This window comes from Opisthocomus hoazin, chromosome 7 (genome assembly GCF_030867145.1).
Source record: "Opisthocomus hoazin isolate bOpiHoa1 chromosome 7, bOpiHoa1.hap1, whole genome shotgun sequence".
Taxonomy (NCBI): domain Eukaryota; kingdom Metazoa; phylum Chordata; class Aves; order Opisthocomiformes; family Opisthocomidae; genus Opisthocomus; species Opisthocomus hoazin.
The window spans coordinates 70,433,102-70,547,063 of record NC_134420.1 but is presented as its reverse complement, the minus strand read 5'-3'; the positions used below and the strand labels follow the sequence as shown (position 1 = coordinate 70,547,063).

The 113,962-nt window shown below is 49.9% G+C and overlaps 1 protein-coding gene across 12 annotated transcripts; it reads left to right on the top strand.

The window, feature by feature from the left end:
* The first annotated feature begins 12,122 nt into the window (after positions 1–12,122).
* On the top strand, positions 12,123–105,827 carry KTN1 (kinectin 1). 12 transcript variants are annotated; one of them, XM_075427059.1, is made up of 44 exons: positions 12,123–12,241; positions 50,208–50,656; positions 52,391–52,528; positions 54,991–55,158; positions 57,554–57,684; positions 59,804–59,905; positions 62,521–62,661; positions 64,774–64,880; positions 66,393–66,525; positions 67,561–67,648; positions 67,962–68,128; positions 68,790–68,858; positions 71,185–71,222; positions 71,830–71,920; positions 72,249–72,317; positions 73,024–73,061; positions 73,179–73,269; positions 75,602–75,670; positions 77,400–77,434; positions 77,569–77,659; positions 78,604–78,672; positions 79,568–79,605; positions 80,289–80,379; positions 80,544–80,612; positions 82,208–82,245; positions 82,918–83,008; positions 83,115–83,192; positions 84,092–84,129; positions 85,138–85,228; positions 85,324–85,392; positions 85,821–85,858; positions 86,792–86,882; positions 88,912–89,001; positions 90,849–90,938; positions 92,108–92,188; positions 92,656–92,745; positions 92,835–92,927; positions 94,261–94,332; positions 94,784–94,867; positions 95,062–95,145; positions 97,503–97,586; positions 98,912–99,004; positions 104,443–104,566; positions 105,325–105,827. In XM_075427059.1, the coding sequence occupies exons 2-44, from the start codon at positions 50,239–50,241 to the stop codon at positions 105,327–105,329; spliced, it is 3,975 nt and encodes a 1,324-aa protein (XP_075283174.1). In that variant the 5' UTR covers positions 12,123–12,241; positions 50,208–50,238; the 3' UTR covers positions 105,330–105,827. The 12 variants fall into 12 exon arrangements, with proteins under 12 accessions (XP_075283174.1, XP_075283169.1, XP_075283167.1 ...); XM_075427054.1 differs by having other exon boundaries at positions 50,208–50,761; positions 88,912–88,998; XM_075427052.1 differs by having other exon boundaries at positions 50,208–50,761.
* Positions 105,828–113,962: the final 8,135 nt, after the last annotated feature.

The window sequence follows — 113,962 nt, the reverse complement described above, 5'->3', positions numbered from 1 at the left end:
TGCGCCTTACAGGTGCCACATCCCCGCTGCCCCAGAAAAATTCAGCCTCAGGCAGGTTGATTTACACCAGACAGCCCAGCAAAGAAAGGAGACTACTCTCAGGGAGGCTGCACCTGGAATTATGGATGCTAGTGGAGCTAGCTTGGATCATTTCAGGGCGGTTAAAAGTAAAACATCCAATTTAGGGCTGGCGGGTGATTGGGGTGGTTGCAGACAGCTCTGTGGCCTTGGCTGCCTGTGCCAGCTCCGTGGGACAGGGTGATGAGGGGCACCGTTCCCACCAGCAGCAGCAAGCCCAGCCCTCACAGGCTCCTTCATGACAGCATGGGTCTGGGTTGTCCAGGGGAGTCACTGAATTCAACACAGGGATTATGCTGAGTTGTGTTTTGTCCTCGCAGTGGCATCCCATGAGGACAGGAGATTGGTGGTCACCCCATGCATGAACACTGTTGCTGTGCTTAGGTTGGGAAGCTGGAGTGTTGTGGTAGTCACAGTGTTTCCCTGGTCTGGCCCTGCCTGTAGCGTTGCAGCCGTAGTACCCTGAGTTTCCTCATCTAATTAATCCTTTGTTGCGTTGCAGAACCCCTGGAGATGGGATATGCTCATACCGAAGCTCCCGGGGACTGATTTGTCTGCATTTTGTGATGAAGAGCTCAAACCATGGCATTTAAGTGAGAAAGGCTACATCTGAGGTGAACATAAAATACAAATCTCTCAGTATTGGTGTTGCTTCTTGCCTTTGATAGGGGTATCCTCCAAATGGCGTGGGCACCGGTGGGAAGTGATGTGATTTTGGCTAAGTCATGGAGTTTGGTACCTCCTGTGTTAAATTGGCATGAGACTCTTTGCCCATCTTGAGGCAGAGAAGAAGGGGAGATGTTTAGAAAGCTGAGACATCATCAGAGGAATCAAGAGTTGCATTGTGTGGGCTATTCAAGATCTCAGGGTTGCTCTGACTTAGGGGAAGGGTCTTCTGGATGCTTCCCAAGGGAGGGAAAGCATGGCTGTTCTTTGGGAGGGAGCCCATTGATGGGGAGCCCCAGTGAGTGGAGGTGCAGGTAGTGAGAGGTCCAGAGAGCGGCGATCCAGTGAGCAGGAGGCACCAAGTCTCTGGTCTTCCCCCTCCCTGACTCTCCCAGTCTCTGGGTCTCCCCTTCGCAGTCATCAGAGGCATCGTCCTCTCTGCTGTGATGCAGTGTTCTTCCTTCCAGGAGACTCTCACCCCTGTCATCAGTTGGACAGACGTTAATTTAAAATGTATCTTTTGGGACTCATGAGACTGCTCAGTTTCTGATCATCCAGGTCAAATAACATTAGAAAGGGCAACTATTTTTCCCATCCCAACTTAAAAAAGATTATTTCTGTCTCAGGCTGACTTCTTTTTTTTTTTTTCCCCCCTCTTTTTTCCTCTTTTTTCTTTTTTTTTTTTCCCATTGGAAAGCAGCAGCTGCCCAGAGCCAGACCGTGGTGACTCACAAGCAGGGCTGCTCGGAGCAGGGAAGGAGCCGCTCTCCCTCTCGCACGCCGGAGGCAGCCGTTGCGCACATCCCCCAGTTACTTACGGGGTGATGAATCATCTCAAGTGCATCGTTATAGCAATGATGAACTGTCATGGGTCTTAATTAGCAAATTGGTTAATTTTACTTAGAAAGTTGACGATTAGTACAACAATAAGTGCTTTGTGCATTCTTTGTAAGAGCCATTCAGTGTCGTTCTTCCTTGGATAACTAATTGGAGAAGACTATTCCACAGAGCTTCTACTAACATTCCTGCATCAGTCTCTTAAACCTTTGTGTAGCAGTCATTCCTGCGTTACTTGGACGCTGTAATCTGGTTACAGGACGGGACTAATCACAGGAGACTGCCAAAAACCTGGAAGGGACAAGGAGCAAGGCAGTAAGGAAGCTCCACCTGTTTTATCTGTTAGTGCTCTCAACAGCTGCCTTCTGTCCTAGCACACCATCAATGCTTTCCTGCTTGCTTTCAGGTTGGCCAGTCTGGTGTGGGTTTATCTTATCTTTTTCAGGAGCCAGGCTGAGGATTAATAGCTCATAACCAACAATGTTCTGCTTCCTACTCTCCTGAGCTTTATGCAAAACTTTTACAGCTGTAATTGCCTCAGAAGAGCGTAGCTGGTCTCAGGTGTAGCTTCCATCTCCTGGTGGCCTCGCTGCCTGCAGTGTTCAAGCCATGCCTTTGGCGGAGGTAGAAGAGCAACTGAGAGCAGGATTGTGTTCCAAGAAAAGAGCAGTATATTATGCACAAGATGTGTCCGAATGCAGCACCTTGCAGTTACCCCAGGACTCTATGCTTCTCTGTCGACAGCAGAATCCAAGTCTTGTTGTGAAGGTGATTCCTTCTGCTTGGTTTAGCCCTGTTTTGGTCCCTGTGCCTTGATTCCCTTTTTGCCAGGGATGTGAACAGAGTGATGTGCTGAGGAGGAGCCCAAAGGGGGGTCAGAGAGAGGAGCAGGTGGCTGCAGCGAGGTCAGCGGGCCCTGCAGGAGTGAAGGACCTCCAAGGAGTTGGCAAGGCTCACGAGAGGCGGCTCAGAGGTAGATGCTGGAGTGCCTTCTGTCTGACAAGTGTGACCATTGCTCTCTCATACTTATTTATCTCGTAATGCTCCATTCTAGACCTCACCAATGCTTGTCAGTGTCAGTAGATACTGGATTTATTGTCAGGGAAGGAAAGAAACCACCATGACTATTCACTTGAGCAACAGTGAGTAATTTCACTTTTAACTGTGAATTATGAAGTGTATCATCATTAAGTTTTGCTGGTGTAATACAGATAGAATCAGGTCCATTAGATTTGACATTTGGTTCTAACTTGCCCCCGTGTAAATCAGGAGTAATCCTCTTAGAGAGGTGAGGTTACAGTGATTTGAATTTAGGTCAGAATCTAGTTTAATTTCGGGATTTACTGGTGGTGGGAAGAAGGGCTATAACTTTCCATTTACCCCCTAGTGCCATGTGTCCTTCCCTGTATCGGGCGATGCAGCCCAGGTCACACAGCAGTAAGGCTGCTTATTCTTTGTCGCTGTTAAACCGGGGCTCTCTTCTTCCCTGAAAAGGACAGCAGTGGGGAATTTGGCACTTTTTGCAGACATCAGTGGGCTCCCAGCATTTCTCCGCCAACGCGTGCGCCTTCCGTGCTTGCTGGCAGAGACCAGCGTTAGGGCAGTGCTCAGCGTGCCTCGACTTTGGGGCTGGGAAAGAAAATCACTTCTGTCAGATGGAAAAGGGGTAAACTAGCTAGAAAAAAAAGCCATTTTTTCTGGCTGCTACAGCACTATTATGTGCAATGAAGACAATAACTGCCCCCATGTCAGAGAATCGCTGAGAACCAGACCCAGAGACGATTGCCAAATCCGCCACTGAATGCCAGAGGAAGCACTGTAAGTAAAAGCCATCTGTCTCAACTGAAAGGCTGAATGGTGACTTTAAAACTATACAGCGAACTTTGTTTAGTTTTCCTATCTGTGCAAAGCAACAAACAGATTAAAGGAAGGCATTCTGTATGGTGTTTGCGTAGAAATCTGCTCGTCCCGGCCCAGCCGCCTTCTTAAGCCTTGTACTGCAGCACAGGGGAGAGCACACCAGTCTATTTTTATTTTTCACTCTGTGTTGCATTTAAAATAAGGCCAGAAAAGGGGAGAATGGGGGGGGGGGGAGGTGGGCTTTAAGCATTGGCTGCCACCTTAATTGCAACCTAGCTATCAATGGCCAGAAGCTTTCTTGGACAGCCCCGCCATGAATGTCACACAGAAGAGTATCCGACACCAGGGTTCAGAAGTGTTCTTCCGTGCTTTTTGTTAAGTCATCTCACTAGTTTTTGTGCCAAATGGTCTGTCTAAATTGAATTGCATCTGAATGAGGTGAGTGCGTGATGGATCAGCTGCTTCCTTCCAACTCTTGTGACAAATCGCTCTAATGCAAGCACCGCGGCTCGCACCTTGAACTTGCTGCTGCAATTAAATACTGATCCTTTAAGCCTTATCTGGAAAAAACAATCTAGTGATAGCACTCGTGCGTGTTTGCACAGAAAAGCAGAGGGCTGTGCGTGAACCAGCTGCTAACAGACCCCTGTGAATTTAGTTTGCAGGGGTCGCAGTAACGTTGAAGACGTGAGCAATGACATTTGCACGCCTAGGACCTTCAGTGCAAGCTCTCCAGGAATTAGAGCATATCCTGTGATGCCTTCTCTGCTGTGTCAGCTGAGCTACACCAGCACTAGGGTTTTACTGGCTTATTGTATAGCGGAGGACAGCTGGATATTACGCAAACACAATGAGCCAAGGAAGGGTGCTGACCAGTCACTGAAATCCCCGTGAATCTTCGTTTTGTCTGGGTGATCAGCAAGATACAGTGACTGACACCGGAATGAGTCTGCAGGGTGCACAGCTCGGCGATTAGTCAGTTCTCATTACCTCTTCCTCCAATTAAAGACAAGCAAATCAGCACTCCTGAGTCAACGAGGACCTCAGGAGAAACTTGACTTCCCCAAAACGCTGCCAGATGTCAGCAGAAGCTCCGATCCCCCCCGCCTTGACCTTTTTGTGCTTTTAACGCACATAATTAACAGTTCACACAGTCATGGTTCTGTCACTCCAGCCCTTCGCCCGTGGTCTGCCAGTAAACGCTGTTAGCTCAGCCGTGACGGAGGAGTCCATGCCCAGCTCTGCCGTCGCGCGCTCCTACAGTTCGTCTCATTTCCACGCTCGTCCCAGCCACGCAGGAATCCAGCCCGAGATCCCTTTTGGTACAGTCTCATCCCTCCATTTGGATCCTCCTCGCTCCTCCTTGCGGTGTCTGTTGTTAATGACTTTTCCCTTGAATGGGTTATGGCATTAGACGATGGACATCATGCTTTCTTCTACCTCAGCTTTTATGGTCAGTGTATAGAAGTGGAATATGAGTTAATTTTCCCAATACAATCCAAGATATTATGATGGAATATTTTTATGTATTTTTGGTGCCTGCAGGCTGTAGAAGAAGCTAACTTGTCGCGGTGCCCTTCCTCGTGAAAGTGTCATTTTTCTTCCTCTTTTTTTTTTCTTCAGTTCATTTATCTGCGACTTGTCAGAAATAATTAAATGCTGTGATTGCTTTGGCCTCCCTTCAATAGGCATTTACCCAACTCATTAATACAAGAGTAGCTCCCTTGAGCTCTGTTTCTGCTCAGGCCATTTGACAGGGCTCAGGTAGAGTTGCTAAGGTACGCTCAGCGAGGCTGCGAGGAGAATGAGGAACCCTGATGGGCGTGTGTTTGGGAAGGTCCTAAGTTGGCTGTTTTCTAAAACCCAAATCCTGTTGCTCAGAACCATAAAGTTTTGTCTATTAACATTAAAAATACTCACATTTGTCCCCAGGTATTTTTACAGACCCCTTTACTCCCAAAGTGGCATGGGCAGAGCTGCTGTCCAAACTAAATGGAGTGAGTGCAGACAGGCACTTTAAAGGCCTTGAGGAACGCAGCTGTTTCAGGCCTGTTACGTCTCATTCGACTCTCACCTAATTTGTTAATGGCTATGTTTTTCCCTGGGGGACAATAATGCTTTTCTCTGTGACGTTTTAGAAAGGGCCTTCTAAACCTCGTTTTGTCCCTTTGGGTTAAATTAGTTGAATTGGCTTCTTTTCTGGTGCCCTGCTATTTTCCCTAGAGAATCCCAGTTGGTTCTTAACCCTTTCTGTCCTCCAAGACTTACGAATGGTATGATAGAAAAACTTAGATGTCTTACGAGTCTAGACATAGCATGGGCAGAGGGTGGGTTCACTAGGGAGAGGCTTGTCACTATCTAAAAAGGTTGGATATAGAAGTGAAGAGAAGAATATTTGCTCGTTTTGAGTATGAAGAGCTAAAATAGCAACTCGCAGAGGGACGTACGGTGAGTTTGTGACACCGCTGGGAATTGTCGCTGGATGTCCTGGGGCACCGGCGGTCCTGATGCTGTTTGCAGGACATCTCCTCGGACCCAAGGATCTGCAAACGTTTCCAAGTCTCCAGCCACCTTTGGGACGCAGGTGCATGTCACCACCAGCAGTGGAAAACTGGGGACCGGAGAACAACGATCCCCTCTGGCGTGACACTCATTACCCCAGGCAGGTGGCTGCATCCCTTGTGTAGCCGCAGACAAAATAATTTAATATTAACTTACTCTGCGGTGGCAGGAACAGCTGGGGTGGTTCCTGCGCTCTTTGATTTACCCAGACAGGCTACGAGCGTGTTTGCTGCACATTTCCTTGGAAGTTAGTCAGAGCCTGAGACACGCCGTTCCCATGACGCCTCGCAGAGCTCAACCGATGTCCTTCCCCGGCTGCGGGAGGAAAACATGCTGAGCCAGCCCCACAGGCTGCTTCGGCGGAGGGATACCTTATCCTCATGCTGAAAGAGTCCCCGGAGCAGAAGGTCTCTCTGACTTCCCATTTCTTCCCCCCCCCCCCCCCCGTCTCTCACTGCATATTGTTTCTCTCTGCTACCCATCCTGCTAGGTTTCAGGTCCGTGCTCAGGGGGGGCATTGCATTTGCTCAAGAGCAGCTCTGAGGAGAAGGACCTGGGGGTGCTGCTGGATGAGAAGCTCAACATGGGCCGGCAATGTGTGCTCGCAGCCCGGAAAGCCAACCGTGTCCTGGGCTGCATCAAGAGCAGCGTGGGCAGCAGGGCGAGGGAGGGGATTCTGCCCCTTTACTCCGCTCTCGTCAGACGCCACCTGGAGTCCTGTGTCCAGCTCTGGAGCCCCCAGCATAGGAAGGACATGGATGTGTTGGAGAGGGGCCAGAGGAGGCCACGAAGATGATCAGAGGGCTGGAGCACCTCTGCTACGAGGACAGGCTGAGGGAGTTGAGGCTGTTCAGCCTGGAGAAGAGAAGGCTCTGGGGTGACCTTAGAGCAGCTGCCACTGCCTGAGGAGGCTGACAGGAAGGATGGAGAGGGGCTTTTCACAAGGGTGTGCAGTGATAGGACAAGGGGGAACGGCTGTAAACTAAAAGAGGGCAGATTTAGATGAGATATTGGGAAGAAATTCTTCCCCCTGAGGGTGGTGAGGCCCTGGCCCAGGTTGCCCAGAGAAGCTGTGGCTGCCCCCTCCCTGGCAGGGTTCAAGGCCAGGTTGGATGGAGCTCTGAGCACCCTGGGCTGGTGGAATATGTCCCTGCTCATGGCAGGGGGCTTGGAACCAGATGATCTTTAAGGTCGGAGCACTGAAACAGGCTGCCCAGGGAGACTGTGGAGTCTCCTTCTCTGGAGATATTCCAGACCCACCTGGACGCGGTGCTGTGCAGCCTGCTCTGGGTGACCCTGCTTCGGCAGGGGGGTTGGACTGGATGACCCACAGAGGTCCCTTCCAACCCCCACCATTCTGTGATTCTGTGATTCTGTCCCTTCCAACCCTGACCATTCTATGATTCTATGATTTGCGTGACAAGCGTGGTTTTTCGCAAAGGAAAATTTCTTCATTCCATAAGTATTGATGAAGAAGAGTATTTGAAACCTGTTATGGATTAGTGTAGAACAGTGCAAATAACAACGGGGTGCTATGAATGATGAGCAGGAGACAAGATTTGAACTGTCACTGTGATACCACACAGGGAGTGTTTCACAGGAGACAAGGTATTTTCTGTGTCATTTCTTCATTTGCTTTGCTTAACAATACCCATCCAGCCTGAAAAATCATCTGCTGCTAGGATGCTACCAAGAAAGAGGAAGAATATTTGAAACTTGCTTTGAAACAGTACTCTAATGTGAATTCAAAGCACGGTTCTTATTGTGCTGCTTGGAAAGCTGCTGTTCCGTCCAGCTTCCCTGTGATCCCTTTACCTATATCTGATATGGAAGGCTTGAAATCTCCAGATTGGAAATTAAATTCCACCTCTGTGGCCCGGACCTGATGACCCACTGGAGTCGCAGCAAATGTTTACAGTGAGCTCTTCCAGCTAAAGCTGTTGCTTTTCAGTCGAGATCGAGCTCTTTTGAAGGAAAAGGTAATTAAAGCCATGCAATACAGGCGTAAGAATAATTAGTGACTTGAAAATGAGTAGGGATTATTCAGACTAATGGCAAGCCCTGATCTTGCAAGGATTTTGGTGCTGGTTTTATTCTGCTTGTGTGCGTTAGCAGCGTCGGAAGGGCTCTGTCTCGGGCTGGCGGGGGATTTAGGGTGGCCATGACTGGGGGCAGTGAGCTGTGCGGTCGGGGCAGCCGGGTGAGACGCAGCACTTACGGCGTCAGACGGCAATTCCTGCTGCCAGGCTGGGTACCAGCCGCAGCGTTTCGGGAGCAGACTTGTGTGCTGCTCGGGTGTCTGGTACGGGAACAGCAGCCTGGTGGGGGAAAGAAAAGGGTTTCCCATTGGGATTTCCTGTGGGATTTCCAGTTTTCATTGCAAATGTGAAAGCTGAGGGTGACTAGTCCCAGGCCTGGGCTAGGAGGCGAGCAGCCTGAAGGGGAACCGTCAGAAATCGTGATTGAAGTCTGATCAGGCCGAAAATGTCAGTCACTGAGGTGGGCACTGAGTAGTCTGGGGGTCTTTAGTTGTGCTGCTCATTGCTGATCCTCTTTTGAGTGTGAGAGAATGGAACAGCGGAGTCTTAAACCCCGTCCTGGGTCTTTCGGTGCTCCAATCTAACGGTGAAATCCAGAAATGGAAGGTGAATGTAGTTTATAAATAAACTCATTTTTTTCAGTGAGCTCTGAAACGGCTTCTAACAATTCACTTCATTAGCTGGATTTTCAGCAGTACAAAGTGTGACCGTGATCGTCTCAGCCTAATTAAAATCATCTATATGTTGTGATAGCGCCTGGATTATGTGGAGGCTTGTATTAGCCTGGCGGGTTTTTATACTGGTCACGTACAACGTCACGGTTTAGACCGTTGGTTTTCATTACGAGCTTTGATTCTTCTTGCAAGAGTTTCCAGCATAATTTCTGCTGACAGATGCTGCTTGGGACAGATGTATTTTTATTCCCTTACAGTTGGATTGAATTAAACGTCTTTTTCCACGTAGCTCAAGTTTCTGCAGTGGAGTTACTCCTAGTTTACTACTCCGAGAAGAAAATTGTAGTCATTTTTTGCGACCTTTCGAAATCTTTTTGCATGTGTGCGTGCGATCTATTAATTTCCACTTCCTACTAGTTGTAAGAACTCGTGCTTGTAAACAGTATCAAAAATTTAAGGCAAGCAAAAAGAGACAGAGAGAAAATCCAGCGTTTGGTCATCTTTTTTTTTCCTGGCTGGCGTCAGTGAGGTGTTGACACTTGCAGGGCGTTCGTTTCTGGCATCGGTAAGGATCTCTGCTGTTCTAACATAAAATGCTAAATTAACAATAATCAGCTTCCGCGACCTGCAGCCCCACCAAGCGCGTAGCTTGTCCTTCTCTCGGGCCTTCCCTGAGTCCACAGCCCTGAAGGGTTTTTCCCTGTGATCCGAGAAAGCAAAACTCCTGGCAAAACAAATGACTTGGGGCTCCTGCAGCGTTGTAAAACCTCTCCTTTTCCCCCATGAGCGGCTGCCGAATGTGACTGGGATTTCGGTGCCTGTTTGCATTATTTCCTCCCCGCGGTCGGGGAGACTCAGCGTCAGTAGCCCGGCTGGCCGACCCGCACAGCGGTGGCTCTCCAGCGAGTTTTTCCTCCAGACCTCATAATCGAGATGGTTTATTGCCCTACGCATTGGGCAATGGTACACAACATCTAATTTAAAAGCAATTTCAGGTCCTTATATCCCTCGTTATGCTGTGATGTGGTGGCAAATGAATGTGACGTTTGAAGGACCAGAAATTTCTGAGCTGGCAGTAAGCGGTATGTTATCGCAGAATCGTTCAGGTTGGAAAAGACCTCTGAGATCATCAAGTCCAACCATCGACCCAACACCACCATGCCTACTAAACCATGTCCCCAAGTGCCACATCTACATGGTTTTTGAACCCCTCCAGGGATGGGGACTCCACCACTGCCCTGGGCAGCCTGGTCCAACGCCTGACTGCTCTTTCAGTAAAGAAATTGTTCCTAATATCCAATCTGAACCTCCCTGGACACAACTGGAGCCGTGTTCTTGGCTGTGACCCCACTGGAGCAAGCAGTGACCAGAGAGCAGGATGTTGCCTCTGAGTCCTGGAAGGTGGAGGAGAAGAAACATCTTCTGTAGCTGGAGAGAGCACTCTCTGCTCCTCCATTCCTGCTCAGCTCCTGGCAGGAGGTGCAGCCCTGTCCCTCCGACGTCCTCTCGGCCCCAGGTTTTCCCTCCCTGTTGACCCCCCCATCCACTGTCCCTGGGGCGGCAAATCTGTCCCCGCTCCTGGGGAACGGTGATTTGGTTCTGACGCCAGCTGGAAGCCTCTGCTTTGGACAAAAGCAACAAAACATCAGCAAAATCTGCTGCCGCAACCACTGCAGCTACCCAAGTGATTAATACAAGTGAGATTTGGCCTTAAATTTGCACTTCACCAGCGCAGGGTGCGGATGCTGCCCTTGCCTGGCTCGCGTGCCGCTCTCGGCCGGGACACGCTGCGCCCGGGAAGCCCCGGGATGGAGCAGCAAAGCGCTGCCTCGCCAGCCGACGGCGGGTCCCACGTTCTGACCCTGCCTTCTGCCACGTCCCCGGGCCCGCAGCCGCCTTCCGCCGCTGCCTTGGTTTGCTCCGGAGAGTTTGGCAACGCGGCGGCAGCCCGCGGCGGGGTGACGCACGTGGCTGGCGTGACGAGCGGCCCGATGCAAATCCCTTCTTCGATACCGACCGCCGCGGAGAGGTTGGTTCCTCAGAGATGCTTTGGGACAAATAAACAAATCGTTCGCTGGCAGCGACGGGGCCCGGAATTTAAGCCAGGCTTCTTCATCGCCAGAGGTCTGAAGAAATGACGGGAGGGTGCGTGCCAAGCCCCGGGGCGACGCCAGCCTCCCCGCTCTGCTGGGATAACTGGGATGACTCCCTTCCGTCGCGGGGTGACGAGCCCCTGTGGCTGCCGCGGCTGCGGTCGGGACGCCGATCCTTCCCAGCGCCGCCGGCTCAGCTGTCCTTGTCACCGCTCCCGCTGCCAAAAAAGGTGAATTTTCTAATTTCCTCGTGCGCAGGCGTTCGCTTTTCCCCACTGATGTCCGGGGCTCTGGGAAGCTGAGCGTTAATGCCAGTCCCCGGTGATGGAGCCAGACTGGGCACTGGCCCGGAGCTCTCGGTGGCTTCTTGCGCTGTTTCGTTGTCCCCGAGTGTGACAGAGCATCAGTGTTTGTCCCTGCGGGTACCCGCAGATCCGTGGTCCTCCCGTCCACGCTGCTGCCATGTTTGAGGCGAGGGAAATCCACCCCGCGAGTGCTTCCGGAAGGATCCGCGCTAGAGGGAGGGAAAAGCGAAGGCTTGGAGAAGTCGGAGTGGAAAAAAATCCAATTAATCTCCCCGGGGCCGCAGCCCGGCGAGCGGGGCTGCTCCACGCCGCAGATCCGGGCGGTTTTAGGGCAATTAACGGAAATTTCGGGGCGCCCCGTGTTTCTGGCCGTGGGGAGGTGTCCTTCGTGTCCCCAGGAAGGTGTCGGGGTACGCTGCGCCTGAGCGCGGGGTCCCCATGCCTGCCTGCCAGTGGGGAGGGTGCTGGAGGGGGGGTTCATTAGGGAGGGTGGTTCCCCTGTGTGGGTGGGGGGTCCCTGGGCGTGGAAGATCTGGGTGGGGGTCCCTGGGCGTGGAAGGTCCGGGCAGTGGCATCCCTGCGTGGGGGGGGGCTTGAGGGGGATCGTGGTACCCACGTGTGGGTGGGGAGATCCCTGAGGATCCCTGCCTGGGGGGGTCCGGGTGGGCGCTCCCTGTCCCTGAGTGAGGTCCGGGTGGGGAGATCCCTGGGGATCACTGCTTGGGGGGGTCCAGGTGGACGCTCCCTGTCCCTGGGTGGGGTCCAGGTGGGGAGATCCCTGGGGATCCCCGCCGCGGGGGATCCCCGGGTGGGCGCTGCCCCCTCCCGGGGGTACCCGTGCGGGACACCTGGGGGGGTCCCCGCGCCTGGGCCAAGCGGGTGGGTGCGGGACCCCCCCGGCGGAGGGGGAGGCGCCGGGCGGGGCGGGGAGGCGGTGCCGCGCCTTTAACGGCGGGGGGGGGGGGGGGGGGGGGGGGGGTGGTGCGGGGGCCGGCAGACGCGGCGGACGTGCGGTGCCGCCTCCTCCTCCCGCCCTCCCTTCCTGCCCAGCGCCGCGCAGCCGCCGGCTCCCCGCACCGTTCCGGCCCCGCTCCGCACCGCCCGGCCCGGCGCGGCCCGGCCTCACGGTGAGTCCCGCCCGGCGCGGAGGGGCAGGGCCGGGCCCGGCAGCCGCAGCCGGGGCCTGGCCGGGGGGGGACCGGGCCTAGGCCTCGGCGTGGCCGGGCCGCGGCGGCAGGTGGGCGGCGGGGCGGGCTCCGGGGCTGCGGCCCCCGCCGTCCTTCCCGGGCTTGGGGGGGGGAAGCCCAGGGCGGGGGTTCCGCCGCGGGCCCCGCTCCGGGGGCAGAAGCCGCTCCCGCCCGGGGGCCTCGGCGGGGCGGGGGGGGGGTGGCGCCGGGCCTGAGGCGGAGGCTGCAGCGCCCGGGTGGCTGGGCCGGCTCGGGTCAGCCATTGCGCCGGGTGTTCCCCTCCCGTGTGAAACGGCTTTTTATCCCCCCCCCTCCGCGTTCCTGGGCTGTGTCCATCGGGGTGTCTGATTTAAAATCGTCCCGCGGTGCAGCGCGGGTACGGGGTGTGCAGCCCTGGAGCTGTTCGTGCACCCTCCGCTTCTCCTCCTCCTCCTCCTCTGCTCGCAGCTTACTCCCTGCTGGAAGCCTTCCTCCGGCGCGCAGGCTGTCCAGGGGGAAGGAAAAGGTGGCAAAGCTACACCCCTTGTACTCAGCTAATTTCAATTGATGAAGCGTTTTAATTAAGTCGGTGGCTATGAGGAAGGAGGTAGCGTCTTTGCTGCATGGGCGATGCCGAGCGCTGCTTGCTGCCTGCAGGTACACCTGTCTGCTCTAGGCTTGTCGCTTTATACCCTTTTTTCCCCCCCAAAGGCTCTGCTGCGTGTTTTAAGATCGCTATTAGAAAAACTTGGAGAAGATCATCTCTTGCTTTGTGGAAGTGGAAGCCTGCTCTGGGTGACCCTGCTTCGGCAGGGAGGTTGGACTGGGTGACCCGCAGAGGTCCCTGCCAACCCCGAACATTCTGTGATTCTGTGGAGAGGCGCTGAGCTGATACTCTGCTGTAGTCCTTTTCTATTTAAAATTCTCTTTTTAAGTGTTTCCATTGCCGCCTCTGTCCAACAAGACACGTACGGTATTTAGTAGACATAACTGACAAGTTCTGTTTAACATCTTTCTGCATGACAAGGCAGAAATCCCTCGCTGGGAAGTCTGAATTGATTGCTGCGAAAGTGAAAAGGGGATTCAGCTCCCACGTTCCACCTTCTTTCACGTATTTCTCTTGCCTGTTCTCGGTGGGTTGCGAGCGTCCTCCTGTTCGGTTTGGGCTGGAAGCGTTTCGCTGCCTCGTGGACCTCTTCCCTATAACTGCGCTGTAATTTCTGCCCGCGAACAGGCTATGCAACTCGCTTTACCACATATTTTTTCTCTTGCCTCATATGCTGATGCTGCTTTCTGCGTACTGTGATTAAAATAACTTTTGTGTGTAACTGCAGCAGGGGAAGGTTGGGGTTTGGATAGAAACACTAATTCTCTGTTAGAGTTATTACCAAATACCTTCTTTTGTTAGTGGTGGGTTTTTTTTTCCACCTCCCCCTTACCTAGCCAGTCTCAAGAAGATGCTTTTTGCTCTCTGGAGTAGCAGCAGTAGGATATGAAGAACACCATTAGTTTTTAATGTGATCCTTTATCCCCCACTGTCGTAAAACCCCTAGGACAGAGAAGTTAGCCTGCTAACTACTTTGTTTTTGGAACCCCTGGAAGAGAAGGGGAAGACTTGCTCAAGCTGGTGTTAAGCAGTGGTGTTACTCGGTTAGCCGGGTCGCAGCTTTCCTTTGCGTCATCCGCTCTTACTGTTGCGGGTCGGATGGTTGTGGCTCAGAAGTGTCTAATCATTGCTTGACCATCTGTACTGGAAGCCCAGGGTTAACAAAACCCTTCAGAAACTGAAATTCCCCGTGAATTCCGGAGGTGGTGGTATAGATTAAAGACGTTTTTAGCCAAGACCCTTAAGCGTAAGGACATGGGGGGAGAGGACGTGTGTTTTATTTTAAGCATCGAACTGGGTTGCTCCTAATCCCTCGCCCCGCTGCTGCCAAGACTCCCACCTCTCGACACTGACTTCTCGAGAGCTTCAGCTCCCAAGTTTAGTTCCCTGATCATACCCCAGTTACACGCCTGAGGAAATAGCGTGAATGCCCCCCGTGCTGCCCTGGCAGGGTGGGGAAGGAGCAGAAGGCAGGAGGGTAATTCTTCGTTCCCACCGTCTGCTCCGAAAGCCGTGGCAGGAAGGGAGACCCCGGGAGCGGAGGAGAGCCCCCGATCGAGTTGAGTTTCCCGATTAATAGCACCTGTCTGCCGTGCCTTTCAGAACGTAACTACTTTTAAGGTGAAACTTGATCGGTTTATTCTTCACCCCATCTCCGTGGGAGAACCCCCTCTGAGTCTTGGAGCAATTGCTGAATTTCCATCCTCACAGTGTTTACGGCCCCTTCATATAATTTGGTTTTGTTCTAGCGTTGCCATTTGGTTTAAATGGTTGTTTTCCCTCCCTGATGTAATTAGAGGGAGCAATCAGATCCCTTCTTGACCACTTGTTTTGATAGGTTAACTCAAAGTCTTTAAGTTTCCTCTTGTTACTCCCTTATCGATATTCTCAGGATTTCCTTGTCAGTGAAAACCTTTTGCCTTTACCCATTGAAACTTTTTTAATAAAAGGGAATTTTTGTGCATCCGTGTTCAGCTCTTAAGCTTCCTGCTCTGTGTTGGCAACGCAGCAGGATTGGACTATTATGAAAAAAAGGAATATTTTTGAGGGGGCCTACTCGCTGTGCTAAGCTCTCGAGCTTTTTGACATTCCTCGGGTGATTGTTTTAGGCTAACGAGACAGGGAGTTGCTGGGCTAAATCTGCCCCAGACAAATCACTTCTTGTTAATGACTGTGCATAAACTAGGGAGATGATAGATTGGAGAATTACCAGCTCATGACTCTAAGGAATCTGTTTCTCCTCTCAGCGTTATACAAGATGTCCAAGCGAATAAAACACACGATACCTTTTTTAAAAAAAAAGAGTATTTATTTATGTTTTTAGAAATGTAAAAGCTCCTTCCTGTTCGCATGCCTGAGCTACAGCTGGTTGCGGGGGGGGGGGGATGGTGGGTGTATTTCTGAGCTTCGAGAACTTCCTATTTCTTGCCGGAATGGAGCCTTTAAAGTAATTTTTTTTTACAATGTGGGCTTGTTGGCGCTTTTTCCAGGCTGATGCCTGGGTTTCTAGGGAACACATCTGTGCCTGCTGGCGTGGGCGCTGCCCGAGGGACTAGGATTCCTCCTTTATTTGCCCCCGTGGTGCTTAATGCTGGCTGTTACTTCCAGTGAGTTCGGAGGGGGAGCAGCAGCCCTCGCGTCGATAACGCAGCGTACGGCGAGCTGGGCTCTGCTGCTTCTTCCAGTTGAGGAACTGGTCTTTAGCTGACGCGGGGAGGAGGAAGCAGAGGGGATCCAGGTGCTGCTCCGAGCAGGGAGACAGTACGCAGGCATCTGCAGTTCCTGCCGTTCCTCCTCGGGGCTTTATTTCCCCCCACGTGAGAACTAAAGTAGTGTCAGGGCCGGGTTCCTGGCGTTCGGGCTCGTCCTCTCTTGGTCGCTGCCGTGCCTGTGTGCGGGAGCGCTGGGGTCTGATTAGATTATATCAGAATGAATAAGCGAATCTTAATAAATGAGCTTATGGGGGCACTGTCAGGTCAGCTCAGTCCCTAAATATAGGTACTGGGCAGAGTTCAGGCTCGGTGCAGCGTCTGTCCGTGCAGCAAAACGAAACGGAGATCTCCTGGGGGTGCAGAAATTCTGCTGCCTTGCCAGCTCGTCGGCCTGGATGCTCCTGCGTCTTGGTACCAGAAATGCCACAATCCACTCGGATGCGAGCATCCTTTAATTGAAGCTTGGTGGGGAGCTGGAAGGCGAAGTCACGGCTGTGGAAACTGTAGTAATCTGAGGTGCTAAAGGATGCAAATCTGGTGATCCTTTTTTAATGCTTCCCATTAAACTGAAGGTGATTTTTGTTTTTAAATCTCTTAGATATGGTGGAAAACAGGGAAAAAGAGAAATGGTTTCTGTTGCACGTATGCGTGTGGGAACTCTGGAAAGCTCCTGCTCTGACTTTATAACATAAATAAAGAATATTGTCTCCTCTTCTTGCAACTATATGATGCAAAGTATTTGTTGAGGAGCTGGAAGCCTTGCATTTTGCTGTGTAGTGGGCGGGGGGGATGGGAGGGAGAGGAGAGGGACAGGAACTGTAGGGTTTGAGGGTTAACCAGGTGTAAAATAGTTACTTTTATGCTGCTCTCCTTGTTTTCTGCAGTGTTCTTTTGTTTTTGTTAGCCCTGTGTGGCTACCCTGGTTATCAACATTCACAGCTCTAAATTCCGGTTACTGATGAGAAGTAGATGATGTTCCTTCCTCTTTTCTTCCCAAGAAGACTTGTTAAGAAGAATAGCATTTTTTTCTTTTTCAAATGAAACCTCACCTTTGCTGGTAGATCGCTGAGGCTGCTTTAGAACTCAAGAGAAAGCACCTGCAAATTAGCAATGTGGGCAAACCACTCATTTTCTTGCACTAATAATCCCTGTTGTAAATAGCCGTGTCCTCCGCTAGCATTAACGGCTCCCTGCTGCGGTCACTGTCGGGTGTGCAGGGTTTTCCGTGGTGGTAGAGTACGGAAAGCAGCGCTGCTCGCAGGTTTTTGCTCTTTCCTGTTGGGCACCCTCCTTCACAGAATCACAGAATGGTGGGGGCTGGAAGGGACCTCTGCGGGTCACCCAGTCCAACCCCCTGCCGAAGCAGGGTCACCCAGAGCAGGCTGCAGAGGACCTTGTCCAGGTGGGCCTGGAATATCTCTAGAGAGATCCTGGCTGATCCTGCTGCCCTGGCTGGATCTGCAAATCGCTGCTCCCCTCGAGAGCAGCCGGGACGTCGCTAACCGCTCCCCTGCTGCAGGAAACAGCTTTAAGCCCTTTTTCTGCTGGAAAGCGGAGGAAATAGAGCAAACCTCCTGGTTTCCTTCGAGTCGTAGCTGAGTGACTAATTGAGCATCAGGGAGGGCTTTTTCCATCTCAGCAGAGGTGGGCTGATGTTGTCCAGCAAAACCCAAGTTCTTGTTTTTGGATTGCAGGTGTTAGTGGAGTAGCCAACCTTCTCAGCCTGCCTGTCTGCCATCCAGCTCATTGAGCACGTGTTGAATGACCCGGGGAAAACAAAGCTTGAGTTCAGAGTAATGTGGGTGTCGAGGGCTTTGAACGCCTGGTATATTTATGCCCGTGATTCATGGTGCTTCCAAAAACAATCCGGCTCTCATCCTGCGGAGGAGAAATGCCTCGGCCCAGTGTTGCCGTCGTCCGTTTAGCTGTCACCTGCCAGAGCAGTGTAAACTGAACTGGAGTTATTTTGGAGCTCCTTTATTCTTTTGCTTCCAAATCCCCCTCCCCGCAAGGGTTTCTCGCAGAAGAAACGTTGGCTGAATTTTCCTTTACGCTCTCCTGTATGGACTGAAAATGGTAAGCAGGGTGTCTTATTTCAGCGATGTGACAAATTTTAGTACATCTCGTCCCTGTCTGTGCTGTGAAAAGGTGTTTTTTGTCTGCTTGCGACCGTGCAGGAAGGAAGCTGTGGAGCGCGGGAGATGAAAGCGCTACCTCCACCCCTGCGCGGGGGCAAGCCGCCCGCTCCTCGGCTCGGCAGCACCCTGCTCCCGTCCCGCTCGTAGCAGGGCGGAGGGGGAAAATCTTCATGGGAAAATGTGAGCGGGCTCGTCGGTGCGAGTGCGTAGCTGTCAAGGAAGGTGATGACTAAGCTGTTGCGCAAGGTGCGGCTCTTCGGGGAGCGCACCAGGATTGGACTGGATCGTGACTGACTGAGAATCACAGAATCACAGAATAGTAGGGGTTGGAAGGGACCTCTGTGGGTCATCTAGTCCAACCCCCTGCCCAAGCAGGGTCACCCAGAGCAGGCTGCACAGCACCGCGTCCAGGCGGGGCTGGAATATCTCCAGAGAAGGAGACTCCACAGCCTCCCTGGGCAGCCTGGGCCAGGGCTCCGTCACCCTCAGAGGGAAGAAGTTCTTCCTCATGTTCAGACGGAACTTCCTGTGCCTCAGTTTGTGCCCATTGCCCCTTGTCCTGTCACTGGGCACCACTGAAAAGAGCTTGGCCCCATCCTCCTGACACCCACCCTGCAGAGAGCCTATAATGTCAGTCAGATGATAATTTTATTATTACTGCTTTAATCTGACCACTGGGCTACGACTGCTGTTTTCCTCAGCTTATTTGCTGTGGGGTTTTAAGTGGAAAAGTCCCTACTGGGTGAGTGCAAGGATAAAAGCCCAAATTTATTGGCGAAGTGAACGGTTCCCGAGCCTCTGGTAGGGAGTGGTGGGTGGCAGGAGTGCTCGAAGCCGATGGCTGGCATTCGGCACGCGTGGAGCTCTCCCTGCCCTCTGCCCCACGCCGCTGCCGGGCTCTCGCATGGCGTTGACGCCTGCGCTCCCATTTAACAGAGGGGAAGGCCGAGGCCAAGCACCTGCGGGTGAGGATGCCAAGAGGTCACCAGCAGACCAGCTGCTGACGGCGTCCCCTTGGTCCTGTTTGTGACCTGGCCGTGGGTCCAAAGGGCTGCCATGATGATTCGCACTGCTTTCCCTGCTCAGTCGTGGCTTGTGTTGTTTGGGGACATCCCAGCTTGGCTTGTGTGTAGGCACTGCCTTGTTCTGGATGCTGTGCATGGACCTAGAAGCAGGGACTGGAGACCAGTTGTGGCGTCTCCTCTTCCCTTCTCCGTTTCAGCTCCAGGTACAGCCGAGAGCAGCCCCATGGGTACAGCAGATCACACCCAAGGGGTCTTTGCCAGGGCATTTTCAGGTCTGGGACGTGATCTGAGTTTAGCGGTGCTGTGCCGGGAGCGGCCTTTTCCCCTGGGGCTCGTCGGGAACTTGTCTGCCTCCCTTAACTCGCTGTCCTCGGGTCAGACTCGGCACCTCCTGCTCTCGGGCCAGGCGGCGGCTGCCGTTCTCCATGGGGTGTGGTGCTGGGAAGCTGGCAGAAGATGGAGCTTATGGGTGAAGGCTGTATCCCGTGTCACACCTACTGACCTCTGCTTGTGTAAACACCGCTGGGCAGCGTGTGTGGCTTTAGCTGTGATGGCCTGATAAAGGACTGTGCTGCTTTTTCTCTTTACGCTGCCTTGTTTTGTATTTACAGCAGTGGTGGTGGAGGTCCATCAAAGCTTTTCTTCTCCAGGTTCGTGCTCTGTCCAAGGAGGAGCTGTTTGCCCTAATGTTTGCGGAGAAGGTGTCCGCACCAAGCCTGTCCTAGCATGGACAATGAGCAACATTCTCCAGAAGAGAGGCAGAGGTAGCATCTCAGAAGCTTGGAAACCACCGAGCTGCAGGGAGGATTTATGGAGGACGTGTTAGGATTTTACTCAGTTCCCTGGGCTTTCCCATGGCTGCTCAACGGGGAGTACCAGCAATCCTCCCTCGTTACCTTTGCGTGAGGTCACTTCCATATCTACAGCCTGTGCTGCCCTACCACTGGGATTGGGTTGCGTGCTAAATTTAGTAAACCTCTTTACAGCTTAGTGTGTGTGTGTAAGAACAGGGTATTTTTTTTTTTTTTAAAAAGTAGCTTTTAGTGGGTTAGGGCCTTGTTCAAGATGTACAACAAAGCTTGGCTTACCTGCAGAGGTGGCCGTCCGCCGGGCCGGTTGTGGGAGGAACGGGTGCGCTGCGTCCCCGCCTCTGCCCTTCCACGCGTGGGTTCGGCGAGGTGCGGAGCGCCGTGGGTGGCAGGGAGGGTTGCTGAGGCATGATTACCGCTTGCGTAACGTGGTCTGCTGTCTGAGGAGGCATGGGAAAAGCGCTAGTGAAAGGGTTAGGCTTCAGAAGTTTTAAAAGCTTGTGAAAATTCTCGGTCAGATGTTTCCATTGCAAGCCTGCCTTTGCAGCCCCCCACCCTCCGTGTCCCAGTTTCTGTTTTCCATGCTGTTTGTGTGCCAAAAGAAGGATTTTCGGGTTTCAGGTCCAGCGTACCTATTTCTAAGTAGATTTCTTAATTCTCATTCCCCATTACAGGCTACTGGAGCAATAGTTTGAGGTGTAACCAGAGTTGGAGGCAAGTAAGTTTAGATCCGTGTGGTTGCAGTGAAGTGTTCTGTCCTCGCGTGCCAAAGGAGGAGCAGATTGTGGGACAGCAGAGCAAGGAGAGCGAGAACCCAGAGAAGCACAAGAGAAATGACCTCAGTTACTCTGTGTTTCTGTTGTTCAGCATTTTTAACAACCTGGCCTGTCCCCGAGCTCAGATCGGTACTGCGCTGAGCAGTAAAGCTGACTGTTGGGGGGGTGTACGTGCATGTGTTAGGAGGCTGTTTTTGGGGGACAACTCTGGGATGTTGGGTTATTGACTTCCACTGTGTTCAGATTTTTGAGTTCAGTGTGTATTTGAAGTCACTTCAGGAAACTCTTCCAAGCTTGGTCCTTGTGGTTGTAAGCAGAGAAGACCAGGAAACCCTTAGAGATGCGCTTTGCACACATCATTTGGGGGGTTCTTGTGTGTTGTCATCCAACTCCCGACTTCACAGAATCACAGCATGGTGGGGGTTGGAAGGGACCTCTGTGGTCACCCAGTCCAACCATCCTGCTGAAGCAGGGTCACCCAGAGCAGGCTGCACAGGACCGCGTCCAGGCGGGTCTGGAATATCTCCAGAGAAGGAGACTCCACAGCCTCCCTGGGCAGCCTGTTCCAGGGCTCCATCCCCCTCAGAGGGAAGAAGGTCTTCCTCATCTTCAGCTGGAGCTTCCTCTGATTGAGTTTGTGCCCATTGCCCCTTGTCTTGTCGCTGGGCACCACTGGAAAGAGTCTGGCCCCATCCCATCGCACTGTATGTGGGGTTATGCTGTGAACTGGGTTGTGGGACTGGGACCAGTGTGGGTAAGAAGTGTTGCAGGGTCTGCTGGGCTCCTGCTGCAGAGAGAAACAGCAGCAAGCCTCAGCATCGCTCACCTGGGCAGTCAACAGCCATGCAGGGAAGGTGGTAAAAGAAAGCTCCTTCACAGCTTGGCCTGGGTGTAATTCAAGGATGTTAAAGCAACTCTGTGGAGGAGCTGGAGCCTTTTCATTGGTGCTGGAGGGGAGCTTAGGTTCCTGCTCTAAGTGTTTCAAGACAAGATGCAAATAGTGCCTTGGAGTCTGCCGAAACACTGCTCTGGTTCCTGAGTGCGTGTGACCTTCTTAAGCTGCCTGCTGAAGAAGGACTGAGACAACACTGTGTGTGTGTCTTGTCTTTATGTGTGAGTACCTTCAGCAGGCTGTTAAGCGAAGCCCAGAGAGGTTAAGGGGAAAAGAAACCTTATGGAGAGGAACGTGTGGTTTAGGAGCACGCATTCTCAGTGTGGAAGCTGAAAGGGTGGTGTCTCTGATATGGAGCTACAGCCGGTGAGGTCCCTGTCACCGAATCACAGAATGTTCGGGGTTGGAAGGGACCTCTGTGGGTCACCCAGTCCAACCCTCCTGCCGAAGCAGGGTCACCCAGAGCAGGCTGCAGAGGACCTTGTCCAGGTGGGTCTGGAATATCTCCAGAGAAGGAGACTCCACAGCCTCCCTGGGCAGCCTGGGCCAGGGCTCTGTGACCCTCAGAGGGAAGAAGTTCTTCCTCATGTTCAGCTGGAACTTCCTCTGCTTCAGTTTGTGGCCGTTGCCCCTTGTCCTGTCGCTGGGCACCACTGGAAAGAGTCTGGCCCCATCCTCCTGACACCCACCCTTCGTAGTGCGGGAGGTGTTTGGGACGGACGATGAGGTGAGCTCTTGGTGCTGCCCTCAGTAAATGGGCTACGTGCAGTGTCTTGGAGGAGAGTGGAGAGGGACCTTGATGCTTCACCTGCCTTAGCAGGGAAACAATTGCAGCAATTTCTTAAAATTCATGTTGTGCTTTTAAATTGAGTTAAAAGTTCCAGCTCGTGATGCAATTTATTCTTTGAAGTATGCTGGGGTAACTTGTACGGTGCCAGTGCTGTAGGGATTGCTTCTAAAGCCTCTTCTGTTGCTTAAGCATTTTGAAACTTTATTTCTGTGAGTATCAACAGCACCCTGTTCTACAGCATAAGGGATCTGGCTTGGGTGCAGAAGTGCTATCTTTATGCCTGTATGATAACATACTTTAGGATAAGTGTTGAAGGACAGCTTTGCTGTGGAGCAGTCTGACCAACTCTTATCTGCTGTGGAGGGCTTGGCGATGGGAGTCGGTTCGGCCTTCGGCTGGTGCAGATTTGTGCTGGAGCAGAAAGTCAAAATCTCGGTGTCGTGGGAAGCCCAGCATCATCATCGTAAGCTGCTGTGGGCCGAATTCAGTCCTGAGTGTACCTCTGCACATTCCCTGTGCTTGAAGGGTTTTAGAAAGGCAGCATGAAGAGTGCTTCAATCTGGTGAATGCTTTTGAAACTGAATGCACAGTTGTAATAAAATCCACATTAAATACACATTTAAAAATAAGTCTGGATAAAGTTACTTTTATTGTGTTCAGACTAAGAATATCTTTGCCTGATTTATTTTTGTAGGGGAAAGAAATTATAGTACGAACAAGGTTAATACTCTTACCGTGAATTTAATATATTCTTGCAGGGAAACTTCGGTGGTACATTGCTATAGGAAAATTTCCACATTCTTTCACTTATTTTGAGGTTTCTTCTCTTCCCTCTGTGCCATCACCTCTGTGCACGCGTGCTCCCCCCCTCCCTCAGTTCCTCTGAGACCTCGGTCGATGTGGGCAGAAACTTGGTGAACTTGGTTTTTGAAACTGAATGCACAGCTGTAAGAAAATCCAGCCCTCCTGTGCAGGTGTGGTTCCTGATGTGGCTGTGGATTAAAACGCGTTGGTCGCTACTACCATCGGTGCAAACGTGCTCCCTGCAGTCCTAGGGCTCTGCTTCACCTCCGTGGCAGGAGTGGGGGGCAGGAGTGGGGGGCAGGAGTCTGCTGCTGCCCCACGGCCGGGTGAAGCAAAACGCAGCCCCCACGCTCTAGCCGGAGGCTGCGGATGTGGCGTTACCGCATCGAGCGCCTCGGTGTTTGAGAGCATTTTTTTCCAACTTGCAGTCAAAAAGGCATTTGTGGGCCGTTACTACCCATTTGTTCCTACGCCAGCATTGTCCTCTGGCTTGATCCCCACCCTGCAAGGTGGGAGCTGGAGGAAGCCGAGCTGCTGGGTACGGCCCCTGTTGGCGTGGGCGTAGTTCGGAGCGGCGTAGCTGTACGTGCGCGGGGAGGAGGAAGGGGAGCGAGCAGTGCCTGCTCAAGCCTGGCTGTTCGGATTTACCGACGCGTTTGTGTCTTTCTGAACTGGGGGTGTGTGGTATTAAAAGCGAAAATAGCGTGCTGAGGCAGCGCTCAGCCAGCTGTGCAGGCCGAAGAGGAGATGGTTCCAGCCTGGGTAGGCTCGTGGTACTCCTGCTTTCAGAGTCCTAGTTTGGTAGTTGTGCTGTGCGTGTTGGTGAGAATTCTATTTATGATGCCTCTGTCAACTTAGAGGAACTCTGACTGCTATATGGTGAGTCTGCATTCCTCCTGTTGTCTAGCCTGAACTTTCACTCTGAGGGTGACGGAGCCCTGGCCCAGGCTGCCCAGGGAGGCTGTGGATTCTCCTTCTCTGGAGATATTCAAGGCCCATCTGAACAAGGTCCTGTGCAGCCTGCTCTGGGTGACCCTGCCTTGGCAGGGGGTTGGGCTGGGTGACCCACAGAGGTCCCTTCCAACCCCGAGCATTCTGTGTGATTCTGTGTGAACTGAAGATGCCCTTTTAAAATCTCGGGGTGGAGAACTAACTGCATACTCCTGTGTTTTAAACTCTTGGCATGTTTGAAAACTTATTACCACTTGGTGAACTTTTGATTGTTTAAATGATGGATACTTTTTTCCACTTTTTTCACTATGCTGTGTGGTGAGGAGGGAGAAAAATCTTGCTTGTTGATTTAATCTCCCTTTCCAGCTGAAGAATTATTAAGATTTAGCCTGATAATGGGGCACATCAGTCGTGTTTCAAATGGTGCTTTCTGATGCTCTCATTTAGCGCAGTCTGTGCCACACTTACAGTGATTTTGATTCAGCAATCCCACTCTTTCCCTTTAGAGAAAACTGAAATCACTTAGCTGCTTAGACATAAGGTGCAGGGTAAATAATATCTTAAAACTTCAGGTAGTTAAAAGAAGCCACATGAAAGCATCTAGATCTGATACGATTCACAGTGATTTAAAGGTTTTGATTTCCCTCTGTGAGTTAACAACTCTAACTTGCAGCCTGTTTCCAATCTCATTTTCCTCTAGGAATTCAAAAAGATGAGAGCATCCGTCTGCTGCCGGCTTCTCCTTTTGCCTGTTGCTGTGTAACAATGGGATCGTTGAGTCACCGAGAGGTTAACGAAGCACTCGCTCGTTGTCAGCGGTCCCATCTCTTTGTATGGTTGTGTCAAACAGCACGCTGAACAGAAATAATGGGAAAATCTGGTTGGCAGAATGACTGGGGTTGTCATTTTTGCAATACTAGGGTAAAAACCTGCTTAAGCTTTGGTTTTCTAGCTGCGCTCGGGGTGGCTGAGCACAAATCCCTCTGCAACGACGTTGAAGGTTTTGTTTCTCGGTAGCTTTTCCGTTCAGCAGTGTTGGAGCCTGGGGGATCCGAACGATTACGGTTGGTTCAGCAGCAGCTTCCCATTTAGTATTTAAAATGCTTCTGTTGCAACGAGTCTTTTGGGGTTTGGCATTGGAAGGAGGGTAAAATGTAGCCCTTAATTACGAAGTGGAGGAACAATTGCAGCCGGCCGGCCAGGCAGCGGTCCAGCTCCTCCCTTACTGAGCCAGCAACGCTTTTGTGCCGTGCCATCCCGCCGCACAAATGACTGTATGGGGCTGGTGCTAGATGGATTGGTCTCGAGCTCTGTTAGGAAGGAGTTTGAAAGCTTCAGGTCCTTCAGGCTTCTGCCCTGTCGCTCTGAGCAGATCTGCTACTGTGGCTGCCCCACAGAATCCCAGAATGTTAGGGGTTGGAAGGGACCTCTGTGGGTCACCCAGTCCAACCCCCTGCCGAAGCAGGGTCACCTACAACAGGCTGCACAGCACCGCGTCCAGCTGGGGCTTGAAAATCTCCAGAGAAGGAGACTCCACAGCCTCCCTGGGCAGCCTGGGCCAGGGCTCCATCACCCTCAGAGGGAAGAAGTTCTTCCTCATCTTCAGCTGGAGCTCCCTGTGCTTCAGTTTGTGCCCGTTGCCCCTTGTCCTGTCGCTGGGCACCACTGGAAAGAGTCTGGCCCCATTCTCCTGACCCCCACCCTTCAGATATTTATGAGCATTTCTAAGGTCCCCTCTCAGCGTTCTCTTCTCCAGGCTGAACAAGCCCAGCTCCCTCAGCCTTTCCTCGTAGGAGAGATGCTCCAGTCCCCTCATCATCCTCGCAGCCCTCTGTTGGGCTCTCTCCAGTAGCTCCTCATCTTTCTTGAACTGGGGAGCCCAGCACTGGACGCAGCACTGCAGATGAGTACAGAGTACTCCCAAAGAGCTTCCTATGGAGGCAGCTGGCGGGGAGAGCGCGGGATGAAAAACCGGCTGTGAAATCCAGTTGTGCTGGGATGTCGGTGGCTTGGCAAGGTGATGGCGAGGAGGGACTTGGAGGTGCAGTGTTTTGCTGGCAGCCCGGCCCCTTTGCACGTGGGGTGATGGAGAGCTGTGAGGTGTTTGGGGGGGATTTAAGTTTGGGAAAGGGCGGAATAGGATTGCGCTCCACGGTGTAGGTGAGCTGGGACTGGGGCGAGATTTCTCAGCCCGTGGGTGAGGGCATCCCTTGCTCGGCAGAGCTGGGTGGTGGTGGGACTCGCAGGAGTGCCTGCCGGCAGCAGCGCCCTGAGGAGCTCTCGCCTTTTCCCTCCGGAGCACCTCTCCAGGCTGGGTTTCTCCTGCAGTTCCAGTCAAAGTGCACCCGTTATCGCCAAGGCGTTGCCGTTTGCCCCAGCCGTACCTCTTTTCCAGGCGTGTCGTTAGGCAAAGACATCGTTGGCCAGCTCACAAACCGCACTGCGCTGCGGTGTGCTGCGCTTCCAGCCGAGCTCATGCTGGGAAACGGAAAATACAGAACTCGTCTCCGGGACAGAATTCCACTTTTTTTTTTCTCCCCTCTCAGGAGCCTCCGTGGCAGCTGGCGTACGTATGGCAGTGCCTTCTCCTGTTGGGAATGTTAAAAATACACTCTACAATTTTCCCTTTCCACATACCAAAATGTATTAATGTGCTGCTGCTTTGATTAGTCATTTCCTTTTCCTTTGTTCCTTTCGCAACAGGGTAAAGGAGCGCGGGCGCAGACCGCAGTATAAAATCTTGTACTGTTAAGAGATCTGAACCTAAATAGATTCTCCTAGCTTAATACCTGTCTTTGTTGGTAGAAGAAGACATAATACATATTTAAAAATAAGTCTGGGTAAAGTCACTTTTATTGTGTTCAGACTAAGAATATCTTTGCCTGATTTATTTTTGTAGGGGAGAGAAATTATAATACGAGCAAGGTTAATACTCTTATCATGAATTTAATATATTCTTGCAGGGAAGCTTTGGTGGTACATTGCTGCAGGAAAATGTCCAAGTTCTTTTACTCATTTTGAGGTTTGAGAAGGCCAATGGGATTCTGGGGTGCTTTAGGAGGAGTGTGGCCAGCAGGGCGAGGGAGGTTCTCCTCCTCCTCTACTCGGCCCCATGTGCAGTGCTGTGTCCAGTTCTGGGCTCCCCAGTTCAAGAAAGATGAGGAGCTACTGGAGAGAGTCCAGCGCAGGGCTACGAGGATGGTGAGGGGACTGGAGCATCTCTGCTCCGAGGAAAGGCTGAGGGAGCTGGGCTTGTTCAGCCTGGAGAAGAGAAGGCTGAGAGGGGACCTTAGAAATGCCTACAAATATCTGCAGGGTGGGTGTCAGGAGGACGGGGCCAGACTCTTTCCAGTGGTGCCCAGCGACAGGACAAGGGGCAATGGGCACAAACTGAAGCAGAGGAAGCTCCAGCTGAAGATGAGGAAGAACTTTTTCCCTCTGAGGGTGACGGAGCCCTGGAACAGGCTGCCCAGAGGGGTTGTGGAGTCTCCTTCTCTGGAGATTTTCAAGCCCCAGCTGGACGCGGTGCTGTGCAGCCTGCTGTGGGTGACCCTGCTTGGGCGGGGGTTGGGCGGGGTGAGCACAGAGGTCCCTTCCAACCCGGAACATTCTGTGATTCTGTTTCTTCTCTTCCCATTGTGCCATCATCTCCGTGCACGCACGCTCCCCCCGTCCCTGACTTCCTGTGAGACCTCGTTCGATGCGGGCAGAGACTTGGTGAAGGCACCGGCGTGGCCCCGTGTTCGGCTGTGCGTGGCTGTACCTGGCTCAGTTGTAGGATAGCTTTGGCAGCCTCCGCGCTGTTGGGCTGTGGAAGTACAAAGGTTAGTAAATTCAGCTACACGGACCTGCTGAAACGTGTCTCCGAGTGACTTGCTCGCCCTTCAAGGCTGGAGATTTTTTTTTTTGCTTCTCCATTGTTGCCACTGCTTTGGTGAGAAATTTGGGGCAAAGCTTGAGCACCGGGTGGTCTGGACACCCACGGAACAAGTGGTAGGTTTAAAACTTTCTTGTGAGCCTGGAGAAATTCAAGTGAGTAGGCTAAAATGTCATCTGACTGATATGGTTAAGGGCAAATTTGAATAGAAATTCAGAGAATCGAGCTATAAATTAAGACCTCTTTGTAGGTATGCGCAAACTTTAGAAATACGTCCCCTGAACAAAATGCCGTCCTCGGTAGCAATCTGTCGTGGTTTTCCTGTTGTTCTGGTGCTGAGGACATCTGCTTTGCCCTGGATTCGGGGCGGAGGACAGCTTGTGCCTGCCCGGGGAGGCGAGGTGTGGGCAGCTCCTGCCCGGCAGCCGGAGGGGTGAAGCGGTGTCGGTGGGGCTGAGCGGGGCTGGCAGGGAGGTGATCGCCGCTGCTGGGACGCGCGGGCAGGTAATACGCCTGGGTCTGTTCCTGTGCTGTTTGCAGCTCTTGCATATAAAAACCTGGGTTGGTTTTTTTAATGAGTGTTAGCCTGCCAGCACTCGAATGCCATTCATACTTTCACAGCGATCTGCTAAGGCAAAAAAAAAAATAAGCTGGACCAAAGGCCTCTTCCTCTTTTGTTTCTGTCTCCTGTTATTTTACATTTATTTTTTAAAATACAAACAGGAATACTTAATACAGGAATGTGTATTTAGGTAGTTCAACTTACTGTATACACCGGGAAAGGGAAAAGGTTTCATTCCAGCTGATTTTTCTTTGCGGATTGCTGTGAAGGTATGAGAGGAATCTGAGTAGTGAGAAGCTACTCCTTGTACCTGCTTTCCTCCGTCCATCCGTGCCTGTAGAGACCAAACTAGATGCGAAGAGATGGAAGGGCTGTTGCAGCCTCTAAATTTCTCAAGAGATTATATTTGATTTTTTTTTTACTTGGAATTTGAGGCTCTGCCTTGTTTGTGACCTGAGGGGGGTCAACTGTGTGGTTGCTGTGGATGCTGTAGGGCTTGTTTTAATCAAGTTAAAGTGATAGAGCCTGGTAAGGGTGGTTGCAGAAATCTCAGGATAAATGTACTTCTGCTAGTGCAGCTTATTCCCCTGTCAGAGAATGATTAGGCTGTGTCAGGGTAAGATAGCCTGATACCCTCCTGGTTGAAATCCTTCACCCACCTTGTTGTGGCAGAGCCAAGTCTGGGAGCAATGCTGCGTGGGGTGATGTCAGCAGATGGAGCAGGAGATAAGATGGGTGCTGGGCGGCTTCGTGACCCCACGCCGTGAACAGTTGTGCCGGTAATGCCAAACCTAGGGGTGCCCTAGCGAAGGGCGTCCTGCGAGCTGGAAGAGCCCCGGCAAAACCCTGAGCAAACCCAGCTCCGTGCCGGAGCTGTCGCATCGTATCTGCCCCCGCTTTTGGGGGACGATAGCTGTGCTCTGAGGCTTTCTGTGGATCCAAGGTGAAGGTTATACTGTGAGTACATACTTGAAGTAGACCACAACAGATGCCAGAAGGCGTTTGCTGAGGTGTGTAGTGGCTTTAAACTTGTGTAAACGGGTTTTGCGTGCAGTAAACCCGAGCTGCTATGGACTGTCACATCGGCTTGGCTTGTACAAACCTCGGTTAGCTGTCTGGAAAGGTAACTGGAATACCAAAACAGGCCTGGCGTGATGCCTCCCTCCTGTCCAGGTGCTGGGTGCAGGCAGATTTCGGGTGCAGTTGTGCGTGTTTGATGCTTCTGCCTGGCCGACCCAAGAGTCCTGGCTTGAATCTGTACCCGGCTCCTGCTGCTGGGTGGGTTCGTGGTGGCGGAGAGCCCTTGATGCTCGACAGCTACACAGCGTGCGGAACTGCTGCTCGGACCGGTAATCTAGACTCAGCTTTGGCCATTAATCTGCTAGCTTTGTCTCTTATTTTTAGTACGTAATCCTGCATTAATTTGGCCTTGGCAAAACCCCAAGTTCTAGCCTTGCCTGCGAAGCCAGAACTAACGAGTTAATCGATGCTGGGCTTATTGCAATGCGTTGTTACACCTTGAGCAAACCTGCGAAAGCCGGGCATTGCAGCGCTGCGGTGAGAGCAGTGACGGCTGTTTTGGACTCAGTCTGGGTTTGTTGGCTTTATCGGGCAGCTTTGGAGAAGTGAGACTTGAGCGCTGCCTGGCTCGCAGAGACGGTGCCTCTCTGAGCAGCTCTACCAACATCTTTCCTGGCCTTGTCAGAGAATTGTTCGTGGCTGGTGCGTTTGTGTTGGATTTGCGTGGCAAAGTTTTGGTGGTGGGTGGCTTCTGTGATGTCACCTTCGTTGGCGTGGCGACCTGGTTCAGGGACGGCTCGGCGACCCAGCAGCAGAGAGAGGAGTGAGATGTGAAGGAAACCACTCTGCAGATCCCAAGGTCAGTGGAGCAAGAGGAGGAGGAGGAGGAGCTGCTCCAGGTGCTGGGACAGAGATTCCCACCTGTAGCCCGTGGTGAGGCAGGCTGTCCCCTGCAGACCTGGAGGTCCATGGTGGAGCAGATTCCCACCTGCAGCCCATAGAGCAGCCCATGGTGAGGCAGGCTGTCCCCTGCAGCCCTGGAGGTCCATGGTGGAGCAGGTCACCACCTGCAGCCCATGGAGCAGCCCACGCTGGAGCAGGTGGATGCCTGAAGGAGGCTGTGACCTGGTGTGGCACCCACGCTGGAGCAGGCTCCTGGCAGGACCTGTGGAGAGAGGAGCCCACACTGGAGCAGGTTTGCTGGCAGGGCTTGTGACCCCATGGGGGACCCAAGCTGGAGCAGCCTGTTCCTGAGGGACTGCACCCTGTGGGAAGGACCCACACTGGAGCATTTGGTGGAGGACTGTCTCCCGTGCGAGGGACCCCACGCTGGAGCAGAAGAGTGTGAGGAGGAAGGAGCAGCAGAGAGAACATGCAATGAACTGTCTGTGGCCCCATTCCCCGTCCCCCTGTGCTGCTTGGGGGGAGGAGGGAGAGAATTCAGGAGTGAAGTTGAGCCTGGGAAGAAGGGAGGGTTGGGGGGAAGGTGTTTTTAAGATTTAGTTTTATTTCTCGTTATCCTACTCTGATTTGATTGGTGGTAAATTAATTTCCCCAAGCTGAGTCTGTTTTGGCCACGATGGCAGTTGCTGAGTGATTTCTCCTTGTCCTTCCCTTGACCCAGGAGCCTTGCGTGGTCTTTCCTCTCCGACGCCCCGCTGAGAAGGGGAGCGACGGAGAGGTCTGCGGGGCAGCTGCTGTGCAGCCGGGGTCAGGCCGCCGCGGGCTCCTGGCGCAGCCCTGTTTGCTGTCGGGCTGTGCCTGCCGGTGGGACGCGCACGAGGGAAGGCAGCCGACGGGACGGGGGATCTGGGAGCTGCTGTGCTGCCCGCTTGGGGTGCGAGCAAAACCGCGAGCTGAGAAAATCAGTGCCTGCGTTGAACCTTTAGCTCAGATTGTGCTGCTCTTTGGTCCTTCGGGAGAGTCTGTGAGTAAATGCAGCGAGCATTTGTTCCTTTACAGAATCCCAGCATGGTGGGGGTTGGCAGGGACCTCTGTGGGTCACCCAGTCCAACCCCCTGCCGAAGCAGGGTCACCCAGAGGAGGCTGCACAGGACCTTGTCCAGGTGGGTCTTGAATATCTCCAGAGAAGGAGACTCCACAGCCTCCGTGGGCAGCCTGTTCCAGGGCTCCGTCACCCTCAGAGGGAAGAAGTTCTTCCTCATCTTCAGCTGGAGCTTCCTCTGCTTCAGTTTGTGCCCGTTGCCCCTTGTCCTGTCGCTGGGCACCACTGAAAAGAGTCTGGCCCCATCCCATCGCACTGTATGTGGGGTTATGCTGCGAATTGGGTTGTGGGACTGGGACCAGTGTGGGTAAGGAGTGTTGCCGGGTCTGCTGGGCTCCTGCTGCAGAGAGAAACAGCAGCAAGCCTCAGCATCGCTCACCTGGGCAGTCAACAGCCATGCAGGGAAGGTGGTAAAAGAAAGCTCCTTCACAGCTTGGCCTGGGTGTAGTTCAAGGATGTTAAAGCAACTCTGTGGAGGAGCTGGAGCCTTTTCATTGGTGCTGGAGGGGAGCTTAGGTTCCTGCTCTGAGTGTTTCAAGACAAGATGCAAATAGTGCCTTGGAGTCTGCCGAAACGCTGCTCCGGTTCCTGAGTGCGTGTGACCTTCTTAAGCTGCCTGCCGAAGAAGGACTGAGACAACACTGTGTGTGTGTCTTGTCTTTATGTGTGAGTACCTTCAGCAGGCTGTTAAGCGAAGCCCAGAGAGGTTAACAAGGGGAAAAGAAACCTTATGGAGAGGAATGTGTGGTTTAGGAGCACGCATTCTCAGTGTGGAAGCTGAAAGGGTGGTGTCTCTGATATGGAGCTACAGCCGGTGAGGTCCCTGTGACCGAATCACAGAATGTTCGGGGTTGGAAGGGACCTCTGTGGGTCACCCAGTCCAACCCTCCTGCCGAAGCAGGGTCACCCAGAGCAGGCTGCAGAGGACCTTGTCCAGGTGGGTCTGGAATATCTCCAGAGAAGGAGACTCCACAGCCTCCCTGGGCAGCCTGGGCCAGGGCTCTGTGACCCTCAGAGGGAAGAAGTTCTTCCTCATGTTCAGCTGGAACTTCCTGTGCTTCAGTTTGTGCCCGTTGCCCCTTGTCCTGTCGCTGGGCACCACTGGAAAGAGTCTGGCCCCATCCTCCTGACACCCACCCTTCGTAGTGCGGGAGGTGTTTGGGACGGACGATGAGGTGAGCTCTTGGTGCTGCCCTCAGTAAATGGGCTACGTGCAGTGTCTTGGAGGAGAGTGGAGAGGGACCTTGATGCTTCACCTGCCTTAGCAGGGAAACAATTGCAGCAATTTCTTAAAATTCATGTTGTGCTTTTAAATTGAGTTAAAAGTTCCAGCTCGTGATGCAATTTATTCTTTGAAGTATGCTGGGGTAACTTGTACGGTGCCAGTGCTGTAGGGATTGCTTCTAAAGCCTCTTCTGTTGCTTAAGCATTTTGAAACTTTATTTCTGTGAGTATCAACAGCACCCTGTTCTACAGCATAAGGGATCTGGCTTGGGTGCAGAAGTGCTATCTTTATGCCTGTATGATAACATACTTTAGGATAAGTGTTACAGAATCACAGAATAGTAGGAGTTGGAAGGGACCTCTGTGGATCATCTAGTCCAACCCCCCTGCCGAAGCAGGGTCACCTACAGCAGGCTGCACAGGACCTTGTCCAGGCGGGTCTTGAATATCTCCAGAGAAGGAGACTCCACAACCTCCCTGGGCAGCCTGTTCCAGGGCTCCGTCACCCTCAGAGGGAAGAAGTTCTTCCTCATGTTCAGATGGAACTTCCTGTGCTTCAGTTTGTGCCCATTGCCCCTTGTCCTGTCACTGGGCACCACTGAAAAGAGCTTGGCCCCATCCTCCTGACACCCACCCTAAAGATATTTGTAGGCATTTCTAAGGTCCCCTCGCAGCCTTCTCTTCTTCAGGCTGAACAAGCCCAGTTCCCTCAACCTCTCCTCGTAGGGGAGATGCTCCAGTCCCCTCACCATCCTCGTAGCCCTCCTCTGGACTCTCTCCAGTAGCTCTTCATCTTTCTTGAACTGGGGAGCGTAGAACTGGACACAATACTGCAGATGGGGCCTCACCAGGGCAGTGTAGAGGGGAAGGAGAACCTCCCTCGTCCTGCTGGCCACACTCTTCTTGATGCACCCCAGGATCCCGTTGGCTTTCTTGGCAGCCAGGGCACACTGCTGGCTCATGGTCACCCTGTCATCCACCAGGACACCCAGGTCCCTCTCCGCAGAGCTGCTCTCCAGCAGGCCACCCCAAGCCTGTACTGGTGCATGAGGTTGTTCCTCCCCAGGTGCAGGACCCTGCACTTGCCCTTGTTGAACCTCATCAGGTTCCTCTCTGTCCAACTTTCCAGCCTGTCCAGGTCACGCTGAATGGCAGCACAGCCTTCTGGTGTATCTACCACACCTCCCAGTTTGGTGTCATCAGCAAACTTGCTGAGGGTACATTCTAACTCTTCATCCAGGTCGTTGATGAAGAAGTTAAACAAGATTGGGCCCAGTACTGACCCCTGGGGGACACCACTTGTCACCAGCCTCCAACTAGACTCAGCGCCGCTGATGACAACCCTCTGAGTTCTGCCATTCAGCCAGTTCTCTGTCCACTTCACCGACCACTCATCCAGCCCACACTTCCTCAGCTTCCCCAGGAGGATATCATGGGAGACTGTGTCGAAAGCCTTGCTGAAGTCAAGGTAGACAACATCCACGGCTCTCCCTTCGTCTACCCAGCCAGTCATGTCATCGTAGAAAGCTATCAGATTGGTCAGGCATGATTTCCCTTTGGTGAATCCATGCTGACTACTCCTGATAACCTTCTTTTCTTCCACTTGCTTCATGATGGCCTCCAGGATAAGCTGCTCCATCACCTTTCCTGGGATGGAGGTGAGGCTGACCGGCCTGTAGTTCCCTGGGTCCTCCTTCTTGCCCTTTTTGAAGATTGGAGTGACATTGGCCTTTCTCCAGTCCTCGGGCACCTCTCCTGTCCTCCAGGACCTCTCAAAGATGATGGAGAGTGGCTCAGCAATGACATCCGCCAGCTCCCTCAGCACTCGTGGGTGCATTCCATCGGGGCCCATGGATTTGTGGACATCCAGATCACTTAAGCGATCCCTCACACAGTCCTCCTCGACCAAGGGAAAGTCGTCCTCTTTGTAGGCTTCTTCTCTTACCTCCGGGGCCTGGGATTCCTGAGGGCCAGTCTTAGCACTGAAGACTGAAGCAAAGAAGGCACTCAGTAGCTCTGCCTTCTCCGCATCCTCCATCATCAGGACACCCGCCTCATTCAGCAGCGGCCCCACGTTGTCCCTAGCCTTCCTTTTGCTGCTGATGTAGTTGAAGAAGCCCTTCTTGTTGTTTTTGACATCCCTTGCCAGCTTCAATTCCAGGTGAGCCTTGGCCTTCCTCGTCGCATCCCTGCATGCTCTCACCACGTTTCTGTACTCTTCCCAAGTGGCCTGCCCCTCTTTCCACATTCCATGGACCTTTCTCTTCTGCCTGATCTCCGCTAGAAGCTCCTTATTTAACCATGCAGGTCTCCTGCCTCCTTTGCTCGATTTCTTTCTCAGGGGGATGCATTGCTCCTGTGCATGGAAGAAGTGTTGTTTAAAGAGCGACCAGCACTCATGGACCCCCCTTCCTTCGAGAGCCCTGGCCCACGGGATTCCTCCCAGTAGCTCCTTGAAGAGGGCAAAGTCAGCCCTCCTGAGGTCCAGGGTTTTGATCCTGCTTATCGCCCTGCTTCCTCTACGCAGGATCCTGAACTCGACCATTTTATGGTCACTGCAGCCGAGTCCACCTCCAACCTTCACATCCTCCACCAGTCCCTCCTTGTTTGTTAACACGAGGTCCAGCAGTGCGCCTTTCCTTGTTGGTTCCTCCACCACTTGCATCAGAAAGTTATCATCGATGCTCTGTAGGAACCTCCTGGATTGCGCCTGCCTAGCTGTATGGTCTTCCCAGCTGATGTCAGGGTGGTTGAAGTCCCCCATGAGAACCAGGGCCTGTGACTGTGAGGCTGCTTGCAGCTGCCTGTAGAAGGCCTCATCAACCTCCTCCTCCTGGTCAGGTGGCCTGTAGTATACACCCACCGTAATGTCACCCGTGTGAGCCTGTCCCTTAATTCTAACCCACAAGCTTTCAACTCGTTCCTCATTTGCCCCCGGGCCAAGCTCAATGCATTCCAGTTGCTCCCTCACATACAGAGCAACTCCCCCTCCTCTCCTTGTTGATCTGTCTTTCCTAAAGAGTCTGTAGCCATCTATGACAGCATGCCAGTCATGCGAGTTGTCCCACCACGTTTCTGTGATGGCGACCAAGTCGTAGCCGTCCTGCTGTATAATGGCTTCCAGCTCCTCCTGTTTATTGCCCATGCTACGTGCATTGGTGTAGACACGCTTGAGCTGGGCTGTCAATCTCACCCCTGGCCTTGGCACTCCAAGCCTAGGCTCATCCCTAGTGAGCTGGGCAATATCCCCTTCCCCCTTCGAACCTAGTTTAAAGCCCTCTCAATGAGCCCCGCCAGCTCGTGGCCAAGAATTCTTTTCCCCCTTTGTGATAGCTGAGTTCCACTTGTTGCCAGCAGGCCCGGTGCTGTGTACACCTCCCCATGATCAAAGAAGCCAAAATTTGACCGATGGCACCAGTCCCTGAGCCACCTGTTAACCAGGTGAGTTTTCCTGCCCCTTTCAGTGCTGTCCCCTGCCACTGATGGGATGGAGGAAAACACCACCTGCGCCCCTGATCCCTCAACCAGTTGCCCCAGTGCCCTGAAGTCCCTTTTGATGGCCTTGGGACTTCTTTCTGCTACCTCGTCCCCGCCAACCTGCATTACCAAGAGGGGGTAGTAATCAGAAGGCCGCACCAGACCAGGGAGTTTCTTCGCAACATCCCTAACCCGGGCCCCAGGGAGGCAGCAGACTTCCCTGTGGGATGGGTCCGGTCGGCAGATCGGGCCCTCTGTTCCCCTCAGAAGGGAATCACCTATGACAATGACCCTCCTTATTTTCTTAGTTGAGGCAGTTGTAATTCTTGGGGCTGTCTGACTCGTTCTAGGCAACCCCCTGGATGGAGCCTCACCTTCACCCACATCCTCTGTGGCCAGTCCCTCACATTCCAGAGCCCCATACCTGTTGCTTAAGGGCAACTGGGCAGGTGAGGGAGGCCGGGGGGAGATTCGCCTGGCCCCCCCGAGCAGGGACCCGCTTCCATTCCCCCCCATCTCTCAGGCCCCCTCTTTCTGCTCGGTGGCAAGAGGGCAGGGGGTTCTCTGCTTTCTGTGGAGCCGCCTCCTGCTGCCTCTGCCTCAGGGAGGGCAGGGTGCGGCTCCACCAGTCGATCTCCCTCTCACACTCCCGGATGCTCCTCAGCCTCTCCACTTCCTCCTTCAGCTCTGCCACCAGGCTGAGCAGGTCATTCACCTGCTCGCACCGAACACAGCCGTTGTCTCTGCTGTCCGCCGGTACGAGCGCCAGGCTCAGGCACTCCCTGCAGCCAGAGACCTGGACACCCGCGTTCTTGCGTGGGGCCTCCGTCTGGGTCCCCACACTCCTTCGAGCAACAGCTTTACCACGGGTGGTAACCATGGCTAGAATATCTCCTGCAAGAGCGATGCCCACTACTTGAGTTGCCAGAAGGGGCGGCTGCACCCTGCCAGTCGCCTTCCCCGCTCGCCCTGCCCGCGCAAACTCCCGCGCAAACTGCTGCGCCGCTCCCGGGCTGCTGCGCCGCCTCTGTTTGCCGGCTCTGTTCGCTCGCGCTCCCTGGGAGCTGCTCTTATCCCTGAGGGGGTTTGGCCGCTGTCACACTCGACTCCGCCCCCGCTGAGTCAGAGCTGCCGCTCGTTGGCACCTCCCGCTTTCCCGCTGAGGGGGGGGGCTGGGGTCTCCTCTCTCTCTCGGCGCTTTTTGCCGCCTCGCCGCTGCGGTTTTGCCACCGGAGAAAGGGTCCCTCGGCGCGAGCCTCTGCTCCAGAACCCTTCACCTTCAGTAGCTTCGCCGAAACCTCTCCTCGTAGGAGAGATGCTCCAGTCCCCTCACCATCCTCGCAGCCCTCTGTTGGGCTCTCTCCAGTAGCTCCTCATCTTTCTTGAACTGGGGAGCCCAGAACTGGACGCAGCACTGCAGATGAGTACAGAGTACTCCCAAAGAGCTTCCTATGGAGGCAGCTGGCGGGGAGAGCGCGGGATGAAAAACCGGCTGTGAAATCCAGTTGTGCTGGGATGTCGATGGCTTGGCAAGGTGATGGCGAGGAGGGACTTGGAGGTGCAGTGTTTTGCTGGCAGCCCGGCCCCTTTGCACATGGGGTGATGGAGAGCTGTGAGGCGTTTGGGGGGATTTAAGTTTGGGAAAGGGCGGAATAGGATTGCGCTCCACGGTGTAGGTGAGCTGGGACTGGGGCGAGATTTCTCAGCCCGTGGGTGAGGGCATCCCTTGCTCAGCAGAGCTGGGTGGTGGTGGGACTCGCAGGAGTGCCTGCCGGCAGCAGCGCCCTGAGGAGCTCTCGCCTTTTCCCTCCGGAGCACCTCTCCAGGCTGGGTTTCTCCTGCAGTTCCAGTCAAAGTGCACCCGTTATCGCCAAGGCGTTGCCGTTTGCCCCAGCCGTACCTCTTTTCCAGGCGTGTCGTTAGGCAAAGACATCGTTGGCCAGCTCACAAACCGCACTGCGCTGCGGTGTGCTGCGCTTCCAGCCGAGCTCATGCTGGGAAACGGAAAATACAGAACTCGTCTCCGGGACAGAATTCCACTTTTTTTTTTCTCCCCTCTCAGGAGCCTCCGTGGCAGCTGGCGTACGTATGGCAGTGCCTTCTCCTGTTGGGAATGTTAAAAATACACTCTACAATTTTCCCTTTCCACATACCAAAATGTATTAATGTGCTGCTGCTTTGATTAGTCATTTCCTTTTCCTTTGTTCCTTTCGCAACAGGGTAAAGGAGCGCGGGCGCAGACCGCAGTATAAAATCTTGTACTGTTAAGAGATCTGAACCTAAATAGATTCTCCTAGCTTAATACCTGTCTTTGTTGGTAGAAGAAGACATAATACATATTTAAAAATAAGTCTGGGTAAAGTCACTTTTATTGTGTTCAGACTAAGAATATCTTTGCCTGATTTATTTTTGTAGGGGAGAGAAATTATAATACGAACAAGGTTAATACTCTTATCATGAATTTAATATATTCTTGCAGGGAAGCTTTGGTGGTACATTGCTGCAGGAAAATGTCCAAGTTCTTTTACTCATTTTGAGGTTTGAGAAGGCCAATGGGATTCTGGGGTGCTTTAGGAGGACTGTGGCCAGCAGGGCGAGGGAGGTTCTCCTCCTCCTCTACTCGGCCCCATCTGCAGTGCTGTGTCCAGTTCTGGGCTCCCCAGTTCAAGAAAGGTGAGGAGCTACTGGAGAGAGTCCAGCGGAGGGCTAGGAGGATGGTGAGGGGACTGGAGCATCTCTGCTCCGAGGAAAGGCTGAGGGAGCTGGGCTTGTTCAGCCTGGAGAAGAGAAGGCTGAGAGGGGACCTTAGAAATGCCTACAAATATCTGAAGGGTGGGTGTCAGGAGGACGGGGCCAGACTATTTCCAGTGGTGCCCAGCGACAGGACAAGGGGCAATGGGCACAAACTGAAGCAGAGGAAGTTCCAGCTGAACATGAGGAAGAACTTCTTCCCTCTGAGGGTGATGGAGCCCTGGAACAGGCTGCCCAGGGAGGCTGTGGAGTCTCCTTCTCTGGAGATATTCCAGACCCGCCTGGACGCGGTGCTGTGCAGCCTGCTCTGGGTGACCCTGCTTGGGCAGGGGGTTGGGCGGGGTGACCACAGAGGTCCCTTCCAACCCGGAACATTCTGTGATTCTGTTTCTTCTCTTCCCATTGTGCCATCATCTCCGTGCACGCACGCTCCCCCCGTCCCTGACTTCCTGTGAGACCTCGTTCGATGCAGGCAGAGACTTGGTGAAGGCACCGGCGTGGCCCCGTGTTCGGCTGTGCGTGGCTGTACCTGGCTCAGTTGTAGGATAGCTTTGGCAGCCTCCGCGCTGTTGGGCTGTGGAAGTACAAAGGTTAGTAAATTCAGCTACACGGACCTGCTGAAACGTGTCTCCGAGTGACTTGCTCGCCCTTCAAGGCTGGAGATTTTTTTTTTTGCTTCTCCATTGTTGCCACTGCTTTGGTGAGAAATCTGGGGCAAAGCTTGAGCACCGGGTGGTCTGGACACCCACGGAACAAGTGGTAGGTTTAAAACTTTCTTGTGAGCCTGGAGAAATTCAAGTGAGTAGGCTAAAATGTCATCTGACTGATATGGTTAAGGGCAAATTTGAATAGAAATTCAGAGAATCGAGCTATAAATTAAGACCTCTTTGTAGGTACGCGCAAACTTTAGAAATACGTCCCCTGAACAAAATGCCGTCGTCGGTAGCAATCTGTCGTGGTTTTCCTGTTGTTCTGGTGCTGAGGACATCTGCTTTGCCCTGGATTTGGGGCGGAGGACAGCTTGTGCCTGCCCGGGGAGGCGAGGCGTGGGCAGCGGTGCCTCTCCTGCCCGGCAGCCGGAGGGGTGAAGCGGTGTCGGTGGGGCTGAGCGGGGCTGGCAGGGAGGTGATCGCCGCTGCTGGGACGCGCGGGCAGGTAATACGCCTGGGTCTGTTCCTGTGCTGTTTGCAGCTCTTGCATATAAAAACCTGGGTTGGTTTTTTTAATGAGTGTTAGCCTGCCAGCACTCGAATGCCATTCATACTTTCACAGCGATCTGCTAAGGCAAAAAAAAAAATAAGCTGGACCAAAGGCCTCTTCCTCTTTTGTTTCTGTCTCCTGTTATTTTACATTTATTTTTTAAAATACAAACAGGAATACTTAATACAGGAATGTGTATTTAGGTAGTTCAACTTACTGTATACACCGGGAAAGGGAAAAGGTTTCATTCCAGCTGATTTTTCTTTGCGGATTGCTGTGAAGGTATGAGAGGAATTTGAGTAGTGAGAAGCTACTCCTTGTACCTGCTTTCCTCCGTCCATCCGTGCCTGTAGAGACCAAACTGGATGCGAAGAGATGGAAGGGCTGTTGCAGCCTCTAAATTTCTCAAGAGATTATATTTGATTTTTTTTTTACTTGGAATTTGAGGCTCTGCCTTGTTTGTGACCTGAGGGGGGTCAACTGTGTGGTTGCTGTGGGTGCTGTAGGGCTTGTTTTAATCAAGTTAAAGTGATAGAGCCTGGTAAGGGTGGTTGCAGAAATCTCAGGATAAATGTACTTCTGCTAGTGCAGCTTATTCCCCTGTCAGAAAAGGATTAGGCTGTGTCAGGGTAAGATAGCCTGATACCCTCCTGGTTGAAATCCTTCACCCACCTTGTTGTGGCAGAGCCAAGTCTGGGAGCAATGTTGCGTGGGGTGATGTCAGCAGATGGAGCAGGAGATAAGATGGGTGCTGGGCGGCTTTGTGACCCCACGCCGTGAACAGTTGTGCCGGTAATGCCAAACCTAGGGGTGCCCTAGCGAAGGGCGTCCTGCGAGCTGGAAGAGCCCCGGCAAAACCCTGAGCAAACCCAGCTCCGCGCCGGAGCTGTCGCATCGTATCTGCCCCCGCTTTTGGGGGACGATAGCTGTGCTCTGAGGCTTTCTGTGGATCCAAGGTGAAGGTTATACTGTGAGTACATACTTGAAGTAGACCACAACAGATGCCAGAAGGCCTTTGCTGAGGTGTGTAGTGGCTTTAAACTTGTGTAAACGGGTTTTGCGTGCAGTAAACCCGAGCTGCTATGGACTGTCACATTGGCTTGGCTTGTACAAACCTCGGTTAGCTGTCTGGAAAGGTAACTGGAATACCAAAACAGGCCTGGCGTGATGCCTCCGTCCTGTCCAGGTGCTGGGTGCAGGCAGATTTCGGGTGCAGTTGTGCGTGTTTGATGCTTCTGCCTGGCCGACCCGGCTCCTGCTGCTGGGTGGGTTCGTGGTGGCGGAGAGCCCTTGATGCTCGACAGCTACACAGCGTGCGGAACTGCTGCTCGGACCGGTAATCTAGACTCAGCTTTGGCCATTAATCTGCTAGCTTTGTCTCTTATTTTTAGTACGTAATCCTGCATTAATTTGGCCTTGGCAAAACCCCAAGTTCTAGCCTTGCCTGCGAAGCCAGAACTAACGAGTTAATCGATGCTGGGCTTATTGCAATGCGTTGTTACACCTTGAGCAAACCTGCGAAAGCCGGGCATTGCAGCGCTGCGGTGAGAGCAGTGACGGCTGTTTTGGACTCAGTCTGGGTTTGTTGGCTTTATCGGGCAGCTTTGGAGAAGTGAGACTTGAGCGCTGCCTGGCTCGCAGAGACGGTGCCTCTCTGAGCAGCTCTACCAACATCTTTCCTGGCCTTGTCAGAGAATTGTTCGTGGCTGGTGCGTTTGTGTTGGATTTGCGTGGCAAAGTTTTGGTGGTGGGTGGCTTCTGTGATGTCACCTTCGTTGGCGTGGCGACCTGGTTCAGGGACGGCTCGGCGACCCAGCAGCAGAGAGAGGAGTGAGATGTGAAGGAAACCACTCTGCAGATCCCAAGGTCAGTGGAGCAAGAGGAGGAGGAGGAGGAGCTGCTCCAGGTGCTGGGACAGAGATTCCCACCTGTAGCCCGTGGTGAGGCAGGCTGTCCCCTGCAGCCCTGGAGGTCCATGGTGGAGCAGGTCACCACTTGCAGCCCATGGAGCAGCCCGTGGTGAGGCAGGCTGTCCCCTGCAGCCCTGGAGGTCCATGGTGGAGCAGGTCACCACCTGCAGCCCATGGAGCAGCCCACGCTGGAGCAGGTGGATGCCTGAAGGAGGCTGTGACCTGGTGTGGGACCCACACTGGAGCAGGCTCCTGGCAGGACCTGTGGAGAGAGGAGCCCACACTGGAGCAGGTTTGCTGGCAGGGCTTGTGACCCCATGGGGGACCCAAGCTGGAGCAGCCTGTTCCTGAGGGACTGCACCCTGTGGGAAGGACCCACACTGGAGCATTTGGTGGAGGACTGTCTCCTGTGTGAGGGACCCCACGCTGGAGCAGAAGAGTGTGAGGAGGAAGGAGCAGCAGAGAGAACATGTGATGAACTGTCTGTGGCCCCATTCCCCATCCCCCTGTGCTGCTTCGGGGGAGGAGGGAGAGAATTTGGGAGTGAAGTTGAGCCTGGGAAGAAGGGAGGGTTGGGGGGAAGGTGTTTTTAAGATTTAGTTTTATTTCTCGTTATCCTACTCTGATTTGATTGGTGGTAAATTAATTTCCCCAAGCTGAGTCTGTTTTGGCCACGATGGCAGTTGCTGAGTGATTTCTCCTTGTCCTTCCCTTGACCCAGGAGCCTTGTGTGGTCTTTCCTCTCCGACGCCCCGCTGAGAAGGGGAGCGACGGAGAGGTCTGCGGGGCAGCTGCTGTGCAGCCGGGGTCAGGCCGCCGCGGGCTCCTGGCGCAGCCCTGTTTGCTGTCGGGCTGTGCCTGCCGGTGGGACGCGCACGAGGGAAGGCAGCCGATGGGACGGGGGATCTGGGAGCTGCTGTGCTGCCCGCTTGGGGTGCGAGCAAAAACACGAGCTGAGAAAATCAGTGCCTGCGTTGAACCTTTAGCTCAGATTGTGCTGCTCTTTGGTCCTTCGGGAGAGTCTGTGAGTAAATGCAGCGAGCATTTGTTCTTTTACAGAATCCCAGAATGGTGGGGCTTGGAAGGGACCTTTGTGGGTCACCCAGTCCAACCCCCTGCCGAAGCAGGGTCACCCAGAGCAGGCTGCAGAGGACCTTGTCCAGGTGGGTCTTGAATATCTCCAGAGAAGGAGACTCCACAGCCTCCCTGGGCAGCCTGGGCCAGGGCTCTGTGACCCTTGGAGGGAAGAAGTTCTTCCTCATGTTCAGCTGGAACTTCCTCTGCTTCAGTTTGTGCCCGTTGCCCCTTGTCCTGTCGCTGGGCACCACTGGAAAGAGTCTGGCCCCGTCCTCCTGACACCCACCCTAAAGATATTAGTAGGCATTTCTGAGGTCCCCTCTCAGCCTTCTCTTCTCCAGGCTGAACAAGCCCAGCTCCCTCAGCCTCTCCTCGGAGGAGAGATGCTCCAGTCCTTTCCTCATCCTTTGAGTTTTGAGAAGTAGGATTTCCCTGTTCCCCGTGCATAGAAGCTAGGGGTGATGGAAGAGCGAATGTTGGATCTGGTCTCTGCTTGCAAGGGGAGCAGGGAAGGGGAAACGCTTACCCAAAAGCCTGCGAGCTTGCTGCTGACGTGTTTAAATGCCTCTTGAGTAGTTCAGTGGTGTGGGCAGTGCACGTCGGTATGCGAGCACGTGAAGGAAGGAGCTGGGGAAGCCTCAGGGACTCCCTAGAAATAGCGATGGGAAGATGCAGCCTTGCTGAGTAATGCCGGGGGCAGAGTGCTCCCCCACCCTCTCCCGTTGGAAGGAAGGAAGAAGCCTTTGATCCTTTGCAGGCACTTTGGAAGCAGGCAGTGTAACGATAAGTTGTTATCTTCCGACTTTGTAGATATATTATCTAGACGTGTGTTAGAAGTCAGTGATTTTAAGGGAAAGCTTCCAATTTCTGGAGTCCAGCGTGGCTGAGGACACTTTCCTCTGGCCCTGATGGGTGATGGTTTTTATCCCAAATAACATTGCCTCACAAACACAGCAAGAATCCCAGAATGGCAGGGGTTGGCAGGGACCTCTGTGGGTCACCCAGTCCACCCCCCTGCCGAACCAGGGTCACCCAGAGCAGGCTGCACAGCACCGTGTCCAGGCGGGTCTGGAGTATCTCCAGAGAAGGAGACTCCACAGCCTCCCTGGGCACCCTGTTCCAACGTTTTGGTTTCCCAAGACTTCTGTCCTGAACAGTATCAGTGTTGCTGTGCTGTGGTGAAACCCCTGTGGGTTGTTGGTGTGATGGGCTCTGTGCACTTTTGGGGTATTCGGGAGAGCAGAGTGCGGTTTTCCAGCCCGCTCCTTGCTCTGTGCCAGCGACCGGTGTGCGTGCTTCTATCCCTGGATAAAAGCAGCGTTGCTCGTTCCACTTTCACTGATGCTAATTCCCATCCTGGGTTTTATCCCCCAGCCCAGGTGGTTTCAGGGCGTCAGCTGCCGCGCGGTGAATCCCTGCCCTGCCTTGGCCTGTGTGAACTCGCCGGGACGGCTGGGCTGCGGTGGAAACCCCCGGTGCGCTCCCGGCAAACCCTTGCGGGAGGTACCTGGGTGCTCAGCGCTGCCGGCGCTTGGGCGAGAGCAAGGTCACCTGCCCGATAGCGGCGGCAACGTCGTGTCGCCGTACTGTGCTCCCGGCATCGCCGCTGCGTCTTGGCCGGTGTTGGCTCTACAGCTGTGTTTAAAAAAAAAAAAAAAAAACCAAAAAAAAAAAACCAAACCCTGAAAGTAAAAGCTGTTGTTGAAGCAAAGCTATTCCCTTCTGGAATTTAATAAATAGCTTGTCTGTGTTAACTAACATCAAGCAACTGAGACCAGACAGAGCCCAACAGATGGTACAAACAGCGGCATGTTTGGAATGGGAAATATTTACCTAGAGGGTGTTTGAAGCGCTGAGATTGTGCTCTGCCAATGGCTTAATTGTATCAGCGTAATCAAGTGAAGAAGAGCAAGATTTATTGACAAGTCTCATTCTCCTCTTGCTGTTAGGAGTTGGTAGGGGGTGTCAAGCCCTGCTGAACTTCACTCGAGCGGGTCTCCTTCCCAGGGAAGAGCAGCTTTAATACGTGAATGGCTCAGTCTGTAATTTCGAGCATCTGCAGCTTTCTTCTGTCGCTGCGTAAATCCCTGCTGTCAGGGCTTCAAGCATTTAAATGAGAGAAACTCAGAGCTTGAACTGCTCCTTGTTATGCTTCCCCCCAGTCTTAGGTTTTTAGAGGACTTCTGTAAACAGAGCATGGAAATATAGCTATAAAAGTAAGTTTTAAAAAGAATGTGAAGAAGTAGGTTATATTTTGCCATCTGGGTCAGAACTGGCAGGGCTCTTTAGACCTTCAGCTCTTCCAGGTTGTGGAAGCTTCATGCGTGCCTATAAGTTGTACAATTTCCAAAGTGACCTGTGTGTGATCTTAGTGGGAGCTGTGCCTTTTTCTTACGTAGGTGGCAGGTGAGATTTACATGTAATATCTTTCTTTCCCATCTTAAAAACAGTGTTTGGGTGTAGTTGGGACGGCTGAGGAGGACGCCGAGTTGCTGTAAGGGCTCCCTCTGTTCCCAGCGTTGCTCACCTGCTGAGGTTAGCCAGGTGTTAAGGAACACAGAGCAGGTTTGATGGACCGAAATCCCTGCCCGCTCTGACAGCTCGGCTTTCGCCCTCTGCCGCGTGTCACATCGCAGCAGCTCTGCTGTCTTCTGGCTCCTCTTGGGGCGTGAAGAACACGTCTTTATTTTTTCAGCGAAATATAGGGCTGCTTAAAAAAATCCAAAACTAAACCAAGCCAAGTTCAAACTCCGCAGTTTTTTCTTATGCTGTAGCAAGGCTGATGTTAAATGAACTGCCTTGAGGTTTTTCTGCCAGGCCTCCTTCCTCGAGCTTGAGCCCGGCAGTGCTTTAGTTAATCAATATACTCGTGACCAGAGCCACAGAGAGCTGGCTGCTCCCGCTGTGTGGATGAGGAGTAGGCATGGAGTGGCTAAACATCTCATTTAATTTTACATTTTACCTGTGGCAGATGTGGGTTTAGTCACCTCGTCTGGCCCAAGCCGCTGGGCTTCCTCTGCGACGATTTGCAGGCTGCCCAGGGAGGCTGTGGAGTCTCCTTCTCTGGAGATATTCCAGACCCGCCTGGATGCGGTGCTGTGCAGCCTGCTCTGGGTGACCCTGCTTGGGCAGGGGGTTGGGCTGGGTGACCCACAGAGGGCCCTGCCAACCCCTGCCATGCTGGGATTCTGTGAATGGTAAAACAGAATCCTGAGGAGCAGTGAAGCTGAGATGTGAAGGTGTTTTAATGTAGCGCTTGCTTTTTTCTGGTTTAATAAAGGGAGCTTCTCAGTCGCGATGCTTTTTGTATAGTGTTGGATTTTTCTTTCCCTATGGATTGCTTCTGTTTTTTTCCTAGATGCCTTGTCAATATAATGCAGAAGTATAAATGGGAATGGAGAAACCTTTTTAGTAATTGTAGATTATCAGAGGACAACTGGAAACTGTGAGAGCCAAACCACGGCCTGTTTACCCCATGGGAAGGATGGTGCTTTATAAAGATGTCTGGACAAGGGGTGGGTGGCGAAGTGTGTTACTCGGTCATTCTGCACAGGAGCCAGCAGTGGTGGTGTCCTTCTAGATGGGATTTTTAAATGCCCTTGTACATGCTGGGCTGAGATGGGCAATCAGCGTATTGCCATCAGAGCAGAGCTGCTCTTTGCTGTTCCTGGCTGTGCTTAATCAATTCTAGCTACATCCTGAGGCTTCTACCTGGTGTAAATTTTTTTTTTTTTGAACGCTGCTTCCATGTGAAAAGCTGGATTTGCGATGTGCAATTTCCAGCGATCCGATGTGCGTGCCTCTGATGGCGGCGGTCGGCGTGGAAGCGTTCACTTGGCTCACGCTGCGCTTCACCCCTGAGCGGGAGGAGGGCGGGAGCGGTGATGGACAAGGGGCAATGGGCACAAACTGAGGCACAGGAAGTTCCGTCTGAACATGAGGAAGAACTTCTTCCCTCTGAGGGTGACGGAGCCCTGGCCCAGGCTGCCCAGGGAGGCTGTGGAGTCTCCTTCTCTGGAGATATTCAAGACCCGCCTGGACAAGGTCCTGTGCAGCCTGCTCTGGGTGACCCTGCTTCGGCAGGGGGGTTGGACCAGATGACCCACAGAGGTCCCTTCCAACCCCTACTATTCTGTGATTCTGTGTGATTCTATGGAGTCGGGGAAGGCTCCGAAACTTGATGTGCTCTGGATTGGCGTGGGGTGCAGGTGGTCCCGTTGTGCAGGTGGAGGGGAGCAGGGAGGTGGATGGAGGCTTGGCAGAGCTCTGAGATTAGACCTCATCTAGTCCAGTACCTATTCCCCCCTCAGACTAGCTGTTGTAATCATATATTTATGGCTCCTCTCGAAGCAGCTGAAGCTTTTAAATGTGTCTAGCCTCTCTGGTCTCAAAGCAACAATCATTTTCTGCTTATACGTGGTCCTGCCTTGCTGACCGCCGTGCCTCCTGACGTTTTGGCGTCTCGAGCCCTTCCAGTGTGTGTTTTGCAGAGCGCAGGATTGGACCTGAGCAGCTGGTGCTGGGGAACGTGTAGGGAGGGCTGCAGGCTGGGATCGTCCCGGCTTGGCTGAGCGATCGGGTGGGTTTGTGGCTGGCTGGGGGCTTGTGTGTCAGCAAGGCAGAAGTGGGCTGCTCTGGGCTCTTGGTGGTTAGCTGTTGTAATTGTTGCAGTTATGTATTGTAACGATCAGCTTAATTACACTTGTGAAAAATCTGCTTAATTGCATATTTACTTTGGGGATTAGCTTCTCCCATAAGCGTTCGGTATTGACTTTGGCTGAGACAAATTTTCAAGATCAGCTTCCTTGAAGAGATGAGTAATAGTAGATAACTTGGTGCAGGAAGCTGGTTTTATGAAGTAGCTATAACGAATCATTTTGAGACCTCCAGCTTGGTTTTGAGCATCAGTGCTTTTTTCCCCCCAAAAGACAAGCTTTTCCTCCCACCCCTCTCAGCCCTTCTGAAACTTTCTGTGCTGGGTGTATTTCTAGACCCAAGCCTTTTCAGTGACCTGTGTGCACACAGAAAATAAATACAAACTGGGAGGAGACTTCATGTTAAGACAACTGATGAATAATTAGTGTATTGAAATGTTAGTCTTCTATTTGGCTAACTTAATAGTCATGTTAGAGTTCCCACTCCTTGCCTTCTGCGCTACTCAATGCGTTGTACAAATACTTTGTCACAGGAACAAAGTATTTGAACTGGGCTCTCCAGTTCAAGAAAGATGAGGAGCTACTTTCTACTACTAAAGGAAAAACTCCTTTCTGTCCAGGAACTGTTACATGGAACAACTCTTCCCTCCAGCTCGAGCCTGGCTCCAAACCAGGCTCCTCACCAGTGCGGCACGGTGGCAAGCCAGCTTACCATAGCAGCTCCCAGCACAGCCGGGAGCTGAGATAACCCAACCTGAAATGTAATACTATCAGGTATTTAAAGAATGATCCTCTGCCTGCCCAGAAGCAAGGAGAGCCTGTCCTCTTCCTGCAGCATGCAATTTCTACGTGGACTTTATTCCCTGTGCCCTTAGGCACATCCATTTTCTTTTTCTAAGCAGCAGTGGAACACTCCAAGCAATATTGCCTGAAGGTGCAGGGCAGTTCTCCCTACTGCGTTTGGGGTCATCTCACGTCTAAGCCTGTGTGAAGCTCTCGTCCTCAGGCTGGTTGGGGAGAAGCAGAAGGGCAGACTGCTGTGTAACCATGCCCTGAGTCCCTAGCAGTACCAGCTTCCCCAGATGGTGTTGGGGACCTTTGCACGTGTTGGGGGCTGCTTCAGCTGGGCAGTGGCTGCAGAGAAGGTGACAAAGATTGCAGGAGACACAACCTGGGTTAGACCCCTTGCCTTTTATTCCCAAGGGAATAGGTCTCCCGAGGGACAGTTGAGTCTTGTTTGGGCTTCTTCAGCCTGAAGAAGAGAAGGCTGAGAGGAGACCTGATAAATATCTGCAGGGTGGGTGTCAGGAAGATGGGGCCAGACTATGTTCAGTGGTGCCCAGTGACAGGACAAGGGGCAATGGGCACAAACTGAAGCATGGGAAGTTCCAGCTGAAGATGAGGAAGAACTTCCCTCTGAGGGTGATGGAGCCCTGGCCCAGGCTGCCCAGGGAGGTTGTGGAGTCTCCTTCTCTGGAGATATTCAAGACCCACCTGGACGCGGTGCTGTGCAGCCTGCTCTGGGTGACCCTGCTTGGGCAGGGGGTTGGGCTGGGTGACCCAGAGGTCCCTGCTAACCCTGACCATTCTGTGATTCTGTCTTATCTTGTGTAGAGGAACATGTAGTTGAAGCACGTGCTTTCCATGGTGGTTTTTAAACTGAGTCAGTGATTCAGGAGTTGCACTTGCTTAGTTAGTTTTGACTGTGTTTTTTCAATGGTGGGTGATCCCCCCCTACTTGGAACAAACAGTGTGGAGAGGAGTTGAATTCTCCCTGCAAAAATCCAGGTCTGTTCATAGTGACCAGTTGTGAAATTGGTCTTGTCTTGGCCCCAAAATTAGGTTTTTAGCTTCATCTTGACTTTTTTTTTAATTATGGTCCCTGCTTTAAAAAAAAAGAAGAGTAATAGTACTCTGAGGGTAAGCAGTGTTTTCAACAAATCATCCTGGAGTCATTTGGTCTGTTAGTGCCCTGGAAGCTGTGTACTGTTACACGTGCAAAATAAGTAACAGATCTTGCTGTTTGCCTAGAAATGTGTGGAATTGTCATGAGTTTAAAGCTGTGTTTAGACTTCAAAAAGCAGTTTTGAAAATACCTGATTCTTTATGGTTGACTAAAATTTAGGGCTCTTTCCTTTCTTCCCCTCATTCTACGTCTGAAGCTGTCAAATCTGGGAACAAAAGGAAGCTGAAGTTGAAATTTAACTCCCACTCGCCAAGATAAAAATCTTAATTCCTGTTGTTTGATTTATGGGGGGTAAAAAAAGTGTTGCTCTGCATGTACTGGTCCTTGTTTCACAGCCTCTGAAAGTGCTGTCTCATGTATTTCTGAAATCAAAAGCTTTCACTGTATGAAATTCGCTTGGGAAGGGAGTGTGAGGAAGATGAAGAGAAGTAAGGGAAGAGGAGAGCTGCTCTCTTCCAAGATCAGCAGTCTTGCAGACTGCAGTTCCTTCCTATCCAGGTTAACAACTCTGAAGCAAATGGTAAATGGTTCCAGAAGTTGCTCCGTGATTGGTATAACTCGGTAATTTTATTAAAAGCTATTTTAAGGCTTCTCTAAAATAGTGAGAAGGCTTCTTTTTTTATTATGATTGGTAGAGGAAATAAGGTTGAAGAAAAACCTGTTCAAAACCTAATTTTTCCTTTTTTTTTTCCCCCTATAGGTTTCTTTTGATAAAGCTAAGAAAAAGCACAATGGAGTTTTATGAGTCTACCTACTTTATCATCCTCATTCCTTCTGTGGTGATTACAGTCATCTTCCTCTTCTTCTGGCTTTTCATGAAAGAAACTTTATACGATGAAGTCCTTGCGAAACAGAAAAGGGACCTAAAGTTTCCACCTACCAAGACTGATAAAAAGAAAACGGAGAAGAAGAAGAACAAGAAGAAAGAAGCTCAGAACGGGAACATCCCCGAGTCTGACTCGGAAAGCACACCTCGGGACTTTAAGCTCTCTGATGCCCTGAGCACGGATGAAGAGCACGTCGCTCCTGTTCCCTTGAGCGTGACTGAAGCATCCACTGGCGTTAGAGAGCGGAAGAAGAAGAAGAAGAAGCATAAGGCGGTTCAAGATGATCATGTAACTAAGGAGTCGGAAGGATCCAAGTCTTCAGGCAAGAAAGTAGAACCAGTCCCTGTTACAAAACAGCCCACTCCACCATCTGAATCAGCAGCATCTAAGAAGAAGCCTGGGCAGAAGAAGCAGAAAAATGGAATGGGTATCTGATGTTGCATATGCTTCTTGCACAGAACGCCAAAACTGTGTTCTGCTTTTTGCAAGGCCACAGAGTGTCTCTCTCACAACTGTTCTGCCTGATCTCTGTGGGGCAAAGCTCACTTCTAACCTTTTCCTTTTTACGAGCTATTGCTTTTTTCTCCCTGTTTATATCTGGCAGCAATGCTCTGGTGTTCTTCCTCCTGTCCTTGCTTGCTTCTGTTAAAGGTTATTGAGGGAAACACAGCAGCTTGTATCTCTGCTTTGCTCTGTGATTCAGCTACTTCGTTCTCAAGCTGTCAAAATTTTGATTACCTGAAAGAGGTCATTAGATGTTTGCTGCGTGTGTTCGGATGTCAAGCACTGAAAAAGCGGAGTCCTGTGAGCGGTTGCTCTGATAAGGAAGGGCGTCTAGGGAAACCTCATAGCGGAGTGAGCGAGATAAATCAATGTTTAAGTGCAGGCTTAACGTGTGAAGAGGTGTTTGGTGGCGGATTTGTGGAAAGAAGCACTGACAGCTGCTTCCTACCTGCTATACCTCTGTAATTGAATGGAACTGATGCTAAAAGAAAGCTGGTCCAGCTATTGCACCTGAAGCATCCAACTGAGAACAGACTGAAAACTGTAGCTAGAATCCCCTGGGACTGTCTCGACAATATGCTCAGCAGAAGTCGATATGTCTCAGTGTGGTTGTCTGGCTATGAATAGAAGTTAAAGAATAAAAATACCCAGTTTCAGAAATAAGCGAAACCTGAAGTATTTGCAGATTGCCCTAAGGAGATGCAGGCGTAACGGGTTTGCTACAGGGAGTGAGGAGAAAGAACGACATTGCTGCTGGATGTGGTGGATTTTTTCCTTTGTCCAAAAAAAAAAAAAGGGGAGAAAAAAGACCCACCCCCTACCAACAAAAAAAGTATCAAATCTTGTTTGTGGGCGTTCTCCAAAAATCTCTGTGGCGTGGTTAAGATGTGGTCTGCAAGCGCTGTTCTGAGGGCAGCCACAACTAACTCTTCTGCGTGATTACAGGAGCTGACACCATGACCCCATACTGTGCGTGTCAGCTCCGGCAAGAATATTGTATAGCACAGGCTGTCCAAAAAGAGAAATAATTTCTCACTAGAAACAACTTTTTTTTTTTTTTTAAAAGAACAGTTCCCTAATGTGAAACACTTGTTTTCTGCTTCTCACAGTCCCAGTAGCTATTGGGGGTGTGTGTTTAAAGTGCCGAAGTGGGTTCATGGCGGGGGGTAGAAAATACTTCTTGCAAATGAGAAAGTAATGTGGGTAACACGTGCTGTCCGCTCGGTTGCAGTGAAACCTGGATTGGATTTGTTAAACTGTTTCTTGCATTGCCTATGTTCTGCTTAAAGAGAAGGTTCCTGTCTGTCAGAAGACTAGGTGCTGTGGCTCTTGACTCTGCTAAACCTTACTGTTGCTTTGGGGTCTTGTCTGATACGGGAAGTGGAGGTGGTTGTGAGTGTGTACATACGCGTGACAAACTTCATGTTCTGATTTAAAAGACATGAGGTGCTTTTTTCTGGGAGTGGGCTTCAGTGGTTGTTACAGATTTACTGATTGAAAAGTAATGATGAGAATGTACAGAAGAGCGTATTGTCTTAATTTTCTGTTACAGATGACCAAGATACTAAGACTGATTCTGTTGTATCTCCTGCCAAAAAGCAAGACCCAGTGCTGCTCCACCAGGAGATAAAGCAAGAAAATGTGTCAGGAAGGAAGAAAGTCTCTGCAAAGAAGCAGAAAGTTGATAATGGTGAGAATACAGTGTGTGACTTAGTTCAGATAAACCTGACTGTTAAACCTCTTTGCCATCCATGCTTTAGTTTCTCTTTCTTTGAAAAAGAAACTTGTAGAAGAATAGTTCTTTCAGTTTGAAAAAGCAGGAATTCCAGATAGGAAAGATTGTTCAGCCTGAGATACTGTTACATTTTATGGACATCTGGTACCACTGAACGTGGGATGATGTGAACCCTTCTGAGCTCTTTTGGATCCAGACATCCACGCTTGAATTGAGGAGTAATAGGCTGGCTTAGAGCATAAGCTGAGCGGGCTCTGAGTTGCTCCGAGTGAGGGATGTCTGGAACTGCTGCAGTCATCTGCCTCAAACAAGACTGCGGTTTTTCAGCCAGTTGCTTTGACCGCGTTCCTCTCTTACTGTCCTTTTGTTAGCTAGCTGTTGCTCTAACATAAACTGCTCATCTTTGCTGTCAAGGCCATGGCTGTTCGTCATCCCTCGTTCTCTGCCAAGATGCTGTTTCTTGTCTCCTCTTGGCTCAGTCTGCCCCGTGTTTGTTTTTTTTACAATGAGTGCCCTTGTGTCTGCGGCTTCTGGGAAGAGTGTGACCGTGAAGTTCTGTGAGGCCACCTTGTTAGCTTCTCAAAACTCTTCCTCATTGGGACAGCTATGAAGAAGTTGGCGGCTGGTGGGACTGCTCCTGGAGTAGACAATGTCAGTCACTGTTTCCTTTGTGCTTTAATCAGGTCACCAGGGTCCAGATCAGTTGTGGGCCCTGGTCAGACCAGGGTAGGGTTCCAAGAGGTGCAGGGTTCCTGTATGTTATAACAACTGAAAAACTTTTAAATTATTCCTGAAAGAAACCTACTGATGGGGAACCTAGTGTGTGATTTGCCTTTTGTGGATGTTCGTGTGCTTTTGCTAATGCATCCATGGTCCTTTCTTGAAGGACCACCTTATGGACCATAAGCTTGTCTGTAGGTGGCTAATGCTCGAGTAAGTGTCAGGATCAGCTCGGCCGGTATTAAAGCTAAGCTGTAAGTGCTGTACGGGAATAGCTCATGCATTATTTGAATGCAAACTGTTTTCATTTAAAGCCACCTCTCCAAAATGACAGAGCAAAAATTAGCTGCAGTGGGCATCCGGATTAGCCAAGACAGTACTGTGGGGGTTTCGGATGTTACTGATGCTGCAAAATGTTTCACTGATATTCAATAGACTTTGAAAGGAGGGGAACAGACTCAGGAGGGGAGGTTAATAAGGAGAAGGGGAAAAGGTGAGGATGGTAACTACTTTAGGTGGTGGTTGTTTCTGCTAGAGGAGAGCTCTCCTCACTTCTGAGCTTGCAGTGTACCTGCAGGCGTTTGCTGACTGTTAAGTGGAAAGACTCTTAGCAGGTGACACAAAAGGTCCATCTGGCCTATTCTGCTCCTTGACAGCAGCCAGAATACAAAAGTGTTTTTATAACTGGCTCTCTGGCAGCCAGGAGTGTGTATCTGTCTTGCACGGATGCCTGAAACCTTGCATCCCACCCAGTTCCTCCTCTCTCTGGTCTGCCGTGTGGCATCTGTTGTCAGGCTGCAGGGCTGATGGACCTGGCTGGCTCGGTGAGCTTTCCTGCTGTGGCACAGCTCTGTCCACTGCGTCTTGCGTACTTCAGACGGTGTGGACCAGCAGCTCAGGAGCTGGGCAAACAGCAAATCCAGCTCTGCTGGCCGTATCCGTTGTCCTTGGTCTGTCGCTCTTCCTCTCCCCTCCCCTGCTTCTGTCTCGGCAGCTCAGGCTGAGAAGTTCTTTGAGCGGAGGCTGATCCTTATGACATTTATCCAGGGCTGCGTGAAAGGAGACCCGAGGTCGGTCAGTACCTCTGGGTACCTCTCTGAATACGAATGATGCCTAAAGCCAGCTCTGACAGATGAGATATCTTCACTAAGTGTGGCTGAGTCTGCAAGTGAAAGAAACTTGATTGCCATCCCTGCTGCCTGTTCTGCCTGGATGGTTTAGGTCCCCGGTGATGTAATCCGAGCGAAAATGCCGGCGGGAAGGCACCAGCTCCTAGCAGAACAGGGGCAAAAGGCTTTGCTGTACTCACGCTTCAGGGATGCCGAGTGATTTCGTACGCAGCCACAAGTAAACCAGTCTCCTTGGTGCTGTGTGCAACTTTCTCATCAAAGTGAAATGAAAGTCAAAATCTAAAGGTTCTTCTCTGCTACTTGTTAAAATGCTAAAAGGTAGCTTTGGAAATAGAAATTTAATTGAAGCTATTAAATTACTGTGTATTAGAGACCTTTATTTAATGAACTTACCTGACAAGCTTTAATGAGTTAAGCTGTGAAGGATTAATAGAAATAGAGAGTGTAACTAGCTGTTGAGGTTAGAGATGCTTTAATCCAACTCTCTAATATGTTGTGCACCTTTCTAAAAACGTTGATGTTAATTGTTACAAAGCTTTAACCCATCCTTTGGACTTCTGATGGCAGTTTTGGTGGATGAACCTCTTATTCAAGCAACCACTTACATTCCTTTGATGGATAATTCTGACGCTGGCACCTTGGAAAAGCGGGAAGCGGTTGAAGTAGCAAAACACAACGTGAATGAGGGGATCCAGAAGAGCAGTGGCAAGAAACTGAAGAATGAAACGGATAAAGGTAAGAAACCAATCATGGAGTCTTGTCTCTGGCGTAGCCTGCTTGCAAACCTGAACGAGGAGAACATGCGGTATGTGTGGGGAGGGGGATCCTCTCTCATTTGCTAGGAAGAAGTGATTCGAGGAGAATGTTTGTGGCTGCAGGACACTGCTTGTTATTGTCTGTGCTCGTTTCTCCCCTGTCTTTGGCACTGTTGAAAGGGCTTTGTGCCATCTGAATCGTTTTGATGCTGACTGTAGGCTTTTGTGTCCTCGCAGTGAGCGAACGGGTGATCACAGGCCACACAGACGCATGCGAGCTAGTTTTACAGCAGATAGGTCAGGCATCCCTAACAGTGATGGACGCTAAACCAAGAGCTTTCAGGATGGGCTGTTGGAGTTTGCTTGAGACTGGGAGTGCAGCCAGTATGCTCTAGGGCTGTTCATGGACCTAGCTGGGGCTGACCAGCTGGCGTGTATCACGGAGTGCAACACAGAGCTACCTGAAGGAAGTTGCCAGTGGAGGAGCTGCAACACGGAGCTGCCTGAAGGAAGTTGCCAGTGCAGGTAGCCTGGCAGTTTCCAGGAAGACTTTGAATTTTCCTTTTGATGCAGTTGGAGTTGGTTGGGGTGGGGGAGCTTCCTTCATGCTCTCCCACGGAGGCCTGGAGTGATTCATGAGCACTGTGTCCCACTCTGTAACTCTAAATAGGCCGCTGATCTGGTCAAAGCATGCCAAACTTCTTCAGCCGTGAGGTGAGACCCTCACATCTGTGGGCAGCCAGAGAGGAGAAGCCGAGAGACTGAGCAGCGATTCCCCTCTCAGGCTTGTGCAGAAGGCTGGCTCCCCAACATTGTCTACCTGCTCACTCACCCCACTCTTTGGAACCTCTCTTTTTAAACTTGTCTTCTAAAATGCTCACTTGAAAGCTTCCTGGCAACTCCTTGTTGTACCTGAACTGGGTTCCCACTTGCCTGAGGCTTCCCTTGTGCTTCTAGCTCAGTGGCTGATGTTACTGCCCTGCAGCATCAAAGCCTCTCGCGTGCACCCGTCCCTTCTCATTTCATTTGCAAGCTCTGTCCTTCTGTATGAGCTCCTAATTCTCCTGTGTCAGCTGGGATTTGCCCTCCCGATATAGAAATCTGCCCCTGTTCTAATTGTAAGCTTCTTGGATGCAAGGGCAAGGTCTTGCCGTCTTCAGGGAGCACAGAGGTCAGGATGGTCCGGGCCAAGGTGCTGTAGGCTCCTGGCTAACCGGACTTGAGGTCTCAGGATCTTGGCGTATTCCTGGTAACAGCATCATTGATGATGTCAGCATGGCGATGATGCGATGTGAAGTCTGTGGCCAAGATGAAGTTGGATTTAGGACTAGGAGAGAGCGTGTTAGAATTTCTCGGCTCTTCCGCCAGACCTCCTTGCACTCTGTTATTCAGTGATTTGGTTTTATGCTCCATAATTACTCTTAGGGGCTTAGTATCACTACCGCTTTTTTGTTCCTCATTTGTTTTTCAAACGCTGGGAGAGGTTTGGGTTTGATGTGTGGCTTGGTTTCAAGGGCATGTTTAGCACCTGTGGTGAGAAACCTGGGCCCATCTCTGTGAGCTTTGGGACACTTTCTGAAACATTGCTTTTAAGCTTTTCCTCTGTTTTCCTCCAATCCCTTCAGGCACTTTTGTGCGCTGGTGAATGGTTGAGAGATACTGGACGCCTTGGTCTTGTGCTTCCCTTTGCTGAAGTGAGGGGGCCACCTAATGACCTATTGAACGTGCAGCCTGGGTTTTATATGGACAGTGGGTTTTGCTCCTGTTGGAGCATAGTCCAGCTGAATTGTGTTTCCTTCTTTGTGTCTTTTTCAACACTTAGCCAGCCATTAGGAGGGATCTTACTGGTTTATCTTCCTACTGCTGAACTCCTTCTGCAACAGTTCATATCCAGACTTGGACTGATGGAATATTTTTCTGGTTTCCATGTATTGTAATCAGAAATGTGCCAGTTTTTAAATTCATTACATTGCCATTTGCATGTGGCTCGTGGAGCCAAGCTGTCCTTTAAATGGAGAGCTTGGTTTGAATTCCTGTCATAATACACTAGGAATGACTCTTAAAGTTTTCACATGAATGCTATTTTTTTCCCCCAAATCTGTGTTATGCTTTGTATTCTTGCTGGCAGCCCTCTAAATGTTACCAACTGTACAAACAAAGTGGTGGGTTTTTTTCCCAAAACTGTCAGCTGGCAGATTGTTATCAGATTTAAATCATAGATATGTTATTTTTACTGAATGTTCATGACCTTCTTGGCATTTCAGACCAAAATTAAATATAATGCATAATGATACCCCATCACATGCTGTTTCGAGGCAAAACAAATAATTCTGTGTGGAGTCCAAAGTAAATATATCCTCCCTTCTGTGTTGCAGAGAATGCTGAAGTGAAATTTAAAGACTTTGTAATGGCCATGAAGAACATGATCTTCACTGAAGACGAGGCCCGTTCCGTAGTGGAGGTGTTAAAGGAAAAATCCAGTGCAATTCATGATCTCTTGCAAAAGGTGCGTGACCTGGGGTGGGGGGAGAGGAGGCTATTAAAGAAGCAGAATGGGAAGAGGTGCTGTCAGATTAGCTACATCGGTGTTCGGTTGCGATGCTGCATTCTGTCTTTGGGAGACTTTTTCCAGCTGGTCCCTGCTTGCTTTGCATGCAGAAAGCAGTTGTCAGCTGTCTGTGCTGCCATCTGCCATCCCGTGGGCTAGGCAGGCTGATGGCTTTTGACCGCTCGTAAAGAGCAGACATAACCGTGGAGGATACGGTCTGGGACGTCGGGCTGCTGCTGCAGCTGGCGCCTGTGCGTTGGCGTGGGGGAAGGCTGTCCGCTGACTTCCAGGAGTGGTCTTTCACAAACACGTAAATAAGATAAACTGCAGTAAGAATTAAGAAAAAGCCGCAGTGGCTGTACACTCAACCAGCTAATCGTGTGTTTTGCAAGTTTCTCCATTTAGAAAGTCCATACATTCTAGTCTGCTGAGCTCTTTGGATATTTTTCGTAGGATTGTAGGGCAGTTCAGATTTGGAAAGGACTTTGGGGGGTCTGTAGTCCAACCTCCTACTCGAAGCAGGGCTAGCTCTGAGGTCAACCCAGGCTGCTCAGGGCTGTCCAGTCTGGCTTGAAACCTTCAGGGACTGAGAGTGCCCAACCCCTCTGGGCAACCTGTGCCAGTGCTTGGCAGTTCTTTTTTGACTTTTGTATTAAGACAGAAGAGAGTGGTGACCACCAGTATTTCAACAAGTGTCTGTTCCTCCCTCCCCTGACTCATTACGATTCTCTTTTTGTGTTTGTAACATCCTGTTTGTCCCACTTGAAGTCTTGCAGTTCTGTATTGTTCTGCAGAATATGGTACCAGAACAGAAATGCAGACCTGGAGATGTGTCACTCAGTTAATGCAATGTAGTAGTATATCACGTATTTGGTTTGGAAGGGACTTTGGGAGGTCATGCAGTCCCAATTGCCTGCTTGAAACAGGGTCAGCACTGAATTTGGGGAAAGCTGCTGAGGAATTTGTCCAGCTGGGCCTTGAAAACCTCCAAAGACAGAGGCTTCACAGTCTCTCTGGGCCCGTTTCAGTGGTTGACTGAAAACTTGCAGTGGTATCTCCCGTTTTATTCAGAACATCAGCCAGCTTGCTTGCTGTATTTGTTGGTTTGTTTTTTTTTTTTTTGCTTTCTTACAGAATGTTTTGTGTTAAAGGTGAACCTGTAGGATCAAAATAGGTTCCTGGCTGTGTATACAACCAAAAAATGTAGGCTTCTGTGGATGGAAACATGAATATTTTCCTACCTGTAGCTCATGCAAGACACTGACAATGTTTTGCTGTGTATGTATGCAGTACAATACTACTAAAGGAGAACTTCCAAACAAATTCAGAGTGGGCTTAGGGGCCTGACACTCCTCTTTGCTGCTTCAGTTATGAGACGTCACTGAGTGAAGTATGAGTGCAAATTTTAGAAGGTTTGCCTCGTAGGCAGTTATCTCATTTTAGGACTAGTATAGAAGTGGCAGGACTGTGGGGATCGTTCCTCTAGTTCTGTTTGCTGTAGTATCTCTGAGACTTTATGTGTCAGTGTGCCAGCAGAAACGTAATTATGCCAGCTGGAGGCTCTCTGAAGTGGAGGGAGAGACCAGATCAGCATTCCTGTTTTCCATTTGTAGCACGATATTTCAAGAGTTGAAGCTTATAGTTATAATCCAAGCTGGGTTATACCTGCTCTGAGTGTGGATTGGGCCAGGTGATCTTGGAAGTACCTTCCCTCAATTATTGAATGATTCAGCATCTCTGCATCGTTTTCCTTTATTTCTCTTAATGGCTGTTCTTTGCTTTCCCCAGTGCCACCACAGCGACTCTCTTCCAATGCAGAAGCACCTTAAGAGCCCATTTATTCTCTTAATTGGTTTCAGTGCGTTTGAAAATGCATTTCCCTCTAAAGCAATGTGTGCTGCAGGATCCATTAGCAGCAGAACTGGGTACTGGTGGTGCCACGTACGCCGTGCAGACGGACGAACGATTCGCGGGCAGGAGGGGGTGTTTCTTCCTCCGGAGTTTGGTCTGCTGCCTGCCAGTGTGCTGTGCGAGTACTCGTGGCACCTATGATCATTTTAATGTACTTTTGCTGCAGGCTAGCAGGGCTGAGTCGGCTGCAGCTGACAAAGAGAAGATGCTCGCCGCGATGAAGGAGGAGGCAGCCGTTGCAAAGGAGCAGTGCAAGCAGCTCACCCAGGTAAATACAAAGATGTTCGTGCGCATCGAGATCTGTGGGAGAGGAGCAGGGGCTGGTAGGACTAGCAGCCAGCCAATGCTGCTTTGCTGAGCTTGCTATAAATCAAAAGGTGGAATTTTTTATATTGGGAAAGCTTACCAAGACACTGTGTTTGGTTTTATGATGCTCTTAATGTATTTATGCAGAGTTATTTGCCAGCAGTTTTTCCAGAGAGTTCATCTACTGAGACTTTTAAGCTGAGCCTGCTTTTCTTTTCAAAAGGTTACTTTAAAAACACTTCCTTCATGAGTATAATATGTTTTTGTGGATGCAAATATTAAACACCTTTTCTGCATCTCAGTTTTTATTTGGTATGTATTCTAGCATTCACATGCCTGTGTGCTTCTGGGCACAGCAATCATCAGTTTTCTTCAAGAGGGAAGCTACAGAAACTGCAGACTGCCTGCTTAGCCCCTGGACTTGCAGCTCTGATTGCTTTATACTTGCAGGGATGCTGGTGCCCCGCTGTCGAGACTAGTTCGTGAAACTTCACTTGTCTTTTTTTTTTTTATGAAGGTTTTGAATGAAAGCAGTTACAGTAGACCAAATAATTAGGCAGATGTGGGAGTGAATTGGAGACTTTTGGGGGGAGGATTCTTAGGTTTTGGCTAGTTTGGGAGCACACAGGCATTAGGCTCAGGAAGATCGGTTGTGGGACAGAAGTTGGGCACAGAACGCTGCGTGGCTAAAGATGGGAGCAGAGTGGCTGGAGGCCATGGGAGTTGGGAGCCTTGGCAGATGAGAAGGGAAGAAGGGAGCAAGTGTTGTGTGAGCTCCTGGCAGGGCACAGGTGGGTGTATGTTTCCAGGTGGGATCAAGATGTTTGGGATAGTCAATCTGTAACTGCAGGGAGAAGGGACTTGTGTTTAGGGGGGGATAAGAAGCTCTGGCTCAGGACTGCAGAGTGAGGGGGGGGTATCTGCTGCTGGAGAAGCAGAGGGAATGTATGAAGAGCCTGGGTGTGGGGGAAGCTGATGGGGTTGAGGAAAAAACATCTGCAAAAGTGGTCCATGTGAAGGAAGGCGGGAGCTGTGGAGAAGTGGGGGTCGTTGGCGAGTTTTGCCATCCGGATTGGGGGAGGGAAGGGAGAAGGAGGAATGGATAGGTGCTCCTGAAAGCTGGGAGGAAACAGGTAAAAGCGAAGTTGTTGCAGTGTTAAAGTATCAGGACAAATAAGGGAAAAAGCTCAGCTTGACTGACAATAAGCTCTTCTCTTGTAATTAATGAGCTTCTCTGAGAAGACTGCCAAAAGCTATGGAGGGACTTCAGGGTGCAGAGATGTTCCTGCAGGGGTGTTGAGAAAGGGGGTAACTGGAGAGGATAAATGAGAGCAAGAGGTGCCCGACCTCGGAGGTATTTGGCAAAATGCAAGCTAGGTGAAAGTTAATCTTCCCAGGATCTCTAGCACTGCTTTCACAGGGCAGCTGGGTTGGTGAGGACTGCAGATGGATGGTGGAACTGGTGGAGGAGTAGAAGGGAGCTGCAGTACGTCCTGGTGCCCCTCGTTTTGTTGTATGTTAGCAGATGCAAATAGAACATGGAGAGAGAAAGCTTTGTGTCAAGGTGTTCACACTGTATTTGCATGAGTGACTTAAAACTTCTGATGTGACCCAAGTTCCTGAATGCCTCTGTGAACATGGGCTTGGGAACTTGTGTCACTTGGTTCAAGGGGAGCAGCCTCCTGAAGCTAGTAAGTTGGATCAAAAAGAGAATAGCTTTTATTTAAATTAAAATGTGGAAAAAGCCATAATTGCTCTGAAGAGATGGAGGGCATTCAGGCTAATAATTTAGAGCACTGCAATTACCTGTCAAGGCTCCCTGGCACTGTGTGCTGTGCTGCGTAGCTGGGGACACCTGAAGCCTAGACAGTACCGATACCTCGTTCTGTGATGGGAGCTTGCTGAAAGCTGCACTTAAAGTTTTTGCTTACTACAGGAAGTGTCTTTATATTGCAGAGGAGCAGCTCTATGGATTTCTTGGATCTGTGTTGAATTACTGGCTAATAAATGATTAATTGAAATAGCAATGTGCATTTTCATCCGAAAGCTATAATGTGGTATTATGCTGGTGGGTTTCAGGGCTTCTTTGGCTGTTACTGGGTACTAACAGCCCATCTCCTCTGGCAAAACTGTTGGCTTTGCAATGTACTGTAAAGCAATGATTTTCTCTGAAATGCTCTCGTTTTGCCACGGTGCTTTACCTGCGTTCTTCCATTTTGTGAAACTTGGGATGAAAATCCAAGCTCTGCCCTGCGTGATATCCGTGGCTGTGATTAGTAGGGCTCTGTAACTTGGCCCAGCTCGGTAGAAATAAGACTCCAGCTCTTCTGAGACAACAGAGTTTAAATAGGCAAACCTCTTTTTAATAAACGTGAAGTTCTGCTGATCTAAATCCTCATAAAGGTGCTGGAAGCTTGGTCAGGTCTTATGCTGTAATTTCCCTGAGCGAAGATTGATGCTGACTTTGGTTTGATGCACACTTGCTACGTTTTTAGTTATCTTAAAACGCTGACTATTAGGCTCTAGAAAGGAGCAGTAGATGACTTCTTTCCCTTTTTCCTTTCACTCCCACCCAAGGAGCTGGTTGCAGAAAAGGAGAGAAACGGCTTGCTTACAGCAAAAATGCGAGAGCGCATCAACGCGCTAGAGAAGGAGCACGGCACTTTTCAGAGTAAAATACACATTAGCTACCAAGAATCTCAGCAAATGAAGATAAAGGTAAATGCTTTACCCAGACTGTTGGAGTTGATGTTCATGCACAAGCAGAGCAGTGCTGAGAAGTCCTTGCTTTAGCCAGCGTGCAATGTTTGGGGTTTGCTCACGTGGAAATTGGCCTCACTAATTACCCTGAGCCTGGAGTGCAGTGTGCTGGTAGCTGCTGGGGTGACGCGTCTGCACGAGGATGGGAAACTTGGTGGTAGTTTCCTGACTTAAAAGAAAGGCGAGGTCTTCTCACAGGTGACTTTTGTACTCCGTAAAACGTGAGCGCTGGCTAGACAGCCTGTATCTGATCTAGTTATTTCTCCTTCGTGGTATTCTGCTGAAATGTTATTCAATTAAAGTGTAAAATCTAATTGAAATACTCAACTTGAGAGCCCCTAATGCTGATGATCATTACCAGCTGACAAATCTCACTTTTTAAATTATAATACAGAGTGACAACATAGCATAATAGACAAGAAATATCATTGCCTGGGGAGTGCTTTGCTGAAGATATTTGAAGGGCTGATGCTTGCATTTTTTTTAAAGACGCTTGTTACTCTCTCCTTGAAGTAGTAGTATGATGGAATGACCTCGGATGAGTTTGTTTCATCACATTAAAAAATTTAAGTTAGTTTTCTAAGAAAAATGGCCCCTCTTATACCAGCTTGACTGGGGCATAGATTTCACATTCTAGTATTTTTTTTCCTGTATAAATGTCAAAGCATCAAGCCCAGCATGTGAACTTTCCACCTTTAGTACTGCGTCTTCTGTCTTGGCACTTCGGAGAGTAGCATCTCTGCAGTTCTGGAGCAGAACTACATTCTCCTGAGCAGAGCCAGCTTCCTTTGAACCTATGCAGACAACTGCGTAACGAGGGGGTCTTGCTGCTGACTGGGGCGGGGGGGGGGGGTTGAAGGAGACCTGGGCACGACTGGGTGGCTTTTGCAAAGGCTGCTGTGGCAGGCAAAGCTGGAGAAAGGCTGCACAGAGGAACCGGCGCTCTGGTTCTGCTCCCCCTGCTGATGTGCTGCAGCATCGCAGAGAAGCTGAAAATCGTCCGGACTTCCAGTTACGCAGAGTTTGTGCCCGTGCTTCTGTTGAGATCTTGTGTATCTGTTGGCATTAAGGAAAAGGAGGAGGGAGGGAAACTCCCCAACTAATGCCCAAGGAACAGCTTGATGCATGTGTCGGTGCCGAGCCGGAGGTGGCTGCCACACAAGGGATTGCTCTGTCCTGCTGTGGTTGTTACGTAGACTTTGTTTGCAGTTTTTTATATACAAAATCCTCCTTGGCGAGTCAGCCATTTGATGAAACTGGGTCTTGGAAACGGTGTCAGCCAGATCTACGCACTGGTGGAGGAAGGAAGCGTGATGGCTGTATGTGCTTGAGGACTTTCACAGCCAGCTGCTGGGCTGTAGGACCAGCTGTGCTCTCGTCTGCATATGCAGAGTCCATTTTTTTTTTTTCTTTGAATCCCATCTTTTGCTTTTGTTTGCACTATTCTGAAGCAGCCTTGGGTTATTAGGGCTTCTTTCTGCCTCAGTTTGGAACAATGTTCAAAGTGCAATCAAAGTGTATTATTGCATAAAGAAAGGATCTGGTTCATAATCTTGACTTCAGGATATTAGATGAGGACTAGCCTTTTGCAGTTTACGTGCTATCATCTGTGTATTGTTAGTTATTTTATACTTTTTCTGCTTTGTTTAAAGGCTTTGTAAATGTTTAATGTAAATTCGTGGTGCATTTATCTTATTTCCCTTTGGCAAAGTAATTTATCGATACCCAGTTGTTGACAACTATCTGAAGTTATACAGCTGAGCAATTGGTCTCCAAAGCACGACTTGCGTGCTATTTAAAAATAAAAAGTAGGCTCGATGCGCAGGTTGGTGCAGTGGTGTGAAAAGAACCCGGTGCTTTTATTTGAGCAAGAGGGTCCGAGTTGCACAGCTCAACTGAAGAGCGAGTGTGTGAGAAAGGAGGTAAAGCTGCACCCTGCCAAAATGTCTACTTTGTTTTACTTGCTTTAACTATGGTGACATCTTATCGACTGTTGTAAGGTGTTGGGTTTTTACTTCTCCTTAGTTTAAACTTTTTTAGAATTGATTTTTTTTTTCTTTTCCCCATCAGTTCCAGCAACTCCGTGAGCAGATGGAGGCAGAAATAAGCCACCTGAAGCAGGAAAACGGTATCCTGAGAGATGCTGTCAGTACTTCTACCAATCAAATGGAGAGCAAGTATGTTAGCGGCTACTCGGAGCTCTGTGTCTGTTGAAGCCTTCCCTGAAGAGTTGTTCTGGCTTCTGCTGCCTTTGTTTCCATCTCCTTGGCTTTCTCTGAATTTGTGGTGAAACTAGGAACACGGTTATTTTGGGCTGGGGAGGCAGCTGTTTGTTTGCATTGAGCCGAGACTTTCGGAACAGGTTTTACTGTCTTTTATCAGTTTGAAGCCTGAGCTTTTGGAGAGTGGGTGCTGAGGCTTTAGCAGAAAGAAGCGCCTAAGTGCTCAGCCACAGCTGGTGTTTTAGCAGGGTATGTATCCTTTCCCTTGGGGCTTTAGGAGAGGTGCTGATGCTGGCCCCTTGGGAGGACGACAGCTCGAAAGTTAGAAGTCAGTCTTGCCATAAAGAAAAAAAACATCAACACCCCACAGCTAACGGTGCCGCTGGGGTGGCACTTGGATTTATTTGCAGGTTTTGCAAATGTTTGGAGAAACAAAAAAACGTCTCGAAGTTTCATCTTTTGTGAGTTATGACTTGGGCTGCCCCTGAGCTGGCGGAGAGGATTATATATGTTGTGGTTAAAGCTGAGCGGCCCGGTGAGGTGCGTAGTCAGACAGGTCCGTTGCTGCCAGCGAAACCGCTGCTTTATGTGCTCTCAGATCCTTGATTTGTTACTGGTGGAGACCAGAATGTCAAAACCACTGTCAGGACTTGGAAAGGGCTCCTTGTCTTCCTTTTCTGGCTGTGCTCTTCATGCAGAGGTGCTGCTTCTAAAAGGACTGTTCTGTTAACGGGTTCTGTGCTGCTCCCTGCGCGTGTCCTGCCGGGGCGCGTCGACATAACGAGGGTTTGGAGAAGGGTACTGGTACCCTCATTTTAGAGGTGCCCTGTTCGTAGAATTGAAGTGTCAGTATCTCTTAGTTACCTTAAAAAATCCATAATTCAGGCAAACTTAAGATAAAAATAAAATGCTTTTTATTTGCCTAGGCAAAGGGGAGCCTTTTACAATTCTTCCCTTGGGCTATACAAATGCATCTGCTCTCCCTGAGGGAGAGTGCATCAGATAAATTCATATCAAGTCAAGGCCAGGAGGCAATGTGTGGTCTGAAGAGATGCGTGTGTTTAGCAGTCCAGGAGGAGCAGCCTTGAGCAGCTCTGAGATCAATAATCCTTTATGGGAAGAGGAAAGGAATGTGAATTTCAGTGCGAGACCTTTCCTTGTGCTGAGCCTCTTTGGTTTATGTAAGCCTGTCCAAATTATGCCCGTCAGCTTGCAAATACGTTGAAGGAACTGATGCTTGCCGCTTATCGCTGACCTTTTGTTTCTGGCTCTGGGTTGTAGCTGCTGTGCTGATGGCCGAGAGTACCTGACCCTCATCCCTTTCCTAGGAAGAAGCAGCGTGGAAAAAAAAAATCAACCACAGCCAGTACAGCCCTCTGGCTGGAAATAGAAGACTCTGATATCTGAGTAGCTGTTGTTACGGCCCATGCTTTTTGTAAAAAAAGCTGTGAAAATGTTTATTTTTAGGCAGTCGGCTGAGCTGAACAAACTGCGGCAGGATTATGCGAGGCTGGCGAATGAGCTGGGGGAGAAGAGCAGCAAGCTGCAGCAGGAGGAGCTCCAGAAGAAGAACGCGGAGCAGGCGGTTGCGCAGCTAAAGGTGACTTGGGTTTTCTGCGCCGGTCGAGTTGCGCTCGAGGCTTTATCTGAGCCAAGTTCTGAGTCGAGCGGGATGTGAAGTGTGTGAGAATCGCTTCAGCTGTTTCCCTGGCCACTAAACCTCTCTTGTCATCTTTATATGTGCAAGTATATATTTTCAGATAGGCTGAGCCAACCTATGGGCTTATTGAATGTTTTTATTCAGTATTCTGAGTTTTGAGTCATTACAAACCTCCCTGTGAAGTGAAACTTACCCTTCTGGGCGAATATCTTTAAAAAGCTTAACTGGTGGTGTTGAACTTTGCTTTCTATGACTGTACAATTCCAGCAAGATTTGATATTTTGAAGTTGTTTGTCCAGATGGCATCATCCTTTGTGTGATTTTTTTTTTTTAATTAAAATTTGAAACTACATGCTTCTGCTTAAATGTACATTTAAAATTTTTAATAAGTGTACTTTTTTAAGAGTTAAAATGTAAAAGGACCTCTGGATGCATCTCTACTTTTCTTTGGAAGAAGGGGTATTTTGTATTAATTGTTTTTTTGAGAAATCTAGTGCTTTTGGGTCAGAATGCCAGTCCAGAGCTCACTACTTTTTTCATATTTGTAATGAAGTCTTAGTTACCAGAAGTCCTCCCTGCCTCTAGCCCTTGCAAGCAGAGAGTTCATATCTAGAGCGGAGATGTATTTTAATTACTAGGTGCAGATTTATGTGATGCAAGGCTAGTCTGGCTTCTGCTGTTAATTCTGTACTTGCAGGGCAAAGATGCTACACTTTCATATTACAGAAACCATCCTGTTAAGAGCCTGTAATGAAACCCTATTCACAATTTGCCTTTCAAATTAATAGGCTAAAGTATTCTAGGAGAAGGATTACAGGGCACTCTGTCTCTCTGATGTGCCCTAATGGAAGCAAGAAACAATTTTACTTCATTGCCATATGTTTTGGGAATAGCACCAAAGAGATGCGCTCTCAATGTTTCAAAAGTAAATTAGAGGTTAGACTTCTTTTCATCAACCCTCTCTTCAATGTCAAGGTCCAGCAGCAGGACGCAGAGAGAAGATGGGAAGAAATCCAGGCTTATCTCAGGAAAAGAACAGCAGAACACGAAGCAGCACTACAAGGCACGTATCGCAAAATTCCCATGTAACGCAGAATTCCCAAAGAACGCTTGCTGCAGTGATTTGGCTGTTGCCACTTGTAGAAGGGCATTATGGAATAAATGCCTTAAGTGAAGCTCAGGTGAAGTCAGTGTGCTCCAGTACCCTGGGGAAATAGCGTGTTGTGATACCAGTTAGTCTGAGTGCGGATGAGAGCGCTGAACCTTGGCTTGCTGGAATGAGGCTTCTAATCAGCCTTCCTGTTTACAGTGAAAATTATTTTCCCCCAAAGTTAAATATTTACTTCTGAATTAAAATCTTGACGTTTCTGCTACAGATGTGCAGAATAAGCTTGTGGCCAAAGACAATGAAATCCAGAGCTTGCACAGTAAGCTTACTGATACAATGGTGTCAAAACAGCAGCTGGAGCAGAGGATGCTGCAGTTAATGGAGGCTGAGCAAAAGAGAGCCACTGCGGAGGACTCCATGCAAATGCAGGTGCAGGTAGTATTGCTTGAGTATCTTAAGGGTTTGTTTTTTTCCTCCCACTTTGTACCTGTGGAAACACAGTAATATCCTTGAAATGTTGCTTTAGTAAAGCTTTCCCACTGAATAAAGAATGAGAGAACTGTGTGCCAGTCTATTGTCTGGCTGCTGACGCAGTGAGACCTGGCGTCTGGTGCTGTGAGGAGGTCTGGGGCCATCTCAGACCTGAGAAGCACTGCGGGCAAGTCAGGAAAACGCACTGACCCAGGCGATTTCCCAAGCTGGGAAATGATGCCATGGTCTGGGGAACACCCTGGCAGAGCAGCCGTGCAGTCACATACCTTTGGTGTATGCGTCAGCTCTTCTGGAGTGGTCTCTCTTCTCTGGGCATCAAGGGAGAGGCAGTGTGGACGTAGCTCTTAAGGGCTTCGGGGAAACCAAATGGTGTATGGTGGGACAGGGAATTTTTTTTTTTTTTTCTCTTGATACAAACCAGGTTCTTATGCTTCCATTCAAACTGGTTGATCTTGGTGGGGAGGAAAATAGTGTCTTTGAAAAGTGTCTGATGTGTAAATGCTGAACTGTTCTTACTAACGTAATCATGGCTAAGAGCTAATCCTAGCAAAAGTTGACCTGCTGCAGATCTCAGCCTGCTTTTCTTTCTGTGCTCTCTTCCAAGGAGCTGATAGAGCAGAATGATGCTTTGAATGCTCAGCTTCAGAAGTTTCATTCACAAATGGCAGCCCAGGTACAGCATGTTCTCAGACTTCCTTTTGTAGTCCTGAATTGTGAACTTTTATTACAAGTCAGATTTTTTTTTTTTCCGTAGCTTGGTATGAGACGTGTAATAGTGAAAGCAAAGACGTGTTAGCACCCTCTTTTCTAATGTTGCTCAAACTGGTTTAAACCTTAAGCTTCTCCTGTCCTTTTGGGGGGGGGGGGGGAAATGCAGTTATTTCCTCTGGTTGTGGCTTTCATTTATAACCAAAGGATACAGTACCTTTTTGAAGGTTTGTTTTCTGTAGCTTTGTATATGTACAGTTCTGTTTTCTGGTTCTTTGGGCTTTTTGGAGTCCTCCTGTGAACCACCTGGTGCACAAGGGAAAAGCAGGGTCAGAACAGTGAAGCAGTGTCTTATGGTAGCTCCCACACAAAGCTGTTTGTTCTTTCCAGTGGTGATTTCTGTGCAGAAGAAAAAAAAAAAAAACAAAACAAACCCCCAAGACTCCACCAAACCTGCCCAATGGCTTTCTCAATTCTTCTCTAAAATTGTAGTTTGACTAGTTTCTCTGAGAAATTGTTTCTGTTGTAAACACTGTGTAAAACCTCTGAGTTGCTGAGGTTGCTTCCATGTAGAGGTAGGTCACAGAAATCGGCTCGGAAAGGCCGTGACTTCTGTGGGCACAAGTGGAGGCTGTTCCTGTGCAGTTGGGTGCTGCGTTCTTTTAATCATGGACGTGCTTGATGTAGATTAAATTCAACATCAGGCTGAAAAATGTGTTGTCTGGGTTTGCTTGAAGTGCTTTAACCCGTTGAGTGAGGAGAGTAGTGAAGAAAGAGACACTCATGGATGTGTTGGAGTGGGTCCAGAGGAGGCCACGAAGACGATCAGAAGGCTGGAGCACCTCTCCTATGAGGACAGGCTGAGGGAGTTGGGGCTGTTCAGCCTGGAGAAGAGAAGGCTGCGGGGTGACCTTAGAGCAGCTGCCAGTGCCTGGAGGGGCCGACAGGAAGGATGGAGAGGGGCTTTTCACAAGGGTGTGTAGGGATAGGACAAGGGGGAACAGCTCTTAAACTAAAAGAGGGCAGATTTAGATTAGATATTCGGAAGAAATTCTTCCCCATGAGGGTGGTGAGGCCCTGACCCAGGTTGCCCAGAGAAGCTGTGGCTGCCCCCTCCCTGGCAGAGCTCAAGGCCAGGTTGGATGGAGCTCTGAGCACCCTGGTCTGGTGGAAGATGTCCCTGCTCATGGCAGGGGGGTTGGAACCAAATGAGCTTTGAGGTCCCTTCCAACCCTGACCATTCTATGATTCTGTCTTCATCACCTACTCCTCTCATCTCCGCCCTATAAAAGGGCTGTAAAAATAAATCCCTAGAGAAATTTTACTTTTGAGCTCTGGGTTACATGAAGAGGCTGTTGGAAGGAGGTGTGCGCTCTCCCCGTGTAGCCCCACTGGCCATGAAAATGTGGGGCCAATTTTCTACCGTGGACAGTGGGTGTGGAAATAGCACTTTGGGGAAGCGAGGTGGCACTGGATACAACTCTGGACATCGGGGCTGATGAAACTCTTCTGGTCGTTAGAGAGACCCTCTGGGGACTATTCTTGTTCCTTGGAACTACTTGTTCCCTATGATTTTTATTTTTCCTCTGGTGCTGTTCTCTATGGGGCAATCTGGATAACGCATTATAGGAATTCCTATAGGGTCCCATGGGCACGAGCTCTGTGAGATCCAGGAATCTAGGGGAGGGTGAGGCTGAGTAAGGAGAGCCATGGATCTGGAGCATAAATGAAGATGGAAGTTCTGTCACAGCTGCTGCCAAACGAGATGCCAAACAGTCTGCCGAGGCCCGTCGATGCCTTGGTAACCAGGGTGAAGGGTCTCTCCTGCCCTGTTGTGGGTGACCACTTAGGAACAGGCTTTTTCCAGGGGGAAAAAATGCCACTTGCTGATTTTTACATGGCTGTTTCTATTCCTAACACAAGTCCTGATGCACTGTGCAGGGTTTTTCTTTTTTTAAATTGGAGTGGTTTGTCAGCACAATGTCCTGTAAAGCACTTAATCCTTGGGAGGCAAGCGCTGGTGATTCCCATGGCTTGTTTGAATCTGGTAAAGGGCAAAGAAGATGGCTCATTTTTTCCCTTCGTGTTGCCTTAGGCCAAAGGGAAAGGGAGATTAGTATGTGCTGGTATTCCATCGGTGTTCCTTAGCCAGGAAATGGCTGGAAGCGTCCTGTGCCAGTTTACAATAACTAGACAAGTCTTATAAATGCTATTCCTGGCTCACTGTAGATGATGATTCTTTGACTTGCTTTGCTTTCAGCATTTTTTTTTTTTTTCCTTTCCTTCTGCAGACCTCAGCTTCAGTCCTGGCAGAAGAACTCCACAAAGTGTGAGCGTTCATTTCCACTGGTATTTGGGAGGTGTTACTGGCTTTTAATGCGGGTCACCTTTCCTCCACGCACGTGGAGTGCGTGTGGGAGGGACTGGTGAAGGAAATGTTGCTGTCTAAGGCTTTCAACTCCTCACCAGGAGATTGGCTTGGGAGCTGGGAAACGGCTTCCTGCGGATTTCCCTTCCGTGTCTGGCCTCAGGTTTGGAGTCCGTTGTATGTGGCTGTGTGCTGCCCAGAAAGCAGTGTCTCCTCTCCTGTTTACTCCTGCCTTTGCGCAGGGACCAGTGCAGCGTGCAGGAATGTGCGTGACCATGAGAACTGTTAATATCTGGGCTGCGTGGCTGTGCCAGGAGATTGCTCCCTTTGGGAGATGGGGTAGCTGTTGTGTTTCAGAGCTAGGGAATGTCTCACAAATTTTTTGGCAGGCAAACAGCACTTAAAATGGATGGAAAAGCTTTTGGACCCAAAGTGTGTTGTCAGCAGGATTTAGAGTAGAGCTGGGCTTAAGGGCCAGCGTGTATTTTGTGTTTAACCTGATGCTTCGTGTACCGCTTTCATCCGAGGCCTCTCGGTGCTGATCTGTCATCATTTCTCATTTGTGCAGGATTGCAGAAAAGGACAAACAGATAAAGCAGATGGAGGACTCATTAGGCAATGAACATGCCAACTTAACCAGCAAGGAGGAAGAGCTCAAGGTAGAATAAAAGCACGTGTAAATGCCAGCCCGTACAGGGAGATGCTCGTTGGCTGCGTGTACAAAATGAAGCCTGCAAGGCTGCTGCCTTTGGGTCTGGAAACAGCTCTTTCAGCTGCAAGTCTGCTGATCTTGCTCTTCTAGGAAAGGCCAATTCGTGATGCTGGGAAGCTGTTGATCAGAAAGCTTGAGGTTTTTCCTTGCTGTTACCTCTGAAGTCCTTCAGAAAGTAACCTGAAATACGAAATACTTTGCACTGGAGAATGAACTTACCTGAAATACTGTCTCTATGCGAAGTGCAAATATATTTCTTTTTGTCCTTCTTTCAGGTCTTACAGAATATGAACTTATCCCTGAAATCAGAAGTACAGAAGTTACAGGCTCTGACAAATGAACAGGTAAAATAGTTGTTTTGTTAAATAATTCATTTCACTCTGTTCACACTACCTGTTCTGGCATAAATGCAAATGCAGATCTGTTGGCTTTAAGCACGCTGTGCTTAGTGACATTAAAGGAGTGAGGCTATTGAATTGGGCTAATGTGCGATTCCCCAGAGTTCTTATAGCTGGCGGGAGGCCTCTTCTTACCCTTCCTTCCCCACCAATATCTTTCTTACTTGGATATCCAAGTTACTGAAGCAGTTTGCTTGGCTGGTGTAGGTTTGCAGGCACGCAGAGTGCAGGACACTTGACAGGAGCAAACACAATGGTGCTCAGATGCGCAGTCCTGGCGTTTGCATAGAAGGGTCAGATGCATCCCTCTAACCCCAAAAGCACACAAAACCAAACCAAATACCATCCCTCTGTTACTGCTATGAGGCATGTTCGTTATAGAGGTGGAAATGAAGAGTTTAATGAGAAATAATTCTGGTTGTTGAAAGAATCTCTTCAAGATCAGCTTCCCTTTGCGTAATTGTACGCTTGCCTGGTATATATTGGTATTTTAAAAGGGCATAAAGACAAAGCCTTACCCCTTTCACTCTTGCTGGCGAGTCATGTGCTGAGAGGCCAAATGACTTGTTCTAGCTTTTTAATATTGTGGAATGAAAGGTTGATTGAATCATGTGATGTATCTTAAGTCTCTGTTAATCCTCTTTACGTCTAGGCTGCTGCTGCACATGAGCTGGAAAGGATGCAGAAAAGGTAAATAGCTCTGGGATTTGATAAACAATGTTTGTCAGTCTCTTATGTTCTTTTGAATGGCTGCTTTTTGTAAGACTTGGGTGAGGAAACGTGTTTAACTGTTCTGCTGTGTCTCAGCATTCACATCAAAGATGACAAAATAAGAACTCTTGAAGATCAGCTTCGAGAAGAACTCACCCAGATTTCAAACACAAAAGAAGAATTCAAGGTAAGATACGGAATAGCTATGCTTGTGCTTATTTACAGTGTGTTTTTCAGACCTCGGAGGTTGTGGAGCAGTTCATACAATGGAGTGTTGATTTGTAAAATACAACTGACTCTTAGGTATTGAGGTAAATGACAGCAGTCTGTTTGCAAGGCAAGAGCAATGTGGGATGTCACGGTAGTAGCAGCAGACTGTGCAGCAGAGTAAGAGAGGGGCAACACAAGTTAAGTGCGGTGTCTGCAGCTGTGAAGAGTGAGGTCTTTGAAACCTGAAAGAGGAGGTTTGTTCAGTAAAAGCTGTTGAGGTTTTCCTGCATTCCACCTTTTAATACGACTTTCAAGGCCTTGGTGTGAGCCTTTGTTGCTTGCATTATCGTGTTGTCAGGTGGTTTGTTTTTCTTCTGTCAAAGCAGGTGAAAAAATGCTTATTTTTTTCCTGCCCTCTTCCAAATTGTTTCTCATAAGGCTGCAGCTAAATTGCTAAAGCTTTTACTTTTGACATCTGGGGTCTGCACAGCAAAGCTGATACTTGTTCCTAGATGGGGTGTGCAGAGAGCAGTTGAACTCCTCCTTGCCCTCCGCCACCTTAGGCGTTTTCTTCTGAACTTCAGCTGTTACAGACAGACCCACTTCCCAAGAAGGGCGGTGACTCCATCATTTTAACTCCTTTAAAACCCACGTTGGGCACTTCTGTTCTTGTGTCTGTGAAAGGTCACTCCCTCTGCACCTCGTGATGTCGGGTCGGTGGGTTTGCTGGTGAGGAACCGAGCGGGTGGGCAGTGGTGGAGGCAGCACGCTTTGGTAGGGGAAGCCGTGCCTCGTGGGTCTCCTGGCACTCTTTGAAGGGGTTAGCGAGCAGCTGGTAAACTTCATTCACGTATTAAAGTGGCACTTCCAAAGAAGTTTTGAGACCCTTGCAACGCTCCATAGTTTCTCTAAGCTTTCAGGGAGGAGTTTTGCTCAATTAAGAGAATAGGAAGCAAAGTACAACTTCAATTGATGGTCGTAATAAAGCTGTTGATGGAATCTTCAGTGAAGCGTGTGCTGGGTAATGGGTGCATAAATGGTCTGGGAAGAGGTGGCAGGCTTGAACAAGTCAGCAAGTCTCAAGTTAGTGGCACTCTCAGGGCTTTCAGTGTGGTGGAATGTTTGAAAATGGCAGGTGAAGTGGTAAAAATGAATATGAGGAGGAATAATCTGAACTTCCTTTGGTGTGATGATTTGTGTGGTAACTTACCCAGGAGAAGGCCTTAGGCGTAAGGTGTAGTGGTTGGTTATGTGCTGAAATCGACTCAGTGCTGAGCAACGGCAACAATCATCTGGAGGCAATTCTAGCAGTTCTTGGGAAGTGAATAGAACCGAACGCAGATCGTCATCATTGCGATGCTGTGGAACTCCTTAGTGTGCTCTCAGCATGAATATTATCTGCCCTTCTAATCTCTTCTTCCTCCTGTCTTTGATCCAAAACATAACCCAGACCAGCTCTGTAATAGATGCTTCCACCTGAGGAAGTGCAGCTTTTTTCCCATGCACTTGAAAGGGAGAAGCCAGGTTCAAAACAGAGCAGTTCTTTTAATCCTCGCCGTTGCTGCCCGTTCCTGCTTGTGTTGTCCCTGTAAGGCTTTGGGGCTGAAGCCCAGATCACGCATCCTGCTCTTTACTTTCGTAAAGCACCAAGCTGTCTTTAAAAACACTTTGTAAAGCAAAAAGCAGTAATAGAGGAGGATTTTAAAATACATGTTGAGGAATCCGGACAGGCAGCCTGTCTGTGAAGGGCTGCGATGTCCGTTGTACGGAGCAGGAACGCTGGAGGGGAGGCAAGGTCCGTGGAGCGGCGGTTTGTCTGCCCGTCTCGCCTCTCTCCAGCCTGCAGCCGGACCAGGGTGTGGGAGCTGTGCAAATCTCGGCTGCTGGGTTGCCAGTTCCTTGCTGTGCATCCGCAGTGTTCAGGTGGCTGAGGAGAGCTAGAGGTGATCCTAGACCGCTGGCTTTGCCAGAGGAGTGTGTTGTAAGAGGCAGCTATCAAATCTTGACATGATGCTCATGGTGCTTTGGGAGAAACATGGAGTTTCTCTTGCCTCTCACACTTGGTAGTGTCTGATTCTTTGCCAGGGAATAAAGATGGTAACAGCTGAATTTCTCGTGGAAACATAAGGACAAATGTATTAGTACAGAAAAGCAAGCAAGAAGGGGAAAGGACTCTTTGTAGTCTTGTAGCTTCCAAAGAACTCGCTGTAACAACTTCTGTGCTATTTAATTACCTCATAGCCATTATAAAAATGCCTTAGTGAGGGTTTGCCCTTCTGAACTGATACAGTGTTTAAACTTCCTTCCAGGTTCTCAAGGATCAAAACGCGACTCTGCAAGCTGAGGTTCAGAAGCTGCAGACTCTCATCTCTGAGCAGGTATAGCCAGTGTTTGCTGAGGTTGTATCAAATATCTTGTGTTAACTTTTTAAGTTCACTTATTATTTGTGTTTTTTCCTTAAGCTGGCCCTAAGCTCAGCTGGCTGGTGTCAAAACCTCTTGCTTTTTAAGTATTTTTTCTTCCATGAAGTATTCAAATAAGGTAGTTGTAGCTGTCTTCTGCACCTAGTCAAGTGTCTAAACAAAATGTTGATGTATTTTTTTCTTCCCCTGAAGAATGCTAGCTTAACAAAAGCAAAAACTTATTTCTGCAACCCCTCCAAGTTTTAATGGCAGTTTTCAGGAATGAAAAAAATCCCATGAACAACCAGTGCTTGCAGGAGAGAGGGCTCTTACTGGGCTGTGAGAGAGCAGAGTAAGATCTTTACTCTACTTGTTACCTTCCATCCTAGAATGAATTCTCAAACCAGTAGTAACCAAAGAGCAGACCCATGGAATGGGAGAACTGTTCACATCATGATGTCCTTTATCCCTCCTCTTCTGCCTGTGGCACACCTGCTGCAGCCAGTCTGACCGGTACTCGCACAGGATGCTGCGGGCTCAAAGCTGTTGCGTTCCTCAACTACATCTACTTTGCGAGCGTTTCCTGGGAGAGCTCTTGTGAACACCCCTGGCTTTGTACCGTTGTGGGATGAGAGAAATTCCTGAAACACTGGAAAAAGACTTGCAGGACAGGAAATTTATTTCCGTGTCTGCTAGCCAGCAGCTCCCTGTCTGGAGCGGCTCCCTTTCTTCTGAGGAATAGCTGAGGGAGCTGGGCTTGTTCAGCCTGAAGAACAGAAGGTTGAGAGGGGGGGGGACCTTATCAATGCTTATAAAGATCTGCAGGGTGGGTGTCAGGAGGACGGGGCCAGACTCTTTTCAGTGGTGCCCAGCAACAGGACAAGGGGCAACAGGCACAAACTGAAGCAGAGGAAGTTCCAGCTGAAGATGAGGAAGAACTTCTTCCCTCTGAGGGTGACGGAGCCCTGGCCCAGGCTGCCCAGGGAGGCTGTGGAGTCTCCTTCTCTGGAGATGTTCAAGACCGCCTGGACGTGGTCCTGTACAGCCTGCTGTAGGTGACCCTGCTTCGGCAGGGAGTTGGACTGGGTGACCCACAGAAGTCCCTGCCAACCCCCACCATGCTGGGATTCTGGCTGAGAGCCAGATCTGCATCCTTATCCCCCTGGGTCTGGCTGATTTGGTGTCCTTTCTGAAATAGCGGGGCTGATTTTTCATGGTTAGCTGGCTTGTGTTTCTGATGTGATCTTTCACAATGTGGTGGTGTTGAGAAATCGTAAATGCTCCGCTGAATGCGTGTCAGGTGAAGCTTGTGGTTTTGTAAATGCTCAAAAGAGGGGATTTTCTTTGGGTGCTGATCTGGCTGCTGTTGATGAGATGCCGCACAGTGCTTGGCATGCTTGACACTCCCTAGGATCGCAGGGATCCTGCATCCCGCAGCATCTTGTCACCAGAACTCCTGTAGTTCATCAGTGTGAAATCAAGGCTTTTGGGCTGGATCTGTACCTCCTCCAGGAGACTGACAACTTTCCAGCAACAGTATTAGGTGCACATACCATAAGGACATCCTGCCCCTGTTTTATTTTCCTTTCTGGAGTAGTGTGGTAACGAAGGTTCTGGCAAAGTTGATGCTCTCCAGTTACTTCTGTTTTTAAAATCCCAAGCTGTTGTTGATCCAATTAATGATCACCCTATTGTGTTTTTGCAGGCGAACAAAGACGTGTTAGAGCAGATGGAAAGAAGGTGAGAAATGTTTTTCTTTTGAATCAGAGGCTAAAACAAAGATCCAGTTTTGCTGGCAGTGGGGTTGCTGTTGATAGCTAAACTGTCTTCTGTGGTTAACTCTCTTTTCCTAATCCTCACTTTTGATTTCTCAGCGTGAGAGAGAGGGACGATAAAATCAAGACAGTTGAAGAGCTGCTTGAGGCAGGACTCATACAGGTGGCTAATAAGGAGGAGGAGCTGAAGGTAATCTCTTGCGTTATCTTTTTACAGGGAAGTCGAGATTAAGTGCTCTTGTCAAAAGTGTATGTTTGAGCGCTCGTAGTGTGGTCTTGAGATCATTCCCTCTGAGTAGGAACAGCATCTTGTGGAGGCAAGGTTAAAACCTTTTTTAGTAAGACAGACTAAGCACGAGCAGCGATGGCTCGTGACAGTAAGTGCTTTTCTCTGCTTAGTCTAGAACAGGTTTTGTGAGGATGTTTACCTGCTGTCTTTTGGAATAAAGTGAATACATCTCCAGAGCTGTACGTTTGGCCTAATCTGCAACAAATCTGTCTTTAGGAAAGGAAGTTTTGTAAAAACTTGGCAGGATGGGGCTCTGGCTTCTCTTTGTGTAGTTGGTAATCTGAAGGGTTAAATGGATCGTACACTAGTGACACTTCTGGGGTGATGCTAGAGGCGCTTCCTGCCTGTTCTGTTTATAAAGAAGCTAATGATGAGGAATCTAGAAAGCTGGTGCAAAAAATCCCTGTCTGTTTTCAGCTGGGTTTTGCTGGAAATCTGTGTCCTGTCTACCTGGACATAGCCAAGACAGTGCTCACTTTCTTCATGTCCCTAAATGCCAGATGCATTGGTGACACCTGCGTACTGGGCAGGGCCTGCACACCAGCAAACCGTCCCGGTACTAAACAGCCGAAGATGTGAGCGCATCGCCGTGATGTTTCCCTGGACTCTGGCTTCCTATAGATTGAAGTCCACTCCGAGTTGTTCATAATGTTATTAGTCCATTAGAATACTTTAGTAATTATAAATTAGTCTGTTCAATGCTTTGGCTCCAGCTGCTGCAGAGGGGGTCTCTTTCAGGCTTTCAAAGTCTTTCATTTGTGCTAAAAGAAATGGCTTTTCTATTAAGCTTAACAGTTTTTCCCCAGCAAATGAGTCTTTCATTATCTGTGTGTCTGCTTTCAAAGGCACTGCGAACAGAAAATTCATCCTTGAGAAAAGAACTTCAAAGTCTGCAAATTCAGCAATCGGAGCAGGTAGTACTTTTCATCTAAAACTTTTATTACACCTAAACTAAATCTAAAAGAATCTTGCTGTGGTTGCAAAAGTCAAGGGAAAAAGGTGAAGACGTCTTTGAAGCCTGCTGGCAAAGCATCCTGTTTTCTTCCAGCCTTGGTCTGGAAGCTGATACTTCTGTCAAATGCTTCCTTTGCAGAAGTGTCAGAAACCTTATGGTGGGCATAAAGGTTCCAATTCAGCGGCGGTTCTGGGTTGGTAGGAGCTTGCCACATGCTGAAATGGCTGTAAAATGGTTGCTCTGTTTCCAGAAGCCTAGTGCAGCAAGCATGGCTGCTAGGAAGCTCATTCTGCGTCAGCTTCACTGCACATCTTTGAGCTTTCTAATGCCAGTCCACGCTTCTGCAGGTAGGGCTTGGCCCCCTTCTGTTGGCATCACTGCGACAGTGACACTGTCTCAGTACTATCAGTTTTGAGATGCACTCGGTGCCGATTGGGAAGTGCCTTTCCTTGATCTCCAGCTCTGCTTGGGCAGCTCAGGAGAGTGCTTAGTTTCTAGAAAATCATTTATGGGAGAGGAGAAGCACGATAACTATGGAGAGGTGCACAGTAGTGCCAGTATGAAAATGTTAGCTGATCAAATGCTGGTCCTGAACCTCGGCCTCTCCTGGTAAAGATGGCGTGGGTTTGCTTTTGTTCTCCTGGAACTTCCAGCAGACTTGGTGTTATTGGTTTGCCAGGAGCTGGAGACCAACACCTAATTTTCTCACGAGCAGCCAGATAGGTAAAATCGTTAGGCTGCTACATAGTTTACCTGCTGCCAGAGCGCTCAAGCTCTTTACTCCTTGCCCCTCAACACTTGCAGATTGTTTTGCTCTCTTCTGTTTTTCTAACTTGAAGCTCTGTTTTGAACAGGTTTCCTTCCAATCGCTGGTGGAAGAACTCCAGAAAGTGTGAGTTGCTGCACAGATTTCATTTCTGGTTGTTAGTTCTGTCTGTCTTTATTGCATGACTGCAGGTGTTTTGCTTCCCTGAAATGATTTGCTTTTAACTGGGTGAAGTGTGTGTGTGGCAGGAAGCATTATCGCTTCTGAAACGTGTCACGTCAGATCAATACCTCTTGAAAAAATCCAGGTGCTTCTCTGCTAAGCAGTGAACTCCATAATCCTGACTTTGACTAGGCGAGGGATTGCACTGAATTGTCAGATTGTTGTTTTTCTGCAGTAGGCAATTTAAAAGAAGTGAGCTTGTTTGTGCTCTGTGTGTGTGTTTGAAGCTGATAAATACTTCACCGGAATGTCCAGGGAAGGTTGAAGTGAAGTGTGTGGCATCCCAGGGGCTATCGATACTTTAATATGCATTTTTCGACAGTGATAGTATCTATTTAGCATGCGAACTACTGGTTATGTAAAGCTAACTTGTTCTGCACTATTCCCAGTCCTATTCCTGCTATTTGTTTCTCCTGCCTGGTCTGTCTGGATTTGGGATCGCGGTGGGAGATGGCACCTGCAGTAGTGGGAGGTCCTGCTGTGGATCCCGGAGGCCGGCAGTGTGACGGCAGAACCAGAGCTCGGGTGTTTGCTCAAGCAGCACATTTGTTCAGCCAGCTAACGTTCTTCCTCTGCTCCTTTTTAAGGATCCATGAGAAGGATGGAAAAATAAAATCGGTGGAAGAACTCCTGCAAGCTGAAATCCTTAAAGTAGCAAGCAAGGAGAAGACTGTTCAGGTACCTGTGTCTGCAACACCTACCTTCCTTTCTGTGTCCGTGCCACTGACCACCATTTATTTGTTACTGCATGGCATTCGATAGTGATGAATTTGTAGCATCCATTCTTGTGGCGTTTTTGTGTGTTTCCATTGTCCAATCCTGTCTGTTTTGTCATTGAAAAGGCTTTGACACAGGAAATAGAGGCTCTGAAAGAAGAAGTAGGAAATTCCCAGCTTGAGATGGAAAAACAGGTAAAACACCTTAGTGCCAGAAGTGTGAAACAACCTTGCCTTGGATGCGCTGCTCACTCATTTCTGTTCTAGCCTGTTTTCTTTCACTGGTGGATGTCGTTGGGTGAGGGAACTTTTTAATGGCAGAGGGACACTATTCTTAGGTATAAAGCCGTAAATACGCGGTGTAAGTGCTGCCGTCCTTCAGAAACCACAGTCCTCTGGATGCCCAAGCTTTTTGGACTTTTAGTATGAAATTTGACAAGAATTGCTGTAACTTAAAGCACTGTAGCATTAGCTCTGGCTGGGTGTGTTGCATACTATCGCCGTAGTAAGCCCTTGGGACATCCTTTGAGGCTGGCACCTCAGAAATCTCGAGTGCTGAAGGTGCTTCTCCTTTTAGGGGCCTTCCTGTGTTGCTAGAACAATACTGCTGGCCCAGATAGTGTCTGGTTTCCAGGTAAACCTAAGACTGTTGTCTTTCCAGTGTCCAAAGAAAGCCTGTCTTGGCAGAGCGAGTTTTACTCTAGCTATCAGGAATGCAGAAATGGAGGAGCATTGGCTTTTTTGGCACGTTTGCTGTCTGATGCCCAAAACAACGGGAGCCCAGGTTTCCGCAGGGAGCCCATTCTGCAGGCAGCTTACTCCGTCCTGCTGTCAGGAAGTTTGCTTGCTGGTTTGTGTGGGGCGCGTGGGTTGGTTGGTTTTGATCTGCACTTTTTTTTCAATCTTTCTAGCTACATTTCAACATGTTGTCTTTTCTTAGCGGTAAAGTTTTGTCCTTTTTAGGCAAAGCTTCATAGAATGTGTTTCCATCTTGGGCTTTTCCTCCAAAGCAAATTCCCAGGAACTAGAGGAATTATTTGTGTGTTTTTCCTTCCCTGGAGCTGACACGGAGCCCAGAACAAAATGCAGTTTAGAGTTGTCCTCACTGGAAAGCTGCATATGAGGGATGCTTGCTCCAAAGGTGGGGCATATGCAACTTTTGGTATCCTGAAAGGAGAAAAGAGGTTTTTGGAAAGGTGGGAACTCCTCCCATGCTGTGGTAGAGGACTAGCTAAGCTCTCTGGACAGCCAATAGCTACACAGATAGCTGCTGTCAAGCTTTTATACAAAATTCAAAGGGAACATTGCTGCTAAATCTTGTTTCTTTAATCCCTGTGCAGCTTTAGAATTGGAATTTAAGGGAGCGCTGACGTTGCAGAGAGCTGCTAGCAAGGCCTTGCTTGCGCAGAGGTCTAAATGACCAGGTTGATGGCTCTGATTTGAGCTGCAGTTGCCTGTGAGATGGTTCTCATCGGGGTCTGCTGCTTCCTTTGTCTCTGGTGCCGGAAGGGTGCTCCGGTGGGCCTGCTTGCGTTCCCATCGGCACTGTTGTCTTTTCCGCGCTGGAAGTCATGTTTTAAATGTGGAGAAAGCAAATAGTGGAGATGCTTGGCTTCTCATAATTTATTTTCCCACCAAAAAAAGTGTGTGTTTATGCTTATGTAACTGTAACAAATAGCATCTATTTTAGTAATGTCTAATGTCTTTCCCCTGTTTCTCCCTAGAGCAGTTTATAGCGTTTATGTGTCTCTTCATGTGCATTAAACTGAAGTACTGATTATTTTCTTTAGGTGTCGATCACATCACAAGTCAAAGAGCTGCAGACTCTGTAAGTGCAGTTGTTAACATGTCTGATCTGCCCTGTGCACCCCTCGCTTCCCTGCTCCAGTCTATTCTAGGTTAAAATGTTCTCACCTGGTGCCTGTGCTTTGCATGAAGTGAGCCAGGCTGTTAGCACTGGGCTTGGCAGACGTGCGTCCTTATTAAATACCTGATCCTGCCTGAGATGGCAATCAAGGTGAAGTGCTGCATGGCTTCACGAGCCCCAGTTAGCCTACAAGGGGTTAAATTCAAGTCAGGATGGAAGGACATAGGCAAGGCACTAAAGCAAACTTACTTTGGTGATACCTGTGCTGTAGCTGGGTGGAGAAGTGGGGGTTGAGTTGTTGTGGTCGTCAGTCCCTTGGGTCCCCAACTAGGGAGGGGGGAGGAAGTACATTCAGAAGAGGAGAGCACATGTGTGTGAAATCCCTGCAATATATGTCAGTGCAGAACTTGTCTGCTTTTAATGAGCAGTACCATTGATCAAGGGCATCTCCTGCTAACCCAGACTGAAGTGGAAGTGTTCACGCATTGATTTTTAGCGGATGAATTGTGTTTGTGCCTTTGATCACCTAGAGTGCTTTTGTTTGTTACGTGCTGCAAAGCATGGGATATCTTTTTTTTTCGGATGGATAAAAGAGCGAGGGTTTATGCTGTGTTCCTGTGTTTTATGGTACAGGTTGAAGGGGAAGGAAAAACAGGTGAAAACCATGGAGGCCTTATTGGAAGAGAAGGAGAAAGAGATTGTTAAGAAAGCAGAATGGCTGCAGGTAAGCTTTCTTAGTATTCTAAAGGGAAATAAGTTCTGCTGAAATATTTCTGGCTGTGGGAAAGTTTTATGTCTGCACTTCTAAACTGGCTTTTTTGTGTCCAAAGGGTCAGAAGGATACAATTGCACAATTAACCAGTAAAGTTCAGGAGCTGGAACAACAGAACTTGCAACAGCTCCAACAGGTATGGCCTGCAGAGTGGATGTGGTTTGGGAGAGCTGCTCAGTTGAACTGGAAGATGTTGGGTTTTTGTCCTCTACCTTTCACAGTTTGCTTTGGCTTCAACCTATAGAGCTATTTTAAATCCTGCTCGACTAAACTGGTAGTCTCCAGTGCAGAGAGCCCACTCGTTCAGCTGTGTTCATCCAAAACAGGTTTTACATGGATAACAAGGTCTGAAAGCTTTTCTTTAACCTGGATGACACTGTGGATAACGAGTAGCTTTGGTGTCTGAGGACTTTGACGCTCGTAGGCAGAATTGTAGCTGCATCGTACGTACCTCCTTGCTGGACTGAAGTAGCATCTCCGTAGAGCTATGGTCACGTAGGAACTCTTGCTGTAACTGAACACAGCGCTTCTTGAAGTGGCCAGGCTTTGCTGTGATTCCTGCCTGCCTTTACCTGCTGCTGAAGCTGCAGCTGGTCAGAATATTCTGCCTTTTGATTTCCTGCACTGGACTTGAGAACAGGCGACTGGACATCAGTGAAGCTAGGTGTTACTTAATAAGTGAGTTTTTCAGATAGGGCAGTATTGTAGCTCAGTCTGGATTTTTGTCAATGACAGGGGAGAAACTGAGTTGCACTGTTACTTTGGGTGGATGTCTAGACAGGCATTTGTCCCAGGGGAGAGGTGGAATGGAGAGAAACTGGCTGGTGTGAAGTTTGGGACGCTTGGTGTAAGCTGTGCTTCTGCAATCCATTATGTGTTTAGATCTTCTGGGAGCAATGTCTGATGCGAAATTTCTGTATTTGTTTGGCAAGTATCTTGTGAGCTGTGTGGTGGCCCTGCTTAGGCAGAGTTGCTGTTAATTTGAAAGATTTATTGTGCCATCAAAATAAGGTTGGGAGTTGCTTTGTTTTTCAGGTACCTGCTGCATCCCAAGTCCAGGAACTGGAGAGCCTGTGAGTATTATTTGGTAGCAGTTTCTCAAGCGCCCGCTGATAATGCGTGTTCAGTGCTGGCGTTTGTCTTAAATTGGAATGTACGAATTGCTTTCCAGAATTTTATGGGCTTTGCTAAAATAAGCTGTTAGTGCCGATGGACGTACAGCAGCCAGCGCGTCTGCTGCCGTGTGGAACAGCAGGCGTCTGGCGTGCCGAAGTGGTAGTGCTCAGACGCTTCGCAGAAGTGAATGATCGCCCAGGGCTCTACCAACTAGTGAAATTGCTGCTACTTCTTGTGTCTAGTGATAATTTCTCCTGCTGTTTAGCATGTTTAAAAGGGGGGGGATTTAAGCGCCCGTGGCTGAGTCAGTAAGCGCAATGAACAGCTCCAGTTTGCCATTTTCAGTCTCAGATGCAACAGCCAATTCTCCAGCTCCTGTTTTATGGAGAAACACTGCCAGACTTTCCCCTGTTTCGTCTCTGCTTTGTCTGGCTGCTCTAAGTCAGAGGAAGGTTGTATGAGACTGCGCCAAAAAGGGCTCTGTCTTCAGCACAGCTCTTGTAAGGCGCTGCCCTCCCAGCAGGGCTCCTACATAGCCGGTACGTGGTACCTAAAGCAGCCTCACCTTGAGGAGAAAGTCCCTGGCCCCTTCAGAGCCGGCTGGCTTGCCACGCTTGCTCAGGTGATCGATGGCTTCTCTCCCACTGAAGGCTGTAGAGATCAGCTATGACTAAATGTGTTTGCTGAGCGACATGACTAGCTTGCTTCGGGCCAGTTCTTAGCAGGTGAGTGTTTGCAGTACCTGTTGTTGCAGCTGGCATGTATTTTTGCTGGTTTTCTTGGTTTAGAGCCATAGTGCAATGGTTTCTTCTCTGTGTGTGCTCTCCTTTTGGCTGATTGTTGTATGTGGCATACAAAATGTATCTTCTGCTCTGAAAACTGTCCTAGCTACAGTGTTTGTGCCTTTTTAGCATAAATTCTTATTTTAACTCTCTTTTTTCTTGCTTTCTAAACCATCTCTGCAGATTGAAAGGAGAAGAAGAACAAATGAAGAAGTTGAAAGCTGTAGTGGAAGAACAAGAGAGAGAAATTGCAAGCCAAGTAAAACAGTTGCAGGTAAAGTTTTGGTAGAAGCGTCTCGTGTTGTAAGGAGTGTATGTATTGTGAGTATGTCTATACGTATGTCTATATTGCCTCTTTTCTTTCAACAGGATGTTCAAAAGGAAAATGAATCTTTTAAAGTTCAAATTCAAGAATTAAAGCAGGAGAATTGCAAACAGGTACAGCTTCCCCCTGCAGTGTTACTGACTGAAGTCGAAGGGGGTGGTGGTAGCTTGTATAGATGGCATGGGAAACCAGTAGTTGTGCTGACCGTGCAAATCCAGGGACAGCTTCAGGGCCGGGTTGCACTAAGCCAGCTTTTCTGGCTGTTGCCTGTCTCTTCTTGCTTCCCTTTACTGTATAAGTTTGCAGCCTTGCGCTCTTTCTTACGCCTGCTGTGCTCCTGTCTAGCTCTTTGCCCCTGTCTTTACACGCTGTGTCGCAGGCAGAGCTCTTCTGGCCAAAGGAGGCCGGGCAGGGCTCCCTCGAAGGCCAAGGGCGCAGCTGCTTGGGGCTGCAGCAGTGCCTGGTTAACGAGGCAGATCACCCCCTCTGCATCGCTCTTTGCTGCTGATCTGCTCCTAATGAGTTTCTGATCTGTTTGTAGGCATCTCTGGCTGTCCAGAGCGAGGAGCTGCTGCAAGTGTGAGTACCGCCAGAAGCTGGATGCAATAGAGAAGTCCTTCATTGCACTTATTGCTTGGGAAATTTAAAAGATTAGATAAATGCCAAATGTACAATATCACTGGGTGACAAGTGGCCAGTAAAAAAAAAAAAAAAAATCTTTACTATCTAATAAAACGTGAACATGGAGATTCTGCTCACGCTAGTAATTCTTGGCTGCAGTCTTCTGCAGACAGTGCTTGCGATGTGTTGTGCCCACAGTGTAAGCAAGCCATGATTAATTTAATTTTAAATGCATGCCAGCTCAGCTGTATGTCTGAGGAGTTAATGTTGGTGTTTCAAGCAAAAGTGACAGGCCTTTTTCTTGGAACTTCAGCTTAGTAGAGGGTTGTTCGTATTACAAAATCGTCTGGTGGAAATCTCTTCTGAGGGAAAAATCTCAGGGGTAAAAGTGTGTTACAATGTAGAGCTGAAGCACGCTAAAGAACTGTGTGGAGGGTAATGCCATGCCAGCTTATGCTGTGCTACACAAATTGCCACTGTCACGCACTTTTGGCTGGCTGAATTATTTTTCTTTTAAGTTAAATGACTTATAAATTGCAGGCTAGGTGCTTGAAAGACGAATGCTCTTAGCCAGCAGGCAGTGCCTGCTTTGTGGCGTTGTGCTAGCGTGGGCTGGCTGACTTCTCCTCGTCTAATGCGTTGCCTTTCCGTGGCCTTGATAAGTGTGTGCAGATGACTGTTGTAGGCAAACAACAGCTTTACGGTGGGCTTTGCTCCGGCAGCCCGCAGTTCGCAGAGCAGCAGGGAGCGAGCGGCACTGCCAAGTCAGCGAGAGCAGCTTGTTCAAAGAGAGTGTGTTGCTGGAAGGGAAGTTAGGAAAGGGTGTCAGTGCTTCACTTCAATTTTCTTAAATGTCTTCTGACATGTTTATGATTCTTTTTGCTAATTCAGGGTTGCAGGGAAGGAGAAGGAAATCGCCAGTCTCCAAAACGAGCTTGCTTCTCAGAGAAATGCTTTTGAGCAACAGAGGAAAAAGAACAACGTAAGGAAATTCTTCCCTCACCCCCCCCAAAACCCCAAAGAACAAGCCAACCTGTGTGCACAGCCCTTCTCCAAGCCTGGGGCGTTCTGCTAAGGAACTGTTTCTGACAGTTGTGTGCCGTATTGTGTCCCCTGGACGCTCCTCTCCTCTTTGCTTGCGAGTGACTAAGCGTACCTCGCTTTACTGCTCCGAGGTTCGTCAGCTCTTTGGCAAGCTCCTGATTTGACGAGAGGGAGGAGACTTGGTGGGGGACATACCCTGTAGCAAGTTCTCAGGCTTGGGTTCAAGCCTGGTTAGCCCTGTTCAGAAACACGTCCTTTGAGGGAAGAGGAGGGGGTTTGGGGGGAGAGGGTGGGAGGATGGGGGGGGGGCTGTGCTCTGACTGAGTCACGGTCCTTGCGTGGGGGCATGGGAGGGGGCATTACCTTCAGGGGTCTTGGATCTCCCTCTTCCCGTTCCTAAGAGTGACTATTTCTGGTCTTCTGAGGGGGGTGAAGGAGAGTGAGCTTTCCTTTACAGCCGCTGCTGATGCTGCAGTGTGGATTGTTTGTGGGTGGAGGTGGAGAGCGGTGTCTGCCATCACAGAGCTGGGAAGTTACCTCCTTGTAACACATAACCTGTGCAGGGCGAGAGGATGGCATCTTTTATATGGAAGAAAGTGGTTTAAAATACAGGGTTTTTAGCTCGCCTGTCTCTCCTTGATAGCCTATAAAAGCCGATGAATACTGTGTGATAAGCTTTATTGCTTAAAAGTGGGACAATATAAGGAAGATGCACAAGGAAAATACTGAGAATGTGAGCTTTTGAGCAAGTAGTGTGCTTATGAGCTGGAATAAAGCAGAGGGAAAGTGGCTGGGTATTCTTGGAAGACAGATGAGCTGAAAAGGCAGAACATCTGTGTGCCTGTTTCCTGAGGAATTGCAAGGTCTAAGTACCCTTCATGGTGCAGGCAGAAAGCTGGCTACTGCTAAGGGCAGACTATGCCTGTAGGTCCCAGCTTTCCACATCGCAATTTTATCCAATCTTGTTTTTACGTCCTGTGAAACGGCCCTTAGGATAGCAGGCAAGTGGAAGTGGTAAAGTAAGACTAGCATAGGTACACGCTAGGATTTGGGTGCTGCTTTGCCTGGTGATTTTAAAAATATACAGCCTTTCAAAAAGAGCCCTTTGTGGGCTGGAAAGAAAACTTGAATCTAAATGCCAAGCACCGTCATCACCTCCCTGCCAGGCCCCCCATCCTTCCTAGATAAGAGCTGCGAGGCTCTTTTTAGAAGAGCTCTCAGCCTCCTAAGTGAGCTTGCGTCTTGTGGAGTACACGTTTGATGACCTTGCCAAGAAAGCTGCAGGAGCCCAGCAGGGCACCGTGGCGTTTCCACGCGGATCCGGGGCGCGCTCGCCACTGGTTAAATCCCAAAACCTCCCACTGGTGAGCAAACCAGGTTTCTTTGGGCGCAGCGGAGAGGGCTGCGTGGGTAAACGCTGCGAACCCGAGGCCCTGAGCTTTGTGTTTCTAAAACCAGCCCTGGCGTAGCAGGTTTGGGCTGAGGCACGGGCACCCGCGCAGCTGGATCTGGTTGCAAGTTCGGGGGCGTAAATGTGCGCACCTCCGTGTACCCTCGGGCCCGCACCGGGTCCTGCAACGCGACGTGCCTAACACTCTGTTGTGTAACCTGTGGTGTCTGTGTTCCTCACTACTTTTGAAAGCTTCCCTCTTTCTTCTCACAAGTGCAGTCAAAGTGTGGGGTCAATGTAGCGATACGCTCTGCGGTAACGCTTGGAGCAGTTTTGGAGGTGGGGGCAGTTTGGGCAGAAATTGGCATTTTTTTTTCCCCCACCCTTTTCATTCAAACTCTTTGAACATCACACTTGTTTTTGCTAGTGTATGTCATCTTACCCGGCAAAATCATCTTGCAGTAACCAGCATTTAAATGCAAACGGTGGAATGTAATGCAAAATAGGTCTCTGAAGTAAGAGCGGAAACAGTTTGAATATTGGCTGAACTGAAATCATTCTTTCTAAAAATGATTAGGACCTTCGGGAGAAAAACTGGAAAGCAATGGAAGCATTGGCATCAACTGAAAAATTGCTGCAGGACAAAGTGAACAAGACTGCCAAGGTTGTAATGTAACTGCTAGAAACGATGCGTTAAGCTAGAAGCAGATCGGCAGCTGGTTTTTTTTCAAATGAAATGGAGGAATTAAACTTTTACTGCAATTTAAATATAGTCTGTTCTGAGTGATCATTCATATACTCTCACCTCTGCTTCTGCCTGTTGTCTTTAGGTTTCTTTTGGGTTTTTTATCCTTAATTTGCGGGCATGCTGACTTTTGATTTTTGTTCACATAATTGTTAGAGCTGTTGTGAATCGTGGTTTGTTATTTGTTTTTTTCTTTTTCCTCTTTGTGGGGAGCTCTAGAGTGAAAACTGTGCTGGGGAGCGACCTGCTTTCATCTACTGGGCTTTTGCTGTGCTTGAATAAATTTATTGGAAGATCTAGGGCTAAATTATTACTTAAAAACCTGGGAACTTCTCGGGAAAAGGGTGTCAGCACAGCTGTGAATTTCCTCCTGGAAGGCGTATGAGGCTCGACAGGTCCCGTCGGAGCCGATGTTCGGAATGATACGGGACGTGAATTGCTCTGAAAGGAGCCTGTGTTTGCTATGGGCCTGATCTGGTGTTAATTGTCAATATGCAGATTTCAAAAACAGCAGCAAAAGAACTGCAATGCAAGTTGGGTAGCCAGAAGCAGAGGAGCTCCGGTTTGGGGTTGTGCGTCTGTGTTTCGGAGACGTCTCCGCTCTGTGCTCGGCCCCGCGTTCGCAGAAGCTCTGTACCTGCTTTTGCTGTGTGCTAACGCTTTGCCTGCTTTCTCTTGCAGTCGGAAGACCTCAGCAAACAGCCGTTTGCCACTTCGCAGTGGCTCCTAAATAGCTGAAAGCTAACACTTTGCACAACTTCACAACCTAATGTCTCCTGTCCGTTTCTGTCTCTGAATCTCAACCCACTAACGCCACCGATCTCTTGCAGCAGAGGAACGCAGAGCAGCAAGGCACAGTAACACTGATGTCAAAATAAAAAGAAAAACAAAACCCAAACACCAGTGAAGGATTTTTGCTGAAAGCTGCCTTCTGCGCAGGAGTTCGGGCTTTCTGCATCTAAACTTGTACGGGAGCCTGGGTGTCCTGGGGCTAAATTAAACCCATCTGCCACAAGCACAGCAAGCGGACGTCCCGTGGCTGGTCTGCTTTGGGGGTTAAATTAACGGAAGGATGGGGCTGTGGGGCCCTTGGCTCTGCATATTTAGATTTGCAGAGCAATGACAGAGAAAACCTGGAGATTGTCACACAGCTCTAATAATTATTTCCCATTGCATCCAAGCTTGGGGAAGGGGGACGTAAAGGTCTCCCTCTTGAGTACTTAAAAGTAGTATTTAGTCGTGCTTTCTTGGCCTGGTTCAAATGTGCATTAACACAAAGTTTCCTTTTGACTTCAATTATCTGTTTGTGATGTGGTGATGTTAATTTATGGTGATTTTTCCCCACCTAAAATTGTTTAAAACTAATATGGAATTTTAAAAAATCAATTGACCAAACTTCTTGGCTTTGAGATCGCTCAACTTGAGGGGCAGGGTTGGTGTGATCTGTGGATACAGTTACTCAGCACAGTGTATTTGTGTTGTTGTGACCAAGTGAATGATGGTGTAATTTCTGTACAAACAGGCTAGACTGGAGGAGAACTTAATGAAAATAAAAGCTTAAGAGCACGAACAAATGTAAAGGCCAAATTCTGAAGCAATTCAATGTCAATTTTTGAAGCAATTTACTGGCAATTTTAGAGACTGTAGAGCCTTTCTCACTTGAAAAATGACTTTCTGGGTTAAGCAAGTTACTCTAGGTGTAGAAGAGTCTATTGCCAGGTCCGTGGAGCGTGTTGCCCAACTTCACGTGTGCCTTTCTCTTGGTTTAGGAGAAGCAGCAGCATTTGGAAGCTGCCGAGGTGGAGACGCGTGAACTACTCCAGAAGCTGTTCCCGAAAGTCTCTCTCCCTGCTAACGTGGTAAGAGAAGGGGCTCTTCTACCCTGCTGCCGGGGAGCTCAGGTCCTGCTGTGCTGGGCAGTCCGGAGCGTTTCACTGTGTTCTCCTCTGCCCCAAGGTTTTTGCAGTGGGACCTGAGTGTCTTCTGCTGGCAGTACCTGTACAGGCTAGCAGCAAAGAGGCAAAGCTTCAGTTACTTCAAGAAAAGTATTAATACAAAAAAAAGTTACCTTGGTTTTTTTACTGCCCCAACATCCGTTTCATCTGTGTGTGTTCTCCTGTGTCTAACCCAGATAGTGGGATATTCCTAATGAGGTCCCTAGAACTACGTAGCACGTGTCTGCTTTAACTGCTCAGGGATTTTGGAGAGGATTCCCTTAAGTCTTTGAGTACTTCTTGTAGAACCCCGACACTGGCAGGCAGACCTTTGTCACCCAGTTGTATTTCAGTGCTTCCAAGCCCCCGTGAGCTGGGTGTTCCTCGCAGCCTCGTGCTCCCGGCTCGCTGCCCATTGATGCTGGGCTGCATGCGGTGCTGGCTGAAACTGCTGTCAGGCTGTGTGTGGGCTCTGGGGGGTCAGGGGACTGAAACTCTGCTCCCTAAGCCTGCAGCTGAGAGGCAAACTTGTGTCCAGTACTGGGCTCCCCAGTTCAAGAAGATGAAGAGCTACTGGAGAGAGTCCAGCGGAGGGCTGCGAGGATGAGGAGGGCACTGGAGCATCTCTCCTATGAGGAAAGGCTGAGGGAGCTGGGCTTGTTCAGCCTGGAGAAGAGAAGGCTGAGAGAGGACCTTAGAAATGCTTGCAAATATCTGCAGGGTGGGTGTCAGGAGGATGGGGCCAGACTCTTTCCAGTGGTGCCCAGCGACAGGACAAGGGGCAACGGGCACAAACTGAAGCAGAGGAAGCTCCAGCTGAAGATGAGGAAGAACTTCTTCCCTCTGAGGGTGACGGAGCCCTGGCCCAGGCTGCCCAGGGAGGTTGTGGAGTCTCCTTCTCTGGAGATGTTCAAGACCCACCTGGACGCGATGCTGTGCAGCCTGCTCTGGGTGACCCTGTTTGGACAGGGGGTTGGACTGGGTGATCCCCGGAGGTCCCTTCCAGTCCTCACCATTCTGTGATTCTGTGAAACGTCCTGAAGATAGGTTTGTTGAGGTTATTCTTGGCTCTAACCGAATGCATTTCCCAACAGAGTCATAGTGAATGGATATGTGGGTTTGAAAAGATGGCTAAGGAATATCTGAGAGAGGCTTCAGGATCTGAAGATGTCAAGGTAGGCACAACCTGTGGACAACTTCCTTGTGTGTGGCATGGCATGTTTTTCCAGTACAAGTCTTGCAAATCGCACTCTGGATTGTGACGTTCAAATTGGAAAACAGGTGATACGGAAATTGTTTTATAGATAATTGCATCTTGTAAGTCAGAAATGCATTTGCATCTTTGAAAAGCACCTCGTGGAGTTGTGAAAAAGCTCGTGACATTCAAAATCCCTCTTCCCTTTTTCAAGTAATTGGCTTTTTTCAGGAGACCCGGAATTACTGTGGTCACTTCCGTAAAGTTTGTGATTTAGTATGGAGTGTTGTAGGTGAACGTTGCACTTGCTGTTGTCTTCACGTGGGTTGGAAAGACAAACCTGCCAAGGTGGATGATACCAGCTTGCTTGCTGAAATAAGATAACTAGTGGACCTCAAATCCATCAGCTGAGACGTGACTCTTCTGCTCCCTGCTCTCCTTTGCCAGGTTATGGAGCAGAAGTTGAGGGAGGCCGAGGAAATGCACATACTGCTGCAACTGGAGTGCGAGAAATACAAATCGGTTCTGGCGGAGACGGTAAGCAGGGTGCCTGGTCGCCTGTGCCTTGTGGTGTTGCCAGCTGCCTTTCTGCTGCTGTAAGCTTTCAAACGGTGCTCTCTTCTTAGGAGGGGATTTTACAGAGGCTACAGAGGAGTGTGGAAGAGGAAGAAAGCAAATGGAAGATAAAAGTTGAAGAATCACAGAAGGAGCTTAAACAGGTATGTCTGAAGATCTGCTTTTCGCAGCAGCCAGGCAGTTTCTGCTTGAAGTCGCAGAGGGTGTTCGAAGTGCTGCGCAGGCAGGTGTAGAACAGCTCTGGCTGCCTCATTTGGTGTGTGGGGGTGTGTGTGACCCAGTGCATGAAAAAGGTGAAGTCTGCTCCTGATATAAAAGGAATGATCCCTCTTTATTGTGACAGTAGGATTTTCGGTGCTCTGACAGTTCCGTGCAAAGAGTGATTTTAATTTTTTTTGATGAACGTATTTCCATTTTAAAAAACTAACAAGTAGAGGAATCACTGATGTCTTTAGATTTGCATGGCTATTCCTGTTGCCATCTTTAGAGAAGCAAGAACGAATGGACAGTACAGGTGTAAGGTCTTTGACCCTTACAACGAGTCTGGGTCACAGTGCTTTGCAGGTGATGCAGGAGGCAGCCAGATAGCACGTGGTAATATTAATGCTGATGGGACAGGAAGCCAAAGATTCAGGAACATACATGTGTCCAGGAATACATATTTTTTTTCTGATCCTGGCAACTCAGTCTGTGTTTCTGTTAAGCGCCTGTTTCTTTCAACGTCCATTTGTGAACAGATACAGACTCTTTGTGCTAGGATTTAAGTATCATAATCATAACCATTTTTTGCGAGCTGTAAAAATACTGCTTATTCCATTATGGTCAACTAATTACACTTGAAATTGCCTGCAAAGCTTTCCTGTTTAGGAAGGCTCTGTCACTAGTAAAAGCAGTAAGAAAAAAGCCTTTTATGTTTCTTTCCTAATCTAGAATTAAAGTAGGTCAAACTGCTTTTTCAAAAGAAATTGCTTCTAAAGTACTTCTGCTTAGTAAATTTGAGTGCTGGAGTATGAGCCTGCAGCAAACAGATAGATGATTTATAAATGTCTTGTTTGAGGGGCTTACAAAAGGCTGTCAGATCTTGAACTGTAGATGTGCTACCATCTGCTGCACTTACGCAGCCTCCAATGAGGCTGAACATGCTGGGTTTGGCTGCGTATAGTACGGGGAAGGAGATAGTGTTCCCTGTCTGGGAAAGATAGTTTCCCTTATCCTGGCTAATGGACAACTGGATTAGTCCTTACGTTCCAGATCTTTCCAGCATCTAAATATGTCAAAGAACTTCTTGTGCTGGGAGAAGATAGGAAGGGTGTTCTAGTGGAGACTCAGTATATTGAATTATTTGAGTGAGCATCTTATTTTATTCAGTCACTGTGATTTCATCCTTAATGTTTCTAAAGCAAGCTTGTGTGTATGAAGAGTTTGCTTTCGACCACCCCGACTAAATTGTGTGTTTCTCTTTCTTGAAAATTGCAGATGCGTTCTTCAGTCATTTCTTTGGAGCACGAGGTGGAGAGGTTAAAGGAAGAAACCAAAGAAGTTGAAACTGTACGTGCAGGTGGTTTTTTGTCTCTGAAGCTTTCTGTTACTGAAACGTGATTTAGGCTTATGCTGTGAGTCTGAACTTCCTGGGACTTCTCTCCTGCAATGGTGCAGCCTGTGCTGCAGTTGAAAACACCGGCCGAAAGGTTCGGTTTAAAGAAGAAGAGAAGCTGGGTGCTGGGAATTGTCCATTTTTTTTACTGCTGTACTCACCCACTGGGGCTCTTTCCTTGTGTGACTGAGCAGTTCACTGCTTGTTGACCATCTTGGGCTGGATTCTTTTTATCTCTTCGAAGTGTAACAGTTTAAATCTGTGCTGTGCAGTCACTGGATTTGAAACGCTCGCTAAATGTCATGAAATATTTGACAGAAATCTATAGGTAATTATAAATCAAGAAAATGATACTGCAAGAAAGCATTGAAAACATCGGTTTTAACTCTGTTTTTCTGTTTCTAGCTTAAAAAAGAGAGAGAACATTTGGAAAGTGAACTAGAAAAGGCAGAAATAGAACGATCTACTTATGTTTCAGAAGTCAGAGAGGTAAACATAATTGACCAAACTGTTCTTTTTCTTTTGGTTACCAGTTGGCTGGCACAATAATCTAATGCTTAGCCCCTGTGGCTGAGGAGCGCGTATGCTTGTGACCTTAGGGTAGAGCGACACACTAATAACTGAGCAGAAGAAAAGTGGGCATCCTAAGGAGACAAATCCTAAAACTCTAAACTTCATTTCAGCTCAAAGATCTGTTGACTGAATTGCAGAAAAAACTTGATGATTCATATTCTGAAGCAGTAAGACAGAATGAAGAGTTAAATTTGGTAAGAAGCTTGTTCTCCGCTGGGCACAAACTAGGCTCCCAGCGTACTGATGAAGCGGAGACTTATTTCAAATCCTGTCTGTTCTGCTAACCTCTTCAGCTTGATATTTTTGTCCATTGCAATCATTTATGTAGTCTGACTTTTACAATTTGTCTCTTTCTCTGCTCCTAACAATAGCATGTCTGGTTCTGAAGACTTTTTCCCAAAGTCTGTAAGACTTTCATTCCCGAAACTTCTTGAGAATCAATGCTTTACAGCAGAGACATATGCAACAGCAAATGTAACGTCCTTGGACCAACAAAAGTTGTGTGCTCATTGGTTTAGCTTAAGGATTATTCTCTGGTTGTCTTTTTTCCATAGCTTTTGAGGATGTAACTGTGGTATCCGTGCTCTGGCTGTGCAGAGCCTTTTTCATCCTCCTCTGTACGTACAGAAATTGGCCAAACCCAATCTTGGATTAATTTGCAGTATCCAGCTGTTCAGCAGCTGGCATGCTGAATAGCTGTGCTTGGTGCATGCGCTGCGTTACAGCATCTTTGGCTGGAAACGCTCTCCAGCCAGTAATGCTCTCATACCAGTTTTCCTGAAGGAGGAGCTGGGTTAACCGAGGCCAGACCTGTAGACCCAAAGATGCATGGTTTTCCAGTCTGAGCCCTTTCGCTTCTCCCTTGTTCCAGTGACGTGTGTGTTAAGGCTGCAGGAGCAGTCGGATCCTTCCTCTGCTTGTGTTTGAACAGTGCTTTCTTGCTTTTGGGCCAGAATCAGGGAAGGCTGTCTCTGTCACCGTGTCTTTGTTGGCTTTGAGTAGTTGGTGGGACAACCTGTCACTGCAGGCTGAGCTGCTGCTCTCCCCAGGGTGCTGCCACTAATGTAACTGGGTGAAAATAGTTGATTTGGAAAAACCTGCCACAATAAAATAAAAAACCCACCGCAATAACAGTCTGCTGAAGTTAATAGTATGCTTGGCAAGTCTAGCACAGCATTGATTAGAATCCTGCCTCAGCAAGCAAAGCCCCTTGTTGTGGAAGCAAGGGAAATGGGAATTGAATGCAGATCTTGGAGTTAATCAGTAAACGCCAACCTCTTGAATATAAGAGGCAACAATCTATTATGTCTGTAACAACAGAAGCTTAAAAAGCTGAGCTCCCTACTAGGGCAGCTTGATTCTGCAATCGGATGGTGCTGTGCTGGTAGGAGCGTGAGGAGATGGTAAACAACTGCCTTGGTGCAAATGGCTCAGGAATGCTGGCCAGTGAGTGTGTTTTGCAGTAGGCAGGAGGCTGAAGAGTGGAAATGATGGGATTTCAAAATGTTTCCCAATAATTTATAAGCTGAGCAAGGAGAGAAGCTGAAACTGCAGACGGAGCAAAACAGTGCTTCTGCAAAACGTAGCAAACCAGCATTCACCAGTCCAGGCGCTCCAAAGGGGGGAGCCTTCCACGCGTGAGACAAATACAGTGCATAGGTTTGGAATCGGTGAGAATTCGGGGCTGTGAGTAGCTGTTGTTCACTTCTTTAATCCCCCGCTGGCTCCCGAGAAGACTGACAGCAGGAGTAGTGAACACGAGCGCGGTGCACTTCAGAGGCACAAAGCCGGCCAGACTGGCACTCGAGCTCCTTGTTAGCGCGCCTGTTCGAGGCTCAAGCCTGGAGAGCTCGGGCTGGTTCTGTATGCTGTGTGGAAGAGCAGTCGAAAGATTCTGTGAAAAAAATCTTTCTATCCTGTGGAAGGCTGTAGTTTAAGGGCAGCCGGTACAAAGCGTTCATCCCTCTTGACTGAAATAGCTTCACTTTTTTGGATTGAATCTAAACACAATCAACAACTTAATATACCCCTGTCAGTGATTCGTGCCTTGATGTGACGTTAACAGACTGGTTAAGTCAACATATTTGTAATAATTGGTGCTTTATTAAGATGACAAGTAGAGCTTTTTAGTTTGTTCAGCAGTAAATTGACTGTTTAGCCTGAATTAGGAAGATGACAATCTACATTTCTGCATATTTGCCAGGAATTAAGTTGAAGTCTGGGCTGGCTTGCGATAAGAGTGCTGGAGAGGCTTACGCGCTGTCAGCATTGCTAATATTTAAAAGTTGAAACCACTTGTACTGAAGCTGATGCCAACCATGTCTTTTCTTCTGTAGTTTCCATTCTTTACATTTATCTTTACAGATGGAGTCTCTCTTCCTTGACTGTCCTTGTAAACCTCATCATACGTGTTGACTAATCCAGTGTGTGCAATAATTGTTAGCAGTCTTACTCCCTTTGCAGTCAGTGTGCACTGGGTTAATCCGTGGGACAGAAAGATGAAATCTCTCTCTGTGTGAGCAGAAACTGATTTTCTTTTACTGTTCTGCAGCTGAAAACGCAGCTAAATGAAACACTATCAAAACTGAAGGTTGATCAAAATGAGAGACAGAAGGTAGCTGGCGACTTGCCCAAGGTAAGCAGAGACCCTTAACAGCTGCAGATCTAAATGTGACTGAAACCCTCAAGTTCTGTAGTTTCACAGTGCTGGAAAAAGCAGTGATTTGAGCGGGCTGTGCAGACTGCCTGCCTGGTGGGGTGCCTTGCTCCCCTCGCTGGTTCCCTAAGTGACTGGGACTATGGGTGTAAGAGCTCATGCGAGATACCTGCTTATCTTGAAATGATAAAAATGCAACAAACAGCTTGGTTTAAGCCTTTCTTGAAAGAGTGTCTTGTCCATGATAATATTATGCCAATGGGAACAACTGGTGATTTGGGGCTGACAAATAATTCTTTATTTAAAGTAACCCAGCCTAATAAAAAGCCCATTCCACAGCCCCACACCCACACTGCGGCCTGAAGCTTCTAAATCTGGTCTCAAATGGCAGCGGTTACAAGTTACTTTACGAGCCATCTGCCCGTTTGCACATGGTTACAAATCTGCTCTAACCCGGGAGACTGCAGGTCTTTAACGCGAGCTCTGTGCAAGCGCGATGAGACAGGCAGGTGGGTTACCTCTGCTCGTCCTCGATGGCCGCTCTTGCAAGATGGATTGGGGTGGGAAATCTTTAAGCAGGAGGGGTCTCGGTGCTGTCTGTCACCTGCAAAACAAACTTCTCATGGGAGAATTGATAAATGGAGACAAGAATAGCCCGCAGAGTGGCTGAGCTCTGGCTCCAGGCTCTGTAACACCTCGTTGCTTCGGTGGAGATGCATAGTAAGGATATCGAGCTGTGTTCTTGCATGCTTGGAGCGGGGAAAGCTGTTGGTGGAGTAGGTCTTGTCCTGGGACCAGGTGCAGGTGATCACAAAATCACTGCTAGGAGTTGAGAAGACCAAGGAAACCTGCTGCAATAAGGTGTTTAAAACCTTTTCCTCAGGACAGTTAGGTTGGACGTTGACACATGAAGCGAGCTGTGCTGATGTCCCGGTTTCGTGCTGTATTCTGTATGAATGCAGTTCTGTGGTTAGGCTGTTGGAGGTCCTGTCTGCACTGCTACTCTCACACAAAAAATTCACTGCACAGTTTTTACCTAATGCCTTGACATGTGACTATTGAAGCTTCCCTGTAGAATTGCTTTGAAATGCAGGCAGGCTGACATGCAGCACGCTGATGGTAAGGAGACGTGTCCGTCTTGGCAAACGTGTCGGTCCCATGAGCACATCTGGCCTAAAACAGATTTCCTCCTGAACAGTGATTTGTGGTGTGTCTCGTGCTCCTGGAGAGACGGGGGTTTGCTTCTCAGCCTTCGCTAACTGTTGCGCCTCCCCTGTTTTGTTTTCTTTTTTTCTCCCCTACAGGCCCAGGAGTCTTTGGTGTCTCTTGAGAGAGAAATTGGAAAAGCTGTTGGGGATGCCAATGTTATTGAAAACAGCGATGTTTGCACAGAGTCGGTGAGTGGTGGGGTTTGTTCTTCTTTCTGATCCCCTGCCCAGGAGCAACACAAATCTCATGCATAGTCTGAGCTTGGGGAGGTGAGGTCCAGGGAAGGAACAGGACGTGCTCCTGATGGTGAAGTGAAACGATGATAATTCCTGCCCTGCGACTTGTCATGGCAGTGCCCTGGAGCTGTCCTGAGGATGCTGATGTCTCGCGGAGCGTTAGGAGTTTTGCTGTCATCTGGATCGTGACTTCTGTCCCATGGGTCAAATTTGCAATGGGGAAGGGGAGAGATTCTAGATGTGAAATCTAGGCGTCCAGTGGGTTGTAGATGCAGTTTGGGTTAGCTAGAAGAGTCTGGGGAAGATCCTGAGACTTGTCTCTTCAAGAAGGGAAGTTGAAAACAAATCTGCGGGTTACTAAATGAGCTGAAAGTACTTACTGTTGGGTTGGCACTTGGTGACGTCTGTGATGCCAAAGAAACAAGGCAGTCTTGCCTTGGTGTTAGCGTTACAGGGCATGCAGGGAATGTCTCTTGCCAGAATGTTGATCCTTCTGGTCCTCTGAAGCTGTGGGCAAGAGCCTGTCCTTTGCTGCCGGTAGGTGCCCGAATTCAACTTCAGCTGGTCCTGGCTCCTGCAAACTTGTGCTGACCTAGAAGTGGTCCAGCAGCAACATCTTACTGGCCTGAGCTTCAGTAAGCAGCAGACTTGAGCACTGCCTTGTGCCGTGGGTGGGCAGCTCTCCAGATTGGTGGTGGGTTTATGTCCTCCAGTAACGGCATGGCAAGTTGCGGGGTCTGGAATTGGGTGGACTGTCCGGGGTGGCCATTTTTATGCGTGCAGATAAGTGGCTGGAGCCTGTGGGTTACCGTTGGCAGGGCTGGTTGCTGGACTGCTTGTGCAGGTGGTACTCTGGGTGCTGGCCCGAGAAAGCCACCGCCTGTACAAGTGGCTGAGTCGTGGCTTTGGGACTGGGCTTCTCCATCTCTGGAAAGGAGAGCTTTCCCACCGGCTTCAAAATAGCTTCAAACTGCTTTCCAGAAGGCAGTTGGGAAGGGGAAGGCTAAAGCAGATGCCTTCCCAGCGTGTTTCACACAGCAGAGTGGTGTGAATGGAACTCATTACCCGTTTTCTTCTGATGGTTAGAGTGGAAGGAAACCCTGTCATCTGAGGGGGAGAGGAGCACTTGCTGATAGGACGAATAATTTATGTCGACTCCTTTTAGCTGCTGAAAATAAGTGGCTTCATCAGCTGCGAGAGGAAGCTCGGAGTCCTCTAAGGAGTAGTGTAGAAAAGCCTTTCCCTCTGTAGTCATTAGCAGAAATGAAGTGGCTTTTCCAGAGTGATCACTGGTGGATGCTGATCAGCCCTTGCGTTGTGGACTCACCGTGTCCGAGCCAGAGGTGCAGCTGGGCCTGCGACACCGTGGATGCCCCAACCCTGTGAGCTGGTTTCTTGGGAGGGGTGGTGGGTCTGCCGAGCCCTCTCCTGTGTCGCCAGCAGAAGACCAGCCAGTGACAGTCAGGTGCTCTGTGTCCCTGTCTGCAGCTCTGTGTCCCTGTGGCTGGAGAAGAAAAGCCCTCTTCAGACCAAAGCCACGCTGCTTTCTCCCTGCTGTGCCTTTATGGCTCACCCAAATGGTACATCAGACCGGCCATGCCATCGGCCATGGCATTTCGTGACTGGTGACGCTGGTGAGCCCTCCTGAGCCGGGTGTCATTAGATCTGCCCTGTGGTGGCCCGAGTATGCCAGCTTGATTTGAATTGCTTCAGCCTTAACTTGTGTAACCCCTCTGGCTCATGCACTGCTCCGCTGTGGCTGCATGGGCATGTGGTGGAAACCTAACCAGGTTTCCTCTAGAATATCCATCGCTTTATTCTGAAGAGGAGTGTGGAAAAACAGTCCTAATAAACCTGTAATTAAGCCTTCATTAATAAAAATACATTAATTGTCTAAGCAGTGCTCTTGACAGGTAGCCATTGGCAGAGGCTGGAATTAGAACATTCTCTTTATCATCTTCGCCAAGCCCTTTTTACTGCCTTTTTTTTTTTTGAGGAAAGAAAAAAGCTGTCTCTCCAGAAGCCTAAAAACCCATCTTAAAATAGCTCTCAGATTAAAAAAAGAAAGTCTTCCAGCCACTTCCACCTAGCAACAGTCTTTTTTTTTTTTTTTTTTTTTAAAGGAAGGACCTGAAAACACATGCTCAAAAATGAGCATATTTGTTTCTTCTGGGTACTGGAACCAACCCACAAAATTGAGGAACAACGCTTGCATAAACCCTCAAACAGATTCTATGTGTTTTCTTTAGGTTCCTTTTATTTCTGTTTAAAAATAGACCGTTTGGTTTTTCTAATCAGCTTCCTTGTCGCTTATGGGACTAGCTGATGGCTGAAGGGTGCCTTTTAGTACACTTGAAGGCAATCATTCATATTCAGCAGCTTGCTTAGGCAGCACACTTATTTTGAGGCTTGTATGAAGTCTAACGTGCTTTTCCCACCAAATCTCAGTGTAAAACACTCCATCACTGAAAGCTGGAAATAGGCCGTACGCGTGAAGCATGGTGGAGGGGGACCTGTCAGCTCAGTGCCTGTCTTGGCTACTGGCTCTGTGTTCACAGGGTGTTCCCCGTTACCATCCTCTTCCTCTCTTCGTCCCCGTATCCCAGAGCCACGCGTTCACCGTGTTGTGCAGAGCATGGGGCTGGGGCGCAGCAGCGGCTGCGTGAGGCAGCCTTGCCCCCTCTGGGTTAGCAGAAGCTGCAGTGCGGCTGTGGTGAGCCCGGATCCATCAGTAGCTGGTCAGGACCAGCCCCAGGAGGGTTGGGGACGCGCCTGTGATTCATGAGTGAAGATCAGTGAAGGCACAAAATGGAAGGGAGAGGAAGCAAAGGAGGAAGAACTCTGCCCAGAGGTGAGGGCTGAGGGGGAATCGAAAGGCTCCTGCGTTCCTTCTGCTCGTGGTGGTTTCTACACTAACGCCCAGGTGCTTCCATACCTAGTGCTGTCGGTCGGTGCTGCGGTTCGTTTGTTTGCTGGAATGCTAATTGCGTTTGCCTTGCCGCTTCCATCGATCCGTATGAGAGAGCAAATTCTCAATCCTGACAGAGCAGACCTGATTTTCTGCTTTAGTAAGGGTAAAATAGGTTAAGGCTACTCTTTCCAGTGGTGCCAAGCGACAGGACAAGGGGCAATGGGCACAAACTGAAGCAGAGGAAGTTCCAGCTGAAGATGAGGAAGAACTTCTTCCCTCTGAGGGTGACAGAGCCCCGGCCCAGGCTGCCCAGGGAGGCTGTGGAGTCTCCTTCTCTGGAGATATTCCAGACCCGCCTGGACGCGGTGCTGTGCAGCCTGCTCTGGGTGACCCTGCTTTGGCAGGGGGTTGGGCTGGGTGACCCCCAGAGGTCCTTTCCAGCCCCTACCATTCTGTGATTCTGTGATACTGATTCGCAAATATATATGTATTTTTTTTTTTTACAGTAAAAGATGTTTACCAGTGGCACTGGAGTAAGAGCTTTGCTTTGTTCTCGCCTGAGCCCAGAGTAGTTTCTGCAGTGGTGCAGGTGGTTGAGTTTGATTTACTGCCGGCTCCGCGTCACAGCAAAGTCTCGCGGCCTTTCCAGCCAAATGGGAGCTGGGAACGTGGCCCTCTCTGAACTCGCTCTAATTTCCCTGGCGCTCCAGGGAGAGATTTGCAGCAGCGTTCTGCGTCAGTCTCAGTCTGCTAGGAAAACCGCTTTCGGCTGGAGCGGCGTTGCCCGATGCTGAGCGCTTGTGAGCGCCTCGGTGCTCGTGTTGAGCATCGGGTGCTTCTGTATTGCTGGCACCCAGGCAGGTTTGCTGATTTGTAGCTGTTAAATTGTAAGGGAAAGCTCTCCTACAGGTTGTCTGTGTACCTGCCTTATAAGCTGAGTAAGGAGGAGTAATGCCTGTTTTGGATGTGGAGTTTGTTGTACGTCTCTGGAGGAGCTAATCAAGAAAGATAACCCTGGGATTATAGCACCGGTAGCTCTGCAGGGCTGATGGGGAGGAGGGCAGGCAGGAGGGCTTCAAGTTGTGACGCTTCCCAGTTAAGAAACTGTTCACGGAATCACAGAATCACAGAATGGTCCGGGCTGGAAGGGACCTCTGTGGGTCACCCAGTCCAACCCCCTGCCCAAGCAGGGTCACCCAGAGCAGGCTGCACAGCACCGCGTCCAGGCGGGTCTGGAATATCTCCAGAGAAGGAGACTCCACAGCCCCTCTGGGCAGCCTGGGCCAGGGCTCCGTCACCCTCAGAGGGAAGAAGTTCTTCCTTGTGTTCAGCTGGAGCTTCCTCTGCTTCAGTTTGTGCCCATTGCCCCTTGTCCTGTCGCTGGGCACCACTGGAAAGAGTCTGGCCCCGTCCTCCTGACACCCACCCTGCAGATATTTGTAGGCATTTCTAAGGTCTCCTCTCAGCCTTCTCTTCTCCAGGCTGAACAAGCCCAGCTCCCTCAGCCTTTCCTCGTAGGAGAGATGCTCCAGTCCCCTCACCGTCCTCGTAGCTCTCCGCTGGACTCTCTCCAGTAGCTCCTCATCTTTCTTGAACTGGGGAGCCCAGAACGGGACAGAGTACTCCAGATGAGGCCTCACCAGGGCAGTGTAGAGGGGAAGGAGAACCTCCCTCAAAGTACTTTTTTTTTGCTTTAAAAAGCAAGCTCAGCATTTTAATTTCAGCGCTGGAAGCCAGTTTTCTAGCTCTCGGTAGCTTTCTCTTTTCCATTTCTCCGTGTTGACTGGCACTTTGCGAAGTCCTCATCCAGGTGTGGCTGTCGCTGGCAAGCAGGGATTTCCCGGGGGCTCGGAGCAGGAGGTGAATCCGTGGGGTAGCGGGCCGGTGGCAGCCCGTGTCCTGAGCCTAAACAGCAGCGCTGGGGCTGCGGTGTGCCTGGGAAAAGGCCTCTGCCTCCAGCTGTTTCCAGTGGTTTCACAGCTGGAGCTGCCTTGTGCCGGGGTATTGCTGAGGACACCGTCCCACAGGACCTGGCTGTTACGGCGGCGGGGGGTCAGAAGTCGTCCCTCCCGCTGGGCTGCCTAACGGAGCACGTGCTCTCAGCTGTGTGGGGTTTCCACCCAGCTTGTGGGGACCTGGGGGAGTAACTCCTGAGGCCGGATCGGCTGTGGTGGTTACAAGCACAATTCCGGGAAGCGGCGAGTAAGCGGAGTCCTGGGTGGGGAGGGTGGGAGCTGGAGGTCGACGATGCTCTCGCCGGCATTCGGTGTGTGCAGGCGATTCCCTGCCACAGGAAAGAGCTTGTTGGCTTTGAACCGTGTTCTCTTTAAACGTGGCCATAACCCTCTGACTTAAAAGAATAATTCCCATCTGTACAAGGAGTTGTAATTTTACACAGAAGATCTAATTCTAGGTTTACTGGGTAATCAGATTGTAAATGAGTTTTTAATGATTTTATTTTTTGTTTTCCTTCTTTCAGGAATTGACTGATAAAAGACGAAATGTGGCGGTGAGTCTTAGCCAGGATGTAGGTCATCTCAAGAAGCTGCTCGTGTCAGTAAGCCAAATGCTGTCAAAGGGACGAGAACACTACCAGCTAGTAGGTAGGTGCGGCTGGTGGCCGTCTGGTTGAACTGGGTGGCTGTCAGGAGGGACGCTGGGCGGTGATGGTGGGACCTTCTTCAGATTTAACGAGTCCAGCGTCAAAATCCAAAACCGTTGATGTGCAGTTCATCAGAAGCTTCTAGTAGGCACCAGATTTGTCCCGCTGTGGATCCGTACTTCAGCTAGTTGGGACTAGTCTCATGTCTCCGTGTCCCTGAGTATCTGAAACATCAGCCTGGCATGAGCTCTTCCTCCGATTATAGACACACAAACAAAGCTTTTATCTGAATATAAAGCTGGCTTGGAAACCCTGGGCCTCTGTGGTTGGCTGCATCGTGCTGGGAAGCTTCTGAAGTGACTCAAAGTTAGCTAACGGTCGGATAAACCCGAGACGCTGAGCTTTCCGAGGAAGCTGAGGCAGCTCGTGAGCCTCTGCGAGGGCGGGGGCTTGGGGTTTTTCCCTAATGCCGGTGTTTTTTCCGCTCCTGGCTCCGCACGCGGCGCGGGCAGCAGAGCTTGGTCGCGAGGGCTGGTGGCAGGGTGGTGGCGGTGGGACGAGGCTGGGCTTGGTGCGTGTGGGAGCGCCTCGGCCTTGGCTCTCCACCACCCCGACTCGTTCCACTGGGCCTCGTTAGGGGCCCGCGCTGACGAAGCGGCAGCGTGAGCCGCTGGAGAGCTGGCGAGGCGCGGGTTTGCTTGGACGCCGCCCTTCGGAACCTGCTCATGGCTGATGGGGTGTTTTGTGTTTCTCTTGCAGAATGAAGTCACGGGGGAATCGTTCATTTGAGGATGGCAGAAGGCACTGTATTATATTTTGCCAAATAAAAGCCTTATTTATGTTTTCCCCCTTTCTACTTCGTCAGAAACACTGAACAGAGTTTTGTCTTTTCTAATCCTTGTTAGACTACTGATATAAAGAAAAAACCCAACTCTGTAGACACCTCCAGAGTTTAGTTTTGTAATAAAAACAAACCTGTTTGGATAATTAGACCTTTACATTCCTGGAGAGACAGTAAACACATAATCTTTTATCTTTTTTTGCTCAGTAAAACTTGTTCAGAAAACTCCAACGTGCTAAAGTCACCAGTGGGATATAACATTTTAATACCAATGTTGTACACTGTTTTACTTAATTACATTTTTGGGATTAGCTGCCTCTGACTTCAACCTCAAGTAAACACTCCTTTTTTTTTTTTTTTTTTTTGGTTGCTAATGTAATCAGTTTTTGTAACGGTGTCAGCAAATAAAGGGATGCTATTATTCAAGGTGTTTCTGCTCTTTTTTTAACGGAGTGTGGATGACTCGGGTGAGATTCCCACCTCTCCCCTCCCTGCATCCAGCGTCAGACTGTGCTCGGCGGCTTGGTTTCGGGCAGAGGAGGAGGCACAAAGCTGGAGAAGAGGCAAGCTGGGGCGGCTGGAAACTTCAGCATGAGTCTTCCTTTTGAAGAAAAGGTACTAAGGTTGTTAAAAACACAAGGAATCCCCAGCAAACCGTTGTGCGGGCTGTGGATCTGGGTCATGTACTGTCTTTGGGAAGAATCAGGGAGTAGAAGGGGGAGGAACCGTTAGAAACATCAGGTTGCGTGGCATGGCTGGCTTTTGGACATCGTTGGACAAGCCAGCCTGACCTGGACCTGCCTCCGGGATGGGAGTCTGCGGTGGAAGGAGCTTTGTGGGAGTTGGGATGCTCCATTGCTGGGGAGGGTCTTTGAGGGGACGGGGGTTCTTCTGGGAGCCTGGGGAGTTTGGGTGTCCCTTCTGTGCTTTGGGTTTTTAAGGGACTTCGAGGAACCCATCAGTTCTGCAGGAGATCCTTCAACAAGCAAGGTGAGATATTGTTGCTGAGTTCTTGATAATGCTGGAGGACACGATTACCTGAGGGAAGGCAACGAAACAGGGGCCAAAGTGAGTTAACTGTGGCGGTAAAATGGTTCAAACCGCTCACCCTGAGCTTTTCACAATCTCGCCTTTGTGGGATTTCTTGTCAATATTTTGGTCTTTGTCACTCACCCCCAGACAGGAGGTAAAGTGAAGAAGTTTCTTCCTTAGGTGGGCCCAGTGGGGTCCTGGATGATGTGAGTCCTGTTGAGAGCTAGGAAATGGCTCAGAAGAGGGAGAGAAAACCAAAAAACCTGTGTTCCTGTACAAAAGCTGCCCTTGGGTTTCAGCGGTAGCCATTAAACTGTCACGACCCTTGGAGATGTTATTTCTTGAATAAAAACTCAGATGTTGTTAGTCTGACTGTTTTATGGGTGGTTTGAGGTAAAAAGCATTTCTAGTGCTGGGGACACCCCCTGCACCTAGATCTGAGGAGAACCTGAGCCCTGGAGGGTCTCCACAGTTGCCAAGGTGATGGTCAGAGACTGGTCCTTTGGCAGATGTCTAGACATCTCTTTTTTGGGTAAGTAGCAGCTTAATGGATCCAACCAGGTTTGACTGTTGTGGAACTACTGATGAACGTAACCCACAAGCTTCAGTGACAGTAGTTTGGACTGGGGGGGTCGTGGTGGTGCTCTGATTGCAGCCCTGCCCAGCTGGAGAGTCCCCGTGGCCACCCTGCCTGGGAAGCTGCTCCTCCTCTTGGAAGCTCCGTCAGTAAAATACGTGATCGGGGAGGCAGGTCCTGGCTGCGGCGGTTGCGTGGGAGATCGGACCTGAGCTGCTGCTGTTGGATCTGCCTTGCAGTGTGCTGTTGGGTGAGAGGTTGAGCTTCCACCTGGATCAGATACACGCATCTGTGTCTCGGCTGTGTCTCTTGCTCCTCTCCCATGATGGATCAGGGCAAGGGACAGCAGGGAGCCTTCCAAGGAGCTGTTTCCCACCCTCCTTGAGCTCACCACGTAATAATTCTCCCAGTATCTGTGGGGACCTGGTCTAGGGGTGCTCAGGGCCTCGTGCGCACGGATTGCTGGCTGGAGATGGGCACCAGTGAACTCCCTCCATCGTGGGCCTCCTTCCCTGGTTTCAGGGGGGCAGTTGCTTTGCAAGACCCTGGGAAAGCTGGTGGTCGGTGAGATAGGGGTTGCCTGAGTCCCAAGGGGTTGATTTGCCCATGTCTCATCAGAGCCAGCCTGCTCATCCCCAGGTCGCTGCCGTGGAGGCAGAGCAGGCTGAGGAGCTGCTGCGTCCATCCTCCCTCCCTTCCTCCCACAGCTCAGCTGGAGCTCGGCACAGGGACCAGCGCACGGAAAACTGCGGTCTCCAGGTAAAGCGATGTCCCCTTTTCCTCCGAAAGATGCTTGTGTGGGTGGTGATGGTGCCTCACCCAAGGAAGAAGCCCTCCTGGAAGGGATGGCAGTGCCTGGAGAGCCCTGGGGTGCAGCCTTTGGAGGATCACTGGCGGTGTGAGCGTGGGGATGGAAACCTGGCCATGTCTCCAGGCTCTGGGATTTCTGTTGGGTTCAGCCGCGGAGCAGGGGGTGAAGGTGCTGCTGCAGTGCTTGCTTTAAAAGGGGAGGGATTTGCAGCGTCATTCCTCTTCTCTCTTGGCAGAAATCCTCCCGGGAGAGGACGTGAGACCTCTCGCTTTGAAATCTAAGTGCAGGTTTTTATTTTGCTGTAGGAGATGTGCAGAGGGGTTGAAGGCAGCTGTGAAAAGATCCCCTGAAAAGCCCAGCTGAGCAAACCCTCTAATCCCCTCCCTGAAGGGTGAGGAGAGATGAGGATGGCTCCCCAGCAGCGGTGGGAAGGGGGATGGATGCTGTTTCACCTTGGCATCCTCTCCGGCCCTTGCTAACACGCGGTTGCTGGCAGTTGTCTCGTAAATTTTGGAAGCCTTTGGCTCGCTGATTTAGTCACAAAGAAATCCCTCCTGCTCTGAGCATCTGCTGAGAGAAGATGTAAAGACCAAACATGTGCGTGTGTGTGGGGAGCTGATTCATCCACGCAAAGGTAGAGCTGGCACTCGGTGTGTTCTCCCAGCCCGCCCCGGCTCTCCGCAGAGCTTCAGCCCTTGGTTTCCAGCCAGGCCATGGCGGGAGGCAGCTCCGTCTCTGCCCGCGCTAGAGGGAGACAATAGCTAATGGATGCAGAGATGCTTTTCTTGGGGGAAAAAAATCCCCAAACGGGGATGTTCAGGTGCTGGCAATGGATATTTTCTTTTCGTTTTTAATGGCGAGGCCGGGGTGCTCTGCGCTAGGAGAAGCTGTGCATCACGAACTGCGTGCAACGCGGCGCTGAGCCGAATTCACCTCCGAAACCGGCTTCTCTCGCTTGCTGTTCTTGACCAGCCCCTTCCACATGGAAACGAGAGATGCACGGGGAGGCTCCGAGCTGTCTCTCCGCTCTCGCTGAAGTTGTGCTGCTTCTCCTTAGTCCCTGAGCTCAAACCTCCCCCCCTTTCCCAGCTGGATCCAGTAGACGGGAGCAGCGAAGCTGCTCAGCGAGGAGCCGCCGTGGGGTTTTCTCGGGCAATGACTCACTCGGCTATTTATTATTGTGATTAAAAAAGAAATCTCATGCAACTTTAATTCAACCCTGAAAAAATTCAGACGATTTTGGCGCAAAAGCCCCCTGCGGTGACGCGGCTCTGTGTTCTCCCCAGGGCTGCGGGTGCAGTGGGGGGTGCTGGTGGTCTGTGCCACCCTGGTCCCCGTGTCCCGTTGCTGGGTGCGTGGCCTTGGCCCTCTTCTGCAGCACTCGCAGGGCCCCTCGCAGTCAGCGGGGAATGGCCTGGAATCATTTTGCTGTCGCTGTTTTTGGCCTGGCTCTGCCTTTTGCAATGGATGGTGGGGTTGTACTGGGGGGGGTCTTTGGCACAGCTTGGTGGGAGCTGGGAGCGGGCTGAGCTGCTGCTGGCCAGGCGGGGTTTTCCAAGGGAGCATCCCAAAGGAGGGAAACACCATTTCTGCCTGCTTTGTTGGCTTCAAAATCGTAGGAACATTGAACGGTTTGGGTCAGAAGTGACCTTGTAGATCACCCAGTCCCACCTCCCTGCCATGAGCAGGGACATCTTCCACCAGACCAGGGTGCTCAGAGCTCCATCCAACCTGGCCTTGAGCACTGCCAGGGAGGGGGCAGCCACAGCTTCTCTGGGCAACCTGGGCCAGGGCCTCACCACCCTCATGGGGAAGAATTTCTTCCTTGTATCTAGGGCTAATATCTCAGCCGAAGATGTATACCTAAGGCTTCTTTCTTGGCTAAACTCAGCCAGGATGTGAAGTCAGGAGGTAATCCAGCTCCAGGGTGAGTGTGGACAACACCATGCAGGAGGGTCCCTTCGTCGCCTGGACCCTTTGAAATACTCGAATTTATTTGGTTAAACATCATCTTCCAGCAAACTCTTCTCAGCGGGTCCAGAGCGTGTGTGTGCCCAGACTGGCAAGGAAAGGTCTTGGGGAGAAAGAGTCTCTGGTAACGCCATGGGATGCCAAGGCTCCGAAAGCTCTACAATGTGATGGAGATAGCTTGAATGCTGGGAAAGGAGTAGATTTCTTTCACCTCCTTTTGGAGATCTAGCCTGCTCTGACAAATCCCTGTGGATCCCGTGCCAGCCCTGGCTGGGATCCATGGCCGGGAGGGAGCGATGGCTGAGGGCTGCTCTGTGCAGGGAGGTTTAGCCAAGTGTCTTCTTGGAGGGCATCTTCTCTCCCAGACTTGCTTAAGATAAGCCTGGACTAGCTTCCTGAAGGTACAAATTGTGCTGGTTTTTCTGATAGCTCTGCCTGTCACCAGGGCAGGACCAGAGACCAAGAGGTGGCCGCAGCCGGTCGGAGCTTCGCCTGGATGTTGTCCTCTGCGAGACTCCACCAAAACATGAGACTCAGCGTAGGCCTCGAGGAGCTTCTGCAGTCTACAGGAGAGAGCAGGAGGACAAGGACAACCCATGGGAACGCCGAGACCTGCGTGGGTGATCGCTGGGGGAGGTCGCCCATGGTGTGTCCCCTTCCGAAACCCACCGCTCCTCGCTCCCAGCCTTTCCCACCAGCCAGTGACAAAACCCTTGTGAGCGAGGGCGGCTTTGCAGGCAGATGGGAAAGAAAGCATGGGAAAAACAAAAGGCAGAGTCGGGACTGAAGAACTTGCTTTTGTGTTTTTTACTCCAGGGTGAGGCTCTTTTTTTAACAAGTCAACAGAAAACAATTGTAAGTGGAAAACAACTCTGCCTAAATACCTAAACCACCCCCAACCCTTCAAAAAATTGAATTCCCCTTTTTCAGTTGGAAGAGGAAGAAGAAAGTTGGGGTGTGTTGTTGTGTTTTTTTTTCACCTTCTTGTCTGATGTGCTTTCTAGGAAAGAAAACAAAACACTTTCCTTCTGCAATACCTGTGCTGATGATTTATGCCAGCTTGGGAACAGTTTTGCCAAACAACCCAAACCTGACAGCCATGAGCGTTTTCCTCTTTAAGCCCATCTCCATCTCTCGTGGAGACAAGGGATGTCCTGTTGCCCACAGCCTTTGCCGGGCAGCTCCGGCCTCTTGCGTGTTGGCGTTGGCATGTGGAGATGGGACGCTTCACCTCTGCTTCAGCAGACGTCCAGGAGAAACCATGGTCCTTCTGGGATGGATCAGGTGGGATGTGACCTGGATCTGTATGTAAGACTCATTTTTGCATTTTTATTTTTTTGCATTTTTATTTTTTTGCATTTACGCATACATTTGGGAAGGTCCCCAGGTCCCTGCTTTAAAAGGGAGCACGTTTGGCTCTCCCTCTGTGCTTGGGATGGGCGCGGGTCGTGCTTTCGGCTGGTGCCTCCACAGCACAACCCGCACGTGGCTCCTCGATAGCTGTTCTCAGCTTCCTGCGGGGATGCTGCTATTTTTGGAGCGGTTGCACCTAAAAATACATCTTTAGGCTCCTGGGGAAGCTGGCTCTGCATCGTTGAGGAGCTAATTAAACTAGAGGGAAATGCAAGCCTTTGAGGAGGGCCAGTTCTATGCTGAAGATGTGGGGTTTGTGTTTTATTTTTTATTTTCTCCCCTTTTTTTGCAACGGTCCACATTCTTCTTGTGCTGCAGGGCCAAAGGCCAGACACTTGCCCCTCCTCTGCGGGAGGGGCAGCTTCGCACCCCAGGGGCTTGGCCGTTAGCACTTGCTTTTGTGCAGCTCTGCCCCCCCAGACCCCCAGACTTCAGGCTCAGCCCCGCTGCCACCCTCGTACGAGCCCACGAGCAGCGCTGGCTGCGGCTCCCTGTGGTGCTCGGATGGGCGAGGGATGGGGGCCGGGCTTGGGCTATGATAAACTTCATCCTATTAATTTCTAGAGATCTAGGGTTAGTATCCAGCTCAGATGTGCTGAGGGGTCTCGGTGGGCCTTTGCTTTCCAGGCTGGCCATCAGCAATTCTTTATATTGACAAAGTCACCGTCAGATACAGCCGTGGGTCCCATTTATGTCGCTGTGGGACCAACAGCCACAAGACGGACGTAGGCCCAGGGAGCTTCATGGGCTTTACTCTCACAATGTTCTTGCAGGGTCTGTTTGGGTAAAACACCCATCACCTCCTCAGCCGGGCTTAGAGCACGGAGAGAAACAGCCCCAGACCATTTCAAAGCTGATCTTCAGAGCCAGGCGATGTTAACGCTGCCTGGGGCCATCCTTGAAGACCTGATCTCTTGCTTAACCAAATAGGCTTGTCCTAATCCAACCCTATCGAAAACAACCTGAGCTCCGCCAGGCACTGGGATATAATCCTTTAAAATCAATAAATATTTCAGGAGCAGTGGGAGCGGGTTGGTACCAGCAGCGCCTGTCCTGGCCGGTCATTATTAATTCAACGGACGCGGCTGTAAATCGGCTGAGGAAGCACAGCGGCCAAAATGATGGGTGCTGCTTGCCTCGCAGCCTCGCTGAGGTGCTTTGCTGGATCTTCAGCAAGCCTGAATGAGGCCACCACCCTGCAATAAACTCTTCAACGTTGCAAAAAAAGTAGTTGTTTTGCAAATGCCTGGGTCTGTGTCCTTTGTCCCTGGTTTTATAAATCTGTGTACAGCAGGACATTGACTCCTGAACAGTGAGATGTCTCCTATAGGATGTTTTTCCTAAAATCTGCTGCTTGCCCCTGTGATAAAGCGATTATCTTGGACTAAAGAGACTGCCAACCTGATGGCTGCACTGGCAGGATCTGTCCCCGTCCCCAGCCGAGCAAGGCACTGCCTTACTGTAAGCTTCATATTTCCCCAGCTAAAATAAGGAGAAAATGATACTGCTCCCCTCTCAAAGCGCTTTTGATACCTGATGAGGAACAAGCAGCAAGAGCAACGTTACTGGTGTGGGGGGAGAATCCAGCTCCTCGCTTTAATAAGTGTTTGGAGTGAAAAAGCCTGAAAATGTGACTCTTGGGGAAGGCAAACTTCTATATATGTGTGTGTATAATAAATTGAGTATATATTATATGTATTTATATATATATATATATACACATGTACGCCTCCCACCTCTTCTTTCCCCCTACTTTGCCGGGGAGGGCAGCTGCGTTCTGCCCTGATTTTGGGGGGACACGGGGCCGGTGCGTGGCGTTGCTGCCGCGTCCCCTCGGTCTGGCGCTCTGCCCGCACGACCAGAGGTGTCTTGCGAAGAGCTCTGTGGCAGAGAGGTGTATTTCAAACACACATACGCGCGTTGCTGCCAGGCGCTCGGGGGGCTGGAGGGACTGTATGGGCAGAAGGACAAGCGTCCACGAGTTTTCTTTGCTCTTTCATTCCTGTTGTTGATGGTTGGGGCAAGCTTATCGTAAATCTTGCTGTATATTTTGTGATATTTGATGTTTTTTGGCAAGTTTGCAGGTTTGTGTAACCAGTGTCCTGGCTCTGTTTGGAAGCTGAAGTGATTTCACCCCATATAGCTGGGTAAAGGGGCAAATCCTGTGGGACTGAGATCAGGAGAGGGTCCCGCCGTGACTCTGTGAAGCACATGTTGTGCCAGCTGGGGCTCTGACCTGAGATATGTACACAGATACGTCATATACCTACAAATGCATCGTCTGTGAGACCGCCCCCAGGAGTCCTGCGTCCAGCTCTGGAGCCCTCAGCACAGGACAGACCAGGAGCTGTGGGAGTGGGGCCAGAGGAGGCCCCAGCAATGATGCGAGGGCTGGAACCCCTCTGCTGCGAGGAGAGGCTGGGAGAGCTGGGGCTGTTCAGCCTGGGGAAGAGAAGGCTGCGGGGAGACCTTAGAGCAGCTGCCAGTGCCTGGAGGGGCTGCGAGAGAGCTGGAGAGGGGCTGTGACAAGGGCATGGGGTGACAGGACAAGGGGGGATGGCTTCAAGCTGAAAGAGGGGAGATTTAGAGTAGATCTAAGGAAGAAATTCACGGTGAGGGTGGTGAGGCCCTGGCCCAGGTTGCCCAGAGAAGCTGTGGCTGCCCCCTCCCTGGAAACATTGAAGGCCAGGTTGGACGGGGCTCTGAGCACCCTGATCCAGGTGAAGATGTCCCTGCCCATGGCAGGGGGGTT

Coding starts and splice junctions, on each gene's coding strand:
- KTN1 (XM_075427052.1), top strand. CDS start 50,239: ATGGAGTTTTATGAGTCTACCTACTTTATCATCCTCATTCCTTCTGTG. Junction 75,671..77,399: donor AGACTCTCATCTCTGAGCAG/GTATAGCCAGTG, acceptor GTGTTTTTGCAG/GCGAACAAAGACGTGTTAGA. Junction 84,130..85,137: donor GTCCAGGAACTGGAGAGCCT/GTGAGTATTATT, acceptor CCATCTCTGCAG/ATTGAAAGGAGAAGAAGAAC.